General features: G+C 38.1%; 2 protein-coding genes and 1 pseudogene across 2 annotated transcripts in view; 2 read left to right on the plus strand and 1 right to left on the minus strand.

The window, feature by feature from the left end:
• The first annotated feature begins 12,208 nt into the window (after nucleotides 1-12,208).
• On the plus strand, nucleotides 12,209-115,953 carry Homer1 (homer scaffold protein 1). Its single transcript, XM_031360533.1, has 10 exons — nucleotides 12,209-13,793; nucleotides 49,630-49,786; nucleotides 54,899-55,030; nucleotides 57,594-57,686; nucleotides 64,560-64,699; nucleotides 96,338-96,373; nucleotides 97,646-97,802; nucleotides 102,195-102,305; nucleotides 103,369-103,449; nucleotides 112,708-115,953. Exons 1-10 carry the CDS (start codon nucleotides 13,789-13,791, stop codon nucleotides 112,894-112,896), a joined length of 1,101 nt encoding a protein of 366 aa, XP_031216393.1. The 5' UTR covers nucleotides 12,209-13,788; the 3' UTR covers nucleotides 112,897-115,953.
• On the plus strand, nucleotides 58,316-58,434 carry LOC116083993 (annotated as a pseudogene).
• Nucleotides 115,954-139,447: 23,494 nt separating the features above from the next.
• Jmy (junction mediating and regulatory protein, p53 cofactor) overlaps nucleotides 139,448-144,179 on the minus strand; it is a 60,500-nt gene continuing 55,768 nt past the window's right edge. The window contains exon 11 of the mRNA XM_031359813.1: nucleotides 139,448-144,179. This exon is cut by the window's right edge and continues 820 nt beyond it. The gene's annotated coding sequence lies outside the window, so the exon portion shown is untranslated.

The following is a 144,179-nucleotide window of genomic DNA, read 5'->3' on the forward strand; positions in this document are numbered from 1 at the left end:
ACTAAGCACTTTACCCTCTGGGCCATCCTTTCTGGCCCATATCATTGGTATCTTTAATAACATTTAAAACAAATTGGTTTAGTTTTATATTATTAAAATAATACATGATCACTGTAAAAAGAATTCAAATAACAAAAGTCTATTAAGAAAAAAAATAGAAAAACAAAACAAAGCCTTCATTTCTAACTCCCAAATATACATTCACACGTCCTAAAGGTAAATGCAATTTACTGTCCATCCAGAATTCTTTTCTGTATTAGGCATCTGTCCGTGTCAGCACACAGGACCTCCCTAATGTTTTTAGATAGCTGCACCTGCACTGTATTTTATTGCAATGATTATGACATCATTTATTTAGCCAGCTCTATGTAGATGGATAAACAGGTGACTCTTTTTTCAATTTAAAACAATACAAAAAAATCTTTGCACATGTTTGAACACTAAAGAAAATGTGTTTGTAAAATAAATTTCTTGAAGTAGACCTGCTGTGTCAAACTTTACCTATCTTTGAAGGCGTATCCATTTTTATTCCTACTAGGTGGATGAGCTTGTCTTCCCAGATGCTGAATTAGAAAATAACTGATTCCTTAGGACTGGCAAATGGAATGTAACTTGGACTATCTTCTATCTATCCCTCCAGGTTTACTCTGTAATCTTCTTTACCCTAAGATGACAACCACAGGCTCTCCCTATAGCTTCCTGTCTGCCGGCTTTAAGAGAGAACACTAGCAGAGAGAGGACTGGGTAAGGAGGTGGACTGACTTATTGGATCTCTGTATGATGGCTGTGCCCCTGTAGCAAAGAACACAGCTGCCCAGGCAGCCTTCTCTGTGTCTAGGGCCAGGTCCTGCCCTCTTTCCCTTTTCCCATCTATCTCACCTTTGTAAAGGATAATATTCTTATTAAGTGCCCTTCAGCCAGACCAGTGGCAGAGGTTCCTTCTGGTCTGAGCCAGTGCCTGAAGCAGACCTTGGTGCAAACTCTGTAGCCAGTCCAACAACAACAAGGGGAAGCTCCATTCCCAGGTGCTCTAACACTCCCAGGACCACAGGATCACAGGATCACAGGATCACAGGATCACAGGAGCTTAGTCACAGCAGGATCTCAGGGTTTCAGAGACAGCTTGACTCTCAGCTCTGACACACCCAGGATCTCAGGATCCCAGGATCCCAGAATCACACGATCATAGAGACAGCTTGACTCTGAGGAGTTCTGACACAACCAGGATCACAGGAAGGACAGGCTCCAGTCTGATTTAGCCAGGGCAGGTAGCACTAGAGATAACCAGATGGCAGGAGGGAAGCATAAGAATATAAGCAACAGAAACCAAAGTTACTTGGCATCATCAGAACCCATTGCTTCTACCATAGCAAGTCCTGGACACACCATCACACCAGAAAAGCAAGATTCAGATCTAAAATCACTTCTCATGATGATGAGAGAGGACTTTAAGAAGGACATAAAGAAATACAGGAGAATATAGGTAAAGAGCTAGAAACTTTTAAAGAGGAAACACAAAATTTCCTTAAAGAATTACAGGAAAACACAATCAAACAGGTGAAGGAAATGAACAAAACCATCCAGGATCTAAAAATGGAAATAGAAACAATAAAGAAATCATAAAGGGAGACAACCCTGGAGATAGAAAACCTAGGAAAGAGATCAGGAGTCATAGATGCAAGCATCACCAACAGAATTCAAGAGATAGAAGAGAGAATCTCAGGGGCAGAAGATACCATAGAAAATACTGATACAACAGTCAAAGAAAACACAAAAAGCAAAAAGCTCCTAACCCAAGACATCCAAGAAATCCAAGACACAATGAGAAGACCAAACCCAAGAATAATAGGTATAGAAGAGAGTGAAAATTCCCTTAAAGGGCCAGCAAATATCTTCAACAAAATTATAGAAGAAAACTTCCCTAAACTAAAGAAAGAGATGCCCATGAACATATAAGAAGCCTACAGAACTCCAAATAGACTGGACCAGAAAAGAAATTCCTCCTGTCACATAATAATCAAAACACCAACTGCACTAAACAAAGAAAGAATTTTAAAAGTAGTAAGGGAAAAAGGTCAAGTAACATATAAAGGCAGACCTATCAGAATTACACCAGACTTCTCACCAGAGACTATGAAAGCTAGAAGATCCTGGGCAGATGTCATACAGACCTTACAAGAACACAAATGCCATCCCAGACTACTATACCCAGCAAAACTCTCAATTACCTTAGATGGAGAAAACAAGATATTCCATGACAAAACAAAATTTACACAATATCTTTCCACAAATCCAGCCCTACAAAGGATAATAAATAGAAAACAACAACATAAGGAGCAAAACTACACCTTAGAAAAAGCAAAAAAGTAATCTTTCAGCAAACCCATGCAAACATAATTCTACTTCTAACAACAAAAATAACAGGAAGTAACAATCACTTTTCCTTAATGTCTCTTAATATGAAAATTAATATTACCAACATATCATAATCAATTGAAATTTAAAAATATGAGGAATTAAAAGTTTGTTGGCTGTCATCCAGTGGTCTCTCTAATTTGGTAATTGGAGAAATAGGTCCAATATTGTAGAATGCATATACACTTTCTGCTTGTTTGTGACAGTGTCTTGCTCTGTACCACATGATGGTCTGGAAATTTTGCTTCTCCTATCTCAGCCTCTCTATTAGTAGGATTGTTTATTTGATGTGCTTACACTATACCACAGTTTTAAGAACAGGTTACATATTTCAAAATTATTTATACAGCCAAAAGAAATGTAGACAATTAATTTGGGAGGTGGCTTGTAAGAGAACAACAAAGAGTTGGACCAAATGTTTTGCTTGACGTTTATAATTATTGTATCAATTTTGAACGAATGTTTTTCAAAATCATCACAGCCAATAAACCAGATTCTTACCCTCACCTAATGTCTGTGCCACCCTCCAAGCAGAACCACTGTTCATTGAAACATTTGGTGAATGACTTCATGGATAATCTTAATATACACACCATTTCTTAAATGAATGTAACCTGTTCTCTGTGGGTTGAGAATGAAGACAATCACTCCAGTAAAGTAGCTTTGACAATAACAGGAAATATGTATCCAAATAATTGTGCCTACAATTCATTCCTTGGCGCAGCAGAACTTTCAACTCCTAGCTTAGCTAATATGTTGGTAAAATCCTTTGGTGATGTGAGGGTCACTGAAGTACAGCCTTATTATGATGAACTCCAATGTCTAAAATTTGTTCTTATTTTGAGTTTGTACAACAGTAAGAGCCAAGATTTTACAGCTGTACTCAAAACAAAACAAACAAAAAGTCTTTATTTTTTTATGTTCATTTAGTAACATGTGCATCATTTTTTTTTGTTTGTTTGTTTTTTGTTTTTTGTGGGACAGGGTTTCTCTGTGTAGCCTTGGCTGTCCTGGAACTCACTCTGTAGACCAGGCTGGCCTTGAACTCAGAAATCCACCTGCCTCTGCCTCCCAAGTGCTGGGATTAAAGGCGTGCACCACCACTTCCCAGCCATGTCCATCATTTTTATGATTGTTATAAAAATATATAGTGTTGAATATAATAAAAATAGACATTAATATTGAAATATAAAAAAAATTCTAGGAATTTTTTCCATGAGATCAATGGAAGTTCCCTATTTTGGGGACCCTCCTAGTTCTCACCCTACATGTTTCTCCCTTTAGTTCTGATTTGTATATTTTGGTATAATAAAACTGTAATCCTCGGGGGGCTGGCGAGATGGCTCAGCGGGTAAGAGCACTGACTGCTCTTCCGAAGGTCCTGAGTTCGGATCCCAGCAACCACATGGTAGCTCACAACCACCCATAATGAGATCTGACGCCCTCTTCTGGTGCGTCTGAAGACAGCTACAGTGAATTACGCCGGAGCAAGCGGGCCAGAGCAAGCTGGAGTGAGCGGGGGCCGGCAGAGGTCCTGAATTCAATTCCCAGCAGCCACACTCATGATAGCTCATGGACATCTGTACAACCATAAATAAATAAAATAAAATAAAACTGTAATCCTCATAGAGCATAAAAAAATAAAAAAATTAAAAAAAAATGCCCCTCAAAGTACCCAACTTAAATTTTCTGGTTCCTGGGACCTTAGCCTCCCTAATTTTTTGAGAGTTATGTATGATCACTCTTCTAAATCCATGGTCTAGTTACTCCAGATTATGTTGCTTCTCTAAGTAGACAAGGAAACTGATACAATTATTTCTGTTTAAGGATATATATAACAACTTGCTGGGCACTATGTACTAGACATTGTCTTGCAGTGGGTTCTGAAGAAGAGATGAGCCAGGTTCCTGAGAGGTAGGTGTGTGTGTTGTATGTGCTGCACGTGTTTCTGGATGTCCATGCCCATATATGTGAATGTGGAGGGCAGAGATTGACATGAAGTACATTCTCTTATCACTCCCCATGTTTAAAAACTTATTAAATTTATGCATATGGGTATTTTTCTAGATGTATATTTATATACATATGTGTATCCAGTGTTGCAGAGGTCAAGAGGGTTGGATCCCCTTGGACTAGTTATAAGTGGTTGAAAGTTGCCATGTGGGCACTGGAAATTGAACCTGAGTCCTCTGGAAGAAGCAGTTAGTGCTCTTAACCACTGAGTCATCTCTCTAGCACCAACCTTATTTATGTTTGAGGTAGGGCCACTCAATTAACCTGTTGGATAGACTAGCTGGCCAGTGAGTCTCTGACACCCTCTACTTCCCAGTGCAAGGAGTATTGGGGCACACTACCAAGCCTGACTTTTACATGCATGCTGGGTACCCACACTCAGGTCCTCATGCTTCACAGTAATCCACACTCAGGTCCTCATGCTTCACAGTGAGCTCTTTACTGACTGAGCCATCTTCCAGGCTTGTCACTCATCTTCCGAGGAGTGTCTCTTCATTTCATTTGCCCACTTTGTGATTGGACCACTTGTTTCTTTGTCTATTTTTCAATAGGTCTTTACAGATTCCAGCTATTAACTTCCTATGAGATAGACAGCAGGCAAAGATCTTCTCTTGAGGCTGCCTCTTCACCCTGTTTTCCTGCTGTGCAGGTTTTCAAGCTCATGCAATTCCATTAATCAATTATTGCTATTATTTCCTGAGCTGTTAGAGCTCTCTTTCGCAAGCTCCTGGCTGTGCCTGTATCCTAAAGTGGCTTCCTTGGGCAGCTGCAGCTTCAGGTCTTACATTATGGTCTTTTAACGCTTTTTGAATTTAATTTTATACAAGGTGAGGCACAGGGATATAGATAGCTTCATTGTTCTACAAGTGGATATCCAGTTTTTCCAGAACCATTTGTTAAGGAAGCTGTCTGTTTTCCCATCAATTTGTGTTTTTGGCAATTGTGTCTAAAATGAGTTGGCTGTAACTGTGTGTAGATTTACTCTGGGGTCCCCTATTTTATTCCATTGGTCTATGTGTTGCTTTTGATCCAATACTGTGCTCCTTTTATGAGTATGGCTCTGTAGTATAACATAAAATTCAGTATTTTGATACCTTCAATGTTATTATTTTTTCCCAGAATTGCTTTGGCTATTTGGTGTCCTTTTGAGCTTTCTTATGAAACGTGGGATTGTCTTTTTAGTTCCATGAAGAATATCTTCGGATTTTTTTGGTGGGGGGGGGGGTTGCATTAGATGTGCAGAACAGCTACTTTTACAATGTTAATTCTGTAATTCTGCAAGTGAAAGGGGCCTTTCCAGTTTTAGTGTCCTTTATCCATTTTTTTTCTTCAATGTTTTCAAGTTTTCACTGTGAGACTGGAGAGATGACTCAGTGGGTAAGAATGCTTGCTGTGAATATAAGGAGTCTAGCACAGATTTCCAGGATCCATGTAAAAGCTGGGGATGCTAGTCATGCCTGTATGCCCAGTGCTGGGAGGCAGAGATAGTTAGATGATGAGCCAAAATGATTTGCTTCTGGTTCAGTGAGATAGAGCAACCCCCCAAATGCACACTCAAATTCCGTGAGATAGCTTCCCTGAACACACAAACACACATGCACACTCAGGTTCAGTGAGCTAACCTCCCCACCAACACACAAATCCATACTCAGGTTCAGCGAGGTAGCCTCTGCTCACACATACAAATGAATACTTCCAACATACACTTGTGGCATATGCCACACATCTAATACATGAACACATAAAATAAAAATGATGGCAGGGTTTTGGTATCATTAGTTTGGTTTAGTCTTAGGTATTTTTATAAACATGTGGTTTGCTTGTTTATAAAACCCCTCTGCTGTGCTGCAAGATAATTAAGTTTGTTCAGTTACAACACACCGATACAGGGATGGACTGCCACTTGTCTAACCTGGTTGTGAAAGTCCTATCCCAAGTCACCAGTGTTCAGGGATGGATATAATCTAGTCTTGATTGTGAAGACGTGAAAGAGAACTTGGGGGCAGCACAGAAGACTGTTTCTCCTGATGAGCAGGAGAAAGGAGGAAACGCGTGTCGCCTCTGCCTCTTTTTCTCTCTCTAGATGCTCTTTGTCTGATAGGAAGTCTGGAAATATAATGATCTGACAAATATGAGACAGCAAACCAGATGTAGAAGACAGCAAGGTGAAGGGAGAGAAAGGACACTGGTGATACCTTGGACCTTTAGTATCACCTGCAGGATGACCTACCCCTAAACTTCCCACTAGGCAAACAAGTAAAAACAAACACAGTATGCTTCTAGATCTCTCTGTTATTTGGACTTGCTGTTGAAAACAAACTAGCCCACAAACTGGGAAACGATATTTAAGTTAACAGAGGAAAAGAGGGGCCATAATTATGTGGTTTCTCTTAGGGTAAGACATGAAATCTGGGTTTCCTTCAAAGTGATGTCAACAGATACTTGATCATTATAGGAAACTAAATTTTTATTAAATGTAAAATATATTAAAGATATAATTCATTATTAAAATGATAGATGTTGTGAGGGTCAAGTTAGGTGTAAACTTGATGAGGTTAAAGGACACACAGATAACTAGTAAATCCTTATTGGTAGGAATGTCTAAGGCATATATAAAGAGACTCACGAAGGGCATGGTGGAGCACGCCTTTAATCCCAGCACTTGGGAGGCAGAGGCAGGTGGATTTCTGAGTTCGAGGACAGCCTGGTTTACAGAGTGAGCTTCAGGACAGCCAGGGCTGCACACAGAGAAACCCTGTCTCAAAAACAAAAAAAAAAAAAAAGAGAGAGAGAGAGACTCACATTTAAATCAGTGGTCTTATCTACCTCACCAGGCACCATCTAATCTGTGGACAATCTTGAGTAGAACAAAAAGACAACAGACAGAATGTTTTTTACACTGGAGTCTGGGCAATCATCCCCTGCCCTGAGACATCAGAATTACAGGTTCTCAGGGTTTGTTCTTTCGTTCTTTCTTTCTTTCTCTCTTTCTCTCATTAGATATTTCATTTACATTTCAAATGATATCCCCTTTCCCAGTTTTCCCTCTGAAAAAAAAAACTGCCCCTCCCCCCCTTCACCAACCCATTCTCTCCTGCTTCCTGGCCCTACACTGGGGCATGGTTCTTAGAGTTCTATATCTGGCCTAAGAACAGCACTACTGGTAAAACGAACCATTATGCCAGTGCCTTGGTTCTCCAATGTGCAGATTGGGACTCTTTGGTTTCCATAAACTGTGAGCACCAAATCTTCCAATAAATCTGTCATGTGTCTCTCATCTGTCTGTCTGTGTGTATATATCATATTGGTTCTGCTTCTGTAGAGAACACTAATTCCAATGTAACCTTTAGAGCAATTATGATCTGAACCAGGTTAAAATACATAAGAGCCTCATAAATAACTCGTGAAATGTTATGGCTAAAACCTTCAAATGTTGAGGATTTTTTCTGACCGCTTATACTGGAGAGAAATGTAACAGAGGTTTTAGGTATTGTTTCTGTCAGCTCCAGGCATGTCCGAGACTTTACCAATTATACGCAGCTTCAGCCTCATTTCTCTGGAAAGGAAGCAATTTCCTTTTACAAGCATGACTGTTCTGAATGCCTTGGGTGCTGTTTTTATACTTGCAGGCACCAAGAGTCACAAAATGAAGTAGCTCGTTTAAAATATTTTCCTCATGGTTGTTCTGTTTCCCCATTCAGGAAAAAGATTATTGGTTACCATGACAATCAGCTTCCGCAGCACTCCACTCTAAGTAACCACACAGGTGCAGCTTTACTCCACATTCTTTACTGTAGTTCCCGGAAGACTGCATGCTTTCCCAGCCTGTTCTCTGTGACTGCTGCTTGAAATGTCCAACACAACAAAGTTAAGTCAGATAATTTTTGAAAGGTACTATATCTCCCAAACGCTAAAAAATACAAATAGACTGCACACTGACTTCCTGATTGTGGATTATTATTATCAATTCCTCTATTCTATTCAGGCTCTTGACAGGACCTGACTGGAAACTTTCCAGAGTTTTCTTTTACAAGCCTAGGACTGTATTTTACTTTTCTGACAATACTTAGAAAGTCAGCAAAGACATTACAATAAAAACCAAAGCAGGAGAGTACCATGAGGTCATTTCCCATGTCCTATAGCTGTTTTCCTGTGGATAATTCTTCAATCTCTCTCCCTCTACAACTCACACACCATTCTGTTTAAGAGGGAAAACAGTATCAATATGGATGCTCGCAGCTCAGTAAATCTGGAAGATTTAGCCTTGGAGTGAGAATATAGGCTAACACCTATATTCCCACTCTTGAGGTTGTTTTTCCTTTTTAATTGAAATTCATTTGAAAAGACCTTTCAGCCACCTCATTTCTGTTGAGATGAAGACTGGTAATAATAATGAAAGATGCCTTTATACAAGGCAACTCAACCTAATGATGGCCTATATGTGCTAAATCTTAGAGCATGTGAAATGAGATTTTTAGCAACCACTAGAAATTGTTTTCTACCGTTTCATTACTTTCATTCTTCGCTGGTTATTTAGTTCCTTATACATTTCTGTCATAAGCTAGTGGGATTTCTATTGCTGGGGATCTAGCATCTCGTATTTCTGCTTATGACTTTATTTGAAGTGACAGTGGCATTTTGTGATTAAAAATACAATACTCCAAAGGGAGTTGCTATTATCTAATGTAAGTCAATTAAAAATAAAACCTGGCTTTAACCCTCTTTTCTGATTTTTTTTCTAGCTCATGAATGACTTTTCATTGAAAAAGACCCACTTCATGACACATCTATGAACATCTCATTGGAGACTACCATCTCCTGCTAAGGGCATGGAAATAAACTCAAAACTGAAACAGATGTCTTCGCCCACAGATTCTAAAATCAGAGGGTATTCATAAACCACCCCACAAATTTGAGAGCATACTGGGAAAGAGGAACTCTTAAAAAACTGAAATGCGATTGAAGTACTTTCTTCCTCTTCCGGAGAGAAATTCCTTCCTCCTTTCTAGGAAGTTCAGTACTTTAAAACAACATAAGGAAATTAGAGTTGGAACTTATGGTATGACAGCTCATTTTAGCAGAAAAGATATTTATTGATGGATAAAAAGCCATATAATAGTTCTCTGACTCCTGTTGGAAGTGTACTAGAATTGTTTCAAAGTAGGGTAGGAAGTGCATTTATTTTCCCTAGGACATGTCTCATATTATGTTTCTGGTTTTACTTACACCTTTGGCAATATACATACAGCTACTTCCTGATAGGTGAATCCCACACAAACGGGAAAGAATGATAAGATGCTGAAATGATCACTAAGGTTTTGAGTAATTATATCACAGTGAGCAGTCAGATTTATGTACAAAAAAATTGCTCTCTTTCAGCTGGTAAGAGACAGCTGAGAAGAAACCACACCCTGTGACAAACAGAAACTGAGCAAAGGGCTAGTACTCTAAAGGCACCGAAGCAACTCAGAGACTGTCTTGGCAGTTGGGTAAAAATCAGTTTGATAAAGAACACAAATGGGAGGAGGCTATAATCATAGGCCTGAATGAAGGGTTTGAAAATGGTAACATAAGAGTTAGTTAACATGGTAAAAAAAAGACCCAGAAATAGAGAATGAGTATAGATGGGAAGTAGTTTTTTAAAGTTCTTTTTTCGTTTTAGAGAGTAATAACACTTTGTGTTTTACTTTGTACGGATCATAAAATGACATTATTTGAAAAATAACAGTGTCATTGTTTTTGTAGTTTATATTTAAGTAAAAATTTGTCTGAAATGTAACTTAGTATCAGTTTTAATCAGTATGATGATATATTAGACAATTTGGAAAGCAGATATTTGCTTTTCATTAATTTTTCATTATAACATTAAAATAAAACAAAACCCAGAGTTACCATTCCGGTGTGAAGATCAGAGTTGAGATCCCCAGCATCCACACAGGCCCTGAGTTGGGTGGCGGTATACCTGTAGTTCCAGCACTGGGAAGGCAGAGCCTGGAAGCTCAGAGTATGCTGGCTAGTTGGATTAGCCTTACAGATGAGTTGAGTTTGGTTGAGAGAGAGAGAGACCCTCCCTCGATCAATAAGGTGGACTGCAAACAAGGAAGACTCCTCACATTAAACCTCTGATCTCCATTCTGTCATGTACACATGCGCCAGCACATCCACATGTGTACACATACATGCAAACACACGTGAGAAGAAAAGAAAAAACCCTCTCAGTCTTTTTAATATTTCAAATTTAAAGCAAGATCATAACTTTAAATGTTCAGATAAATGACCAGGCAGCCTGATTAGTTACACATTGGTCCTAACACTTTGTCCGAACTCAAGCAAGAAAATGTCAATGCAAAAAAAAAAAAAAGCAAAATTGTTGTTCCTTAATTCAAAATCATGTGTTAACATTATAAATGTATTAAAAACTACATATAGCAGGCAAGCAAGGGACATTCTTGTAATTGCATTGCTTAGGAGGGATTAAAGAAGAGAACACAGGAGTTCAAACAAGGCAAAATAAAACCCATCACTCCTGGCATAATTTACCTGACTTTATTTTGAACTGCATTGGTATTGATGTACTATTCTTCTAAGGACAACTTCACGATTTTGTAATAGTATTATGTCCTGGATTTTCCTGTTCACTTCAGGTTTTGAATGTCCTGTTTCATGTCAAATGACTTTAGTCTGTAAAATGTGGTCACTGAATCTATAGAGTAACTGAAGTACTAATGGCCTTTAGTAGTGTGCAGCAATTCTATTTGTGAACCACGATTGTCAAGTTAAATCAAATGAAAGCAAAGCTCATTCTGTGAGTCTAATAAAAGGTCCTTAACAACATAAGACCATTTTAAGACTTTATGATTTTAAAAACACAATTTTACATATGCAGCTATAAATTATAGATGGCTAATCATCCTTGCTACATAAAAAAAAATGAAAGTATACTTGAGAGGTATTGTGCTTACAAGATTCAAAATAAAAAGTAACTCAAATGTATGTTTGTGTTAATAAAGTAGGACTTTGTTTCCGGACTGTAATTCATATCCTTCATAAGTCAGACCTGAGGAGATTCGTTGGCATTTGCGATGCTATAGAAGGATAATTATCTGAGGGAACTAAATTTTACTTTAATGAATTTGACTCATTTTGCCTTGCAGAACCATGGCTGTGTTGCAAAGAGCAACATTTAGAGCAATTTAGAAATCTCCCTCTGCTTTAATTACTATCCTTTGTAACAAGAGATTTGTTCCTAGCTCTACTTTTTTTTTTTTTAAGTTAAAATGCATGCCTTTAGGAGGGGAGAAAGCTTAAAAGTTGACCATGTTCAGAATGGTATTTATAATTCCTAAAATTAACGGTGGTTTTCCCCAAGTCTACCAGTAGTGATCACTCTCCCTCCTAAGTTTCTCTGCAGGTTGGGATATGAACAGTCCGGGGATGCTGCTGCAAACCCAGTGGGAGAGGGAGACAGGACTTTACCGGCGACACTTCGGCACTGTTGCTAAGAGTGATTCATTCGCATTTGGCACATGTGTGCCGAGGACACCTCCTCCCGCTGCTTCCTTCTCCGAGCTCTCCTCCGACTGTCTCTGGCGCCTTGGCCTTTAAGGAGAAGCGAGAGAAACGAGAACAGGTGGGCCCGGAGCAGCTCGCCCAGCCCGCCTCCCCCAGCTCTCTCCCTAATTTAGCAGTACTTCCGGCCGCGTGACATCATCCCCCGCACAGGGTGACGTGAGCGGAGGGTGACGTATGTGCGGAGAGGAGCGCGCTGACGTTCCTATTTAAAGGTCCTCCTGCGGGGAGGATGGAGACACAGCGCGAGCGCCTGGCGTGGGGAGCGGACGAGGCCGTGGCGGCCCAGAGCCAGCAGCGCAGGAGCCGAGCGCGGTGCCCGCCCGCGGCCGCCGCCGCCGCCGCCGCCGCCGGCCGCTAGGGGAGGGGAAGGAAAAAGGGACGGACCAACGGACCGGCCGGCTAATCCCCTCCGGGGTTGTTCCTCACCGCTCGGGTCCGATCCCGTGCCCCGCCTCCGGCGCGCCCCACCTCCTCCGCGGGCCTGCGGCGGCGGCGGCGGCGCTCCGCCCCTCGAGCCGGGAGGGCCGCGCTCTCCACCCAGCCCCGCCCCGCCCCGCCCCCTCTCCTGCTCCGCTGCCGTGCTCGCCTCACGCCGGCCGCGCGGACCGGGAAGCGGCGCCCTCAGCTGCGCTCGGTTCGGAGCCCGCTCTGTGGAGTCAGAGGCAGCGACGGGCGCCAGGCCGCCCGGGCCGGCGGAGGCAGCCGCTGAGCGGAGTGAAGGAGGCAGCGGCAGCCCTGGGAATGTGAGGCGGCGCGGAGCGGGAGAGACGAGCCGGGGTGGGGGCACGAGCCGCGGCTGCCGTGCCTCGGACGAGCCGCGAGCCGCGAGCCTCTCGCCTCGGCGCGCGGCCGCCAGGAGCTTGGGGGCTGGGTGCCGGGAACCGCGCGGGGCTGGGTTCTCTGATTCATTCATTCTCCGCCGTCGGGAGCCCGAGGCCCCGGGTGCTGCGAGGAGAGGCGGGAAGAGGGGGCGGCCGCGAGCGGGGCTCCATTGTGCTCGGCGGGGGCCGGGAAGCCGAGGGCGGTGGGCTCGGGCCCCCCGCGCTGCTCCCCGGCGGCTGCGCCCCCAACTAGCCGCCAGCCTGGAAATGGCTCCGCTGATGCTTCTCGTGAGAACGAATCGATCCTTCCCAGCCTTCTCTGCCTGCTCTCCACCTCCTCTCTGCTCCGAGTCTTAGGAGGACGAACATTCAAAGGACAGATTCCGATGTGGTGTGCCGTGCACATCGCGAACGGCTGGGGTTTGCACTTCGAGATTTCTTCTATATAATTTTTTTTTTTTTTTAATGTAAGGGAGGCAGCAGCATTTGCTGGCTGCCTTTAGGGTTTTTATTCAAGTGCACGTCGCGTTGGGTTGCACGCTCCACCCCCAGGGACCTAGTGTGGTGAAATTTGAACCCACCGCCTTAGCCCAAAAGGCCGAGTAACCTGGCTGCCTGAGTGTCGTGGAAGACGTGAGCGAAATGACCAGCGAACTCATTTTTTATCAGACTCGTTGAAGCTGGCTTTTGCGTTTTTCTACACGTACACTAATTTTGTGGGATAGTTAAGTGCTATATTCTCCGCGCAACCTTTTCAAATTCCAAATGTTTGAACATTTTGGTGTCAGCGGGAGTGAAATCATTTTACCGACAAGAACTAACTGAATTGTCTGCCTCGTTGAGTTGCCTCCGGAAAAGATCTCGGGGGTGGAAAAGCAACTGCAAAATAACAGACGGAGAAAATTCCTTGGAAGTTATTTCTGTAGCATAAGAGCAGAAACTTCAGAGCAAGTTTTCCTTGGGCAAAATGGGGTAAGGAATTTGTGCTTATCACAGCTTTAAATCTGCTTATGCGTGTGTGCAGTTGAGTGGTGGTGGTGACCATATTTTTAAATTAAGTCCCTTGCAAGCCGGGTACTACTTTAAAATAGAGATTATATTTGTATTGTAGAGCGACACCAGAGGTCCTAATTAGAATGTGTAATGTTTGTAAACATAGTTATAGTTTTATTAAATATATATATGTGTATATATGTATATATAGAGAGACAGTGCACTAGTCTACCCTGTACCTCTTAATTGATCAAACTGCTGTATAGGTTAGTAAAATTTTGCCTTCTTAGGTTTGGTTGATGGTATTGTTCAAAGAGAAGAGCTGCATTCTTCCAGTACTTTGTAGAAATAATCAGCTGTACAAAGGGAGAATTGTAATGAGTACTTAGACTTCAGTCCTTGAAACTGATCCTTTGTAAGTTGGTGCCCTGGCAGTGCCCTCTGTTTTATCCTTGAACATCCGAAACCAAATGTGCAGCTTGGTTTACTAGGCTTTAAACGAAAATCTCAGTCTGTTTCGGTCTCCACGGTGTGGGTGCTGGCGAGACAAAGCTGTTGGTTGAAGGAACTTGTTCACTTTTTCTGTTTGCCTCAGACCTTTAGCTTGTGCCAACAGTGTCAGGTTTACATCTTCAGCATAGCCAAAAGCCAGCCTAGAGTGCATTTCCCAAACTTTTCATTCTAAACACTGCAACTTAATAAAATGTTATGAGTTCTTTAGTTAAGCTGGAAATCTGTGTTATGGAGTGGTGATCTATTCATATCTTTAGTGGATTGTCAGTGCTGTGTATGCATTCCTTCTGTGGTCCAACTAACACCGATAAATAAGTAGTTGAGGAACAAGGTTTGGAATGATGGATTTTGAAATTCATTGTGATAGCTTAGGAACACACATTTTATGAAGTTCTTGAATAGTTGCTTTTTGTCTTGGCAATTAAAATTCGAAGTTTATTAGCTTATACAACTTTGAAAATGTAGACGCGTGTCAGCAGTTCTTCCTCAGGAATTAATTAGGAGTTGATAATTATTTTTAATACTTAAATAACAAGTGCTAAGAATGTAATTAAAATACCTTATTCTATTTCTAGTTCTGCTATTAGTAGCATAGTGACCTTCAGCAAATTACTTAACCTTTATGGGCAGATTCCTTGTCGGTAAAATAAGGAGCATAAGAGTTTTCCAACTTCTAAAAATGATTTTTTTCTTTCTTCCCTCATTTAATGGTCAGCAGTTGACTTTTTTCTTCTAATCTGTTTAAGCATGTAAGCTAGGAAATGAAGGTGTTAGAAAATATTCTGTTAGGTTGCACCAATTTTTAAATGAGAAAAGACTAAAATAATAATAATAATATTGGAAACATTTGAAGTATGGCTTTCCTTGTTTATATGCAGCTCCACAGTTTAAAAATGTGTTTTTTAAGCCAAATTGAAGTGTCACGTGCACTCTCACGTACAAAATCAAGTGGCAGATTTTCACCAACAATGCTGCATTCTTCAGACTGGAGTAGCATCAGAGAAGAGACTCAGTTTTCTGCATCTCTTATATTACATGAATACTCACTGTTTTACCAAGTGAAGAGTGAGATTAATTTAATACTAAAGGAAATTACTATTTGAAATATGAAATTAAGCTACCTACATGAAATACATTTAGATGCTCAGTATAATGTGTTTATAAATTATATTTTTAGGGATGGAAAGATGGCTCAGGGATTAAGAGCACTTATTCTTCAAGAGGATTTTGGGTTGATTCTCAGCACCCACATGGTGGTTCACAATTCTCTGTAATTCCAGTTTCCAGGGATGTGATACCCTCTTCTGACCGCTGCAGGCACCAAGATTGCAAGTGGTGCACATACGTACATGCAGGCAAAATACCAATACACATAGATTAAAATTTAAAGAATGAGTAAAATAAAAATTAAAAATGACATGTAAAATAAGGTTGTAATAGAGTTCTGCCTGGTGAGTGACATGATTTGAATTTGCTCCTCCAAAACTCAGGTGCCAAAACTTCATGGCCAATTGACGATAGCTGAGTATTAAGAGATCTAGAAAGAAGGGCTGAAGAGATGGCTCAGCAGTTAAGAATACTTGCGCTTATTTTACTCAAATCTGTACTTGGGAATGTGACGCTTTCTTATTGAGGGTGACTTGGTTTATCTGCATTGTTGAAGGAGGAAGGGTAGATGGAAATGGAAGAAAATATCACACAGCAAAGGCATTTACAGACATTCCACCCTTTGTAAGTGAATAAGCACAGCCATCTGGGCTTCTTTGAAGCATAAGTTAATATTATGTGACCTTTAAAGTTTTCCCAGGCAGTCCTTAAATTACCTTACTTGGATAAATATCCAACATTTCATGTGGGTAAGGAAGTTATATATTACAGATGGGCTAAAGTAGGATTACATTTACCTTAATTATAGGTATAATTAGGGAGTAAGAAATTAATTTTTAAACCAAAATAAATGATTAGGTAGAAAAAAATGACTCCTGTAATACTAATTTATGAACTCTGTGGAAAAAGAAAAGAATAGCTGAAACCAACAGTTGGCAGAGTCTGTCAAAGTTGCACGCACCGTTTTTAATTGGAGTGAGGTCGGCTAAAGTATGGGTATATAAAAAGTGTACCGGACACCTTACAAATAAAGATAACTGAATATGTAAAATGAAACCCACAAGAAGCTTCAGCTCCATGAGATGTGCCTGTTAGGTACATCCTTGGTAATATCGTGATGTAGCAGTGAGTCTGGAACTCTTGTCAGAACACTTGAGAAGGCAGCAGAAGCCAGTTATTTTGTGCTACTTTTTGTTTTTATTTAGCTTAGTAATGCCTGTCTCTATTAAGAGATAGTTATGTATAAAATGGAAGCTTTCCCTACAAAAGGATGTTGAGATTTTTGTTTGTTTTTCTGTTATCTACCTGTCTTTGCAAACTTTGAGCCCTTCCTCTTGCCTTAAAGCATGGAAGTGGATGCTGCTACGTTATTACCTGGAGTCTCATTTTGTTTAAGGCCCAGGTGGTAGCAAAAATGCGGAAATGTTGATCCACTGTCACAATAGGAGTTCATTTTGTAAAGGCAGCCTAACAACTTAAGCGTGAGTCCTTAGTTCTTTCTTAATTTTACCAAACTTTCAGCATCAGTCATGTGTCATAGACTCAGCTGAGTGTTGTTGAACAGTCAGTAAAATGTGCTTCTTCCCTAAAGGCGTTTATAGTTTAGAACTGGGGATGATGGTTAAAATAGGTGTGAAATGTTGGAAGCAGTAAAAGTGGGCATTTGTGAGGCCCATGGCGTATTTGTAATGAGAGGACATTGGCTGCTAAAGGAAGGATAGACTTTGGAGCAGGTGATATTAAACACTTAAAAGGTAGGCCTTATGGACAAATTGGAGGGCATTTAGGTAGAACAGTGATTGACAGCACCACTGCATAAAAGCTTTGCTTGTGTGGACTCCTTTGATATAGAGGAGTGAGTCCTCAGAACTTTGTCCAGGGCCAGGCTAGAGCTTTGTAGGCCAGTGAAAGACTGGGGTATCCTATAGACTGGTGTATACCCTATACACCTAGTCCTCAGGAAAGCGAGGCAGGAGGATCTGGAGTTTGAGACCAGCCTAGGCTATAGAAAGAGCCTGGTTTTATTTGTTTGTTTTTTGTTGTTTTGTTTGTTTGTTTTTAAAGCCAGACAGTTAATAAAAATATGATCCATTGACAGCATCTATTTTATGCTGTGACCTCGTATTCATATTTAAATATAAAATGACATAAAATAATATTCTTACTTTATGTGATTGCAGTCTGATATTTTCTACTCAATTATATTCCATTTCATTTTCAAGAAGAAATGGTAGTGAAGACTCACTAATGAAATTTAAGAAACCTGTGGTAGCAACTGGCACTTTAGAACAATATTGTTCTTGGTGGTGTGGGAGGAACCAATCAATATGGGACCATAAGCAAGCAAAGCACTAACAAGAAGGATCAGAGGAGCAGTGAGAAAAGGCTAAGGTAATTCACACTTGTATGCTGTGTCCTGTAGAAACAGTGACTCTGGCTGGGCAGAAATGGAAGTGACAGGCCCTGCCACATCCCAGTGGGCAGAGGGAGGGACAGAAAAATGTGTAGCTGAACTTTAGAACTAGGAGTTTCCAAGTAGAGTTAGAAATGTTGGGAACTGCATGGTGTGCTCAAATAAGAGGCCTCATCACTTAGGAGAACTGTGAAACACAGGCAGAGAGGTGGCAGAGAAACTGTCCTTATTTAGTTGCTGACAGTCACGATAAAAGGTGTTTACATTTCAAAAGATCAAATCTCTGTTCTGCCATTGAACTTTCTTTAGGTCTTAGATGTTGCTAACTGAATAGAAGAACCTGAAAATTAATCCCAAATATTTAGCATTATCTGGTATCCTCCATTCCTATTTTAAGGCTTAAATAACTGTTTTAAGTAACCCTAGTATGTTTAGTTAAGACCCATCTAGTTAAGTGTAGTGTGCAGGCTTTTGTCTGTGTTGCTTGTGTTTAATAGCTTATGATTTGTAGCTCACACACTCAGTGGAGACAATGCACTTTGCAAGATAGATTATGTTGGTAAGAGAAGTAAGATTTTTCTGGAGATCAGAAACTTTTATTTCTTTTTAACTGAGTAATTTTGAAGTATTATAAGAATTCAAGTTAATTACAGAAAATTTTGTATGTAACGAGGAACTTTTAGGTAGCTTTAAGTCCATGTATGAGAACTGGGAAAAAAAAAATCAGATCTTTTTTTTACTTGAGACACAGGGTCTTGCTGAGAAACTTAGATTGGCCTCCAGCTTTGATCTTACTGCTTCAGTGCCCAGAATAGTGGCTTTTACAGGTGTGTACCACCACACTCCTAAAACCATAACCCTTTCTGAATAAGAGTATAGGTAAAATTTCAGCAACAAAACTCCAGTCACAGTATATAGATAAAATTGTATATCTAGACTCTTTCTTTTAGGTCAAAAAAAAAAATCTTAACCATAACAGCACTTTTTTTTCTTTATCCAGACCCTTTTCTCCTTCCCTCCCTCTTTCCCACTCCCTTCCCCTTCTCCACTCTCAACCTACCCTACTTAAGAAAGGTTTATCTTATACCCACGTGGTCTGGAACTTGTGATCCATAGCTTCCCCAGTCCTTGAATGTTGGGGGTGTGCTACCTCACTCAGCTTCAATTTATGTTCTTAATTGTTAGCACATCATACATATTGATAGTCTTCCCTTAGAGTTGCAAATCTAGCTTGTTGGTCATTTTGTGTTCCTAAGTAAAGTGTCTAAGGAAGGAGAAGAGAAAAAAAAATTCAAACCAAACTAATTCTTGTTCTTTGTGTTTTTAAAAAGACACTTATGAGTAATTGGCATGCATATCTTTTTAATATTTTGACTTTTTTCTCTTACTTTTATTTTTGTCTTGTTTTTATAGTTTCAAAAAAGCTATAAGGAATCTTAAATCCATTATGGCTTTTGTGTAAAGGACTTTTTAACTGAATTTCATTTATGCTTAATTATCTTTTCTGCTTTTAAGATAGATTGACCAAATATTTTTCTCATTTTTTAATTAGAAAATAAAATTGTTCATGAAAATAAAAAAGCATCTAGTTAATGTTTTATCCTCTTAATGTTTTACCCTTGCAGTTTTTCCAGCTTTTGAAAAATCATCTTAATCTGTTTAAAACCTAATATTATCAAAACATTAACTCTACCCTAGGTATATCTTGCTTTTTTCTTTTTAAGTGAATGTGTATGTGTCTGGAGAGGTGGGGGGTGCTTGCATGTGTGTAGGAAGAGGGCAGGTCATGTGCAGGCATGCTTATGGAGGCCTGAGATTGACATCAGTATCTTCCTCAATAGCTCTCCATCTTAGATTGTGGCAGGGTCTCTGGCTGAACCTGGAGCTCACTGTTTTTGACTAGTCTAGCCAGCATGCTTTAGGAAAAAACCCTGTCTCCATGTCCCTTCCTGAGTTCTGGAATTACCCCACCCACCTGGTTTTTACATGGGTTCTGGGGATCCAAACATCACACCAGGCTTCACATTTGCTGAGTAAGCCTTTAACCCATGGAACCATCTTTCTAGCTCTGGATATTTTCTTTCAGTGTTCTGTAAAACATGAAGAGCTCTTCCTTATTATCTTTGAAATGAAAGGGTTACTACCAAGCTCTAAGGCAGAAGGGTTGTAAGAATTGACAGCTTTTTGTAAAACTACCAAATAAGAATTAGAATGGAAGTGAAACAAAAACTTTATTCCATCATGGATAACATGCATTTTCATTACTGTATAAAGTTGTTTAAAGTCATTGTCATCATGTTTTATATCTAATGTCTGTCATATCTGGATCCATGTGTTTCTGTGCTGCAGTGTCCAAAAGACCATAAAAGAGAATGTCCTTGACTTCTTAAATATCAAAGAAGGACTTGTTTCTAATTCCACACTGTTTTTAGTTGTTGAGTCTTAATAAAATATACCCAAAGGTCCTGGGAGTACAGCTCAGTGATGGAGCAAGCTGAAGTTCTGGATTCAAGGCTTACAGTACTGCCTGAAGGAGACAGGGCAGTGTAAGCCTTACCTCTAATGTGTTCTCTTGGGTGAAAATCACATTGTGTTTCCTAACAAATATGTTTGCAACACAGAGTCACACTTCCAAAATTAGTTGAAAGGACTTGAGTGAATTCAGTTCCATTCTTAGTATACAGAAAAATCCTTATTTCTAGTAATTTGGATATGTCTTTTTTATTTTATTTATTATAAGTAGACTGTTAGTTTTTTTTGTTTTTTTTTTTGTTTTTTTTTGTTGTTTTGTATTTATGTATGCCTCAGGATCACTTGAGAGCTTATAGATTTTTTTTTTGTTTGTTTTTCTTAAATATTTGTGAGATGTCTCAGGGTTATTCTGTAAAGTATTTTTGTGATTTGGAATTTTCATTCCTGGTTACTTTCAGTTTCTCTTGGCTCATAATGATCCCTAGTAAATTATCTTGAATGGAATGAACAATCAAAGATCTCAGCATCTCAACTTAGAAAAATGTTATTCCTATATCCTCCGATATTCCTAAACTTAGATTGGATAGTTACTTCAAACCTGCTATCCCCTTAGCTTTTTGTGTGCTGCCTTTTGGCATGTTCTTTTGTAAAGCGGTGCTCCTTCTTATCTCAGTCTGTTGTTTTGAATGTCTGTCTTTTGGCTTCTAACATTAAAATGTGTATGGTTTGCTTACTTGCCCTGCCAGCTTCCATCATTTTACTTAATAAGGACTCCACCTACTCTTTTAGTATTACTAGGGAGCACTAAGTATTACTAGGGTTCCACTGAGTGAGAAGAGCTGGGCATGTGGCACATACCTCAAGTCTCAGCATTCAGGAGGCAGAAGTAGGCAGGTCTCTGAGTTCAAGGCTAGCTTGATCTATAGTGTAAGTTCCAGGGCTACATAGAGAAAGAAACCCTTGAGTCAAAACAAAAAACCAGAGTGAGAAGACTCTGAAGCCATCTTTAAACCTGACTTTTCTAAGGTTCGTTGTTGATTAAAGAAGCACAAGTAGTTCTAGATCTGGCAGAATGTTCCTTTACTTTTTCTGCTAATAATCAAGAGTTTTATTATTTTGTTAAGTCTTTGATAAGTTCATGCATGTATGCAATGTGTTGTGAACATAGTCACCCCATTGCTCTCTCCTATGTTTCCTTCTCTTATAGATACCTTCCTTCCCAACTAGCCCCTTCCCACTTTCGCATATTATTTTGAGTGTGGGTCTGTGGGTCTGTGCATGTGCATGTAGTCATAGCTGCTGTGTTTGTTCTTGATGAGATTGCCCATTTCATATCTAGAAACCAGCATTGTATAGGACTCCCCTACAGTGGTTCCTAACCTTCCTAATACTGCAGCACTTTAATACAGTTCCTCATGCTGTGGTGATCCCCACTCCCTGCCCCACTATAAAATATTTTTGTTGCTACTTCATAACTGTGATTTTGCTACTGTTATGAATCATAATGTAAATATTTTTAGAGATAGAGATTCACCAAAGGGGTCAATGACCCAGAGGTTGAAAAACTACTCTTCTAGCACTAAACAGTATTTCTGTTTCCTCTTCCTGGATGGAGATGATACAGATGTGCAGTTGAGGGCTGAACATTCTTATTTTCAGCATTTTACTAGTTAAGAGTCTCTGTGTTGATTATCAGCCACTGGAATAGGAAGTTTCTCTGGCCAAGGTAGATAGCAGTGTCAATTTAAGGATATAGCTATAAACATTTAGAAAGCAATTTGATTACATATTTATTTAGCTTAAGTAATGTACAAAATTTTAATTGTGTTTTTTTCATTATTGCATTCATTTGGTATTTTATTACTGTTAAATATGTTTGTTTCTATTTCAGTGTTAATATGGGATAAAGTAAAAGACAGTAATAACAGTATTACTGTTTACATTTATTTTGTGACAAATAAGTATATACTGAGTATCAGTATTTAATCCATAGGTAAATTTACAGGTTTTTTTTTTTTTTAATGTAGCAGGAAGCTAGTCTATAGAATCTTTTCAAAGATGGCAGTATTTGCCATGATGCTAAAGTGTATAGTATGGCTCAGTGGCTAAGACCACTGACTACTCTTCCAGGAAGACCTGGGATCTGTTAAAAAAACTTACATGGCAGCTCACAGCTATCTGTAACTCCAGTTCAGGGGATCTGGTGTTTTCTTCTGGCTTCTGGGCACCAGACAGGCATAATAGTGCACAAAGATGAATGTAGGCAAACACATAAAGTAATAAAATAAATACAAAATGTACAAGAGTGTGTATTTTTCAGGACTGCATACATAAAATCTGTTTGTATATACAAAAAATATGGGAAAGGAGGGCTGTGAAGTGCTGCCGTGTTTCTAGGAAAACTACTTGTGAGTTTTTTTTGAGTCTTTCTGAATTGTGTAGTTTCTCTAAAATGAATACATTTAAGTCAGTAACTGCTCATACATAGTTATCTAGGCATTTTTAAAATCAGTTTTAGTTTTTACATCTAACGTTTTAGTTCATTATTTTCAAGATTGACTAAAAAAGTAATTATTCTACTGTTCCAGCAAAAATTGTTTTAAATGTAAGGATTATTCTGTTGACAGTGCTGGAATATTAATGCTATCTGCATCTTTATGTAGAAAGGGCTCCAAAGGAACATGTGACTAGTGGAACGTTGCACAACTATGAAATGATAGCTCATATGTTGAATCTTGCAGCTGCTGGGAGCTCTTGTCATTAGTTCAGGGAACCTAAGTGGATGCTCAGTGATTGCTTCGGAAAGCTGTGTTTAATCCCTCGTAGTTCTTCTAAAACATTCAATTTTAGTGCAAGCTTGGTATCTTGGTGAGTTCCTTAAATGCATGTCTCTTGTCTTTAAGATGATAAAACCCTACATTTTACTTTAATGTATTTAAATCTGCTTAATGCATTAGATTTGGAATATATTGAAGTACTTTAAGTGATTTGACATTATTGCACATGTTTGGTATATAGTGTTTCCACTAGTGATTTTAAATTGAAATTTTTATAAGCCAACCCTCCTTGTAGTTACTGGGCACTTCAGCCTCTGGAATACTTATGCAGATAGAATCTTTTTCTCTGAAGATCTCAGGCTGGTGGGTGGAGGAGGAACACTTAAGATGCCATTTTGGAATATTTTTCCTATGCTAAAAAGCACAGACCTACAAGTGGAAGGCCAGGGTATAACATTGAAGTTTCTGAACCATATGGTCTCTATGTCACTTGCTTTTCTAATCTGTAAGACAAGCTGGACTGTACTGTACCAGATTCTAATTTATCATCATTGTTTAAACAATTATCTTTTTTCATGTGTATGAATGTTTGGCTGCATGTATACATGCATATCACACACTTATGTGGTGTCCATGGAGGCCAGAAGAGAGATCTGTAACTGGAGTTACTATTCTGAGCTGCAATGTGGGTTCTCAACAGAGTCCCCAGGTCCTTTGTCCTTCTTTTGGAGCTACCTCCTGCTGAACACTAGTGTAGTCATTAGCTCGTTGGAACAACACATGGTAGTGTAAGGTAAAAAGGAGTAGGGGTTAGTGAGCACTGTGAGAGAGTGAAGAAACGATCTACATCCTAAACACGTTGTTCTAAAAACCTTCTAGTCGGAGAAACACATCTCTAGCCTGATCAGGTATTTATTCTGCAAACTATTATTATTATCATTATAATAGTAGTTGTGTTATGTTAGTTAGGTCAGATACAGTTTTGAAATTCATTACCTTGGTTACAGCAGGAAGAAAACTCGATTTTAGTATCATACTGGCAGAAATTAATACTAGATTAGTAGTTCTCAATCGTGAGCCAATCAGCACCACCTAGAGGGCTTGTTAAAAAGAAAACACAGATTGCTGGGTTTCCTTTACCTTCAGAGGTTTTTATTCAGTGGGTCTAAGTGTAGGCCAGCAAATTGTTCTAATGAATTTGCAGATGGTGCTGCTGCTGCTGCTGCTGCTATAGTGACCTTACTGAGGGATGCTGAATTTCTTCAGTGAAGCTCACGAAAGTGAGAACTTCTGTCTGTTCAGAAAGTTTATCTGATTCTTAAAGTGCCTCTTTCTCCTATTCCTTTCCTCCCTCCTTCCCTAGGCATGATCCATACACTTTAAAGTTAGAAAACCCCTATGACAGACTGGGGACAGGAACACCTGATTTAGCAGCAGACCTATTCTTTGTAACTTAGAAGATCCAGGACAGTCTGAAGCCAGTCCCTTTGAACCTGAGTGTTTTTAGCTATACTTAACAGGTATGACCATTTCTGTTCAGGGTTTTTCCTGCTTTCTGACATTTTTTAAATGCATTGTTTATAAAAATACCTGTTATGGCTTTGACTTCTGAAGTTTTCTGTTTTAGAAAAAAATATGATTTTATTCTAAATTACTAATTTTTACTTAGTTTCAGGTTGCATTCTTTGTCATAAATATTAGGCTTTTATTGTTATGTGACAAACTAGTAATATTTTACTGGCTTAAAACAATTTGCTGGTTTAAGACAATTTACTATCTAGAAGTTTCTTTGGGTCAAGTCTAGGCATTGACAGTTAGCTGAATCTTCCTCATAAGGCAGTCCAGATGGAAGCTAGGATTGGGGTCATTGACACCAACTTTCATATTCCTGTTATCACTAGAATTAATTTCTTTGCTTGCTGTGTGCCTTCCAGACCAAGGAGCCTCCTCTTGGCTAGCCATTTACAGAAGTCACCTGCATAGATCTAGACTACTTGTGATAATAATCTCCCTTTTGATTACTTCAGTTGGCAGATTTGTGATCTGTCATTTGTGTGCACCCCTACTCTATAGTCAACAGTTCATCCTCTCTCTGGAGCAGTGTTCTCAACCTTCTAATGCTGTGACCCTGTAATACAGTTGTTCATGCTGTGATGAACCACAACTATAAAATTGCTGTTTTGCTACTGTTATAAATCATAATGCAAATATCTGTGTTTATCTATGGTCTTAGATGACCTCTATGAAAGCACAGGTTGAGACCCACTGCTGGGGGTGAGCATTATGCAGGAAGTGCCCATCAAGGGAATGGTAGCATTGGAGGCCATCTTATTATTGGCATATCATACCAACTGCACATGGTTCTTTTTTTTTTTTTTCAAAGTCTTTTAGACCTTTAAGAATTGCCATCTATGCTTCTGCTCCTACATGGACTGGTTACTCTCTACACATTCTAGAACTTCCCTTGTAATTTTTATTCATTTGCAGGATGCTATGCCTTTTGTGTTTTAACAACACATTTTGCTATAATTCTATACTATAGTATAGTTCTGGGCTAAGTAGAAGATAACTTTTTTCAGGTGTTATATATGTAAAATTGTTCTCTCACAGTTGTTGAGTGTATTTATATAGAAAAACGTTTTGTAAAGGCTCCTACTGTGTTCTAGTTTTTAGTGCTATTGAAGCTGATTGTTTCTGCCATTTGTTTCTTGATGTGTATTGTTGGTGCTCTGGACCTTCTTGATGATATAGCATGGGGTGTTTTTCTTGAATGTTCTTATTAGTCCATTTACTTGCAGTGCTGTGGATTGAACCCATGGCCTCCTACATGCTAGGCATGTGCTCTGCCCCTGAGCTAGGTTCCCAGCTCTGTTTTTGTTTTTACTTTCTGATCATTTGTTCTTTAGCATTTGGAAGCACACCTCCCTAAGTTTGGAGATTTCCTTGTATTTTAAAGGAATAATTTCCCTCCTCTCCCTACTTCCCGAATCAGGGCTTTACTCTGTAGCTCATGCTTTAAACTATCCTGCCTCAGCCTTCTAAGTGCTGGGACTATAGATGTGTGCCATCTTGCCTGGCTAGAAATAGTTTCTTACCCTTTTTCTCTTCCCTCTTTATGAACTGCCTGTTTGTTGGATAACAGATCTCCTTTCACTTGTGCATGCGATTTTAATTTCTTTAAAGAAGGTTTTGCCCACATGCACACACATATCCATAACTCTTAGAATTCTGAGATAAGTATATTTCCCATTACACTCGGGGTGTATGTGTTTGTCTTCCTTTTGGGGAGTGTCTGATTATGTTTGTAGACTCTTTTCTTAATACTCCTGTTTCAAGCACTGCTCCCTTTTATGGAAAAGCTATTGAAGTTAGAGCAGAGGTAGAGTCGAGATCCCAGTGCTCTCTTTTATATTTCAGCAAACCCATAGTTAAGTCCCACACCTTCAGTCCTCTGTAGTCACCTTGTCTCTGTCTTCTGGCCATCAGGTTGTACACCTAATTCTTTCTTTGTGTGTACTTTCACATTTCCTTGTACTACCAGTTCAGCTACTATATACTTCGTCTTCCATACTTGAGAAATTAATTTTATGTTCTTTGATATTATGGATTTACACTTTCTTTTCCTTCACTTTGACTTAAATGGGACTTTAGAAAAAGAAGATAAATGTGTGTCATTATTTGCCATTTTTAATCAGAGTCACTGATTCTTTCGGTCTTGAATTTATATAAGGCATCTTTCAGAATGTGTTAACACTATTGATTAATTGGTTGGAGTTTGGTAAATGACAAAGATACTTTCTAGAAATCTATAATTAACACCTGAAAACTCAAGAATATAAGTGTAATTAGGGAGCTGGAGTGATGGCTCGGTGGTTGAGAGTAGTTGTTGATCTTTCAGGGGACCTGGGTTTGATTCCCAGCAGCCACATGGTGGCTCCCAGTTTCAGGGGATCCGGTGCCCTTCTCTGGCCTCCTTGGGGCACCAGACGCGTACATGGTTCACAGGCATACTTGAAGCCAAAACACTAATAATATACATAAACTAAAATAAAAAATGTTTGAGAGAGAGAGAGAAAGAGAAAAGCAAAACAAAAAACAAAAAAGAGACCTGTACATAACTTGCTCTCCATGTTGTATTGGACAAACCAATGTGTGAGTTGTCCTCCAACGTTGGGCCTCTTGAGCACTTGTTAAACAAAACAAAACAAAGCATTAAGCACTTAATTGTGGTCATGAGTCATGCTAAGTACTGGCAATAGATGTGTAAACAAGAAATTATCTAAGTACTGTAATAGATTTTGATCATGCTGAGAAGGAAGTTCCTTGGACAGTCAGGTGTTTTATATAGACAACTATGTTTGAGATGAGGCTTGAGAAAGGGAAAAATTGGAGGAAGATGTGAAGAAGGTGGTTGGGATGTTTTAGGTGGGGAGAAAGTGTGGGCAGTTTCAGAGTAAAAGTATCCTTGTTAGAAAGGTAAGGTATATAAGAGAGATGTGAGTAGAAAGCTTCTGGGACTAGTTCGTGACTATTATGTTAAAAGTATTGTATGTTTTCCCCAGGTTAGTAGTTTTCATGTATTTTTATGTGCCTGTACCCACAAAATCTTTCTTCATACAGATATATTTATAAATTATATGTCCTATATGCATGTATATTTTTATATAAGTACATTTTGTATAATAGGCACATAACTTATATAATAGGCATACTTGTACATAATAAAACATAAAAGTAGACATGAATAAAGAGGAAACTAATACTATTACTTTAAGTAATGATGACCAGTAGAATAACTTCCAACTAGTAGTTATTACCATCCTTGCATTTTATTAACCATTCAGTTGACAGTATGGGGAAGTGTTGTGTAAAAAGTAACTGGAATCGAAAGACACTTGAATTTAATTCCAAAGTAGGTTAGTTACAACAGTTTAGTCAGGAATAATTGTTTGAGTTAAAACACTAGGGCATGGATTCAAGAGTTTTAATAGTGGCATCTCATAGAGGTGACTGTAAACTACATAAATTTGGAGAGTAGGGGAGTAAAGACGTTGGCTTGCTTAACCATAAATTGAGGTAGAGAATAAGTTGGAAAGAGGCAAGTTTACACTGGAAAGAGGTGATTGGAAGTTGAGGTATTTATGGTCATCATCATTGAGAATATCTTATAATTTGGCTAGGGATAGAGTTTGGGGAATCATTAGAATATATAAGTATTGCTTGATGCTGTGAGTGTGGATGAGCTCATTCAGGATATTTATAGAAAAGAACAGGCTAGGCTTCTCTGGGAATCATCATTTTAGGAGCAGACGGAGGAGCTGGGAGAACTGTCAGGTGAGAGAACATGTCATACGAATTAAGAAAATGAGCTTGAAGAAGGGAGTAACTGGGACCAGATGAGTAGAATGACCAGCTGAGGTAAGGAGTGCCCCGTGATTTTGCTCCAAGAGTTCTTTAAAGATTCTGCCTTGAAAACTTTGTGCCTCCTTGGAAACCAAATTGCTACAGAGTGAGGGTGCAGGATGAAGGAGCAGATTAGAAACATACACATCTGTGTTAATGAAAAGTATCTTGGGAATAGGAAGATGACTGCAACAAGAGCATTCACACAAAGGTCTGCGTTCAAATCCTCAGAACCATATAAAAAGCCCAGAGTGGTTATAGGCCTGGAACTTCCATACTCTACAGATAAAGATAGGAGAGTCCCTGTGCTTGCTTGTGACCAGCTGGATCCAGGATCAGTTAGAAATGCATCTCAAGGGAATAAAGCAGAGCACATACCACACATACCACACACATTTTCCCCTTCTCTGACAGACAGACGGACGGACGGACAGACGAGTAAGTCAGTTTAGCTTCAATATTCTATAAGGTTCAGGAAGTTGAGTTTTGTTTTAAAAAATAATAGACATTCTTTGAGAAAAGAATCAGCAACTGGAAATAGTTTTAGATAACAAAGGGAAAATCGTTGAAACATTGGACAGGATGGGATATGGAACATAGGTTAAATAGTTAACTGTTAATAAGAGAAATGTCTTTCTCATAAACTGAGGGAAAGGGTGAAAAGAAGGCTAAGCCTGTATTAAGTTTGTATCTTAAAGGGCAGGAGACCTGTAGGGAGTTCTTTAGTTGGTAGACTCCACTTTCTCAGTTTGTTTTCTGGTTCCTCTAACATATGAATGTGTCAGGTACCATTCTAAATGTATGAATCCATCTATAAACAAAGCCTTGCCTTTGTTTATAGAAGAAGGTTATATTGTAATCACCAGAATCTAGTGAGTGATAAATGACAAAACCATCTGCTGAGTGTAGAGTACATACTCAGAGCCTTGGAAAGAGAGAAAATCCTGGGAGAGATTGCTAGTCATAGCCTCTGATAGCTTTAGGACCCAACTGAGGTAATGAGCATAGATTTGGTGCTCTTTGACTGTTCTACTCAAGTAGGTAGAATTTTCATGGCTTCTGCTCTATTGAAACATGAAGAGACTATGTCTATTTTTTTTTTTGTCTTGTGCTTTGAGACAGGATCTTACCATGTAACTGAGTGGCCTGGAATTGGCTATGTAGATGAAGCTGGGTCTCAAACTCACAGAAATTTGCCTGCCTTCTACCCCCAATTGCTGGGTTGTGGGCTACCACACCTGATCTCAGAATTATTTTAATGTTTTCCCTTTAGTTGTTTGTTTTCTTCTTAGAGAACATTCTGTAATCTTGGAAGATCAATTTCATAATAATTTGTTGAAAACCATCAATTCCTTCTTTCCCTCCCTTCCTCTTCCCCCCTTTCACCAATCCCCCAATTCCCTAGGTACTGTGAGCTAAACCTAGGGTTTGACACAAACTAGAAAACCTCTCTACCACTGAACTGTACCCTAAATTCAGCCTCTAATTGAAACATCCTAAACCAAGTCCTATGGAAAGTTTTAAAGCTCTTTTGAGAGCTGAGACTGTATTTAACATATTTAATAGTCCTCTCTCAGAGTTTAGCACATTTACTCATGATGAATCAAAGTGTGTAAAACCATGAATAAGTCTTTTTCTTTTCTTAGAAAGGTCTAAGAAGTTAATCAGTGTAAGTGTTTAAATGATGCTCTGACTCCTACTAAGAACTTTGTATATTATTATTTTAGAAACTGTTTTTCAAGTTATCCTAGCCTTTTTCAATAAATATTTTCAGTCTTTTCTCTGGACAAGGCAAACTTCTTTTTACTTTCTAAGTCACTCAAAGAACTTGGACCCTGTACTGATTCTGATCTTGCCATGATAGCTTGGGCAGTTTTAATTTTGTGATGCTCTGGCATGCTGAAGTGGTACATGGTAACTGCTCATTGAATAAATCAGTAGTAAATAAGAGATAGAGACTTTATGATGTTGAAGAGTTTATTCTTTGCTCTATAAAACAGAATTTCATGTGAAGCTATTAAGGTAAAATCTCTTTTTAGATCTTGAGCTAGAGCTTTAGGCTACCTGAGTTGTAACTGTCATGATACAGTGCAGACCTACTAGCTTTAGCAAACAGTTGAGGTTTCCAGAGGCGTACAGTAGACTGTGGTCTTGATTAAGTTATCTAAGTATTGTGTGACTCAGTTTTCATATCTGTTAAACAGGGACAGAATTATGACGGTAAATGGATAAATTATTAGAGGTTTGTTAAGATAGTGTTTTAATACTTAATAGTCACTAATGATGGTTGTTATTACTCTGTGAATTTTTAAAATTTTCACTATAGTTTTCTTTATTTTGCACTTAAAGAGGACAAAAGGAAAGAGGATTTAACTGCTTAAAGAGGAAGCAGTTCCAGATCTGCTTCATTAGTAGTGATAAGTGTGGGGGCAGATGAGATGACTCAGCAGGTAAAAGTATGTGTTGTGAGCCTGGCAACCTAAGCTTGAGAACCTGAACCCATGTAAAGGTAGGAGAAGAGAACTAAGTCTACAGAGTTGTCTTTTGACCTCCATATTTCTGTTATGACCCATGTACACAGACACATACACACACAATAATAATTAATTTTTAAAAATACGTATATGGGTGTTTTGTCTGCATATATGTCTGTGTGCCATGTGTGTACTTGGAGCCCATAAATGAAGACATTGGATCCCTGGGACTGAGTTGTAGATGGTTGTGAACTGCAGTGTGGGTGCTGGGAATGGAATCCAGGTCCTCTGGAAGAGTAGCCAGTGTTGTTAACTGCTGAGCCACCTTTCCAGCCCTCACCCCTTTTTTAAAGAAAGAAAAGTTTTTATTTTATTTATTTATTATTTTAACTTTTTAAAGTATTTGTGTGCTGAAGACTAATGGAATTTTTAAAAATTATTTTTTATTATTATTTGCGTGAGTAAGGGCACTCATGTGGAGGTCCTTCCATGGTTTCTGGGGATTGAACTCAGTTTGCCATCCAGTGTAGAAACTGCTTTTTACCCACTAAGCCATTTGTGGCCAAAATGTATAGGACTCATACACTCTCTTCTAGTCAAATATCCATGTAATAATTAGATGATCTACACCTGCCTCTAAGCTTGATGGCCTAAGTTTAGTCCCCAGAACCCATGTGGTACAATAAGAGAACTGATTTTTACAAGTGGTCCTCTGACCTCTACACATGCACCCTTGGCATACATTTGTGCCCTTCCAGAATTAAATAAAAATGTAAAATGTAAAATAGAAATTTTCCACATAGGCAAGAGGCTCAGAGGGAATTTATTTTGGTGCTCTGTTGTTACTCTCTTTCCCTCTGTTCTCAGGTACAGAATCCTTACAGAGCAGTGCTTGTGTGACTGAAGTGAGGGCTATAAGGGTCATAAAGTCCTAGCTGGGAGTACTGCCTGCTTGCCCTTGTCTTCTTTCCTCCTGAAAATGAAATGTCTGCCACTTAATACTAATGCCATGTTTAAAGTGATTGTTTTATTCTTTTTTTTTCTTTTTTTCTTTTTCTTTTTCTTTCTTTCTTTCTTTTTTTTTTTTTTTTTTTTTTGAGACAGGTTTCTCTTTATATAGCTCTGGCTGTCCTGGAACTCACGCTGTAGACCAGGCTGGCCTCAAACTCAGAAATCTGCCTGCCTCTGCCTTCCTAGTGCTGGGATTAAAGGCATGCGCCACCACCGCCCCGGCAAAGTGATTGTTTTATAAGTGTAAATTTTATTTTTTCTGGACCCTCATTGCAAACCTGTTGCCTCATTTATGAACTGATCATATTATGTTCATACTGTAATTATCTTCTGTATTTTAAAAAGTATTTCAGTTGGGTATGGTAGTATTCACCATGCCTAGCACCCAACAGGCAGAGTCAGGGAGATTACAAGTTTGAGGCCAACCTATGCTACATACTGAGACCCTATCTAAAACAAAACAAAAGACAAAGAGAAAAGGAAATTTTTCTCGTGGTGAAACTTAACATGGCCAAGTGTGTTTTCTCTTTATGTCTTCCCCTCAGCTCTCACAGAACACTGGCAAACATTAGGTACTAGAATTATTTAGCTTATGAATTTGGAATTTGGGAAGGGCTTTTGGTTGAAGGTTTGCCTCTACCTGTTTGTTTAGTTTTGGCTAGTCTATGGGATTACCCATGGGCATAGTAAAAATCTCAGCGGGACAGTCAGCTGGGATTAGGGGCCTTGATTTTTTCATGCTTGGCTTACTATACAGTGAATTGGTGGATCCTTCTGAGTGAACTCACACTACCTCACATGCAGTAAGAGCCTTAGTCCTTTCATCCTTTTGTATTTCAAGGATTCTTTGCCTCATGTATGTCAAAATCTGCAGTTATTCAAGTCTCATATAAAATGGCACAGTATTTTCAAGTAATTTGCACACATTTTATATAGTTTAATTAGTTGTGACTTTTTCTTGTACTGAGATTACACTAGGAGTTTGCTCATGTTTGATTTTGTTCATGCTCTGAGCTCTCTACCACTGGGTTACATCCTCAGCTTTCTGTTTTTAATCATTTATGGTAATAAGATGTAATTACTATGGAAATAATTTTTTTACTGGTATTGTTTAAAGAGTAATGAGAAAGGGAAAAAGTATTGCCATATAAGGTTTTAATAGTATTTCTATCTGTGACTGGTTAAAATCATGATAGTAGGTATGGTATGGGTATGGAGAGCCAACTTCATAGTGTCATTCTTTTACCTTTGTGCTATTGTATACTTTATCTCTATTAATGTTACGAGCCCTGTATTATCATTTTTCATTGACAGTGCGATTTTCTTAAATAAAAATTTCAACATAACTACTTTTCTCTTGCTGTGAAGCAACAAAATGATCAAAGCAACTTTTATAAAAGAGTTTATTTTGGGCTTGCTTACAGTTTCAGAGAGTTAGTACATGACTGTCATGATGGGGAGTATGTACGCAGATAGGCATGGTGTTGGAGCAATGGCTGAGACAACAACCACAAAGCAGAGAGATAAGAGACAAAGGGAAACATCAAAGCCCTCTTACCAGTGACACACCTTCTTCAACAAAACCACACCTTTTAATCCTTCCCAAACAGTTCATCTACTAGGAAACAAACATTGGAATTTACATGCTTATGGAAGCTATTTTCATTCAGACCACCATATTCTACTCCCAGGTCCTCCCCCCCCCATAGGCTTGTAGTCATATTATAATGCAAAATGCATTAATCAATTTCAAAAGTCCACATAATCTTTACCAGTTTCAACACTATTTAAAAGTCCAAAGTCTTAGCTAGACATGGTGCATACCTTAATCACAGCAGAGTCATCTCTGAGTTTGCAACCAGCCTAGTTTACAGAGTGAGTTCCTGGACAGCCAGGGCTACACAGAGAAACTGTCTCAAAAAAAGCAAAAAAAGAAATAAAAAGTTGAAAGTTTCTTCTGAGAGTCAAGATAATCTTCTAACTTTAGCCTCCTGTAAAACCCAAAGAAAATATGTACTTCCCACATAAGCTTTGCTTTGCTGTTGCTCTTTAGGAACAGGGCTTTCCTCGGGACTTTTGTTTTCACCAGCTGCAGGATTAGCTGGGTGGGGTCTTGCTTTGAGGGCACCACTCCATCCCATTTCACATTAGGCCTGTCTGTAAGCTTTTCATCTGAGACTTGGCTGCAATTTACATTCTTTGGTGTTCTTTTTCTCCTCGAACAACTGGAACAAAAACTAACACACTTCATTTCTATTCCTGTACTTTCCAGGTGAGTAGATTCTTTTTTGGAATTTATTTTACAATATCTAATTTTTTTAATCTTAATCATCCTGATCACTCTTCAACTGTGATCATGAAATCAGCTGTGGACATGAGAAAAGCCCCCTCAATACCCAGAGTGAAATTTTTGTGTAGCTTTTCCCTGTGCTTAGCTCTCTTCTCTAATTCTTGGTCCTGTCACATCTCACATCTAGTTGCTTTGCCATTCCAACTTTTATTCTGTCCTAAACATAGTGCTCTGTTACATTTGTGTGCTGTGTCTGCAAATCCTCTCCAATGAGTGGGAACATTCCCTTTTCTCAGGAATCACTGTGCCATCTTGTGTATTGTCAGTGTCTGAAAACACTTAATGTGTTATATTCAATATTGTAGATTTAGGTGGGAGAATAGATTGCATCAAGGCCTGGGAGTAGACCCTTAGATACCTGAAGAGGTTTTTTTTTTTTTTTTTTTTTTTTTTAAGTTGTAATTGTGATATGTCACTAAAGTGGCATGAACAGCGAAGTTTATCTGGGGTCTGAAGGTGCTGCCCAGTCAGTGCTCTTTATGTGAAGATGGTAGAAAAGTAATGAGAGAGTGTGAGGCAGGTTTTAGATGAACAATTGTCAGAAACATTCATAAGGTAGCAAATAGAACTGATGATGTTTGTCTTTTGAACTCTTTTTCATCATTGTTTCAGGATAGTTGTTACAATTGTAACTCTTGAGTATTCAGTAGTTTCTCTCTCTTCCTACTGTACTGGATAGTTTGAAGAAATTACCTTGCCTATTTATTTAGCTTGTCACTGTGCCTAACAATACCAGCAAATAGTAGGTGTTAATAAATGGGTGTGGAGGAATGCATCAGATGCTTTCATGTTTCATATTAAAGATTACCTATCACCTAGGAAACTTCATTCACATGGGGAAGGTTGAAACTCAGTTGTGAAAGGGTTTCATTAGAGAAGTTTTGTTTATCTTCATAATTGTTTCTGCTGGGATGTTGTTGATACAGTGCAGCAGTATAATTTTAGTTAGTGTGCATGCTAAACAATTTTTAAAAAAAACTACTTAAATATTTGATAAGATCTGCCGGGTGTGGTGGCGCATGCCTTTAATCCCAGCACTTGGGAGGCAGAGGCAGGTGGATTTCTGGTCTACAGAGTGAGTTCCAGGACAGCCAGGGCTATACAGAGAAACCCTGTCTGGGAAAAAAAATTATTATTTTTTTTTTTATAAGATCTGTATATAACTTCAGTCTTTTTGCAATGGAGACTCTCATTTGAATCTTTAAAAGAATGATTTTATTTTATAATAGAATAAAAAGGTAAGTAAATGAAAACAATAGTGTTAACCTATTGAGATTTTATATATTATATTTGAAATTCAAAATAGAATACTTAGTCCAAATCCCGTATCTGCTTCAGCCATTGGTTGGGTTCCATGACACATAGCATCTGATAAACAACATGACAAAAGGAATATGCATATTGTCATTAAAAAATAAGCTTTACATTGCTTTTTTTACTTTTCTCACCACTAGTTTTCCTATTCTGACTTTATTTCTTCCTGGCAAAAACACCAAGAACTTACTCTCTCAGCATTTATTGAATACCATCCCCTCCCCTATGGGCAAGGCATAGGTTTGGTGACAGCAGTAAACTCAGATTTCTGTAATAATTCTTCCATCCAGTGATTCAGTATAGGGCTCTAGACCAAGCTGTATGTGGATGTTGGTGATATAATATACTCATCTAATTGCATACCCTCTTTATCCATTGGTACCTCATCTTCAAAAAGAGGATAATAATAACTATTCATAAAGGTTAAAAAGTTTAATGCAAATAGTGTACAGAACAAAACTCCAGAAATTGGTGACAAGAATGTACCACATCTTGTAAATATAGGCTTTTGTCAACAGGCTTCAGAATAGCATATTTAAATGTCTTAGTTTGCAGTATCTGATCTGTGACTTCACTCTGGCACAAATGAAGTTCCTGAACACTTCTTGTAGGGATCTTGATTTATATGATAATAGTGTTAAGATCTCACTTAATTCTAACTGCAGAAAGTTAAAAACTATTAGGATTTTCCGGTAACTATTAACTTTTTGATTCAATATCTGGTATTAAGCCATTCATTTTTTTAATAATATTAGGCCTTTAACCTTTATTACACAGAATTCATTTCTACAGAAGATTTTTATTTTGTTTTTTTAAGACAATACTATAAAACAAGAGAGTTGAAAGAGTGTTGAGTTTGGGTATAGTTCAAAGTCATCTTCAGTAACTCTGTAACATGGCAGATTACTAGTGGCTACATCCATGATAGAAAGTTTACAGTCCCAGTCTTATGCAAGTCCCCAGAGATAGCTGCTGGGCTGTCATGAATTCAATGGCTGTCATATCCAAAACACATTTTATAGCAGCTCTTTCTAATGAGTAGGCTCTTCATGTTCTTACCACTCCTCTTCTGCAATGTCCCCTGAGTCTTGGAGGGGTCAGCACTCAACAGTCACTTGTTCTTGGCACTTTGACCAGTTACTCTTTCTTCAGTAACTATGCTGCCCGTCCCCCACCCCTACTCCCACCCCCACCCTCCACCCTGCCCTGGAAAAAAAAGAAGCTGTGTGCTACAATACCTACCTTTCAGGCAAGATGTCCCCACTGATGCAATAGTAGCATGACTATTGTATGTGTGTGTTTTGGTGGTGGAGGGGGCAGGTACTAACTGTTTATTTTTGGGATTGAGGCCTAAAAGGAATTAATACCTGGCACTGCAAACCTGGTAAAAAATCCATGGCTAGGAGACCATAGGCCTTCCAATGAAGCCTACTATTGCTGTTCTAGTAAACAGCTATGTTATCAAACTGTCTTCTAAGTATTCATGTTTATACTCACAAATTAATGCTGTTCTTAGCTTTGGTCAGGGAAGCTTCTTTTTGCATTAAAGACTTTTCTTTTCCAGCAGTCTTCATAGCACCTTTCTAAGCTTGATTTCTCTGTCTTCTGCAGCCTAAGGATTTAGTATTATCAACCATAGGCTCATACCATTCAGTTCCTTTTGGCAGTCAGGAGCAATGTCATACAATACAGTAGCTTGTATTGTTTTGGGAGTCTCTGGGTACTTGGCCAACTACGTATAGGGAGGTGTTCCATACTTGGCACTATAATTTTTGTTCAATAATATATGGTTTCTGGTAGCAGCATTATCCATCTGTGCAGGATACTTAACCCCAGAATCTTATTTTTTTTTCCAGTAGCTTAAAATGTTAGGCTCCCTTGTGGTTTTTGAAAATATACTTTTAGTTAGGTTAACTATCCCTCCACATTTACGCACTTTTCACTCCTTTCTTTCCCCAAGCTCATCCCGACTTAAACCTTTCTAACTTAGTATTCCCCAATTTGCTTTCATATTACTGTTCTACTATTTTACTGTTCAATGCCCCACATATACACAAGCCATAACCCCCTTTTGGAACTTCCTTTTTTCTTTGTCCTTTATTAAGTGTAGGGTCTTGTATGTAACCTCAGGCTGTCCTTAGTGTAGGAGGCTGCCTCAGCCTTTTGAGTGTTGGGTTTATAGGCTTGTGCTTCCATGCCTACCTGAGAACTAAAAATACTAATTTAATAAATGCATCTTACCTATTTCTATTTTATAGGAGTAAAGAACTTAGGTTCTTGAAATTTTTGATAGTTTACATGCCATTAAATTAATACTTTTCATAAATTTGCATCTGACAATCCAACTATGGATTAAAAATATTTGAAAAAGGAAGTCTATACTGAACATGTTTGGGCTTTCTTCTTGTCATTTCCTAAATAAATTAGAATGATAACTATGTAACATTCCTATTATGCTACATTTGCATTTTGTATTATGAACAATCTAGAGATAAAATGTGAGGGTTATGTTGTGGGTTAGGTGCAAATATTATACCACTGTATACACAGGACTTTGGCGTTTGCACCTATGAGGTCCTGGGGTCAGTCTCCTGTGGATACAGAGGGACAACTTTAATAGCAGAAAAGAGTGAATGCATTTAGGATACTGGGAATAGAATGGTGTCGTTTTAAAAGAAGTGTTCCAGTGTGGGTTATAAATCATGTCAACTTTGCATTCTTCACCATATTCTACATCCTTTATGGTGAAAAGGTCTCTAAAATTGCCACAATATATAATTGCTGTAATTTGCTGTGAGGCTTCTTGTTGTTCACAGTACTTTTGTTGTTTAATTATTCCTTCCTCATTTAATAATTTATTTTTCTCAAGGGTTCCAAAAGAACATTGGACTGAGACTTTTTTTTTTGACAAGGTAAAATTTAACCACAGATATTTCCACTTTATTTAGTCTCTAGAGTATGTATGGCTTTTATGGATCTTAAAATAACTTTTTAAAATGTTTGGATGAGATAACTATATTTGTGTTTGGATAATACTTATTTAAATGTTCTATTAGTCTGCCAAATGGAAAGGCTTTAGTAGGATTGATACTTCTGCATATAAATTGGTTAAGTGAGAATCTGCATTTAGTTAAATCTCCATTTTTGCTGTGTTAGCTTGAGAACTTGCTTGGGAATCCTGTGGTTTCTGATGATTGGCTTGCTTACTTTCCTCTTAAGTATTGGTTCTCTTACTAGTTGTGGGATCTCTTTGGGTGAGCTTGCAGTTTTACAGTTAAAGCCACGTAAGCATCTGTAGAATTCTTATTAGGGAGGATAATGCTAGGTTTGGTATACACCAAGAATATAATTCTGAGCTGACCTGATTGATGGAAAAGGTTTGTATCAATGAAGATTTGTGCTGGGTTCCTTTGGAAAGGAGTCATTTTATAGGTAGGAGTGTCTCCAGGTCTTTATATTTTGATGAATCTAATATCCCTAGAGCTACAAGTATTTTTTAACTGGGACTAATTTCAAAAATTAATACATTTCAGCTTTTTCAAGTCTTAAATTCTCTTGGCTCAGATTTACTTATGTATGTGTGTATAATCACCAAGACAGCATTCCTGGGTGTGTGTGTGTGTGTTTAAATATTTACTTATTTATTTTATGTATATGAGTATAGCATTGCTCTCTTCAGACACACCAGAGGAGGGCATCAGATCCCATTACAGATGCTTGTGAGCCACCATATGGCTGCTGGGAATTGAACTTAGGACCTCTGAAAGAGCAGTCAGTCCTCTTAAGTACTGAGTTGTAGATTTTTTTTTTTAGATTTATTTATTTATTATATGTAAGTACACTGTAGCTGTCAGACGCACCAGAAGAGGGCATCAGATCTCATTACGGGTGGTTGTAAGCCACCATGTGGTTGCTAGGATTTGAACTCATGACCTTCCGAAGAGCAGTCAGTGTTCTTCCCCGCTGAGCCATCTCACCAGCCCTGAGTTGTGTTTTTAAATACAGATGAATAAATTGGGTTGAAATTGTTTTCTGAGACATTTTTTTCTCATAAAAAAAAATGGAGATGAGTCAAATCATTTGTAATTCCACCACTGATAAGTCTTAAGCATTTTGGTGTGTAATTTTTTTATTCATTTATTAAGTTTTTTCCATATGCCTTATCTATTGCTATTTTGCTGGAGGTACAATAATTAAAACAAGCAAAATCCTTTTCTTTGAGAGAGACAAAGTTACAATTTTTTGATATAGATACTAGGTACATCTTCCCTGAGAGGGTATCATCTTAGCAAAGACCTGGAGGAGGCAAAGGAAGATGCTGGCAGGATCTGAGGGAAAGAAAGGGACACTAAATAAAGTTCTTAGGTGTGTGTTAACAGTGGCAGTGGGGTGGTGCCGTGGCAGCTGAGGTGGTGGTGGTGGTGGTGATGGTGATGGTGTGTGTTCTTTGAAGGAAAGGGTTGGTGTGTCTGAAACATCAAGAGGCCCATGGTTATTTGAAGCAAAAAACTAGAAGCAAATGAAGTTAAAGGGTGTGGTAGTTTGAATGAGAATGCCTCACACCCTTATGGGCTCTTATGTTTGAGTGCTTTTTTACCAACTGGAATTATTTGGGAAGGATTAGGAGGTGTGGTCTTGTTGAAGAAGATGTGTCACTTGGGGTGGGCTTTGAGGTTTCAAAAGCTGATTCCAGGTCCAGTCTCTTTACCTAACTGCTGCTTATGAATCAGATGTAAGCAGCTAAGGCTGCTGCTCCAAGGTCATGTCTGCCTGCTTGGCTACTGGCATGCTTCCCATCAGGGTGGTTATGGACTCACTCTCTGAAACTGTAAGCCAGCCTCAATTAAATGCTTCCTTTTATAAGTTGCCTTGGTCATGATGTCTCTTCACAGCAGTAGAACAGTGACTAAGACAAAGTGGGAGCTGGAGGCACATGAAATGGGGGTTCTTTCTCCTAGCAACATATGAGAATTACCTTGGAAACTTAAAAACCATTTACTAGTTCTGTGCTACTGTACAGCCAGAGTTAAGAAATGGTAGCAAAAAGTCACTAGGCTACATTAAGGGAGGAGATGTTGAAGCCAGTGAAGAGTTTGGAGGAATTTTTTTTCTGTCTTTGGTTTTCTTTTTTTAAACAAAACAAGGGTCATTATGGTTTCTGAGTTGAGATAAATAAGACAAGGCCTGAAAAAAATGCATTTTTTTGTTGTTGCTGCTGTTGTTTCGGTCATGCAGATACATAGTGTATCCACTCACTTATGAACTACTTTCTTTTATTATATTGAACATTTTATGTCATTGACTATTTTGAAACTTCATTTTTCATGGTTAAATACTATTCTATTAGAATGTACTTTAATTTAATCCTAAACTATAAAACATTTTAACTCATACCCTTTTGTATTAAGTTGTGGTATCTTAGTTAGGGTTTCTGTTGCTGTGATAAAACACCATGATCAAAAGCAGCTTGGGGAAGAAAGAGTTTATTTAAGTCAGGACAGGAACCTGGAGACAGAAAATGAAGCAGAGGTCATAGAAGAATTTTCACTTAAAGGTTTAATCTTAATTGCTTATTCAACAATTCAGTTTAATTGCACTCAAGACCACCAGCATGGGGACTAGGGGTGGGGACACCACCTACTGTGAACTGGGCCTTCCTACAAGAGAATGTACCACAGGCTTAGAGGGTTTTCTGCTGGAGACATTTTCTCAGTTGATGTTTCCTTTTCTCAAATGAATCTGGCTTGTCTTGAATTGACATAAAACTTGCCTCTACAGACCCCAATAAATAGGTCTCTGAATATCTTTGTAGTTAGTCACATAAGATAAATAAATTACTTGGATAGAATTGCTTTGTGAAAGGGTTTATACAGAAATCTAAAGGCTTTGAAATACATTCTCAAGTATTTTCCAGAAAGACTCTACACCCACTGACTGCCTCTGAAAGTGTCAGTTCTGACTCTCACTAACATTGAATTTTGTCAGATTTTAAAAAAAAGTATTGTTTCAACAAGTGAAAAAGTAACTCTTGGTTTCAATTTGCAGTCCTTTGATTTCTAATGAGATAAATTTGAGTTCTCTCATTTACATTAAAATAATTATTTGTATCAGTTGCTAGCTGTGTGAATTTAAGTCACTTAGGATTTTTACTTTTATATTATATACTTGCTTTATAGGCTACTCATGAATATTAAAGCATTTTAAAAATTGAGAGTTTTAGACTTTTGACCATATACATAGTTTTTTGTAGCTAAAAGTTTCATGGAACAACACATACCTCCTTAGCAAGTTTGAATTGGTTTGAGATTTTTATACTCATACTTATTTTTATAAGTGCTTTACTGTTATATACAATTTTTCAATAGCAAATATTAATATTCTGCCACAACACCTTTGTATCTTTAATGTCAATCCTGATATTTTAGAGTATTTATTTGTTTAGATATTTCAGGGATTGCATATCCACTCTTTTAGTTTATCACCTATGTAGAGAATGGTGTAATGTAGTTGAGAATAATCTTGTTTTTTGAAAGTGCTTTTAGACCTTAAATGACCTTTTAATGTTTAAGTCATTTTTTAAAGTTTAAAGAACTGGATGTCTACTGAGAAATCTTCCTCAGATTTTTCTAGTACATACTGTATTCCTGTAAATTTAGCTTTATTTAGACAAACTTATCAGGATGGAAAAGAACATTTTAAAGCTTAATAAAACTGTTAATACCAATTTTACACATAATTCTAAATGTTATAACTCCTGACTCATTTTAAACTCATAGTATTTTAATTGTGTTTCTAAGTAGAGAAGATTTTAAGTGAGTGGAGAAGCAGAAATGTGTATATCTTCCTCTTGTATAGCAAGGTCATGTTGTAATTTTGTATTTGCAGGTTTTATAATGCACTACCTGCTGTGTGTTTGGTTCGTCACTAGATGGAGTTCTTACAGTATAACTATGTGTTGGATAGGCATTAGTAGAAATGTATTCCTTAAAGTAGACTTTTAAAAAAAGAAAATATAGGTGCTGGTGAGATGGCTCAGTGGGTAAGATCACCGGCTGCTCTTCCGAAGGTCATGAGTTCAAATCCCAGCAAGCACATGGTGGCTTACAACCACCCGTGGTGAGATCTGACACCCTCTTCTGGTGACAGCTACAGTGTACTTAATTATAATAATAAATAAATCTTTTAAAAAAAAGAAAATATAGAAGAATTAAACATATAACATAGTAGTAAGAGTTCTTATGTGGTACTTTTCTATTGGTATGTACGAGAAACACCGAATATTTTAGTCATGATTTTTGTTAGGTGTGTTTGGGAAGGGATGGGAAAGGAATTGAGACTTAATACTATAGAATAGCAGTTTATATCATGAACTTAGACAAGATCAGTCTTTTTAGAAATGTCAGTGTTTGTGTTCCTGCTTATTTGAGGCATGCTGTTCCGCCATGGTGGCATGCAGTAGACTGCCATAGCTGTGTGTGCACATCAGATCTGCACTCCTTGGCTTACCCTGTGCTTGCTTTAACTTAAATCTCACCAAGTGTCATTCCTCTTCTCTTGGCACTTCAGATAAAGTGCAAACTAGAGTTTTGTCTCATTTTCCTTGTTATTTTACTCTAATCAAGGGTGGTGTTTTTGTCTGTTAAGCGGTCAGGCTGGTTTAAATTTTTGCTCCTTTACTCTTACTTTTTTCTTTTCTGTGAATAATAGAAACATTTTTGTGCCAGCTACTCCTAAGTCCATCAAACTCTAAGGTACTAAAAATCGTCATTCAATGGCTCTTTGAAAATGTTCCCTATAACATGCTTTTCCCAAGTTACATAAATGTAACTTCTCAACAATGGCATTTTAAAAGCTACTATAATACTTCTGCAAGGGTAAAAAATTTTCAGGAGTACTTAGAAGAATTATAAGCAAAAGTAATCTGTCCTCTGTCCCATACCCTCCTTCATCCACCTGCATCACCAGAGGCAGCTGCTTTAACGAAGTCCACTACTTATTTCTTTCCATGGTTGTCCTCACATAGCTTTAAATATTGTTGTGTCCTGACTAATAGTTTTGGAAGTTAAATCTCTGACAGATCATCATCTGAGTAGACTGTGGTGGTATTCCACATTCTTCCTTCACCTTCTTCAGTTGTGTCTCCCTTACAATGGTAGGATGAATTCTTCAGGTGTAGTTTTTATGAGCAAACAGTATTGAAGACAACATTCTTTGTTATTTGTTATCTCTTGGTGAATGTCCCTGGAAGCCTCTAATAAACTTCTTAGTTATTTCATTGACCAGGATTTCTTCAGAGACCCATTTATAGACCAAGAATGTTCTGGCAAGAACGAAACTGTAGGGGAAGGTGGAGTATCTGAAGTTAGCTAGAGAGGATAACGAGTGGATGGATAGTCAGCCAACAGTGTCGTAACAGTCAGATTCTCAATGGAAAGAATTACCAACTGTAGTCCCAATAACCAGGCCACTGTCTTTGAAAATAAAGCAGAAAGGGAGTTATTCCAAGTCAAGCTCTTCTATCTTTGCTAAAGTGCCCATTACTAGTTAGATATCTGAAAAAAAGTAGACTATGAAAACATCATTTCTCTTCAGTTGGATTGCATTTATAAGGTCTGTACTTTTGTACTTCCTTGGAACAAAGCTTTATTGAGTAGTTACAATATTTGTAAAAGTATAGATTTTAATTTAATAGACATCTTAAATAGCATTGGCATTGATTCTTTTTAAAGTCAAGGCTATTCAAATGGTAAATGTGAACTTTTTTCCTAAATCTGAAATGTCAGTATCCCCTGTCAGTACCATTTGTTTTGTGCAGTTTTTAAGTGTTCAGTTCTTTCTTATTGCACAGATGTTTAAGAGCTAGATACAATTCTTTGTCACCTCTAGTTAATTTGAATAAGACTCATCTTTATAACAAAGTTTTTATTTTCTTAATTATCTCACCTCAGCTATCGTCCACTTCTAGGTTCCCATGTCTGTATTAAAAGTTCTAGAATCTAACACTGGATATAGTACTTTAACACAATTTTAGCGCAATATATAGAATTTTTTTATTTTCATACCAGTTTCCTAAAATAAATTAATGAACCAACAGAAAAACATCCTAGTCAGCTGTTCTTATATTAGTACTGTGTTTTTATCTATGTGCTGTTTTGATTATAGATGGGAAATTACCAAGTACATTAGGCATATCACTAGGATTAATATTTTGTGTGTGTATGTATGTGATATTCTCTCTCTCTCTCTCTCTCTCTCTCTCTCTCTCTCTCTCTCTCTGTGTGTGTGTGTGTGTGTGTGTGTGTGTATGTGTGTCTGGTTTTGCTTTTCTAAATTTGCTTAAAACATTTCTTAGTGAATGTGTTTGCTGTTTAATTTGAGACTGATGTTAAGTTCCTTAGAATGGTTACTTTGACTGTATTTAATAATCTACTAAATAAATAATACTCTAGTCATTATTAAACAAACCCTCAATTTTATATTGTCTCCATATACATACTTCCCAGTGACCATTACTACATAAGAATAATTAGTAACATCAGTACTAATGTTGAATATCAAGATCAATTTTCAGTAAGGTAATAAGTACCTCAGAATTTGTGGTTTAATTTTTATAGTATGGATAGAAATACAAGAGCAGCATGAAGAAGAGATTGCAGATAAAATAATTGTGTATATACTAGATTATTTAGTTATATGAATTTCTTTATTATAGAACTTGTTAGGATCTTTGCTATTTAGACATACGTTTTCATACTTTAGAATTGGAAGTGAAATAAACATATTTGAAAGTGAAATTCCTGCTTTTCAGATAGTTCCATAGAACATAAAAAACACTATTTAATTCAGTTAGTATTTTTGTGAATTACTGTGAAGCAAGTAAAATGATGAACTTTTACTAATAATTTCTATCTAGTTTATTAGAGAAAGCAGTGTCTGTCACTTGAATGCTTGACAGCGTGGAGTGCACTTGAAGTCTTTCTAAAGATGAGACATAATAATTTGGTTATACCCTTTCTACTGCTTCTTCCAGAGCTTCTCTCTAAAGAAACTTATTAACATGCACCGTGTTTGAAACTGCATGGCTATAATCTGATGATTTCCCCAAACTCTGCCTTCCACATGGTCTCCTCATCTGAGTTCTAGGCAGATGATGAATTTCTGACTGGATAGATCTACACACCAGATCTTAGTGGTCTGAATTTGATCAAAAGTGTGCTCTTTTTCTCGTCTTCCATTCCAATCTAGATCCTGTTTTTCGTTTGCTACGCTGGCTAACAGCACTGTTGGAATGCAGGAAACCCAGATCCCCCATCATCAGGATTCACATCACACCGTTGACATTGTGGGCTAGATAAATCTTTGCTATCCTATACATTATAGATGTTTAATAACATCCTGTCTGTTACATTGCAACAGCACACTCTCCCCTCCCCCTGCTTCCCACAGTTTCAAGACCCGAACCTAGAGTGTTAGGTGTTTCATGCCTAATAGGCACGTAATGCTGTCAACTTTATCTTTTCCCATCTGATTTCAGTTGCTTCTAGTGGAGCCCTCAAAAGGCATTTCTGTTTCTTCATTCCTGTATCTTACTCACTAAAATTCTTACTTTATTTAAATTAAAAAAATATGTGTATGCTTATCTTGCCCGCATGTATGTGTATGTACCGTGTGTTTGTGTGTGCCCTAGAAGACCAGAGGAGGGTGTCAGATCCCCTGAACCTTGAATTACAGGTGGTTGTGATCTGCTATGTGAGTGCTGGGAATTGAACCCTGTCTTCTGGAAGAACAGCCATTGCTTTTAACTACTAAGTAATCTTTCTAGCCCTTTTACTAAAGGTCTTGCTGAATACACAGTGTACTGTGCCCCCTTCCCACTGTGCCCTGATTTGTTTTAAACTTTCCCCAAGCATTTGTTTCTCCACAAGAGGCCCCATTTTATTAGCGTGTCTTATTTTTAAAATATCTGTGTCCCATCACCAAGCTGAAGTGTCCAAGGGCAGAGATCCTGAGCTAAGTTCCCAGCCTCTATCCCAGTTGTTAGCATGAAGTGGGTAATTTTGAATCTTTTGCTCTTACACTGTACCAGATGTTTTAGTGGTCTCATTAGTTCTAGGAATTCTCTTCTTTGTATTAGTGACTATCGTTTCCCCAGCCTTTGTCATCCAGACTTTGATAGGTTGGTTCTTGACCGCTGACATCATAAATTCAACTTTAATTAAGGAGCCATTTATTCAGAACATTGAACAAAGCAGTATATATACTTAGTTGATATTCAAATATCATTTGCTTATGAGATGGCCAATTAGCAGATGTTACTGAAGAATTTAATGTAAATTGATGAAGTTAATGTATGGAGAGTCTTTACTCGATTTAAGTAATTGTTTGAACTATATTGTCTGAACTATAGATTTTATCTCTGTCAGTTGTAACAACCAAAGATTCAATCATATTGGCACATCTCCCTTTATATGCCTTCATAATGTTGTGTGTGACTCAGTTTCCCTGTGAGTTGAAGCTAGCTATAATCTGATCAGCTATACTTTAACCTGTAACTTTAATTAAAAGAAAAAGAAGTTAGGGGCTGCAGATGTTTTGACAAATAAGTCATGTTGTAAGGTGGCGAAAGGAGGAGTGAGTAAGACTTTACCATGCAGAATTCTTGATGCACTGCCTTACCAGACTAACATGTCTCTGTGAAGGGACTCCATCTAAGAGCAGTTATGCTTTCTTTTTAGGGTCTAGCACAAATGTATTACTCCTTAAAAAAAGGAAAAGAAAAAAGGCTTTAATAAAGCAAAGACCAGGCTTTTTTTCTAGATTTAAAAAAAGAAAAAAGAAAAAACTGGGAGAGAGGCAGATTACCTGCAGGGACAGTGCCTTTCATGCCAGTACCCTACGTGCTAATGTGGAGAGCAGGCAATGTGGTGTCCCACCCATGAAGCTTACTCTGAAGAGCCATTTTACTACAAACCCCATCTGTTGTCACTGTTTTATTTGCTGCTTTGTTTTGCTTTTCTTTTTCCTATACTCTGTTTCCCTGGAACTTACTCTTTAAATTATTTAGAATAAAATTTGAATTCTTTAGATTTAAACATTAAATATTCACAGTTAAGAGCTTAACATTCTGAGCCAGGAATGGTGGCCTACCCACTATAATCTCAGCACTTAGAAAGCTAGGACAGGAGGATCTTGAATTCAAAACTAGCCTGGGCTACAATAGAAAGACCTCTTCCCTGCCCCCACCTCTATCTCAAAAAATGATAAGTTAAATTTTTTAGGATCTTGAGCCGCTTCAGAAAAGAAAGATATGCAATGAAGTGAAAAAGATGAGATTTGTTTGAACTAAGGAAAAAGAAATAGCAAACAACCTGATAAGTTTCCAAAACTTGTTTACTCAGAACTTGAAAGTTTGGACTACAATGCTCCTGATACTTGCAGGTTGTCTTATGTCTACCTTTCCACCTTGTAATATTATTTTGAGTTTTGATTAGTTTTTTTCTATTTGTAACTCTGTTGTACATTTTTAGATCCTTTGTGGTTTAAGAAAGTGCCGTCTGTTGGTTTGGGTAGGTCCTCCATATACTTTTCACGAAAGGATAGTATACTGAATGAACCTTTCAGTTATTACAGAATGATATAGGTGTAAGTGTGTAAAATGTTATAGCAGGGTCAAATAGAAGGGCTTCTTTATTTTTATAGTCTATTCTATGGTATATCCTACTAGTCATAACACCCAGGATCTATAAAGGTTCTAGGAAGACTTCATTAGCAAATAGTGAAATTTTGCTCTTGGGGAATATTATATCATGTTTCTATAAGCCTCTGATCACATTTTTATACACCAGTCAGTACATAACATTGTTTCATGTACAGTTTTCCCATTTCATGTTATCTAACTATCTAATTTATTTGTAGACATGGCTTCATTATGTTTGCAGCTCAGTTTGGACTTGAACTTAAAGATCCCATGTCTCTGCTTCCTAAACGCTGGGAGCACAACACCCAGTTGATGTGTGTTTTCATTTATTACTGCTTTAACATTGAACATATGACCAATTATAGTATGACTTACGCCTGAGTCAAGCTTATCTAACACACTTTCTTCGTAAGGCACATTAACTTTCCATCCCTGAGTATATAACACTTAGAAACACTTCAGCATTATGCTGAGGGGCCAATTGTAAGCAGTGAAAGCATCTATAATGGCACAAAAGTGCAAAAACCGTGGTGCTAAACAGACCACTAAAAAGACAGCTGCTTGTATAGTCTGAGTGCTGAAACAAGGTTGTCTTGTTCATCTTCTGGTATAAAGTGTGTGCTAGGTGAGTCATGGTTCCCACTGTTCTGTGGGACTTTAAAAAAAAAAAAAGCCACAGATACTTACTTGACTATTAGTTTGGTTCTTTACTGCTTTGATAAAACAACAATCAAAAGCAACTTGGGGGAGGAAGTGGTTTATTTGGCTTAGAGCTTACAATTCATTATTGAGGAAAACCTGGGCAGGAACTGAAGCAGAACTTACAGATGAACATTGCTTACTGGCTTGCCTAACTTACTTTGATAGAACCCAGAACCTCCTGTTCAAAGGTGGCTTGGCCAACATTGGGCTGGACACCCCCACCCCTATGAATCATTAATCAAAAAATATTTCTCAGAGACTGCATCCAAAGGCCGATTTGATTCATGCAATTCCTGAATTGAGGTTTCCTCTTCGGGTGACTCTAGTGGTGTCATGTTGGCAAAAACCTGCAGAGTTACTGATGATTTTAGTGGGAGCTGAATTCATGTGTACAGAATCTCTGAGAAGCAAGAATTGTGTGTAATTGTTTTAACAAAGTTTATATTGGACTACTTACACTTCATACTGGAAAGAAAGATTCTTTTATTTGTGGATATATATAAGTTTCTTGTACAGTTTTTATGTCCTTTAGTCTAATGAAGTAAAACTGTTTTTAGTTACTCTTTTCCTTTCTTTCCTCAGGGAACAACCTATCTTCAGCACTCGAGCTCATGTCTTCCAGATTGACCCGAATACAAAGAAGAACTGGGTACCCACCAGCAAGCATGCAGTTACTGTATCTTATTTTTATGACAGCACAAGAAATGTGTATAGGATAATCAGTTTAGATGGCTCAAAGGTAAGCTACATTTACTTCAAATAATCTTACTCTTGCTTTGTACAACATAGGACTTCAGTTTCATTTATATTTTTATTTTCATTAAAATATTTCTTCTAGATTTTTTGAAGCTTAACTTCAGGAAACAAAAAGTGATTATTCTTAGAGTAATAGTATTTTCCCCTCAAGTTGTTTGTAGAAACTAACTCCCTTATTATATTGAATTATATGAAGAGACATATTCTTCAGCTTTATGATGGGTTAGTTTATTTAATGAACATTCCTTCTATCTCTGTTTTGTACTGATGTTAAATGATAAAAATTCTGTTAGTCACCATTTCACTATTAGAACAATACCAGCTATTAGAAAGGTATTTATTTAGCTTTACAGTTTGAAGGCTAACAATCCAAAGGGTATAGCCCTAGCTCCCTGATGCTTCTCTTGGTTGCAGCACTGTATGATTTGGTAATGATGACCAATGTATGGGTTAGCAAGTAATTACCATTTGAGCTGGTGGAGCTGAATGGGATCAGACCTGCTCTCTTTATGATAGCCCATTCAGTAGAATTGAAGGAGTTCTTAAGAATTACCCTCCTAGAGCACATTCCCAAAGGCCTGATAGGTCCTCCACATATTTGAATGTTCTATAATACCTCCTTTGCATCACAAAATCAGGGGATGGGGCTGAGGATCTGGGCTTGGATCCCAGCACCCACACAGATCTCTAGGCCGAGGATCTGACACCCATTTCTGACTCCTGCAGGCACCAGGCACACACGTGGCAAAATACTCATAGACATTAAGTAAATAAATCCAAAACAATAACAACAAAGGTCCTTTAGGAGAACACAGCTAAAGGATAACTAACCATAGCAACTTCTGTATACTAGTAGGCAGTTCAGAATCCTTAAGTCATGAAGCCTACCAGCTTAAACTAAAGTAACACAAGTTTAAGACAGAAATCTTAAAAGTTTTGCATTTAGGAGAGGTATCAAGTACAATTAGCTCCACCCTCAACTCCTCAGTTACTGTTACCACTTTCAGGGTAATGCTTTGGGGGGCAGGGTGGAAGAAGGGTGGGAGGGAATCCTTATGTCTGTGTAAGTAGTTTGTAAGGATTAAGTAAGTTATTATCAGCAGAACATACTTCATGCTTGGTGGACAGTATGCTCTTCAGAAGGGAGAAAATCTGTTTTATTACCAGTGAATTTTGTATAATAACTTACATTCCAAGCATCATATCCTGAGGCTTCCTTTCTTCAATCTTTTTTGGAGCTGTGAGGCCTTTCTTACCTCTGTCAGTTCAGTAGAAGTTAGGAACAGAGTAGAACCAAACCACCTCATTGGAGTTTGTGCTGCTTCCAGTGACCTTGCACAAGGTATTTAACTTCTGTGCATCTGTTTTTCATATGTAAAAAGGATTGATATCCAAATAATTAGTCTTTTTTTTTTCCACTTTTATGTGAATGACTGAAAAGACTTAAGATAATGATAGTTAATTTCTGTGAAGTGTTATTTAATGAAGAATAACTGCTCATAAATGTTTGGTTTAGTGAAATACAACAGATATTAACTATTATATCAGGCTTTAGACTGCTAGTTTATTTTCCCTCCTTGAACTTTCAGTTTCTGTAATCTACCATATCCAAAGTACAAATCAAATGTGCTCTTATTAGATGGGGTTTAAAAGGTGGAAATACGGGTCAACTGAAGCAGTCCATGTTTAGGAGGAGAATTTGCATTAAATTAAAGGCATTTCAGTTTTTTCAAGTCTTTTCTACTGTCTCACATCTATCCCTTTGTTTTTTCATTGTGTTACAAAGCCCAGAGAATCCTAAGAAGAAAAATGTTCAATTATTCTTTTGTGTGTGTGTGTGTGTGTGTGTGTGTGTGTGTGTGTGTGTGTGTGTGTATGCTCACACACGCCAGTGCTTGAACTATACACATGAACACTTGAAGCTGTAGGTTTTTCTGTCTTTATTTTTCTTCTTTTTTTGTGACAGGTTCTCACTATCTAGCTCCATCTGGCACTAAAATTTTTCTTTGAAAAAAGTTCTTAGTTATGTCCTAATCAAAAAAATCTAAGAAATAAAAATTTCAAGCATAAGATTATTTAAGTTTTTTTTTTCAGTGATTCAGTGATTAATAATGTAGAAACAAGGAACGGTTCAGAGTTTAGATTAGAATGGGTCTCTTTAACAGGTCTCAAAAAAGTTATTTTGAAAAGGTTAAAATGAGCACCAATGTCTACCAGCACATTGGTTAGTCCTTCCTGTTGCTTATTAAATGTATTATCACCACACTTTTTTGTTTGTTTGTTTTGTTTTGTTTTGTTTTTCGAGACAGGGTATCTCTGTGTAGCTCTGGCTGTCCTGGAACTCACTCTGTAGACCAGGCTGGCCTCAAACTCAGAAATCCGCCTGCCTCTGCCTCCCAAGTCCTGGGATTAAAGGCGTGTGCCACCACTGCCCTATCACCACACTTTTTAGAGTTAGTGGAGTCTGATGCCAAAATTCCTTTTTCACCTTGTTTAACACTTGGTCGCCTCCTCAAGTGTTTCTTGGAGAACACTAAAGGGCCACAAATGCATCTTGGTCTTTATTTGCTTGCTCTGTCACGTCCTTTTTAGGGACTTCACAAGTATTAGCATGTTCTGACTTTCCTCTGTTAGTTATTACTTTACTTTGTCCCAACCAGCTCTGTGACCACATTGCCTTCTTACTGCTGTGTCTCAGGTTTCCAGAATTGTGCTTAGTAGTCAGTAGGTACTCAGAGAACATCAGAGAAATCCTCATTCTTTGTTGTTTGTTTATAATCTTTTTTCTAGTCTGTTTAAAATTTTTTAAGATTATTATATGTATATTATTATATATGTGTGTGTGTGTGTGTGTGTGCGTGTGTGCGTGTGTGTTTGCCTACATGTATGCATGTGTACCATGTGCATGCTTGGTACCTGAAAAGGACAAAGGAGAGCATCAGATCCCCTGTAACTGGAGCAGACTACCATGTGAGTGCTAGGAATCACACCCAGGTCCTCTGCAAGAGCTTTAAACCACTTACCTGCTTCTCCAGCACCTAGTCTTTGTTAGCTATGGTTTACATACTCAAAATGGTATACTGGTAGAAGCTGTTTTGAACCAAATGGTGAGGAAGGCTTATAAATATATGTTTTGTAAAAAGATAGCAATAGATAACACATCCATTTGCTGTGAGAAAGAAAAGAGCCAGTTTCTGTTGTACCATCTTCTCTTCAGTAGGACATATGTCCTTGTTGAAAGTTTATCAATATCTGGTAGTTCATAAATATTTTATATTTGTGGTGTTTTTCATTTGATAAACATTTTTTCATAAAATGCTGAATTTTCATTCCATATTTATTAGTGTGCTAGATGACAAGTTCTGAATTTGACAACATGTATGTTTTTGTTATTGGCAGAATTAAATTTCTTAATTTTAGGGGGCATTAGTCTACCCAACTAAAAATGATCTTTTTTTCAGCACTGGCAAAGAACATGAGTTAATAATATGTTATAATACCTGAAATATGTTATGATCTACAGACTTAATTTTTAATCATTAACATGAAATGCTACCTTTTCTAAGAAATAATGTGAAATAGAAATGATATTGCTACCAATCTTTTATTTTATGAGAAAGGAAATGAAAATATTTCTTAGGAGTATGTTTTTTCCTATAGTAGAAAAAAACCCTGCTAAGTGATTATGTCTCTTTTTCTGAATGAAAATATATTTTATGTAAATCATATTTTTTAAAAAAAGCTTTATTAACATCTTTAAAATATCAAAATCAAAACCACAAAATGTCACCTAACCCTCTGGAAAGTCCCAGACAAAGTTCAAATGTGTGTCATGATCTTCACATGCTTGCTAGCCAATAGATTTAAAGGTCAATATGCTTAGCTAATAAGTTTGAACTGTAACCTTGCTGATGTAACTGTGCCCCTAAAAAGTATAAAAATTGCTTGTAATAGCCATTTGGAGGGGGTGGGAGGGCTTGCCTTCTAGTCACTCACCTCGAGTTCTAATTGAAGATCGATCCTGACACACCAGAAAATAAACCTCTTGCTTTTGCATCAGAAAAAAAATTCAAAATCACTTGTATTCGTTCACATATTATGCTACTTTATTTTTATTTAGTTTTATTTTATGTATGTAGGCCAATGTGCCACATTCATACCTGTTGACTGGAGAGCCCAATAGAAAGTGCTAGATTCCCTGGAACTGGAGTTACAAACACTTGTGAACTGCTGTGTAGGTGCTATACACTGAACCCCACCATTTCTGGAAGAGTAGCCAGTTCTAACCACTGAGCTATTTGTCTGTCCCTCATACATTTATTTTTGAAAGATTCTATTAAGACTAAAGCATATTTGTCTAGAGAACAGCATCCAAAATTAATAAATAGTGATCCTAAACATTCAGAAGGCAGATGCTGACCACATTCAAAACTGTTTGAAGGCTCACTTATCTAGTATATGCAGGGTCCTGGGTTTGATGGCCATACTACCAAAAAAGGGCAATAACTCTAAAACCAAGATAAAACTGCTAATTTTGTCCGTTATCAGCTTGTTAAAAATGATGGTTTTACAAGACTCGTCTTTGGGGCCTTAGTTTCTAGCTTAGTCAGTAAATTGCTAATGGCAGATATAAGGATCTGAGTTCTATCTCCACCACACATGTGCTAGACTAGGTAGCATGTTAGTAGTTTTAGCACTGGGGAGGTGGGAACAGGTAGATTCCACAGCTTTGCTATCCAGCCAGTTTAATCTTTCAGCAAGCCCCAGGTCCTAGTGAGAGACCCTCTACCAAAAACCAACTTCCACAGGCTAGACACTCTGCTTATCTGAGGTGCCTAACCTCCATAGGCCACATGCACATCTGAACAACACACATTTCCCCCAACACACACACACACACACACACACACACACACACACACACACACACACCTTTGAAATTTTTTAGATCATTAAACATGTATCTATAATTCTACTAGTCGTATATTTCTACATTGCCACCACTCAAATTATCTTTATCTGTTTAGCTTTGTAAGTTATAAGTGATCCTATTTTTATGTAGCTGAAATGGACTTTTGTTTGTTTTATTTTTCAGGCAATAATAAATAGCACCATCACTCCAAACATGACATTTACTAAAACATCTCAAAAGTTTGGCCAATGGGCTGATAGCCGGGCAAACACTGTTTATGGACTGGGATTCTCCTCTGAGCATCATCTTTCAAAAGTAAGTTACTTCAGAAAATCCTCTTTGAAATCTTCATCTCTAATTTGTTTGTCCTAAATACAAATAGGAAGTAGAGAGTACAAAATATAGGAGAAATTTGTTTAATATTTTGAGTGTAATGACTTTAAAATAAGAATAAAATATTAATAAGAATATTAATATATTAAATTCTATATAAATAAATATAAGCATTACTATACTAAAAATATCTATTGTTCATAATTCTTCATGAAGACTTATTGTGCACATTAAAACAGTCACTACTGGTTGAAAAAGGCTTCTTGAATTATCTGTGTGGAGGAATTAAAAGATAAGAACTCTGTTCAGAGGGGTTTTGCTCAAAAAATAATGCACTTCAGTTGGAGATGGCCTGCAAGATAAGTAAACATCAAACTTCCAAATTTTTTATTAAAATTTAAAGTTGACATAATACAAATTTCAGGTGGATTTTGTTGTTGTCATTTGTTCCTTAGTATGACAGTGATTTGCCTGGATGTAGAAATGTCTGCAGTACAGAGTAAGATTCAGTAGGCATCTAGAGGAACTTCTTGAATAATGCTGATCAAATGAATTATGATGGCCAGAAAGACATAAAATGCAGCGCATCACCAGGCTAAATACTGGAAAAAAACAGTTGTCCTGCCTGTAAATTAAGCCATCTCATGCTTACATCAGGAGTACCTGGAGTTCTTGTGGACAGAAAGAATAGAAAGAGGAAGATGGAGAAATAGTCAGAAGGTGCTAGATAATAAAGATGAATATACACACTTTGTTCACTAGATTTTATATACAAGATGTAAAGGTTTATGCTAAAACTTCTGTGTTAGCTATTTTGTTTAAGGGTCTGCCTTTACTTCAGATGCTTGCATGAGGTTTGGTATAAACAGGATCTGAAAATTAAATTATTCCAGTACAAGGTAACAGACTCTTGTAGGTATATACAGTTCACATTTACATTAAACTATAAGCTAATTTATTGTAGAAATTTGTTCAGATCCTTTAAAATAAGTCATTTTAAATGTCTTAGACTTTTGTGAATATTGGCTTGATTTATAATTAGTTTACTAGTTGAAATAATCTGTTTTCATCTGTTTAAATTGTAAACATTCATTTACATGGATGTTTTCAATATAAATTAAAGTTTAAAACTCAATTTGAAGCTATTTTAACTATTGTCTTTGTAATTGTTAAACCATTCTCTGTAAGATGCTTATAGAGTGAGTATTACATGATTTAACTGCACTTAGCAAGTCTTACTTTCTGAATATGTTTTTGATCTGTGGTATAGTGTGTTAGATCAAAATTCCTCAGTATAGCAATGCAGATGAATGTTACCCTTCCAGAAATGATCTCCTTGAGAAGTTATATGTTTATTCTAATACATTAGACACTACTGACTTTATAAGTAGTTTCTACTACATGAATTTCATGATTTATACAACAAAGAGCTAAAGTGTAAGTTGGTTTCTGAAACAGTCTTTTATGAAATACTTCTTAGTTAGGCTTGAGTAATTTTTGACAGTAAATTAGATTCTTCATTATAGGTTTCCAAGTTACTAGGTAGCTAGTAAATGTAGTTAAGGATTAGTGAGTTAAGTATGACCTGTCAGTCATACAGTCTCATCTTGCCTCCTGTTACGTGTGTGTGTGTGTGTGTGTGTGTGTGTGTGTGTGTGTGTGTGTGTCTGGGAATGGCTTTTATTTTTTTCCTCTTCAAGGTAGAATAAACTTTCAGCCAATTCTTACTAGTTATGACCCCTGGCATGGTTTAGTTTTGATTGAATGGTGACTATTGTGACGTAGTTCACATTATTATTGTCACCTCCAACAGGTGCTTTGAGTTACATGGAGAATTTGGGTTTTGGGTTTATTTGGTAGCCCACCTAACTATATCTGAATATAGTGATAGAATGCTTTCATATCCCACACCTAAATAGGTACTGTATGCTACAGTGGTATTCCTATGGGTTTCTAAGAATTAGTATTTCATGTATAATTTATTTTCATCTCAACACTGTTTTATGTTCCTTTTCATTTTAAAACTTTATGTTATTACTTCTGTTACTGAATTGACTGTTTAGAAATCTTTGCTAATTTTTTTTGTTGGTGGTGATAATACTAAATATAGTGATATATAACTATGACTTACACAATATGAACATTTATATTTTATTAATAGTTAAAACCTTTTTTTACTATTTTGTTATATAAGCAGATAATTAAGTGAGTATATTTTCTTAGTGATTAAGAAGAAGCATAGCATATACCTAATGATTCTACCACTCATGTGAATCGTAAATTGTGTCTTAATAATAAAAGAACATAGATAAGCCAGCTTGCCAAATTCTAACTTCTTTATGTGGTAATGTTTTGAACAAGATTTATCACAGTACTTTATATAGTTTTTGGAGTTTTGGCTTTTTTTTCCCATCTTTTCACACTACAAGCTTTATTTGTTGGGAGGCTTTGCTGTTTATGTAAGAGCCAGCTCAAAAGATGAAGGAAATATGGGGTCTGTGGCTTGTTGCTACTTGGTTAATGTATACAGTCTATATGTGTTCAGTTTGCAGAAAAGTTTCAGGAATTTAAAGAAGCTGCTCGGCTTGCAAAGGAGAAGTCGCAGGAGAAGATGGAACTGACCAGTACCCCTTCACAGGTGGGTGTCGCAGTCTGCTTTTAGTGTGAACCTAGCTCATTGTAGACTGTCCTTTTTATGCCAGAGTGAAATTTGGAAGGATAATGGCAAAATAAATTACCAAAGTAGGCATGGAAGTACTGCTTAATTAATCTCTACCGACAGAGAATACGTCAGTGTTTATAAGAACATTTTTAAAAATAAGTATTAATCCAGATAACCTTTATATACCCAACAATAGAAAAGCAAAAGTACAGAATAAAGAATAAAGAATAATAAGAGAACAAAAGACGATCAACCTATGGTTTTGTCCATGTTCTTTTATGCAGGCAACAGTAAGGTAAGTTTAGCCACCTAGAGGCTTGAAAGGGCTCCTCAGGCCAGGGGAGGCTCAGACAAACAAACAAAGCTAAAATATGCTCACTTCCTAGAAGCTAGAAGCTGGAAAAGCCTGAAGGGAATAGTTAAGAGGCAGAAAGAGCGAAGGGAGTCTAAGCTAGACTTTGAGTTGAGATTTTGTGGGAAAAGTGGAAGAATAACAGTTTAGGATTGACTAGTTTGAACAACTTCATTGGTTCTCCATTTCTGTTGGGGTGATGAAGACAAAGGAATTTGTTTCTGCAGTACAAGGCCAGATAAAGAAATGTTTGGTCTAGGGCCATCCCACCCTGAACGCGCCCTATCTCGTCTGATCTCGGAAGCTAAGCAGGGTCAGGCCTGGTTAGTGCTTGGATGGGAGACCGCCTGGGAATACTGGGTGCTGTAGGCTTTTTTATAAATTTTAAGGAATATGACAAAAAAGATATTGTAGGTATTGAAGGGGGGGTCTATGGGAGGAGCGGTAGTACAAAAGGGAAACAAGAATGTGATTCAATTCTTTTTAACTAAAATATGTTTTTAAATGTTAACAAATTCAGATAAATTGAAATCGTGTAACTTTTCTCATCATAATGCAATAAAAGTTTAAAAAAAAATGTTTGATATTGACATGGCTAACTTGACATTACAGGTGTGTTCCCCATTAGGCCCTTAGTTTCTCTTGAGAATTGAATAGTTCTATGGGAAATAGAATATCTAGTCAAAGCATTAGAAAACATTGGATAATTGAGATGACAAGAGGTACTTATGTGCAGACTTGACAACCTGGGTTCTCTCCCCAGAACTCACAAGGTGGCAGGAGAGACCAACATCCTGGTCCTCTGTACCCCACAAGTCTGCTTTAGCTTGTGCATCCTCTGCATAACAATAAAACAATTAAAAAACCAAAACATTACAAAATATAAAACACTGTAAAATACAAGGCCTATTGTTTGTTCTTCCTGATCTTAAAATTTCTTTATCTCTGACTACTTGATAAGCCTCACTAAGTATAAAGGTTCATTTTTATTTTCATAAGGAGAGTTCTGCTAAGTGCTTTCCTCAAAGACTTAAACCTTTACTGCAGATTGAAGCCAAGGTCTGTTCTTCCATACTTGTAGTAGTCTGGTGTAATCTTGGGTGATCTTTGTTAGTTAAACTGTGTTGAATCTATTTGTCAAATGCTTTTGTACTCTAGTGATTCCTTTAAACATTAATTCATTTAAAGTTATATGCCAGTATGTGTTCGGAGTTCTGAATCTGTAGGTAAATGATTTTGTTGTTACCAAAAGATGCAACAAACAGCACATTCAGTAAGTGAATACACAAAAATACCAATAAATTGTAGTAGATAATAGATTAACATTGTATTTATTTACTGTTTCTTCAGTTATAACTTAATACTGTGTCTAATTAATTATAAATGACTGCAGTTCAGTAAGCTAGTTTCTTCTCTGTAATAGAAGGGAAGTCTTTAAGTGTTTGCTTTCATCAAACCAATATAGAAAAGGTATGTAAATTGAAAATGCTGTGATATAAAAATGATAAAGAATATCATAATTTGATTAGCATTTTGGATACATTCCTAATTTCTCTTTTCAAATATTTGAAATCTATTAACTTACTCTACAGGAGCCAGAGAGAAAAGTAGAAAAAAAAAATTTCTCCTCTTCCCTACATTTGTGATAATGTAATGCTTCTGTTTTGTTTTGATGAAATAGTTTAAATGAAATAACTAATAATAGTAGATGATCAAAACCTTTGTTTAGTTTTTTGTTTTTGTTTTTTTGAGGAGACAGACTACATTTAGTTTGGAGTATTTGAATGTTGGGATGGGAATGTAGTGTGGTGATAGAGATGGCTTGTATACCGGATTCTAGGTTGGATGCTCTGCACTGCAAATCAAAACAGAATGAGATGGGAGTGTAAGATGGCTCTGAGTAAAATCACAGACTGTGCAAGCCTGGTGTAAAACCACAGGCCATGCAAACCTGGTAGCCTAAAACTTATCCCTGGAACCTCAGGGTGGAAGGAGAGACCCAACTCTTGGCTCTAATACTTCATTCTGTAACACTCTGTGACCCTTCTCTTCTTATTCCCTCTGTCCCTCCTTCCCTCCCTCCATTTCTGTCTTTCTCTGTCTCTCTCTCTCCTCTCCCTCCTCCCTCTTCCCTCTCTTCAAGTTCCTCTTCTCCTTCTACCTCGCAGATACACAACAAACATTAAATTAGATTAATACACAGAACAATATCATACACATTTTCAAGTCAGACAGAATTAATTGTTTTCTGTGACTGGGGAGGATGTTTAACCCAAGAGTGCTTACACACCTGTAGCATGGGTATTACATCACTTACTCTATTGATTCGATAGAGGTGAGTGTGCTAAGGACAATGGCAACTCATGGTTAGTGGATCATGTGTGCTCTTGGGCCCAGCTTGAATCTTGGTACTAACCTCTATTGACTTTATGAATTAGACAAGTAAGTGATGGTGGTAGAGTGTGTGTACATGAAAATGAGAATAAGACCAATTTATTCTCAGTTATTGTGAGAATTCAGTAAGGATTAGAAGATCCTTATATAGTAAATTTTTATAAATATGGATGTGGTTATAATGGTGGGGATAATAATTATAAAATCTTTAAATCGTCTGGCACATAATAGTAGTTAGGAAAACAGAGATGCCATATGTTTAAGGGATTTTATTGCTTTGGTAAAACCACGACCAAAAGCAAGTTGGGGAGGAACGGATTTATTTGCTTTTCATAACTCAGGTCATAGACCATTGTTGGTAGCCAATGCAGAAACCTGGAGGCAGGAGCTGAAGTAAAAGCCATGAAGGAACTCTGCTTATTGGCTTGCTTCTTACATCCTGTTCAACTTGCTTTCTTACATAACCCAGGACCTCCTTAGAGGTATCACTGTCCACGGTAGGTTGGGCCCTCCCACATCAATTATTAGTCAAGGAAATGCCTCACATGCTTTCCTGTAGGCCAGTTTGATGGAGGCAATTCCTTAATTGACATCCCCTCTTCTCAGATGACTAGCTTGTGTTAAGTGGACAAAAGCCAACCAGTACAGCTTGCAACAGAGTTCTCTTGAAGACTTGTTAAAGTATGCTGCAGGTTTTAATTTACTAGACCTAAGATGGAGCCTGGGTATTACTAACTCTGACTCCTTTTCCAGAGATACTGATGCAACTGGCCTTATGTAAAAAATGATATAAACAAACAAGTCATCCCACCTCCTTCAAGACCTGAAATGAAAGGAGTCTGCCAGTTAAACAGTTTGTCACTTCATATTGCTCAACTCTTAAGCGAAGACTATATATATATACCCCAGCTTAGTATTGAGAAAATTAAAGCTAGCTTGAGCCTGACAAAGTAATACTGTAATAAAGTCAAATCTGTATAGGTTGTAATAAGTCTAGATGAAGTCTAAAGCAGTAGAAAGGGAGAGCAGGAGACTGTGGGGATACAGGCTCTGTTTTGTCTGTTGGAATCAAAACTAATGTCTATCTGCTAATCAAGAAAGAGTTAAGGCTTGAAGAACAGGTTTGTGATTCCCAAGTACTCTGGAGGTTGAGGTAGTAGGATTGTAAAGTATGCCAGGGCTACAGACTAGCTTCAGAGCCAGTCTGGACAACTGAAATAAATAAGATCCTGTCTTAAAATAACAGTAAGTAAAAAAACAGGGTTGAGCTGTATATAGCTTTTAGCAATATAGTACTTGCTTAATATGCAGGAGGCCCTAGATTCAATTCCCATTGTTGGGGGAAAATGTTAAAAAAAATGGTTTAAAGCAGTGGGTCACAATTACTTTTGCAAACATCTGTCTCCAAAAACATTTACATTATGATTCATAACATTAGCAAAATTACAGTTATGAAGTAGCAACGAAAATAATGTTATGGTTGCAGGTCATCACAAAATGAACTGAATTAAAGGGTTGTAGCATTAGGAATGTTGAGAACCACCATTATAAAGGATTCTTAAAATTTTTATGCTAAAATTCAATAATCTTAATTCTCCAATATTTTTATATAAAACCTGTGAATATGTGGTTGACTTGAACCCTACTTTTGTCTTCCTAACTATGCTAATAACCTTTCTGGGCGGTCCCTGTAGGCTTTACACCCAGCAGGAAAAACAGTCTGAGTGAGGGAAGAATAAAATTTATTTCAACTCCATTTAGATAAGGTTTCTTAGGTCTGATATCAGCTTATTTTTGCTGTATTTAAGCACAGCACAATTTTGGGAAACATTTTTGATAACAGTTAACTCAGATCCATGAGTACTACAAAGCTTAAGACATGTTCACATTGAAGCTCTTTTGTCTGTATGATGGGTCTTACTGACTTAGAAACAGTGCTCACCCAGCGAGGGAGAATGGCCAGGGTAAACACAGTCCATATGGGAATCAGGATTGGCCTGGCCCTAAGACAGCATAGATGTCTCTTAGGCTGTTGTAAAGCACAAATGACATCTCTCACAAGGATGGGTTTTATGGCCTAGAAGTAGTGCTCAAGGTTTAAGGGGAAAAGGGTCTAGGTTAAACAAGCATACTATTATGGGCAATATAGGCAGAGCCTGGCTCAACTAGGTAGCAAATGTGGTTGTAAACTACGTTTCCCCAAGCAATCTGGGAGAATGCTAAATGTTTCTCCCTTTGGAGAGATAAGCTGTGTATTAATTTTTCCTGGCAGCTCCAGTGTCCATCTGTGTACACAAAGACCTTTTTGTCCTTTACACATTTTCTTTAGTTTTGAGGTTGGTTTTTTGTTTTGTTTTGTTCTTGTTTTTAAGGGTGAGTTTACTTTGGCTTGAAGTTCAAAGCCAAAGTGATATAATTCATTATGGCAGAGGTGAGGCAGCTGGTCACATTGCATCTGAAGTCAAGAGGCAGAAAGAGATAAATTCAAGTTAAACCTTGGTACTTGCAAGATATCCAAATATCCTATTTTTATATCATTTCTCTGATATGTGGTAGTAATGTGATATTATGTAAAATTATATAGTGTACTATATATACTTAATTCACCTGTTTTATTTTACTTTATAGCCATTTACTTTTCAGACATTTTAAAGCATTTCATTTGGTTTTAATTAAAATAACTACCCTAGTTTTGTGTTCAAATTTCAATAATTTGCATAATGTTTAATCCATTTATTTATTACATAAGTACACTTGGCATAAACAATCTTGAAGGCAAATACAACTGGCTCTTGTTAAGCATTTAATGCAGTTAACTGAGTAAAACATTGAAAAATATACAAGGAGAGTGAAGGTCAACTTCAGGCCGTCAGTCATGAGCTCAGGGCTGGAGAGATGGCTCAGCAGTTAAGAGCACTTCATTGTTCTTACACAAGACTCATTCAGTTTCCAGTACCCATAGCAGGGATTATACAATACTCAAGGGGACCCAAGACTCTCTTCTGGCCTCTGTGGGAACGTAGATACACACACATACACATACACACACACACACACACACACACACACACACACACACACACACATACCTACGTATAAATTAGGAAATAAATCTTTTTTAAAAAATAGTATGTGTTAGTTCATACTTAGGTATTTTCCTAAATGTTTACTGTTTTGCTTACTATTGACATAATTAAAAGTTTAAATTAATTTATTAATTTTTAATTAATTAAAATTAAATTAGTCTGCTAGATTTCATATTTAGAACTCTGTCAAAAATTTCAATAAGTCTGTTAATTTCAGAATTAAAGGTGCCTCTTGTCAGACAGGAATAGAGGAAACCTATGGCCTTGCTATAAGCTGTGCATGCACTATGTTCTGTTGTAAGAACTGTCACAGTTGTCAGGAAATGGGACTTCAGAAATGGTGGTTTTGAATGGTGACAAAATTATAGGAAATAGTTTATAAGAGAATATAACAGGGTTGCCTAAAATCTCAACTCCATCTTCTTTATATATCAAACTTGTAAAATGTCTCCCTCAGATTTTTCTGTCAAATTTGTATACAGAAAAGATATTGACAGCTTTATTGCAGTTTGAAAGAATGAAGTGGAATAAGTCCTTTGTGAATGTTAAGGAATAAAGCACCTGCTTTAGTTTAGCTAAAAAGGATAAAACTAAAGAAATGCTTTCTTAGAATTAGTGCAGAACCTAGTGAGGAGCGATGGGAGGCTCGTCATGCCTCCACCCTGCTCAGGCTGACCTTGAGCACACTGTCCTCCTACATCAACCTCTTAAGTGCTGGGACTCCCTGCACTCGCCACCTTTATTCTGTTTAGTTACCTTTCTTAACCCAAATAGTTTCATGTTTTTGAAATTATATTTCCAAGTTGTTATCTTTATAATTTATCATATTTTGATTAATTTTCTTATGAGTTGATTTTCTGCCAAAATAATTCTTTTTTTTTAATTTAATTAAAATTTCAACTGCCATTTGATTCTTCACAAAGAATTCATTTAGATGAAATTGTGTGCTTGAACAAAAGTGTAACACTTTAAAACACTCTCTTATTCTTTTCTTCCCTTCCCCTCTCTTTTTTAAAGGAATCAGCAGGAGGAGATCTTCAGTCTCCTTTAACACCAGAAAGTATCAATGGGACAGACGATGAGAGAACACCCGATGTGACACAGAACTCAGAGCCAAGGGCTGAGCCAACTCAGAATGCATTGCCATTTTCACATAGGTACACATTCAATTCAGCAATCATGATTAAATAAGGTGGATAAATATGGAAGTTCATTTGGTTTCAGAAACTCTTGAAGTTACCTTTGAGTGAAAAATCTCAGGTCAGACTTCTTTATTGTTTTTGGTTGCTCAGATTGACTGAATGAATATATTTCCATTATCTATGTGGAAAAAGGAGCATTGAGCTAATTATAGGAGAAACTTTTTCAATGGACAAAACATGATTCCTTTCTATCTATATTTTAAAAATCCCTTTTGTTAACCAGTTTTCTGTTTTTATATATGTTATATAAGATTTAGAACTTGTAATTAGAAACAATAGAAAATTTTTACTCTAAAGGAAAGCTTTACCATAGGCCTACAGGAGTTATCACAGAAGACAGGGATACCAGGCATGAGCCTGTTAACATTAATGCAGATTTGTTTTCATATGCCAACAAAGGGAAAGCCTGCTGATTCTTAAAAAAGGATTCTGTATTCTAAAAGATACATCATTGTTCTAAATGCATTTTAAACTAGTAACATTAGTTATTGGCCATACTGTGATATTACTAGACTATAAAGGTGAATGTGAAATGGCACTATTGAAAATATATTTTTAAAAAGCCTATCTACCGGGTCGGGCAGTGGTGGTACATGCCTTTAATCCCAGCACTTGGGAGGCAGAGGAAGGTGAATTTCTGAGTTCGAGGCTGGCCTGGTCTACAGAGTGAGTTCCAGGACAGCCAGGGCTAAACAGGGAAACCCTGTCTCAAAAACCAAAAAAAAAAAAAAAAGCCTATCTACCTTAACATTAGTTTTTACCCTTATTTAAGTGCTTTTTACTAAATAGTTTTAGATAAAATTAAGACAATCGCATTTTTTTTTGACTGCACATTTTTTGGAAGGACCAACTTTTAGAAAATTACATTTTTGACACATTAAAAATTACAAAACGGGTTATTTCAAACTCTCTTAAGTGAGTTTTTATTGTGATTGAACTGTGTTAATAGGGGTATAGGATTAAACATACTAGACTAGAACTGAGGGATTTTTCTTAGCAGGCTGTGGAACAGGGAAATTAGGGATGGTTCTTAAGAATAAATGGGAACTGCCAGGCAGTGGTGGCACATGCCTTCAATCCCAGCACTTGGGAGGCAGAGGCAGGTGGATTTCTGAGTTCGAGCCCAGTCTGGTCTACAGAGTGAGTTCCAGGACAGCCAGGGCTACACAGAGAAACCCTGTCTCAAAAAACTCACACCCCCCCCCGAAAAGAAAAAAAAAAGACTATCTGGGAACCTTGGAATGTAAGGACGCTCTGCTGCCAGTGCTAATAATTCTACATAAGATGGTAGACATTTTGAAGAAAGTTGTTCATGACTTTAATTACTGTAGTGCAAAGTGCTTTCTTTCTCTAGGTATAAAGGTAGATGAACACAGGAAAACCTTTATTCCCTCAATCTGATTCCCATACATTCATATTCATTTAGTGAACATAGTCTTTTAACAAAGGACTGCAGTTCTTTGATAGCAGTACAAAAATTACGTTATTTAATTATAAAGAATGTTATGGTAGGATAAAATCTTAAAATATTTTAACTGTAATAAGGTCAGGAAAATTTTCTATCTATTAAGTAGTAGTTTACATTTCCATTTAAAAGACTGAACTGCATTAAACGTTCATTATATACTTGGTTTAACACCTAGATTGAGCCATTTGCACTGAATACTATTGACATTTAGGAATAAGAATTTTTAAATTTAACATTTGAAGAAGCTATTTTAGTTTATAACCTAGATTTTTCTAAATGTTTACTGTTTTGCTAATCCCATTGTATTGGCATTGCTTCCTTAGAATTGGTCCTCATCGTGATTCTCCTCTGTTCTTGAGTGTCTGATAGGAACCACTTAACCTTAAAGATACTGCTTCTGTGACTCGTTATGGAGGATTTGACAGTGCTCGAATAGAAAACCTAGATTAATTTAAGTTTATCATTATGGTAAAGGCATTTTATAATCATATAGTTTTTCTTATTATTTTAAGAATTTTCAGCTATAGTATTTTATGAAAGTTTTCCTCAGAGTTTGATGTTTTATCATTCTGTATTCATCTCCTTCCTTGACTGAAATAAAGATTTCAGTGTGAGGTAGATTATTTACAGCTACTGCAAAAATCCCTGATTGTCAGGGTAGAGGATCTCAGAGATGGTGTTATTTAAGATTTCGCAGACTATGTTACTTTCAAATAGGTTTTTCATGGCTTCTGAAAAAGAAGACGGTAAAGTTCACTATAGTAAGTGTTTCAGTGTTAAGCATTTATATGTGCATGCTGAATTTTAATGTAAAGCATCACAGTATGGAAGCACATGCCTTTACCTTATTATGAGAAAACTAAATCTTTAAATTTAGTTTATGTCCTAGGTCTAATTGCTCTTTAGTAATTACTTTAATTTGACAGCTCAGTTCTTCTAATCCTGCTCTAGTATGTGTATGTGTACACATACTATACACACACACACACACACATCATAATATATGTCATATATACAGTATATATATATATATATATATATATATACATATATACTATATATATTCAATTAGTTAATAGTACGTTTAAGCCAAATATCCAACATAAGCACACTATGTTAATACCTATGTGGAAAGACTTATGTAGAGAATAGTATTTTATGAGTTAGAAACAGAAAGAACATTATAGTTAATATTACTTAAGTCTAAAGTACCCATATATTTAAATTGGATATACTATTTTTTCCTCTTGTCAAAGGAAGACAAAAATCTTGTGTTTAGAGATTACCTAGATTATCGTTTTGCCTTTCCTTCCTGAGTACTTGTTTGAACAAAAAAAGACTAGTGTAAGAAAAGGATTTGGCTACTATGTTCCTGCTTTGTTCAGTCTAATTTTACTGCTAAATAGAGAGCAAAATCACTAGATTATCTGTTTTAAAAGAAAACTAGGACAGTTATGATGGCCATACCCAGAGTACATAGTTAAAACAACAAAACCAACAAATAAAAAGTGTCAGGGTAGTAATCCAGTCAGGAATGCTGCCTAAGATGGTAGCTGCTTGTGCTTTTCCTAAGAGTCATAGTTTATCCTATAAAGAAGCTGTGAATTTTAGGCTTGACAATTTTAGTTATGTCGTTAAAGTTTATTCTGTACTTATAAGCTTTATTTTAAAATTATTTTGATTTAGGAATACAAGAAAATTTTTTATTTTTAATTATAATTTATTATAAGATTTTCAGATATGCACAGATAGACTACAATAATAGACTCCCATGGAAATACCACTTTGGCCTTAAAAGTCAGGGAAGAAGCATGGCCACCCTTACTTTATCACTGCACTCACCTTGTTCTCTCCGAATGTGTTATTACTGCAGTGTTGCGATTCAACTGCAGGTCTTTACACATGATAGATAGGCCCTACACCACGTGAGCCACACTCCTAGACTTGCCATTTTATTATTTTATATGAATGGGTGTTTTGCATACAGGCATGTCTATGCCTGGTGCCTACAGAAGCAAAAGAAGGCATCAGGTTCCCTAAAACTGGAGTTACAGATGCTTGTGAGCTACCATGTGGGTGCTGGAAACTGAATCCTCCACAGGAGCAACTAGTGCTCTTAACCACTGAGCCAACTCTCTACCCTACATTGTTTTATTTTTAAAGCAAACCCTACATACATATTTTCATCCACAATAATTTCTCAAAATTATCTTGAACTCTTACATGTATAGTCTAAGCTATTACAGTTTTTATCTTACCTAATTCAGTGGCATAATGCCTTACCTTGAATCATTTACTACTTTCTTTGGTTTCTAAAAACTATACTGCTAAATTAAAATGTAAACATATGGGCTCATATATACTTTTAGATAAGAGCTGTAGTACTGTTTTATGTCCTTGTCATAAACTATGCAATAATAGTCTCATCAGACACATTTCAAGGAATGATCACTCTTTGGTGTGCTTCTTTAAATGCTGTTAGAAGCTTAGGATGCGTAAAACAGGAGGACTGTGAGTGTAAATGTTTACTAACTTTGAGAGGATGTTATTAAATCTTGTCTAAATTGATTTTTTTTCTTTAAAATTATTTTTAACTTAAATGATAATTACCTTTTGAGGTTGAACAGAAAATCATTAACAAACTAAAGTGACTTTTTAGGGTGTTCTTTGAGATTATAGTTTTATATCTGGGGACAAAAATGTCATTAGATCCTAATTGACTAACTTGTATGTTTGTGTAGGGAAAAGGTTTCCTCTCTGGTTCAAGGTAATTGTTTGCTTCCTGGTGTCATTTGTGTAGAATTCTAGAAAGCGGGTGGATTTTTTTAAAATAAGATTTAAGGCTGGGCTGTGGTGGCCCACGCCTTTAGTCCTAGCACTTAGGAGGCAGAGGCAGGCGGATTTCTGAGTGTGAAGTCTACAGAGTGAGTTGTAGGACAGCCAGGGCTACACAAAGAAACCCTGTCTCGAAAAAAAAGAAGATTTAAGACAACCTAAATTCTCTTAGAAGTAGTTAGTTTTATATTATTGTAATGCTATTGGAATGTGATCCTGAAATACATTACTGAAAATTAAAATTTTTATTTTGTTAATTACAGTCTTCACTTTCAGAGATGCAGTATAATATTGATACATAGATGCTATCATCTTTCTGAGAGTTCAGAATATATGGCAGCAATTTGTGAAGCTATTTTTTACTGAAAAATTTGGATAAGTTTGGCTACCATAATGAAAAGTAGGCTCTCTCAAGTACTGACTACATTTGGATTCTTCTAATGTTTGGATAATACATTCACATGGTGCTGCTGGACTTTATGCATTTTGGAGGTACTGCATGTATCTTCCACTCTGTTTAAGATTTTTCTGCTACTTGTGTGTTTGCAACAACTCATTAAAAGGTGTATGCAGAAATAATTTCTAGTATGTTGATATTGCTGTATGCCAGTATAATAATAAACACTTGGGTTGGTTTACTCCATTTATATGTATTCTAAGCTTCAGAAAGGCACTACCTTGAAATTATATCTAGAGGTTTTGTACAATTTTTAAAAATTAAATTTCCTTGGATACTTTAGGCAATATTTTAACCAATTTTTTTTTAAAAAAATTAAATATATTTAAGTAAGCTAAAGTACACCAAGATGTACTTTTTATAAATTAAATACAGTTGTACTTATTTACAGATACTACAAATAAAAAAAAAAGTGAGTGGTGTTAAGAGTTGTCAGTACTACACAGTGTGCTTTTGCATGTCTTCAGTCCCCGTGTTCCAGAAGCAGAGGAGAGTAGATCTCTGGGAGTCCTAGGCTAGCCAGGCTTGCATAGTGGGACCTTGCCTCAGAGAAGCCTAACTTACCACATGCCATGCATGCTTAGGCACATTGTCTCCTTCCTTTTTAAGTAGTAAACAGAACTTAGGTTATGAGCTAACGTAAAAATAATTGCTGTATATAGTTTTTATTTGGAATAAATCTATATAGCTGGGATTTAATTTCATTAGAAGAGATTTTTATCACTGATAAAGTTATAGGTGAAAAACTATAAATATTGCAGCTTCCTTAACTGTTACAGTTGTGATTTTTTATTGTCAAACCTCAAAAATTATATTTTCTAGAATTAATATGAAAGCTAAGATAACTTAAGATCATAATTCAGCAATTTAGAAATGCAGAATTTACTTTATGTAATTGTAAAAGGATGGCATTTTATAAGTGCTGTCTTGTTAATTTTTGCCTTTTAAATATTGATCTACAGTCTCTGCAAACTGAGAAGCAATTTATATTTTTTAAAATAATATGCAACAAAGAATACAGTTTATTGACCAAGATTATTAAATAGTTTTCTGACTAGATATACCTAATTTTCTGTTTTAAATTCTTGAAAAGCTGCTTTCCTTTTTTTATCTGAAGTCATGCAAGATTTTGTAGAAATGTTAAAATTTGCTAAAGCCTTTTATGAGACATTATCACTCAGTATAAGTTATTTATAAGAAAATTATTCTGTGAGATTCAGACATCTCTAAGCCAATCCCAGTGTGGTTAATCCCTTTCCCCAGTCCTTGTACAGTGGCTGTCAGGTCCTCTTATAGCTGTCTGGCAGGAGTTAGATATGTGGGAGCTGGCCATGGATGAGATTGACCTAGATTATGATCCCTTTCCTTGGAAGATTTTTAAAAATTCCCCTTTCACTTTCTGTCCTTAGCAAACCACTGTGTGAATGGATTCCAATAGAAAGAAGTGTGTGATCTGGACAGATCTGCTCCAGCACACGAGGAAAATGCTATTTGTTTCTATTTGATTTCAGACCTAAGAGTATTAAGGGTTAAGGCCAAAATATAACAGACCTATACAGAGGCAGGCAAGCCACATAAATAGATGAAAATTTGTGATGTGGGTGCTGGTAAAGAATGGTGAGGTCTGTGGTGAACTGGAACATTTAAGAAGTGAAGTCAGGGATGTTATTTCGGTGATTCATCTGATTTCTCATCTAGAGCTTTGAACCCAACCTCTGTAAAGAGGTTAAAGGTCACCCCAATGTTTGCTTCTTACATTAGGCTCACATACTTCACTTCAAAGTAAATGGCAGTGTGCTAAAGTGTGTTGGAAGTATGCCCCAGTGATGCCGTCCTCATGGAGTGTGGAACGTGGAGCCATGGCCACACTAATGAAATGAGCAGACCAGCTGTGTTCAGTACATCCATTTGCCATTTTTTTCATTCACAGTTTAGCTTGTAGGCCAATCTGTTAATTTTCATGACTTTTGTTACATTGAAGTTTAAAATATTAGGACTTTGGAGGTGAAGGAACTTTGGCCATTATGTGGTTTAGAAGACACTTTAAGAAAGTGGAAACAGAGTCAGAGAGAATGTTCTACAACTTTATATACTTAGTGGCAGGATTGCATCCGAGAGATATCCAGAAGTCTGGACCATTAGAGTCTAACCTGACCTAGGGGGATCCTCTGTCTAAACTTTAAAAAAACTTTTTTCTGTTTCACTTTTCAAATACTCACAGGACCTCCTGACTTTGCTATTGTTTAACACGTTTGCCCCTGAATGTTTAACTTCTTATTTGGAAATTCTCAATTTGACTTGAATTTCTAGATATCTCTCATACATTTCAATTATTTTAGATGCACAGTAAAAAATTAAATTTTTGAACAAATAAATGACTCTTTCTGTTCCTGTTGTTAACTGAGATAATAGAACAAGGTACATCAAGTTGATTCAATTTATTCATTAACATAAACACACACATTTAGTAGAACTAGCAAAGATACATATTTGAAGAATAATCAGCTTAATGTCCTGATTCTAACAAAACCCATTTAGCTGTTAATATTCTCTTCTCTATTTTAATGACAGCTTTTTAGCAAAATAATTCATGCCAAACAATATTTCATATACTCCTTCATAGTCACATATAAAAATATACAATTCAGCAGTTTTATTATATTCATGTAATTATACAACCTTAACTACAGTGAATTTCTACCACTCTCCTGCCCCTTGTCCAAAATAAAAACAAGCCTGAACCTATTAGTAATTATCCCCATTGCCCACACATGCGTGCTGTCTTTCATCTGTAACACTGAACAGTCATGCCTGCGACTTTGCCTGTTCTTTATATTTCATGTATATGAGGTCATAGTGTGCACTGAGTCATTAGACTATTGTGGAAAGCAGCTGCACCATGGTGCACGTCCATCACCAGAGTACCAGGGTTCTAGTGTCTTTACTGTTTGCTTCTTCAACCCTCTTGCTGCTGGCATTGAACCCAGAGCACAAGTGTGCTGAGTAAGTATTGTACATGAGCAACGCCCTTCTCCCACACCTTTTTTATGATCGCCATCCTCTTGGATAAGTTTGTATTTTGTTGTGATTTTGATTTCCCTAATGGCATCTTTTGATATGCCCGTGGACCACTTGTATATCTTCAAAGAAATGGCCACTCAGACCTATTACCTGCTTTTAATTGAGATTTGTCTGTCTTTGATTTGTGGGCATCCTTTATATATTCTAGATATTAAGCCCATATCATATGAATGATTTTCAAATGGTTTTGTTAATTCCATAGGTTGTCTCTTTTTTGGATGTGCTTTTCAGTACAAACATTTTGACATTTCTTTATTTCTGATTTATTTATATGCTTTTCTTCAGTTACTTGTGTTTGTAATGCCATGTATTAAGAAGTCACTGATTGGTCTGAGGTCCTAAGGCTCATTCACTTTTATTTTCTTCTGAGTGGTTCAGCTCTCCAGTTTCTATCTCTGATCCGTTTGTGCATGTGATAGGAGGCAGAGGCTTCCCTTCACACTTTTCTCTAGGATTATTTTCTCTAGTTTTCCAATTCCTTTTCTTTTTTTAAAGATTTACTTATTTATTTTATGTATATGAGTACATTGTTGCTGTTTTCAGGCACATCAGAAGAGGGAATCAGACCCCATTACAGATGGTGGTGAGCCACCACGTGGTTGCTGGGAATTGAACTCAGGACCTCTGGAAGAGTAATCAGTGCTCTTAACCACTGAGCCATCTCTACAGGTCCCCCCACCCCTTTTTTAAAGGCCATTCTTTCTCCATTGAAATATCTTGGCATTCTGAACAAAACTGTAAAAATGGAGCTTTAATTCTGAACTCTTAGTTCTGGCCCAGTAATAAGCTCTATCCTTATACTAGTACTATATTGCCTTCATTATTTTAACTTTGGATTAATCTTTAAAATTGGGAAGTATGATTAGTATAGCCTTTTCCTTTTTTTTTTTTTTTTTTTTTTTAAAGATTGAGTCTTGAGTCCCTACAATTTCTAAGCAAAGTTTCCTTCTAAATTCCTATTGAGAAGCTCTTGGCATTCTGATAAACATTAATTAAAATTAATCTTAATTTTAGTAGTTTTAAAAAACAGATTCCTCAGGATTTTCTCTAGATATAATGTTTGCTGCCAACTGATACAGCATTACTATATTACTGTTTCATCTAGATGCCTTGTATTTCATTACCCTAATAGCCCTAGCTATTGATCATCACGTGAGAAGAGTAGAGGTCTTTATGTCATTTTTGATCTTAGAGCAGAGTCTTTCATCAGATATAAGCCCTGCAGTTTTTGTTCGCTGTATTCCTAGATTTTGAACATTTTTTTCCATCATAACTAATTCCTGTTAATGATTTCTTCTTTTATGCTCCAACAATGTGCCGGTTTTAATATTTGTTCATTGGCAAAGACAGCAATATCCATGGGTTATTTCAAAAGAAAAAAGAAACTTGATAGGAAAAATTCTTATAAAAATGATACTATTTTTAAAGAAAACAACACTGGGCCTCAGTTGTGCTACATTGAAATGTGAAGATCTTCTCTCTTTTTTTTTCCTCTCTATCATGTAGGAAGTAGTTCTTAAATAGAGGATATGAATAGAGCTCACTTGCTATCTGGTTTTTAAGATATATTATTATTTTGAAGATTAAAGTTATTCATTTCAGATAATTGATTTCTAGTATAGTTGTTCTACAAATGACTTTTTTCTTATTTCACTGTTAGAAATGTCAACTGTTTATTTTAAACAGTCTTCCACCTGGTTTGCTTTGGATTGGTTGTATTTTCGGACACAGGCATTTTTAGTGTTTAGTAAACTTCTGCATAGTCTTCAAACAATGCAGGAATGCTATGATAATCTCATAGGACATTTTAAAAGCTTTGTATGCATAGTGGAATAGAAAGTCCTAAAGAAATTAGTGTTAAAAATTTTTGCCCCAATGTACATGAGATACCAAAGGGGGGGTTGTTTAATTTTCAACAATAAAAGTAGTCTATGGCACTCTTGAACTGCACAGCCTTAGACACAGTTCTACAAAATGCTTTTTAAATACAGGGCACAACTTTGGATTCTGCAATGTGAGGTTAATATTTTGTAGAAAACATATTTGATCCTGTGGCTTAATAACATTTTTATAACTAATTTTTTCTAAGGTGTGATTATTTGTAAGCTAAGTTACTTATAAGAGACCACCTAAGGACTCTCGTGCTTTACAAAATACAGTACTCCCCCATCCAACACAGAGATTGAATAGTAATAATTTGATAAATTATTTAATTAAACAGATTATGTGTATTGTATAATTACAAGCACACTGCTATTGTTTACCCCCTTGATTTTCTTTGCTTTTGCTTTGCTTTGCTTGTTTTGTTTGAGATGTGCTTTGGCTATGTAGCTTGGCCTGGCCTCTAACTTTCTTCTTGTCTTAGCCTTCCAAGTGCTTGCATTACAAGTGTTTGCCACTACACCCTAGCTGGTAGTCCTACCTCTTTCAAGACACATTAACTGTTCTGCCACGATTACATTTGGCCACAAAGTCTTAGGTTCTATGACAAAGAGAAAGAAAGATTCTTAATGGGATTTTAGAAGCTTTACCACATGCAGGACCTCCTAGTAGTCAAGTCCTGAACTTCTACTGGACAGAGTAGCATATTTGAGATTTGCTAGAGAAAGATATATTGGACAGTAAGAAATAAATACAAACATCACATTTCTAAATAGATTCCTACCCCTTTCCTGAACTACCACATCTTAAAACATTCTACTTGAACATATTTTTTCTTTTTATGGAAAAGTTGGACTCTTTTCTCCCTTGCATCCTGATACTTACTGGATAGTGTGTTTTTTCAAATTCTTTTTTTTTTTAAATCAATTCTTCAAGATGGATTTTTTTTTCCTTACTGTGAAGACAGCCAATTTTCTTTGCTGGAGAACTTCTCTGGCCTTGGTTATTTTTGAAATTATTGAAGTCATCGTTTCCCTTGAAAGAAAAGGATCTGCAGTTTATTCTAATTGAAAAGATACAAATGACTCCTGACTGAGAGAAACCCCTGGAAGAATCACGGCAGTTTTAAAAAGACCAACTCATGTCACGCAATTTTAACATTGAAGAATGAAAAGAAGGAAGTTCTTTTTATAGAAGATACGTGCTTGACTTCTGTGTGCAGAGAACAGCTAAACTAAAGCCATCTAGAGAAAGAAGAGATGGACTTGGGAAGGTTCATGTTGTAGAACTTTGGGAAAATATCACGGTCCTTGCTTCACTAATATCCAGAAGACTGAAAAGCCCTTGATGAAGGAGAGGGAAAGTCTGTTGAAAATCAAACTCCATGATGAAGAAAGTCAAAACAAGCGGCTGCTTTTCTTGGACTTCTAAATAGAGCTGGTTCATGGATATTTCTTTTGAAGTGTTATAAAATAGCAACTCTTCTCTATGTAATCTTGGTACATGTAACATTGCTCAAGTCCATGTATTGTCATGAATCCTCCTCCCTACCTCACAGGGATGTTGTGAGGCACATCTTAATGGTTCCCACAAATGTCCATAAATAGTAATTCATGCTGAGTTCTTTGTTGATAGTATCTGTGTATTTTCAAAATTATGTCTTTGAATGAATATTAGGTAACATTTTTTAAATGGAAGATAACAGCATTGTATTTGGTTTATTAGTGAGCATCCTTGTATAAAGAATAATTTGGCTGCATGAGATGTTAAATTGATTCTTTTTCAATTGAGCCTTTATATAATAATAATAAAAGCTATAGTAAAAATGTCTGGGTTTCCCTTTTATTTAGATGGTATTACTATACAAATAAAGATTTGATGAATATTTCATAATAATAGAAAATTCATATCTACTAGATCATGGGAAATGAATTAAAGGATTCAAGTTTATACTCAGTAATTATAAATAAATAAAATTCTTTCCTAAATGATTATATCATTGAACTATTTATTTTATGATTTAACCTATGTGCTGTTTAAAAAGGAAAACATACATAGCTCTAGGATAGTGGTTTTCAACCTCTGGGTTGTGACCCCTTTGGGAATGTCAAATGACCCTTTCACAGGGTTCAACTAAGAACATCAGGAAACACAAATATTTACATTAAGATTCATTAAAAAAGGATTCATAGCAGTAGAAAATTACATTTATGAAATAGCAATTAAAATAATTTTATGGTTGGGGTCATCACAACATGAGGAACTGAATTAAAGAGTTGTAGCGTTAGGAAGGTTGAGAACCACTCTTTAAGCAAAGAGTGTTGATGGTGGTAGCCTTGGTTGGCTGATTGGTTCTGCAGTGCTGGAAAGGAGGAGCCCAGTGGGTCAGATGTACTAGGCAGGCACTCCTACATCCATAATACCTTTTGATAAGCTTTACAAACGTCACTAGAAACCTTCTACCCACTGTCCTATAGAGTCACCATAGGTCACTCAAAGGAGAAACGTGTAGGAATGGGAACTATACAAGGGACCTGTCTTGCTGACTCAGTTTAGGGAAAGAAATTGCTTAAATCAGTTCCCATCCCTCCTGTTCCATTATTTCCCCCAACCCATGTGTGTGCGTGCGTGTGTTTCTTTGTTTGCTTTTGTCTTTGCAGTGCTGAAATTCAAACCTAGGATATTTACACGTTAAACAAGCTTATGACCAGTGAGCTTTATCCACAGCCTGATTGCTCATTTAATAGTTTTATGATCTGCAGTCACTTAAACATTTTATGTATATCTATTGATCTAAGTAGGGGAAAGTAGTCCATAGTGTAGCTTTCCATATCCATTTTAATATATACATTTGAATACTTAAACAAGCATATTTTGGGAATTTTGATCTCTTGGTGAAAAAATAAACCAGTGAGCTCTGTAGTATATTTGAAAACAATCATGAAATCACTGATAAACTTTATAACAATTAATAAAGCTTACAGAGTTACTCTTGAACCTCTCTTTTTATATACTAAAAATGTAATTTTAATTTTCAGAAGTCAGTTATTACTTAAAAAACCTATTACATAATACATAATATATCTAATAAGCTATATACTTGTTTTTATAGTTGATATATTATAGAAACAAATATTAAAGTTAATGAACATGCTTTGGAAATAATGGAGGCATACAATAGTACTATAGTAGTGTTAATTTGTCTAATATTTAAAACAGTGCTTTCTTCTACCAATTTCATTACAGGAATAATATATAGGATACGTCTTGAACCTAATTTAACTCAGAAAGGAATCAATTTCTTGGGAAAATATGAATTCAGATTGAATATCCTTGATTTTGGCATGTGAGATAGAATATGGTTCTTGAATATGAAATGCTTCAAAATCTGAAACCTTTTTTCAAGTGCCAATAGGATGCCACAAATGGAAAATTATGTATCTGAACACATGTGGTAGCTCATCGTCTACATTCAAGTAGACTAAAAATACTATATAAAATTATCTTCAGGCTATGTTTATAAGATATATATAAAACATAAAGCATGTATATAAGGCATTTTAGATAAGGGATACTTTAATCTGTAATGTAATGGTTATGCTATCATTTTAGTCTCTAAAAATACAGAATGTTCTTAACCATGTCAATAATGTACGGATTGTTTACTTAGGTTCTCCAGGCCCAGCTACCATTACTATTCACTTAAGCAAATGATTTTGGCTCTGAGCAACAGTTTTCATCTGTTTGGTAGAAGAGAAATGGTAGCATATGATTTCTAAACAAGCTGGACTTTGTTATCTTAATGTGAGGCTGCCTTTAGTCATGAAATGAGTAACATCTCCTCTCACTGTTTTCTGTGGCTGGGCCTGAGAGTCAGGCCTCTCTTTAGGATTGTTAAGACACAGTAAGGTTTCTGTGCTATGTAAAGAAACACATTACATACAGCAAATTAGCTAGCTCTTCCTATAAATATTACGTTAGGAGAAAGTAGTGTTTTATGCTTTGGCACAATGTACGTACATAATTGAAATTTTTTAAATCCTCCCAGATGGCACTACAGATTCAAAATGTGTGATATATCAGATACTATTCAACAGTAGACTCTTGTAAAGTTAAAGCACTAGCCTACAATATGGGATAAATTCATAAGCTCATGAGGTATTGTTATAATGAGATAAGTTTCAGGAGCATATTGCTATTTGGTAACTAGACTTAAAGATGGAACAGGTTGGTAAAAATTTATAGGTTGAGTTAAATTTGTACTTGAACATTTGGGCTTTAGCAGCATTACTAATAATTAGGCTGGAAATATAGTTCAGTGAAGTCCTAAATAGGGTTAGATCCTACATATACACACATACATACGCTCATGTAGGCACAAGCAAACAAATGGCAAGCTGAAAATAATTTTACTCTATAAAGTGGCTTTTTTAGCATCGTTGTACCAACCTATGGGAAATGATGCCATCAGAAAAACAAGTGTTTTGGGGGCAAGCAGGATGTAAATACTTTTTTTTTTAAAGATTTTTTTTTAAAGATTTTATTTATTTTATGTATGTAAGAACACTGTAGCTGTCTTCAGACATACCAGAAGAGGGCATCGGATCTCATTACAGATGGTTGTGAGCCACCATGTGGTTGCTGGGAATTGAACTCAGGACCTCTGAAAGAGCAGTTAATTGCTCTTAACTACTGAGCCATCTCTCCAGCCCAGGATGTAAATACTTAATAAGTGATTCACTACTATGTCTGGGAAATTAGTGTAGACATCTAGCACCCTAAATAGTACTAATTGATATTGTACATGTGAGTCATATCTGCCTTCCCAGCCAGTTTTCTACTAGTTTATAAAAGTAAAACATTTTACCCAAGGACCAACAGAGACCACCCTTGCATTTAATTCTCTGAAATTCAATAATATCAAATGAAATGCCACCTTTGTTGTTTGTTTGTTTTTTTCATTTTTTATAAATTTTTGTTTTGCCTCATCTCATAAGAAATAGAACAGACACAATTACCCATTTTTTTCCTCTGGAAAAAAATCTGAAAAATAGAAACGTTAGGGTTTAAAAATATTCTTTTTTTAGTCTTAGAAATTTTCATACATATATACAATACATCTTTGTGATATCCACCCCTCTTCCCATCCTCATTGACCATCTTTCCAGTACATGTTCCTCCTACCTTTTTTACTTTTATTTTTTACAACACACTGAGTCCAGTTCATGTAGACCCATGAGCATGGGTTTAGGGCCATCCATAAGAGCATTGGCAGCCTACCAGTCGCCATACCTTGCTTAGGGAACTTTTACAAATCTGTATGAACCATAATTAGAACTTGACTAATCCTCTCTGTCTCTGCTTAATCTTTCCTTTGGTCTGTTGGAAAGAAATTGTAAGTCTCTAAAGGAAAGCAAACTTCAAAAATAGTGATTAACAGAATTTAGCCATTATTTCCCACAAAAATAAGTTAGAATTGCCTAAAAAGTAACAGTTGAAATATAGTGAGTACTAAGTCTGTACACATGTAATCATTTGAGGACATAATAGGCATTTAGATTAAGCCCATGTGGTCATGTTCATTTATTTATTTATTTATTTATTTATTTATTTATTTATTATTCTTGGCAGTTAATGTATTTGATCATGTTCACCTCCATCCTCTTCTCTCTGGAGCCATTCTTCCCAAACTTTTCTCTCCTGCATTCGGGCTCCCCCACCCACCCAACAACCATGCTTTTATATGCATGGGTGTAGTGTTATTTACTGGATCATGGGAAACTTACCTGAGGCTATACCCCTGAAGAAAAATGGCTCCTCCTTCCCTCAGCCATTACCCCTCAGCATAAGTCTCTTCCCTCATTCATCCTAGAATGTTGACAGGCTTCATTTTGTACAATAACCATAACTGCTGTTGATAAGGCAGTGGCTGTGCCATGTTCAGAAGGCATCTTACAATCCTCTCCCCATCTTCTGTCTCTTAAATTGTTTTTTATTCCCCTTCTCTAGAGTTACCTGACGCTTGGAGTGGGGGTAGGCCGGGAGCATTAAAAAGAGGTCCTATTTAGAGCAGATGACAAGATACAAGTTCCTGCCTTAAAAACTGCCTGCTGCAAAACAAGACAAAACTACTCTGTCCAACGTTGAGCAGCATTGATCTATAAGTATAAACAAATATTTTAGAAGACAGGCTACATTGTGCTCATTTTATAGTTGTAATTGACATGAATCTTAAAGTCTAGTGCATATGCTTACATGTTTGTAGTCTTAATAGCCTTGATTACCTGTTTATATTTTCTTAGGATCATTAGGGGAACTTTGAATAATTTACATGAGCGTAGGGTACAGTAAAATGTCCTTATATGTGATTTCTTTGTTCTATAACTAGGTTATGTAGAAGTAAGACTACATTCTGTATATTTACCAAGTAGCTAGCTGTCAATTGTAGCACTGCTTAGAGCTGAGCAATCCATTTCTGAAATCATCATAGGATCAGCACACATTGACACACATGCCGAACGATTTCCCAGATTCTCATTTGAGCAATATTGCAAACCAAGAGCATCTAGAGAGGCCTTGTAAGAAGTTGACTCTTCCAACATAGCTTCAGAAGAATTTTGCAAAATGAGCATATCCAGAGGTTAGGGTACCTGGAAGGCACAGTTGTCTCTGTGGTGTTTAATATATGTGTGTATATGCATATATAATCACATGCACTGGAAATCACTTAACAAGTGATAAGCATAAAATCACCATCCACACCACTTACATGGTCTACTCATGAAGCGCCTAAGAACAGAGCTTATGTACCTTCATAGATGTGTGATACTTGACATCTAACAGATGATTATTAAGATGAGCTGATGAGTAAATACTGCCAGAAAGGCCTGGACCAGCATGTAATATTTGTAGGTTTAAGATGGCTTTGCTCTCATCTTGAGATCATAGAAATAACAACTGGAAAGATGAAAGAAAAACTTGGAACAAGCTTTAAGAATAAAGAATAAGAAGAAAGATGTATTTTTTTAGTTTTCTATCCACTTGGCATGGTGCATGACACATTGTAGAGGCATAATACACACTATTGAATCAGGTGACTGATTATTTTTTCTATATTAGATCTGTTTTTTTCTTCTGTTGTTAAGGTAGAAATTCCTTGAGGATGATGAGAACACCTGAAAATATTAGAAAATATTACTGATTTACTATATTTAATACATTGTTTGCTTGAATTAAGTTTATGAAATATATAAACTGGTAGGCTGGCTACTTAGTATTTATCAAAATGTAACATCACATATCTCAATAAAATAAAAATGTCTTTCTGTGACCATGGTACTCAAATGCATATTGAGTAGTTACAGTCATCTGAATTGCGAATACATTAGTTATAACCCTTACAACACCAGTCGGAATTGTAGTTTGTAATAAGTAGTATTGTTGTCACTTTTAAAAAGGAGAACTTGCAAGACATATTTATCCAGAGTTATGCTGGAGATTGTAAACAGAAACTTCAGTTTCAGTTCATCTTTTAAACTGAATTATAGATGCTGAGAAAATGTTCTTGAAAGGATAAATGCATTCATTTTCCTTTTGTTTTCAGGCACAGGATAATATAGCCTACTGAAGTAAGAATTTTTATTTTCCTCCCATACTTGACTTTTTTTTAAATTTACAAGTCTAAGTCTGAATCAGTGTACAATGTTACCTTGCATTGCCATTATCAAAGTGTGGGGCAGGGAAGGGAGAAAGGCGAGGGGAGGAAAGGAAGGGAGCTTGCTTGGCTGGCATAGGAAGTACTCTGTCATGGCTGTATTAAAATAACAGAGAAATGAGGAAAAGCAAAAGGGTTTGTTTTCCCTCACCATTTGAAAGGGTGCAATGTATCAAGGCAGGGAAGGTGTAGCTGTAGCACTAGCTCAGATGAGGGCAGTGGAAACCTAATACTGCCAGTTAGGAATCTGAGAAGCCCAGGCTCAAAGCCTGGCCCTAACCCTCACTCTGCCCCTTCCCAGCAATCTGTTTTCTCCACTTTTGCCCCACCTCTTAAAGGTTCCCAAAGCAGAAACACTGGGCAAAACCAAGTATTTAATTACAGAAGCCCATGGGTAGCAGTGTGAGTTCAAACCATAATATTAACTGGCTCTGGGCCATCTCCTAGTACTGAATGCATTGGGTTCAACTTCTGTACTTTCACAGTTCCAACCCTGTAAAATTCCACAGTCTCTGCTGAATCTCAAGGCAGACCCTTAGCCCCTGTAGAATAAAAAAGCATGTTACCTGCTAAGAATATGCAATGGCATAGAGTAAACATTCTTATTTGAAAAAGGAAGAGTGGGGCATACCCAGGAAGACGGAAAGCCAGCAGGGCAAACACCAAACCCTGCAGCTCCTCATCAAACGCGCTGCTCCTGGTAATGACATCTTGGCTCCTACAGCATGTTCTTTCCTTCTGAGCCGCAAATCTTAAATACAGATACGGACTGAACCAAACTTCGTTAGATATTTCAATGTCTTCTACATATAAAACTCAAGACAAAATGCATAAATGCCCAATTTTTGTCAAATTCATCGGACAATTCTAACTTGCTAAAACTTTGAAGAGTCATTTCTGATTCTAGAGCCCAATACCATTTAACAATGCTAAGGTTTTGTGTGGATATACTGTAAGTACTATTAGTAAATCCAATCATTTTAGATTTCTCTGCTTGCACTTCTTTATTCACTTTTATAAAAATGTATCTGACCAGGCAGTGGTGGCGCGTGCCTTTAATCCCAGCACTTGGGAGGCAGAGCCAGGCGGATTTCTGAGTTCGAGGCCAGCCTAGTCTACAGAGTGAGTTCCAGGACAGCCAGGGCTACACAGAGAAACCCTGTCTTGAAAAACCGAAAAAAACAAAAAAAAATGTATCTGAAGGTATAATGTTAGTCTCAAAAGTTAAATGCTTCCATGGCGTGGGAGTAGAGATCAGTGGCAGAGCACCTACCCAGAACACATGACACCCTGGGTTTATAGTCCCCAGCAAATTTAAGATGAACAGCTTTAAATACATGATTTTTTGAAGAAACAACATGGCAGCTAGACTTTCATGTCTACATTTATATACTTTCACCTACAGTTTTGTACAAATCAATAATAATTATAGAGGTACAGTCTATCTGGCTGAAAAATAAGTCATCAGTTATAAGTACAAACACCAAGGCATTTATTCCAACAGGCTGTGTGTATGGGTGAATATGTGGTGAAAGCTTCTCATAGGCTTGGACTATGTGTTTTCTGGGGTGCTTCGTGAAAGATGTTAACTAAACTCTGAATCTGTGTTTAATAGTAAGTCCCTGGTTTCACCACAGCCTTCACTTGTCCATAGAAAGCAGCCTAGAGAGTATTGATAGAAGTAAAATAGTACTCTGGGCAGTCTATATTCACACATATTATAAAACTCTTTACTTCCATGTGAATACTAACATATGCAGTCCATTTCCACAATGTAAGCCTCCAGACTATTCAAGAATTTCATCCCAAAGGCTGAAGTGTAGCCCAGGTTAAAAGTACTGACTGGTCTTCCAAAGGACCCAGGTTCAGTTCTCAGTATCCACATGACAGCTCTTAGTAGTCTCTAACTCCAGTTACCAAGGAATCCAGTGCTGCCTTCTGGCCGTCTGAACAACAGGTACACAGAACTACATGCAGGCAAAAGACCCATAACAATTAATTTCAAAAGAAAAAAGAATTTCGACCTAGCTTTAGTATTTTTATTTGTGACTGGCATATTCTGATCTCACTAGATTTTATTAACCCACATTCTGAACTCATCGGAATCTAGTTTTTTAATGATTTCTGCGTGGCATTCATCCTCAGCACCCTGTCATGTGACTGCATACAGCCAATTATAGGTTATCTTTTGGGCAGTGAAGCAAAGGGACCTGTGAAAAAGATAAGTTATATCTCAGTGAGAGAAACTGTAAAGTAGGCACCCAGTACAAGTCCCTAGTCCTTCAATGTACATGGACGTTAGTTCTCATGCCTTTATATGTGAATAGCCTGTTTGTTCAAAATCAAATTCATGTTAATGAAATTTAGTTGTAATGTGATGATGTCACATGAAATATTCTTTCAAAAGGTAAGCATGGTGGTCCACGCCTTTAACCCCAGCACTTAGAATGCAGAGTGTGTGGATCTCTGAGTTTGAGGCCAGTCTGTTCTAATAAGAGTGCCAGGTCAGCCAGGACTACACAGTAAGACCCTGTCTCAAAAACAGACAAACTAAAAAAGCTCTTTAAGGAGCAACAGATTGCTAAGAGAATTGTTTGGATAAGGAAGGCAGTCTTTGTGGTGTGTATACTTGTTTGTCACTGTTGCTGGAAGAACAACCAAGAACATTTCCATTGGCCCGTTTGACTCTTGCTCAACTAGCTAACTAGTGTGACTCCATCCCCTTGGCAAGTAAGTAGGCTTTCTGGGTTCCAGGGGCCTTTGCCACTATCCAGGCTGATCTGGAAGGCCTAAGAAGATAAACTGGAAACTCCCCTTGACAATAGCAGTAGGTAATGAACTAAGCTGTTATTCATTCTCACCATTGCCCCTTTGGTCAGTGCCCTTACCTTTGCATATTATTTACATAGCTTAAATATGCACTAACAGTTGGAGATAATGAATGTGCTTTAAATGGCAACAGAAACAAATAAACATTTGCTCCTGCTACCACTGAAGCATTAAATAGTTATGCCTTTTGATTAAAGCCTCTTCAAAAACAAAATTAAGCTGTAAAAATTTCTGAATCTGAGTACCAAATAATGGCCATTAAAGATGAAAAGGTTTCATGGCAAAATATTATTAAAATATCCATTTTCTTCCAACAAATTATGGCTCTGGCAAAATCTCTGTTAATGCTGTCTTTTCAGTTCTGCCAGTTCCTACAGTGATTTCTGCTTCTCGATTTTCTCCAACAATAGTTAATGGCACACCAAGCAGTTTTTACAGTAAATTTTCCTTAAGTGACAGTGAACATCTTTGGAATGAAATGTATTTTCAAGTCCTTTGAAAGCTAAATCAACATGTAGGTAGAATATTTATCTTGAATAGGTTATGATGATTATAATGTTATAATCTAGCAAACGAGAGGACGGGCTTGAATTTAGTTGACCTCACTTTTTGAAAAGACATATATATTCATCATAAGACTTGAAACAAGCATCATTTTTCAGTTAATAAGTAAGGCTCATATCATGAAGACCACCTCTTCAGTAGAGAATGCTGGGAAAAGGTTTCTAACAAAAACTTAGTAAATGGTTATTTGTTTTATTGTTGTTTGTCTACTTTTAAAAGAGAAATCAACATAAATACAGGTATCTATTAATATAATAGGTTTGTAATTTGTAGTATCAACTTGGGCCAGATCTTTTTTAGTTTTCGTTCATTACACTTAACCAATGACTTTCGTGATCAACTACCCTCTTTTGGATGGGCCCCAGTCCTGTAAATTTACTGATACAGGGAAACCATTTCAATGTTTAGGTATTTAAAATACCTCTTTAAAATTGAGTCTTTTATAAGTAAACATAATTGAGTAGGAATTTAGTGTCCACTGGTTTCTTACAAAAAAAGTAGGCTGTTATAAATTTTTAGTAGGAATCTCTGTGGGCTTTAACACCTGATGTTAGGAGCCAGCAAGACTGGAAAGTGGTCATAAAATTGTGACTTCTTGTGGTCCTTCAGCTGTGTTTTTCCCAACCATATCTACATTAGGACAGAAAACAGCAACCACAGGAGACCAGGCAAGAAGTATACAGATGTGTGCCACATCTGTAGTGTACCTTTAAAGTAAGATATACTCGTCTACGTGGAAACATTTATACTAAACAGTACAATTATGGGATCCAGGATATTTCTCAGACCCACTGTGACTCTCTCCATATTTTTGAGTAAAAATGGAGCAAAAACTAGATTTTTTTTTCTATCTCGAAAATCTAATGGGAAGCTGCAACAGCAGTGCTGAATGTTTTATGAGCTAAATGCAATAAAATTCAGGTTTCACTGTGTCTCCCTTTCACCGTCAGATGCCAACCTCCGGCAGCGGCATTCCCACTGTATCTTGTGTTTACTCATTTTTGTACTCTTTCATTAATTTGTTGGATTTATTGAGATCTACACCAGAGATTTAGATTGTCATCAATACCATATCTATAACACCAAGGAATTTAGCTTAAATAATTCAGTGAGTACCTGATATTGATTTGACTTGAGTTACATCTATTTCAGTTATTTACATCACTGACCAGAAAGAGCCCTTTTAAAATATTTAACATTATAAATAGCTTTTTCTTAGCTCATTGAGATACTTTTAAGGCTCTTTATTGCTTACTTATATGGGAAGGCCCGAATATTTGAGCACCCATTAAATATTTCATGCAGGCTGTGAAGATAGTTATTAATCCTCATGTTACAGATGAAACAGTGAGGCTAAGTGGATAACCGAGGACCCCATAGCTAACTCAAGTTGTAGCCTTCCAACCCAAGCCTGTGCCCTAACACTGTTTCAACAGTCAGTTCTCACTTAACATGCATGCTCTCCACAGTTCAGAAGTATCTATAGACTATATCTAAGATGTCATTGATTATAAAACATATACTGCATTTCACCAAGGAAAATTATTATAAACTATAACTATGGTAGTTCTTTTAGACAAAGACCTTAATACAGGCTACTTTTGTTAAAATTGTGCCTGTGGTATGGAGGAGTTCATGCACATAGAGACCAAGCATTTACATTATTTGTCTTCTTATTTTGTTTTCCAACCACATTTTTGACAGTATTTTTCACTGAACCAGGAAACAGGCAGCTAGACTGTCCAGACAGGGAGGTCTCCCCCTACCCCATCTCTTCCTCCCTAGTTTAGGGATTGCAGGCATGTACAGCTGTACCCAGCTAGTTACATTGCTGCTAGGAATCCAAATTCAAGTCTTCATGCCCAACACTGAGCAATATCCCCAGCCCATACAGGCAGATTACTTTTCTATACATCTGAGGTATACTAGCTGGTTTAACGAGTTCTTATGACTTCATCATGTCCAGAGTCCCACTCTTCTGATTCATTTTGTGATGCTACAATTTTATTTGTTTGTTTGGAGGCAGCTTATTCTGTAACTTAAGCTAGCCTAGAACTCACCCTATAGTCTGGACTAGCTTCAGACTTGTGGAAATCTTTCTGATTCAGCCTTCTGAATACTGGGATTGTGGCAGAGGAACACAGGTTTAAGGCCAGCTGGAACTATGTAGCAAGACCCTGACACCGCACCATGGGGTTGAAATTGAAGGAAGCACCCTGATTAGAAACAGTAGGCTTTGAGTAGTGAGGAAGTTACAGGTTTATACATAATAGTTAATAACAGTAGGCTTTGAGTATTAAAGTTACTGGTTTATACATAGGAATTAATGGCAGTAGGCTTTGAGTATTGAAGAAGTTATGGTTTATCCATAGTCAGAAGTCCCCTCACACACCTGGCCATTTGCCTATCAAACTCCAGAGCTCTTCCTCATATACTTCCTTCTGGCAGATGTATTATTTATAAAGAAGATTATTGTTCTTTCATTAAAGGGGAATTTTTCTCCTTTAGAGAAACAAGTTGTTTTAAGAAACAAAAATTTGCTGGATGCAGTGGCACATGCCTTTAATCCTAGCACTCTGGAGGCAGAGTCAGCAGATCTCTGTGAGTTAGAGTCTAGCTGGTCTACAGAGTGAGTTTCAGGACAGCCAGGGTTTCTTTTAGACCTTGTCTAAAAGAAGAAGAAAAGAAAAAAAACTAAAACTCAGATCCTAAACTGTTAAATATATCTTTTTGTTGTTCTCTTTAAGTTGAACTGGCTTGGGGCCAAAAGTTAATACAAAAACACAAGCATGTTTAGATGAGTATCATTTTGATTCTTGCCATTTGGGGTGGGAAGTGGAGAACCAAGTGCAGACTTCAGATCAGCCAGTGCTATGTGGTGTGTTTCCTCTTGGGGACTGGCTTCATTCTTGATACAGGGAAGCACATTTTAAAAAGAAGATGGGGGAGCCTGTTCATACCCTATTTTTAAGGATTTTGAAAAAATAATCTAAATATTTTTTCTGAGTGCTATATTATATATATGGGTCAAGAGGCTATAAGTGATCATTTAGAAATTCCAGTGACAGATCTAGAGTCCTGAAGGCCTGGGAGGAAGACAGCTGTCCTAGACTATATGGTGACATTGGCTTATTCAGAGGTTCAATAAATATATTATTCATACATTAGGCTCTCAGTTTTTGAAGTACTTTTCTTTTTGATTTTACATTAACTTAATACTTGCATGAAGCTTAATACTTTCCTTCTAAAACTTTGACTTTAAATAAAGGGAAACTGAATTTGAAATCCAGCATAAAGAAATTCTGGTGGTGGTTTTTTTGAAGTGTTCTGACCTCCTGTGTATTTGAAGCCCAGAGAGAACTAGCTGGTCCTTTCTGAGGGAAACACAAACTTTACTGAATAACCAAAAGCATCTACAAGAATAAATAATTATTTTACTTTATCCCAGCATTCAAACATAAGATCATAGTGTTTCAGTGTCTCTGAATCATTAGACAAATTTGCCTTCTTCCTGAGTAATTAAGGTTTAAGTTTCAAGACTGTCTCTAATAAAAGACTAAGTCAGGAGTTGGAGAGATGGCTCAGCGGTTAAGAGCACTGACTGCTCTTCCAGAGGTTCTGAGTTCAAATCCCAGCAACTACATGGTGGCTCACAACCATCTGTAATAAGATCCGATGTCCTCTTCTGGTGTGTCTGAAGACAGCTACAGTGTACTTACATATAATAAATAAATAAAATCTTTTTTTAAAAAAAAAAAGGCTGGAGAGATGGCTCAGCAGGTAAGAGCACTGACTGCTCTTCCAAAGGTCCTGAGTTCCAATCCCAGCAACCACATGGTGGTTCACAACCACCCATAATAAGATCTGACGCCCTCTTCTGGTGCATCTGAAGACAGCTACAGTGTACTTAATTATAATAATTAATAAATCTTTGGGCCAGAGTGAGCAGGGACTGAGTGAGCCCGGCTGAGTGAGGCTGACGGGAGCAAGGAGAAGTCCTAAAAAAGTCAACTCCCAACAACCAGATGAAGGCTCACAACTATCTGTACAGCTATATTGTGTACTCATATACATAAAATAAATAAATAAATCTTTAAAAAAAAAAAAGACTAAGTCATCCCCAAGAACACCTGCAGTGTTTTTTCATTGGTGAAAATCAAACTCAGGGCCCTGGGTATGAAACATTAAAAAAAAAAATTCTAAAATATACAATACTGACTTAAAATTACAGTATCAGAGCTAATCCAATGATATCAGTTACTACTAAATATCAATCCAATAGGGAAGAAACCAGTATCTTAGAGTTGAAGATAAAGAAACATCTTTTTCCCCAAAATTGGGAAGGATATTAAAACATATATTTGCATGTAAGGATTAAACACATCTGAAATAACACTCAGAACTTTCTTTAGTATAGCAACCTTTGGGATTTATGGAAGTTGAAATTGTGTAAGCCATTCTAATAAATGCATTTGCATACTTGATAGCCAAAAGAATCTGTGTATAGCTACGGGGAGGAAATAAAGAAGATTGATATGCACACACACACAGTAAATTGTATTTCACTGTTGTTTAGAAATATGATGTCTCAAGGAACAGCTCAAAGTAGAGGAACTAGGAGTGTCCTCTGAACAACTCAGATTTACCCTGTGATGACATTTAGATCATGCATTCATTTACCTTGTATTCAGTGTCAGAGAGTGTGGATACCTGGGGCTGGCGAGGAGGTTCGGCTCTTCAGAGGCCCCTGGCTTGATTCCTAGCATCCATAGGGCAGCTCACTGTAATTCTAGTTCCAGGGGATCCAACACCTCTTCTGGCTTCCTTGAGCACTATATATAAGTGATGCACACACGTACACATATCATGCACATAAGACAATAAAAATTAAGGAGAAAATGTAAAAACAGAAAAATTTAATATTGAACTACTCCCCTATGCTGTTTATTCCAGGCTGCACAAGTCTTAGATCTAGTGTACTGTGGCCATGTGCACTGCACTGTATGTAAAAGAATCTGATATGAGAATTTTCTTCAATATTTGTTTTCTTATTTTAGTGTAATCAACTATGGTTTTGGGCTCTGAAGAGTTAAAAAAAATAATGCGAAAATCTCTTAGCTTGACTGTGTCAGATCTTAATACATAAGGGTCTCAAGGTATACTCACAGAAATAAACAAGTATATTAACAGACTAGGTACCTTCTTTTTCTACCCTGTGTCTGTGACCTTGCTTGGGTTTCTTACAGCCCTAGCACACTTGCTCCTTATGCCTTGGCTGTGTTACTCCTTCTTCCTCACCTATTTCTTATCACCATCCCCTGCGGTCCCTGCACCTCCTTTTCTTATCCCACAGTGCAGTTGGTCTGCTTCCTGCCCATCCATGCCAAGTAAACAGACATAGAACAATTCTGAGACAGTTCTACCAAGCAGAACTGAAAGGCTCATAGAAAGCTTCTTATTGTATTTTTGTAGTAAGATAACTTTATTAAAGAATCTATATACAGTGGCATTCCCTAACTTCTCTAACATAACTTTGCATACATGTATATTTGTAAACCTACAAACACAAGGTTTAAAAGGTTCTCTGTTCTGTAAGGTTCTCTATACTCGTTACACTCAGCCCTTTTTCTGTAATTTTATTTTGCAAATCTGATATACAATACTCATCGAAACGTAATGTCATGCCCCTCTTCCCTCCCTTAGCAGCATTTTTGCATTCCCTGGCATGACTGTGTACCTCAAATATGAGTGTAGACATACGGCATTTGTCTTTTGGGGACTGGCCTTCTATATGTAACATGATGTCCTTGAAGTTCATCTGTGTTACAATCCATTTTAGAATTTCCTTCCATTACACGTACCTGTATACTTCATGTTGTTCGTCCAGCCACCCACTGAAGGACATTGGGTTGCCCTTTATCTTTTGACTACTGTGACTAACGCTGTTATGAGCCTTTATGTCTTAAAATGCTTATCTCTTCAACCCTGCTTTACTAGTCCAGTAGTGTATTTTGCCAGATAGTTTGATATTAATATACATGTTTTGTGCTCTCCTTTTTCTTCTTGTGTTTCACTTTGATTTCTAATAATTTTGTGCAGTTATATCAATTTCCCTGAACCTGTCAAAAACATTCTTATCTCTATTATTTCTAACACTGTCACTTGATTCTTGCTTGCAGTTTCCATTTCTCTGCCAAAGTTCCCAATCTGATAGAGCTTGATGCCTCCTCTTCTAGTAAGACTTGAGGCGGCCATTTGCCTTCCTTGCTTAGTATGCCCATACCTCTGAGTAAGAGCCTGTGTATGCTTCCCCTTTTGACACTGGCTTCATTTATTGCTCTTTGGTACATACTGCAACCTATTAAATATTAAATATTGCATAAAAAGTAATAGTGGCTTAGAGTAGTTGTCCCTTTTATGTATGGGGGATTGGTTCCAAGACCCTTTGTCAATACTGAAATCTGTGGGTCCTCAAGTCTCTTATGTTAAGTCGAATGGTATTTATGTATTTGTCCTTCTGTACACTTAATTTTAGATGAAGTAGACTTATATAGTATATATACTATATAAATAGTTTGCATTTTATTATTTAGAAAATAATAAATTTGTTTATGTTTAGTACAGACAAAGTAATTTTTTCCTAATCTTTCCAGCCAGTGGTTGAATGAGTCCACATACATGGGATCCATGCATATTTAAGGCCAGCTCCTGCATTTGGCCCTCTACCTGGGCAGGACTCTTGTGTTAGTTTAAGAGTTATGTTAGTCTACTCAGGGTTTAAACTAGCCGGGCAGTGATGACGCACACCTTTGATCCCAGCACTTGGGAGGCAGAGGCAGGCAGATTTCTGAGTTCAAGGCCAGCCTGGTCTACAGAGTGAGTTTCAGGACAGCCAGGGCTACACAGAGAAACCCTGTCTCAAAAAAGTAAACAAAAAAAAAGTGGGGGAGGTTAAACTAGATTTTGGGTTTATTTATGCTTTCACCCACCTCTAGTATTAGCTTGTGCTTAGTGTCAGTGCTGACCTGCTGGAGGGATTTTTCCACAGTTCCTGGTACCTCCTTTTTGGTTTGTCTTATACTTTATCCCTTCCACAATGGGAAGTTGCTGTCAGCTTGACAGTCAAGGACACAACTACCTTCTAGTAGCAGATGAATTCAGGTTTTTGGAGTGTCTTCTATGGGAGTTTCTTACCCCTCTTAGAGACTGGAGACCCTAATCCTGGACTATTTTCTGAACTTCTAAGGTATAAAGATTTATCTCTTGTTCTCTAACTGTAATAGGTCATCCCCTGTGTCCTAAGAAGTAGAGGTAATAGTTTGAGATTATCTTTTCCAGGAGACTAAGCCTAGATGGGCTTTGTAGCCTTCATACAGTGAGGGTGTCTCTGTTCTTCCAGGCCTCCTTCGTCCTCCTCTCTTTTCTGTCTTTTATCTATGCTGCTTCTGATAGAAGATGAGCTTGCAGGAAAGTGTAACACCTCTGCCCAAGGATGTGCCTCCCTGGTCTTAGAAATACTCTTTTGGTTTTGGTTTTGGTTTTTGCAATAGGGTTTATCTGTGTAGCCCTTGTTATCCTGGAGACCAGACTGGACTTGAATTTGACCTGCTGAGTGCTAGGATTAAAGGCGTGTGCCACCACCATCCAGCTAGAAATGCTTTTTAATAGCTTTCTTGCTCATAAACAGATAATATTCCATGCATATAATCACATAATTACTTTATTAATGTAGAGAATAAATATATTTACCTGGATTTAACCATAGCATACTGGACATTTGGGGTTATACCTTAAACTTGAGCCTCCTTGAATCTAAATAAACAGCAAACTTGAATATACTAGATGTCCTGGCTAATTTTATATCAGCTTGACAGAAGCTATAGTCATCTGAAAGGAGGAACCTCAATTAAGAAAATGCCTCCATAAGATCCAGCTGTCAGGCACCTTTTTTTTATATAACTTATTCACTTTACATCCCACTCACAGCCCCTCTCCTGATAATCCCCTTCCACAACCCTCCCCCAAACTCCTCAGTCCTCCACTCCCCCATCCCCTTCTCTGCATGAATGGGGCCTCCCTTGGGTATCCCCCACCCTAGCACATCAGGTCTCTGCAGGGCTAGGCACATCCTTTCCCACAGAGTCCAGACAAAGCTGCCAAGCTAGAAGAACATGCCCCAAAGGCAGGCTTTAGGGTCAGCTCCTGCTCCAGTTGTTTGAGACCCACATGGAGACCAAGCTGCACATCTGCTACATATGTGTAGGAGACTTAGGTCCAGCCCGAGTATGCTCTTTGATGATTCAGTCTTTGGGAGTTCCCCAGGGTCCAGGTTAGTTGACTCTTTTGGTGGAGTTCCTATCCCCTTCAGGCCTGCCATCCTTCCCCCAGGCTCCATCAACTGTTTGGCTGTGTGTCTGCATTGAGTTACCTGCTGGGTGGAGCCTTTCAGAGGCCAGGCATGCTAGACATGCCATTCTGTCTGCAGGCATGACAGAATATCATTAATAGTGTCAGGGATTGGTTGCTTGCCCATGGGTTGTGTTTCAAGTTGGGCTGGTTATTGGTTGGCTATTCCCTCAATCTCTGCTCTACAGGGGTGCTTGCATTTCTTTTCTTTTTTAAGATTTATTTATTTTATTTTATGTATATGAGTATACTGTAGCTGTACAGATGGTTGTGAGCTTTCATGTGGTTGTGGGAATTGAATTTTTAGGACTTCTGCTCACTCACTCTGGTCAATTCCACTCTCTCAGTCCCTGCTCACTTCGGCCCAAAGATTTTTTTATTATTATACATAAGTACACTGTAGCTATCTTCAGACACACCAGAAGAGGGCATCAGATCAGATATGGGTGGTTGTAAGCCACCAGGTGGTTGCTGGAATTTGAAATTAGAACCTTCAGAAGAGCAGTCAGTGTTCTTACCCGCTGTGCCATCTTGCTAGTGCCCGCCCCACCCCCCCGCCCCGTGCCTTGTAAATGGTATAAATTTTGGGTTGAAAGTTTTGTGGGTGGGTTGGTGTCCCTATCTCCGCTGGGATTCCTGCCTGGAAACAAGAAGTGGCCTCTTCAGGTTCCATATCCCCAATGCTGTGAATCACAGATAGATCACCCTCATTGTTTCTTGGGCACCTCCCTTATCCCAGGTCTTTGTCATGTCCTAGAGATGCTCCCCACCCCCATCAGTTACAGATTTCCATTCATTCTCATAGCCATCTCGCCATCTATGTCAGGCATCTTCCTAATTAGTGATCTGTGGGGAGGGCCTAGTCCATTGTGGATGGGGTCACCCCTAGGCTGCTGGTCTGGAGTTCTGTAAGAAAGCAGGCTGAGCAAGCCATGGGGAGCAAGCCAGTTAACAGCCCCACATGGCCTCAGTATCAGCTCCTGCCTCCAGGCTGCAGCCCTGCTTGAGTTCTTATCCTACCTTCTTTCTTCAGTGATGGACTATGATGTGAAAGTGTAAGCCAAATTAACCCTTTCTCCCAACCCCCAACTTGCTTTTGGTCATGGTGTTTCATTGAAGCAACAGGAACCCTAACTAAAACACTGGACAATCCTAGGGTAAATTGGAAAATGTTGTTGGGTACTCTAAATATAAATTTAGATGGTCATATCTTCTCCAATAAGTACAGTGATCGTATGGGTTAGGTTTACCCTAAGGATCCCATTTAAACCCTACTTCTCTAAAAACCTATCTCTAAGTACAGATACTGTGATGATCTAAGAGTTAGGACTTTGATATATAAATTTAGGTTGTGGGGTTATCATTGAATGCGTAATAGAAGACCCTGAAAACCTAGTTCACATGTAGAGATCCTGCAGAGTGACAAGGTCCAGTAGAGCCCCCTGCTACAATGAAATGCTCTGTGTCCTTGCTAACCACTAGTCATGTGCAGCTTGTTGACTTATTATGTGAAGAGTGCCTAATATGACTAAAAAGTAAATTTTTAAGCAATTTAAGTAACCACACGCAGCTAGTGGCTAACATTTGAGTAATGCTTGGCTAATGTTTTTAGTTAACATGTAAGGACTGGAGGATCAGTATAGTTAAGAGATGAGTCCAGTATCACAGACGTAATAATTGAAATTAGTACACGTACCAAATTCTTAATGGATTTTCTACCAATAGAATATAAAGTAAAACTAAGGAAAATAGCACATTAAAGTGCCCTCATTCTTTCTCTATAAAGATGGTCTGGTTCATCTTTAGAATGACATTGTTTCTTGACAAGTAGATTTTAGAAATAAGTCCTTAAAGTCTTTTTCATTTTTAAATAGTTTTGATATTTGCTTATAGCAAATTTTTAAATTAGTTCAGTAAGATCTCAGTTATCAGATTGAAGAACCCATTTAAATGAAACACTTCTAGGGGAAAACTGGTAGGTGGTTTTAATAAAAACTAATCTATTTAGGGCTGGTGAATAGTTATATGTTTTTTCTCAGAAAGTCTAAATCTAAAATGTCATTCTACAAAGGAAGAACTTGAAAATAGTTTCTTTTTTGAGAAAAATAGTTTGCTAAATTGATAGTTTCACTTATTGCTTCACTGTGTTGTTTAACTGGTAAACTACTTTAGATTTACTGTAAAGTTATAAAAACTGCAATGTCCCCATATATCCTTTACCACATGTCCCTTAATTAATGCCTTGTATGATTACGATATAGTGGTCTAATTTTGGGAATCAGCACTGTTGTAATACTACAACCAAGTCTCTGCTTTTCACTAATGATCCTTTCTTTTCTGTGTTTTTTTTTTTGGCAGTGCTGGGGATCGAACCCAGGGCCTCTCTCATGCTAGGCAAGTACTTTACTGCTAAACTCTCCCTGGAACCTCAGTGTTTCCTTCCTGTCTTGAAAACCTACCCAAGGATTCCACAGTGTCTTTTCTCCTCTGTTCTGACCCTCAGTCTTTTATTTATATATTTCTAAAGTATTTTGATTAATTATTTTGAAGACTGTCCTTAAACTTGGGATTATATTGTTTGTTTTTGTTTTAGATTATTTGATTAACATTTGAGTTTGTTTGCTTTTTTAAAACTGTCACTGAAAATTATATGCTGTCCCTCTCTGACTTGTGAAGGGAGAATGATGTGAATATATCTTAAGACTGGCATTAAGCTTTAGAAATTTTGATGATGGAACCTTTTATTATATAATAAAATCACTATAAAAATAGTTCATAAAAACATATGCCTTGTGATGCGAACTGACATTAAAACCCTGGAGTACAGGAAGCTGTAAGAGGCACCACTGCTTAATGGGACACAGTTAGGATTTAACTAATTGGAATAAAGTTCAGTAACAAGAAAGAGAAAACAGTTTTCGTTCAAACAAGATGATTCCCCCTTGGGAAGTTAGCAAAGTTATTATCGAGAATTATCATCGGGCAGTGGTGGTGCACGCCTTTATCCCCGCACTTGGGAGGCAGGGGCAGGCGGGTTTCTGAGTTCAAGGCCAGCCTGGTCTACAGAGTGACTTCCAGGACAGCCAGGGTTATACAGAGAAACCCTGTCTCGAAAAAAAACCAACAACAACAAAAAAACAAACAAACAAACAAACAAAGAATTATCAAGAATTCCCAATGAATACTATTGCTTTTGTAATAGAAGTTATTAGAACCAATTTCTTGATCTAGCCTCTTATGAAATAATTTCATTATAATTATTATAATAAAAATTTTATTGGAATATTTAAAAATGCTTAATATACAAATACAAATCAGTAATTAAAATAATACACTATCTGTTCCAACCTAACTGTCATGCATGCATCCTCATTTGTCCCACTAAGAAATGAAACTGGACTTTGATTTCCTGAAACAATATCGTACATTGTTAGGTATTATTTTTGGCTTTCGGTTACAATATATATTAATGTATATCTGTATCACATTGATCTGTTCCATAATTCTGATAGAATTATTTTTTGTTGTTTTAATGTTTGGGTTTATCTATTGAATATATATAGTCTATATTTTTAGAGTATAATCCTGGTAGTAGAACTAAATATTGTGTACATTCAGAAACAGTTCTCAATGAAGTGATCACTTATTCTCCTTGTTGCATTTTAGTTCAGCAATCAGCAAACACTGGGAGGCTGAGCTAGCTACCCTCAAAGGGAACAATGCCAAACTCACTGCAGCCCTGCTGGAGTCCACTGCCAACGTGAAGCAGTGGAAGCAACAGCTTGCCGCGTATCAGGAGGAAGCAGAGCGGCTGCACAAGCGGGTAAGGGCAGCTCTGCCAGGACTGGGGCAGCCTGGAATAGTGGGTTCGGTGGCAAAGGGAAATTTGCATGTAAGTGCAGCACATGAACATTGGATATCTTCTAGGGATATTCTTTGGTTATCAGAAAATATGAGTTTCAGCTTGTGCTGGGTCAAGTAATATTCTTCTCAGTTTAATGAGAATGAAGATTATTCAGCTTTTGAAAGCAGATGAACTGATTGTAGTTCCAGCTGTGCCACATTAGCTGCATACCCTTTGGCAACATCCCTCTTTCAGCTCAGTATTTTAATCTGGAACGTAGAAATAGTATGTGTCCTCTAAGTTTCTTGAAAGTTAACTAAGATACTTGACTGATAGTTATACTAAGTTAAAAATACATTTCCCAATGGCAGTCAGTGGTGGTGCATGCCTTAATCCCAGTACTCAGGAGGCAGGGGTAGGCAGATCTCTTTGTTCCAGGATAGCCAGGTCTACCTACACAAAGAAACTCTATCTCAAAAAGCGAAAAACAATTATAACAAAATACATTTTCTGTCCTAGCACAAAGGTGCTTAAAGGTATTCCTAAATACTTGGGCATATATGGTAGGAAGATTTCTTAAGTTCGGAAGTTGAAAACCAGCCTGGGCAACATCCTATGCAATTCCTATGTATTGAGTGTTTTAGTGGTGTATAATTACACAGACTTACTGAGTTGCAATTAGTCAATAAACTTTTTTATTATCTTACTTCTATTTCTAGTAAAGGAGCAATTTGAAAACTATGGGTAGGATTTCTTTTTTAAATTTATTTTATTTATTTTATGTGTATGAGTACACTGTAGCTGTACAGATGGCCATGAGCTATCATGTGTGTGGCTGCTGGGAACTGAACTCAGGACCTCTGCTGGCCCCACTCGCTCCAGCTTAATTCACTGTAGCTGTCTTCAGATGCACCAGAAGAGGGCGTCCAGTCTCATTACAGGTGGTTGTGAGCCACCATGTGGTTGCTGGGATCCGAACTCAGGACCTTCGGAAGAGCAGTCCATGCTCTTACCCACTGAGCCATCTCGCCAGCCCTAGGATTTTTTAAATAAAAATCAATAATAGTAGAGATTTGAAATAGAAAATCAAAAATCTCAATACTGCTCATATCAGCAAGAAAACTATTTCTTATAATTTCTCTGTATTGGAAACCTAGAAATGCATTTACCTCATAGGAAGCAGATGTCACCAGTGCTCCTTTTCAAAAGGAAACCAAGTTAGTGAGCTCAGTAGGAAATAGAGAATGGGCCAAGTAGCAGAGCAGGGTTGAGCAGAACAGAGCCAAGATGGCAGATATGAGGGAAGGAGAGGACTAGAGGCCGGAGGACAGACTTAGAACAGGGTGGACATTACCCTCTCCTGTGCATACAAATTAACTTTTAATTTACCACATGAAAAACCGTGGAGCTCTGTTTGTAATAAAGAAATATACTTAGTGATAGTAAGATAATTTTTGTAGTTTTTCTATCTCAATGGAAACCTAATTTAATGGCAAATCACTGTGGAAGATCTATCATGTTCCCTTACTGTGTGATTCTTTTCTAGAAAGAAAGTTTGCAGCAGTCTGTTGAATTCAACATTAAAAATTTTATAAAAAAAGAAGTGTACATCTCCAATTAAACAGTCTTCAGTCTTTGTTTGAGCCTGTCCAATATATATATTGCTCTGTGTGTGTGTGTATTCTCTCTGTTTCTCTCTCTCTCTCTCTCTCTCTCTCTCTCTCTCTCTCTCTCTCTGTGTATATGGAGGGAGAGAGAGAAGTTTTATAGTCTTCTAGTTCCTTTGAAGAGTGTTGGGTTTTTTTTTTATTATTATTATTAGCAGCAGTCAATAGATCCCTTGAATTTGTGGAACTGTAAATTTATATACTAATAGATTTAGCTTATTTCATTTTTTTTCAAGTCCTAGAGAAAAATAACCCTTAGCCTAGTTGCACTCAGTCTTTAGTTTTAAGATATAACCCTCTTGAGGTTTCCCTAGAAAGCTTGAAGTGTTTTTAAGGTCTTGTTCATTTGACTGCCTTCTCTATGGCCAGTACCACTGTGGCCCAGTCCTTCCAGTGTCTGGCTTTTCTAGGCCTCCACTGCCTCCACTCCTTTAATCCCCCTCTCCACCGCCTTCTTCCTGACTCTAACTGTATACTCAGCTGTGGAGTCCACTAAAGATTTGTGGGAAGTCTGTTTGTCATTCAATTCCCCCCAGTTTTTAGCTTTTTCAAAATGTTCGAACTCAGGAAAATAAAGCTGAAAATTTCAGCTGGAGTATATCAAGCAGTACAGCCATCCTGGCAAGTGCCTTTAGACAGGCCTGTATAAGTCATTGACACTTAATGTGACTGCTTTAATATAGTTGGTTGTTTCTGGGGTTTGCTGTTGTTGTGTGTGTTGTTTTGTTCACAGTTTTATTTTCCTTAAATCTGTGAGAAAGGTTACTAGCCTTGAAAGTCCCTTCAAGAAATTTTTAATCAGCTGGGCGGTGGTGGCGCACGCATTTAATCCCAGCACTTGGGAGGCAGAGGCAGGTGGATTTCTGAGTTCAAGGCCAGACTGGTCTACAGAGTGAGTTCCAGGACAGCCAGGGCTATACAGAAAAACTCTGTCTTGAAAAACCAAAAAAAAAAAATAATAATAATAATAATAATAATCATCAAAGACAACTGCTATATATTACATAACAAAGAATTTTTTAAGTGTGTGAACTTGTGTGAGTGCATGCACATAGAATGTCTGCATGGGGTTGTGGATGAGTCTGTGCTGTGGCTCCCAGGAGTTTGGGGACTGAACTCAGATTATCAGGTTTGTGTGACAGCTGCTTTTACCTGCTGAGGTATCCTGCCAACTCATTCCCATTATTATTATTTTTTTTTAAATTAGATATTCCATTTTGTGAACAAAGGGAGAAAAGAATTTTGAGGGTTCCAATAGAAGGGATTGGCTTTCAGAACGTAGGTGCTGAGTTGAAAGTTGACTGCCGAAGATCAGAATGGTCTTCAGAGGACATTCTAGTCAACTCAAGAAGATGGGCATGAACCTGATTTATCCTTAGGACAAAGAGAGTTGCCTACTGTCAGAAGTGTACATCTTGGCCAAAATAGATGTTTACGTAGGTGGCAGCCAATGCTTGAAAGGCCCTAGGATTTAATTTACTATTGTGGTCTGGTATCACAGCCCAATGGGGCATTGCTTGCTTCACATGTACAAGGCTCTAGGTTCAATCCTTATTAGTGAAAAGAAAAAGAAAAAAACATTAAGTATTGTAAAAAGCAAAAGACATTGAATGTTATATACTGAAAGATGAATTTGTTAGCAGTTCCAGACCCTGTAAGAAGAGAGACCACAGTTATAATTGAATCTATTGCAGGAGCATTGCATTAGTTCAGACCTAATTAATAAAGATCTATGTAAGGAAGTATATTGATGCCTAAGTAGAAAGGAAGGTCGGTTGTGAAACATTCACTTCCAGAATGTACAGAGTGACTTGCTATTGGAAAGTTCAAGGCACGTTTGCTTTACTCTAGTCAAGTAGACTTTGAAAGCATGGCGTCTAAAGAATGTGGAATGTTGTCTAAATGTTTACACAACTTCCTCTTGTATTAACTAGGGTAGAGAACTTAAGGAGACTGACCTTCTACTATTATATTTAAAGGGTATAAGGGTATCAGTGTTCATTAAAAAAATTATATTACTTATAGGCTCTTGGTAAATTCTTTGTGATTGAAAAATTGTTCTCTTTCCCATAAGAGGCACAGTTGGTATGAAGTCATTCTAATATCTTAGTTTTTAAGGCATTTTAAAGATAGCTTTCCTTTTAGATTCTCTTGTATTTTGGAAATTTATTTGAAAAAAACCCTTACTTCTAAATGCTAGTTTAAGAGACTACAAATGGGAAGGGCATATGGTCATATCTATACTTGTATAAATGTTTTAGCTTTGGTTTTTTGAGACAAGGTTTTTCTGTGTAGCCCTGGCTGTCCTGGACCTCACTCTGTAGACGAGGTTGTCCTCAAACTTACAAGAGATCCACCTGTCCCTGCCTCCTGAGTTCTGGGAATAAAAGTGTGCACAACTTAACACCTGGGTATCTAGACTTGTATAAATTTTAAGGAAGACATTTTTTTTTTAGTATTTTTTATAGTGATTTATCACTTGTTTTCTCTAACCTTTCTCTGAGCAGCACAATCCATCTAATAATCTTTTGGGGTTTGACACTGCCTTAAATATTTATCTTAAAAAAATTTATTTTATGCTGAGAATCTAATAGTCTTTCATGTAGCAATTCAGAATTCATTAACATCTCAGGGGTACTGTGACCTCAGCAGGCAGCCTCTGAAATTGCCATTTAATTTAACCTGTGCTCTCCTTCACTTGCAGGTCACTGAGCTGGAATGTGTTAGTAGTCAAGCAAACGCTGTGCACAGCCACAAGACAGAGCTGAACCAGACAGTGCAGGAACTGGAAGAGACATTGAAAGTAAAGGAAGAGGTAGGCCCCACCATTCAGTCCTCCAGGGTCCGTATAACAGTGTATGCAGCATAGTAGACTCTGTCAGATCTAAAGCACCATGTGGAACAAAGTGAGATTTGTGGTTTCTTTTATAAGATAAACTTTTATTGAATACTATAAAGCTAGTTCATGTTTTTCCTGCTCTTATTTTTGTTGTTTTTAGTAATTGTATTGAACTATGGTGTTGCCTTTTTATGGGAATTGTATTTATATAATCAACAGGAAACCATTAGAGATTAAATGAATTTTTTTTAAGATGTATTTATTTATTTTATGTGTATGAGTACACTGTAGTTATACAGATGGCCGTGAGCCATCATGTGGCTGCTGGGAATTGAACTCAGGACCTCTACTTGCTCCAGCCCCACTCGCTCTGGTCCAAGCTCCCTCTGGTGTAATACACTGTAGCTGTCTTCAGATGCACCAGAAGAGGGCGTCAGATCTTATCACGGATGGTTGTGAGCCATCATGTGGTTACTGGGATCCGAACTCAGGACCTTAGGAAGAGTAGTCAGTACTCTTACCCACTGAGCCATCTCGCCAGCCCCTAGAAAATTCTTACTTTCTTTGGTTTCTGTAGTCAAAAAGAGCTATTTTATATATCAAAAGAAATTATTTTATCCAAACTTAAAGCTATTTGTTGGTTTGCTAAAGCCATCAGATTATATTAGTTGACAAAAATCATTCTGAGATGGGCATATGATATTGTGCCCCAGAACTAGGGGGCTGAGGCAGGAGGATCTTGACTTTGAAGCCAACATACATAGTGAGTTGTTGCATAATGAGTTCAAGGCACAAAACTACAGTGTGAGATCCTGCCCCACTCCCAAGAAAGAAAAACAGAAATCCCATTCTGTTTCAGGCAATATACTTATAAGGAAACATATCCCTCTGAAAGTCAATAAAGGGTGGTGTGTGTTTGTTTGTTTATTTTTAATTACTGTTTCCTAAGAACTAGGATATAATTCCAGGGAAAAATTAGTTCTTCCTTCTCCTTATTGTAAGTTAATTGTTGTTAAAGATATTATCTTACCTTTTCCAGGAAATAGAAAGATTAAAACAAGAAATCGATAATGCCAGAGAACTCCAAGAACAGAGGGACTCTTTGACTCAGAAACTACAGGTAAGCTAAGCCAAGACATTTATTGATTTTATACAGAGAAGTATTAGTCATTCCTTCACAACATAATGACTTTTTTGAGCCTTCATTTTTATACATTTTCTTTTTCTTTTCTTCTAGTACCTCTGATTCATGCCTAACGTTCACTCTTCTAGACATTCTTTGATTACTTCATTTAGATAGTTTGTAATCATTAGTGCACATTTTTCATTTTTCTTTGGAAAAATTAAGACGCTTTGGAACTTGTGCTTTATCATGAAAAGGTACCCTGATTTAAGGGAGAGTGTCCCTGCACTTAAGGGAGAGTGTCCCAGATGGATTTCATTTAGAACAGGGAGCTGCTGGGGTTTGTGTGCTGAGCTGTCCTGAAATCTGACATTCCTTGTACCTTAATGAAACAAAAAGGAGTGCCTTTTTCCTTTCTTTGGTCTTAATCAATTCTGTCCACTTTTTTCTGCATAGGTAGCATACTTCGTGATTCTAATTGGCATATGTAAAAGATAATTCAGGGACTTTTCTCCTGCCCCTTTTATCTCTGCAATAAATAACATAGAGGTCTGGTATGTTATTAAACAGTCCAGGCACTAAGCCGGGCAGGCTTGACCTATTCTATGCCACTATGCTGTCCTGGTTGATCCTCTCCATCAGTGTCCTCGTGGTGACTCCCCTGGCAACTTGCTCAAGGCTAATGCGTCATGGCGAATCTCTCTTTCTCACCTCAACCCCTCTCTTTCTTTCTCTGAGCACAGAAGTCCTGCCTTATTTCTCTGGCTCAGCTAATAGGCTGATCAGGTCTTTATTGACCAGTCAGAAGATGATGGAGAACAATGTTTCAAAAATACTGCGTCAGAATATGCTTTGTAATAATAATAATAATAATTGAATCTAGACTACACCCAGATCTCCTGGTATAGTGCTTAGCATTTGAATACATAGTGCCCAAAACCATCCTCAATAGACATACATGTATCCTATGTTGGTAGAGGTCAGAATTAGAAAGATTTTTCAGAATTCATTACTAAGCTGCCTTTGCCAGCTTGAACTAGTTGCCTCAAGGAGGGTTAGAAGCACTTTAGAAAAGAAGCAAGAGAATTCATCAAGTGACTCAAATGAAGAGGAGGAACCTAGGAGCCCAGGATTAGGAGGAGCAGTTTATGAGAAGAGTCCGCAGCATTTATTTGCTATGTACTGCTACTATGCTATCAGCAATCACAGTACAATGCAGATGGACCCAAGGTTTGAAGAAAAGTAACTTGTCCAACCCATATTTTGAATATCATCATTTAAGTTTTAATTTCCAAATTTTAATATTTGGCTATTTCTAAATTTCAATGTATTATATGCTTATAAAAATGTTTATTTTTAAAAAATACTAATTCTACAGTAAAGCATGTGACATTTCTTTATCTAGTATTTGCGTAAAGATTTTTTTGTTGTTGTTGTTTTTTTGTTTTTTTGAGACAGGGTTTCTCTGTATAGCCCTGGCTGTCCTGGAGCTCACTCTGTGGACCAGGCTGGCCTCAAACTCAGAAATCCGCCTGCCTCTGCCTCCCAAGTGCTGGGATTAAAGGCATGCACCACCACGCCCGGCTAAGATTTTTTTTTTTAAGGTGGCTTTTTCCTCATCATTCCTATTGGGATGGAAATTTATGTTGTTTGTGTTGTATATAATAATGATGTCCAAATGAATCCTTTTATGTTCATGCTTACTCTGTGATTTTTTTTTTTTGAGATGGATTCAGAAGTATTGCTTGGTACTAGTGTTTTAAATATTTTATGCTAAGAAATGCCCATCTGGAAAGCGGGTATCTCTGAGCATCACTTTTATCCATTTCTATTTATTTTATGGTGCTTGGATTAAACCTGGGGCTTTTGTCATGGTGCAGGCTGGGTAGGCATGCTGCCGCTGAGCCTCATTCTAAGCCCTATTTCACTCCCCCTTCTCTTTTAAATTACAGTTTTTTTCATTAGGAGTAAAACTGAACAATTTTCCATGTTTATGGCCATTTATCATTTTTATAGATCTTTGAACTTTTTAAACTTTGTATGTTTATATATAGTGCGTATGTGAGGCTCTGTCAGAGGACAACTTTGTGGAGTCTGTTTCCCTTTCATCTTCCTATGGGTTCTGGGGACTGAAGGCTGTCAGGTTTGTGCAGCTGACACCTGCTAAGCTTTCTCACCTGCTCTGTCTGTCTGTCTGTCTGCCATCTTCATACATCTTTGAAAGCCAATTGAGCTTTCACCTTAAGAGCACATTTGCTGTCTCCGGACAGTGACAGCGCATGCCTTCAATCCCGGCATTTGGGAGGAAAGACAGGCAGAGGCAGACAGATCTCTGAGTAGAAGGCCAGCCTGGTCTACAGGGTGAGTTCTAGGACAAAACCAAAACAAACACCCTCAAGCTTTCAGGTCTTCGTGTGCCTGGCTCTTCCCTGTGATTGAGGTCTTAGCTCAGATGTTAACTCCTCCCAGTCGCACTGTTCAGATCCCTAAGTGCCCCTTTCCCAGTGTGCCTCCTATTCTGCCCCCCATGCTTCATCCCACCTTGTACTTGCCACCATTTGAAATGTTCTTGTTTGCTCCACTGTGTCCTGACATTTCTATTCTGACGTGTTAGAGAAAAGCTGCAAGAATAAGTCAGTTATATGCCATTCCCTTACTTTCCCCAACATTAATATTTTTGCCCTATTTGTTTTATCATTTTGTAGCCCCTTTCCTCCCTCCCTCCCTCAGTCCCTCATTCTCTCGCTCTGCCTCTCCTTCTCTCTCCCTCTTTCTCTCTCTCTTCCCCACTCATATCCATCCTGCCTTCTCTGTCACTCACTGTATGTATGGTTCTCTTCTGAACTGCTTGACAATAAGGAGCACATGTGCTTTTCCATGTAAATACTCTATAGTTTGTTTTCTAAAACTGAAGATCTTCTCTTACGTAACCACCAAAATTATTTATCCATATACCTCAGCCAAATGCTTATAATTATCTTAATCTTTCTTTTTTGGGGGGGGGTGGTGGTGAGAGAGTTTCCCTGTATAGTCCTGGCTGTCCTGGAACTCACTCTGTAGGCTGGGCTGGCCTTGAAGTCAGAAATCCACCTGCATCTGCCTCCCAAGTGCTGGCATTAAAGGCATGTGCCACCACTGCCCAGCTATCTTAATCTTCTTTATAACAAAATTTACAAATTGTTTTTCTACCCAGGACCCACCCATTCCTGGATCAGATGTTCTGTCTGGTGGTTATGCCTATTTTTCTTGGCAAGCCAGCTTTGACCAAGGAGAAACCCTTCAGTCTAGATTCTCTCCTCTTCATAGTCATGTCATTCTTTGAAGAATCTCACACTGCAAAGTATTCCAGGCTCATCTCACAGCTTCTCATCCATGCTCCTAAAATTAGCCATTTTTCTTCCCCCATTTCCCTTCTGTATGTGTTTGTGGTCTGTGTATGTGTATGCTTTTACTGTGTGCATGTACATGTGGAAGCCTGTGGTTGGTATCAGGAATCTGTACTGCATTGCTTTCCAACTTAGTCACTGAGGCAGGGTCTTTCAGTAAACCCTCAGCACACACATCTGGCTAGGCTTGCTAACCAGCTTGCTCTGGTAATCCCCTGTCTCAGACCTTTTAAGGATGGAATTTAATCTGTCTACCTTGCCTACCCTGCATTTATTTACCCTGGGCTCTGGGGATTCAAACTCCAGCCTCTCACCTGTGAGTGTTTTAACCGTTTAACCGGGCATGGGCACTGGGGATGGAACTCTGCTCTTGCCTCCAGTCCTTCTTCCTAGATCTCCTCATACTCAGCTCTCATCACAAGGGCTGGGAAGTTGTGGCACCTGGATTCTGGACATGCAAATTCCTATCAGCATTCACCACCAGTCACAACTCTGTTACAGTCTTACTTTTTTATAAGTCACTTAAAATTACTTATTCATCTTTAAAATTTTAACTTAAGTGAGTTGGTGTTTTGCCTACATGTATGTTTGTGCACTACCTGTGTGTACCTGGTGCCCCTAGAGTCCGTAGAAGGACTAGAGTAAGAGATGGTTGTGAGCTGCCATGTGTGTGCTTGGAATCAAGTCCCTGTCCTCTGTAGGAGCGGGACTTTAACTGGTCGTCCCTGCTCCAGCATTTATGTTGTTTTTTGAGAAGTCTCACTCCAGTTCTGATTCTCTTGCCTTATATGTTTTGGGTTTGGTTTGCATGACTGCTGTGAGGACTTCTTTTTCTTTTTTTGTTTTAAAAAGTTAGATTTACCAAGATATTTCTCAAAGTGATTGTTGAAAGTCATTTTTTCCCAAGTATTAGTTGGCCATTTTAATTTCCTTATCCAGCTGGCTGTGGTGTATACCCTTAATCCTGAGAGCAGCATATTTCTGTGAGTTCAAAGTTAGCCTGGTCTATGTCACAAAGTACAGGCCATCTAGGGCTATATAATGAGACCCTGTGTCAAATAATAGTAATATCAACAATAGTAGTGTTTATCCAAGACCTTCATCTCCAGGTTCCTTTAGGATCTGAGCTCAATGGCAAAGAGCCTCACTTCAGTTTCTCTAGACATCCCCAGTGCCACAAAAGTTAGTAAACCGTGTCACACATGAATTTAAGTATTTCTCCTTACTTACTCTTTTTCTTCTGCAACATATCTAATTATACTCATTTCTAGTTTTCCATACTTTACTTTTCTTTTATTCTCTTGAAAGTTTTGTATATAATTAAGGAATCATAACTGAATTTATAAGTGTTAGTAAAAACTCTATTTGTTTTGATTTGATTTTAGTAGGGACCTTATAATTCTTCTGGTGTGGTTTTCCCATTTTTTGTTTGTTTAATTTTCTTGTGTTTTTCACCAATTAACTCTCCCATTTTTTCAGTATATTTCTGCAGCATCCTTATTTTTGTTGTTCAATTTTTTTAGATTTATTTGTTTTCATTTTATGTTTATGGGTGTTTTGCCTTTATTTTCTGCCTTTGTATCACATTGTAGTTCCCTCAAAGGCCAGAAGAAGGCATTGAATACTCTGGAACTGGACTTAAATACTGCTGTCAGCTGCCATGTGGGTGCTGGGAACTAAACCCAGGTCTCTGGAAGAGCAACCAAGTGTTCCTAACCCCTTGACCTATCTCTCCAATTTTGTGTCCCTAGTTTTGGGTGCCTAATTCAAGCTCCTTTTGAATACTTTTGTATAAATTTTAATTCTGCGTGAAATATTGTGTTAAAATTTTTTTCTGCTTCATAGTTAGTTTTAAGAAATTTTTTCATTTTACTGAGCTTTTAGTATTTTTCTATTGATTGTGTTTATAAATGAGTCCTATATCTGCATTTTTGTGGACAGAATGGCAGTTTAAGGTGATTTATAAATTAGTAGTTCAAAACACCCTCTTCTGAGGAACAGTAGGAGAGAGGTTATGTGTGTTTCAGTGTTTTAATTTTCCTTTGTATAGCAAGAGCTTAAATGTTTTGTCTTGTTTCTTTTGCCCTTCGTTGATCCTAAAGACTCCTTGCCTCTTATTCTCTTCTGAAGAGGTGTTGCTTTGTGAGACTGCCTCTCAAGTTTCATGTGGAGTTATCCCTCACATGCAGATCTGTTCTGTCCTGCCCAGCTCTTCTTTTAGGGTTAGTCAGCTGCAGAGGTCTCCCTCTTTCCCAGCCCACACTCCCTCTGTGACCCTGGAAACAGACCTCCAGATACTGTTACAAACTCTGAATGCCAGTGATTTGATACTTGTGGTGTTCTCTGTCTTTTGTAAAGTTGAAGTCCTGACTTTGCACTTTATTCTCAGTGTATGTTCCTGTGGTTTGTGGAGGATGGCTGGCAGATGTCAGTGTACAAAACTCTTATTACTTTGTCCACTCAGAAACAACTTCTACTTTTTTTTTTAAAGATTTATTTACTTATGTGTTTGTTTGTTTATTTTTATTATATGTAAGTACACTATAGCTGTCTTTAGATACACCAGAAGAGGACATCAGATCTCATTACAGATGGTTGTGAGCTACCATGTGATTGCTGGGAATTGAACTCAGGACCTTTGGAAGAGCAATCAGTGCTCTTAACTGCTGAGCCATCTCTCCAGCCCAAGCTTCTACTTCTTTATTGCCAACATCTTCTTTATAGACAGCATACTGCATTAAGTAAGGACCATTGTACTCAAGCCGAATATCTTATTCTTAGTGTTTACTAATAGATGCCCAATAACTAATTGTTAGATAACTTCTTAAAATTATAGACATTTCTTTTATGCATTTTTTTCTGTACACAAATGAGTTATTGATGCTTCTCTTGGTGATTAAAATATCCTGTTATGTGTAAATGTTAATAGTCTAATATAACATATATATTAAGTGCATACTTGATTTTTTTTTTTTGGTTTTTCGAGACAGGGTTTCTCTGTGTACCCTGGCTGTCCTGGAACTCACTCTGTAGGCCAGGCTGGCCTCAAACTCAGAAATCCGTCTGCCTCTGCCTCCCAAGTCCTGGGATTAAAGGCATGCACCATCACTGCCTGGCAGCATACTTGATATCTTAAGTATAAACTGTGAAGCAGATGTCAATAAGATAATTTTGGTGTGGCTTTTATTTTGATTGAATGGTGTAGGATTTAAATTCAGTAAAAATTAAATATACTTGGTCCCATTGGCCATGGTTTTAATATGTAATTTTTTTTTTAAATCTCTCTATTTTGAGCCTCTTAGCAAAGGAATTTGAGATTCTGTTCTATAAATTATTTTTTTTTATGTGCACCATGAAATTGGTGGCTCTTGTGTGCCTTAAAGATGAGGAAATTAACCAACCAAAGCGATGGTAGGAGACAAGCCTGGAGAGAGCAGCACTGTCAGGAGGAGACTGTCACTTCAGTCACACCAGTTGGCCCCTGTTCTCTAGGTTATCTATTCTTACCTAGAACATATTCTCCCCATCTAAAAATAGGTCACAGCCGTCTGCATAGTGCTGCTACGTTACCTAACTAGTAAACTTCCTACAGAGGCCTTTCTTGGAGTAGGACAGTCATCTGAAGAGTATATTGCTGCTTTAACAACGGAAGAAATAGTGTTTTCTGTGGTTCCATTTAAAATGTTTGGATGTTGCATTGGGTGGAGAAGAGAACAAGGGGCCTTTCATTTCTAAGGGACGCTGTAGAGGGCAAACTGGGCTGTGGCTCTGAGCTGGGCATGATGGGGAATGACGCTCAGTCTATTTCTGTAGCTGGAAACATTCAATCCTTAAGCTTGTTGAAATACCAAAGAACACTGCAGTCATGAGTGCAGTTTTTACATTTGATCACTTAGCCTCTTCCTCCCTCTATGAATTTAGCTTCTAAATTTATTAATAATAATTTCAAATTTGTTATTAGTTGTCTTCACTTTACAGATTATTCAAAGACTGATTAAAAACATACGTGACTAACACTAAAGTGACTAACATCGAGTAGCAGACACATTGAGATTACATGGGCCTTTATACTCTTCACTTATTAGCTATAACTGTTCTGTTTCCCTCTTGACTCTTCTATGCATTGCAGCTCATCTGAGCATGTTATAATGTTGCTTGAGCTTTATTCATAATTAGTGCTGTATTATATTCAGAACAAGATTATATTCAGAATTATCAATTGTTACTTTCTTTAATGTTTTAATGTTACCCAAATCTTTTGGTTAAGGCTTCAATGTTTTAATTACATTTATATATTTATTATGTGTGTGTGCCACAGTGGATATGTAAGTTTCCATTGTGTGTGTATATGTGTATGGTATATGTGTACGTGAGTGAATGAGTCAGGGTCTGTGTAGCTGTGGGTGTCCTGAAACTCTCTCTGTAGACCAGGTTGGCTTTGATCTCACAGAGAATCATATGCTGCAGCTTCCCTAGTACAGGGATTATGAGTGTGCAGTACTACACCCAGCTTAGGTTGTGAGTTTTGGAAACAAGAATCTTTACCTGCTGAGCTGCTATCTTGCTGGCTCAGAACTCTTTGTTTTGAGAACATTGTGAAAATAACTAATATGGAGAAGAAATTTTTGTAATTCAAACTTTTCTTTCATTTACATCTTTATTTTTATGTGTATGAATGTTTTGTCTGCATGCATATTTATGTACAACATGCATGCAATGCCTGTAGAGGCCAGAGATGGCATTGGATTCCCTGGAACTGGAGTTACAGATGGATGCAAGCTGCCATGTGGGTGCTGGGAATTGAATCCAGGTCCTCTAGAAGCATGGCCAGTGCTCTTAACTTCTGAGCCAACTCTAAATTTGATTTTTAAAGCTAAATCATTACTCCTGTAATTTTGTTTCTTGGGACTTGCTTCATCATATAGTATTTGTCATACTTAGAAATATTGTTAAAAGTTATAATAATTACTAAATAATTCTTAGTGTGCTAGAATTTAGACAATATCAAAAATTTAAACATTTTGTATTGTCACAAAATTTTGCTTTCTTTTTGTCATTTCCTCTTTCCTATATTGTCAGCATAGAATTGTCAACTTTATCCTTCTGTTATGTGCAGTTACTATATCTATTCATTTTAGTTTTTAGAGTTGAACAATTATATTCTTAAACATACATTCCTTTGATCCTGAATATGAGATCAGGATCAGTATAAGACAAAGTTGCAATCTCATTTTAAGGAGTTGCTTCCTTTCTCTTTCTTTTTCCTTTTTTTTTTTTTTTTTTTTTTTTTTTTTTTTTTTTTTTTTTTTTTGTTTGTTTTGTTTTGTTTGGTTTTTCAAGACAGGGTTTTTCTATAGTCCTGGCTGTCCTGGAACTCACTCTGTAGACCAGGCTGGCCTCAAACTCAGAAATCCACTTGCCTCTGCCTCCCAAGTGCTGGGATTAAAGGTGTATGCCACCACTGCCTGGCTCTAACTCTTTCTTTAGAGTTACTGGTTAGAACTTACTTTCTCCTTGTCTCTGCCTACCCTTATCTGATGTCTCAGTTCATAGGAGTAGCAATAAAATGGAGATGCACATAATCCTCAGGTTGGGTGTTGTGCTTGCCCTGTGACATGAGTAAAGCACTGCATGAAGTGAAACAGAGAGGAGCAGCAGTTTGCTGTTGATGGGAGATCAGATGTATCATAGTCAAGCCATGGCCTTCTGAGATGGCTGAATAGAAATTTCCTTAAATTGTATAAAGTTGAACGCCAGAGGCACAGCCTGATGGTTAAACTTATAGGAAGATAGTAGGAACAGTAAGAATGCATTGTCATCTAAAGAATGAACTGACATGTATGTGTGTATTACACTTTTCTTTCTGAAGGAAGTTGAAATTCGAAATAAAGACCTGGAGGGGCAGCTGTCTGACCTAGAACAGCGCCTGGAGAAGAGCCAGAACGAGCAAGAGGCTTTCCGCAGTAACCTGAAGACACTCTTAGAAATTCTGGATGGAAAAATATTTGAACTAACAGAATTACGAGATAATTTGGCCAAACTACTAGAATGCAGCTAAAGAGAGTGAAATTTCAGTGCCAATAGATGAAGAGATACTGTCTGTCTTCGTAGGACTGTTTGGGCTCTGTACCAAGATTGCACAAAATTTTTTGAATATCATTCCTCCAGGAGGAGGGTGTTTTGAAAATTGGAATTGTATATTTCAGTATAAATTTTAGAATTTAGCTTATAGCTAGTTGGGAAAAAAAAGAAATGAAAAACTTGAACTACAAATTACCTCCATGTATATTGGCCATAGTTAACCAGAAAGTTATAAGTAGACACTTTAATGCAATCTTTTCCCCCTGATATCAGCCAATGGGAGAATTAACAATGTCTGGGTCCCTTCTCCTCTTTTTGTTCAACACAGTGAAGATTATCTGCTTTTTAAATTTATTTATGATATCTACAGCTGTGTTTTGTGCAAAAACTTAGTAATGGAAGCCCTGTCTTTGTTGTTATCTGAATAATTTCTCAGGATATTTTTTCGCTGCTGAGAAAGGGCCATTATCAATTAATCCTTGCCAGGAGTTGGGGAGCTATGTCTCCAGTTGAAACTCATTATCAATGGGTGTCTGGAGTTCTTCCCTTTTTGTACTGAGAGTGTTTTCACTCTAGTGACTACTCTGGTACACTCTGCTATCTCCAATCTTGTCTGTTGTATAGTTTACTTTTCCATATTGATTCCATGTATTTATGAGAAGATACCGTCTCCCATTTTATTATACATTTTAAAGCCAACTAATCAAAGGCAGCTGAGTCCCTCAGATATTTTTCTTTTTAAATTTATAGTAAATTTGACACACAGAACTGAAATACAGCAGTCCGTCCTTGACGGTTTAGTCTAGCAATGTTAAGTATATTTACAGAAAATATGCAGTTACATTTATTTATATATTTGGCAAGAAATCTTTTCTGAGTGATCAATGCATTTCAATTTATGAAAAATAGTGGTTAGGGAGTACTGTTTGTTATAGATAATTTTAAGGTGTATAAATGTTTTCAAGGAGGTCCACTTCCACCTAGCAGCCAAGCAGAGGACTGTATCTAAATTGTGACTGTGGCAGATGGGTCTTCACAGAAACCATGTCTTTATCCAAACTTCACAAGGCAATATTTTGAACTGTTAACTAGGCATTTCAAAACAGGAAATACCTTCAACAGACTCTTCTCCGAGGGCAGGTTTTACTGTTGTTTTGATGTAATTTTAAGACATTTAGAAAACATGCATTTCTTTATATGATACATTTCTTTCACAAAACAATTTATAAGTAAGCCAAGTGCTGTCTGCTCTGCCCAAGTAGGAATTGCATCAGAATACGTAGATCTTGCTGTACAATGCCTGTGATTGAAGAGGGTTCTTTTTAGTGTATGCTTGAGTAACTAACTCTGGAGTCAATGAATGCACTGATTTTTCTTTTGTTTGTTTGTACCCCAAATGATTGAATTGTTAAGTACAAATTAAGCAGATTAACCCATTTTTTTTACTCAGATTCTTAGTACAAGTTTTGTTTTGTATTTATGTGTATGTATGTAAATACATACATATTAATTTATATTAGAGTGAAAAATAAATTGTTTGTTCCTAAAGTTAGTTTCTACAGTAAGGTGTCTCTGACACATTTGTATCAGACACTGAACCACCATGTATTCTATGTGCTATTCCATCATACCCGTCACCTCCATCAACTTTAGGGTATTTTCCTTACCTGTCTATTAATAGAAAGAATCATTTAGGTACACATGCTCAGAGCTGAGATACTTCTCTGATAAATCAGGTAATAAAATTTATTTGATGGATAGAATTTTGAAAACATACAATTTTATCTATGAGTTTCTGAATATCAAAGAATACCAGGTTTTCATTTAAATAGAGGACTAACACTAGGGATCAGGGAATTTAGTTATGAAGAGTTTAAAAAAAAATCTAAAAAATTAAAAAAAAAAAACAGTGTAAGCTGTTGATAAGGTAAGCGAATTATTTTAATGATGTAATAAAATATTTTTAAATTTTGGCATAGTGATCATTTAATGGGAAAATAACTCACCAAAATGTCTCCACTTGAATTGTACTGATAATGTGAGGCATATGTGTAATTCAATATATACATATACCTATATGTATATACAGAAATTATTTTTAATATTTTCCTACTGCTGTGAAATTTAAAATTGGAAAATTTTGTGAGTGTTTTCCATGTCCAATAGAGCCTAATTGTTTCTTTTTTTAGTAACTTAACAATCTCTTGAGGGCTGCACCTATAAATTCCCAGCTTGTCAGTAGACATGTACAGTGTTTGGGATAAGGTGGACACAAGTGCACATATAAATAAAACCTTCTTGACTATTTTAAACCTTCACTCACATGAGGAGAGCCTCTAGAACTCATCGCCTCTGAGCTATAGGTACATCACTCACAAGAGGAGAGCCTGTGAGCTATAGGTACATCACTCACAAGAGGAAACCTGTGAGCTATAGGTACATCACTCACAAGAGGAGAGCCTGTGAGCTATAGGTACATCACTCACAAGAGGAGAGCCTGTGAGCTATAGGTACATCACTCACAAGAGGAGAGCCTGTGAGCTATAGGTACATCACTCACAAGAGGAGAGCCTGTGAGCTATAGGTACATCACTCACAAGAAGAGAGCCTGTGAGCTATAGGTACATCACTCACATGAGGAGAGCCTCTAGAACTCATCGCCTCTGAGCTATAGGTACATCATTCACACGAGGAGAGCCTCTAGAACTCATTGCCTCTGAGCTATAGGTTGTGTGCCTACTGTAGCTTTTCCACCGCTGTATTATATAGACATTTGCATATTAAAATTTGATTTTTCCCAGAGATAAATATTATATAGTGTATCTATATTTAGATCAAACTGTGGTAATATATTGATGAGAACATAGTGTTGGGGACTATAGCCTGAACATGTGGACTTGCAGTGACCCAGGAGGAGAGCAGGGGTCAGTCCCGTCTGTGTATAAGTTATTATAACTATGAAATCTTGTACAAAAGCAAAAACTGGAAAAAAAAATACAGTTTTTATTTTGAAATACATTTGTTCTCTGGAGAATGTACTTCCTCGTTTTTTCTCAGTCTTTCAAGGCTATTCAAGCATTTAAGCGATGGCAGCGTTTACTTCAACCCTACAGGTGCTACTGGATTTTGCATTAGTATGTGATGTTTTAAAATCCTAACTTTGACATAAAAGGTTTTATAAGTATTTCCCTGCCTGGAAAATTAGTTTTTATTCTTCTTTCTTCATCCCCTTCTCTCGCTCTGCCTCTCTAGACTAAAAACCGAACATTCATGAAATTGCATTGCCCCTTGTCCCTAAAGGAGCTTTGCAGCACCATCAGAACTGCGATGCTCTGTTGTCTTTGGATGTTGGGAGCAGTTAGGGGAGGAGCTTGTCACTTGTCTTTTCAGGTGACTCTGAAATGGTAAGCTACCACATGACCTTTAAAAAGCCATCGCTTTCCTCTGATAAGATTCCATTATCCTTCAGCAGGTAAGCCTCCACCTTCTGTGCTGTTTGTGGAGTGTGGTCTAGGCTGCCATCTCTGGATGCTGACTGCCCCTGGAACTGGGCTAGGAGGCAGGCCACGAGAACGCTTGTGGGTTATTGTTCTGAGCCTTGCATGTGATGGATACCAAATAATTTTAACATTTGAGATTTTGTGCTTACAGACAAAATAGATTTCATTGAACTTTTGTCTCCCGTATGAATTAACATAAACTTTTAGCATTCATGAAGTAAATTAACATCATTTCTTTTTCTTTCATGGTACTTGGGGTCAAACCCAGGCAGGACCTAGCACATGCTAGGCAAGTACTGTGCCAGTGAGCTTCTTCCCAGCCTATATAAACTCATAAAGAAGAAAACTTGCAGGTAAGAAAGAGTTGAGTTTGAAACATTTTTTTAAATCTTTAATAGGATATCACACTATATGACTAGTAGTAATAAGTATTTTTTAAGAATAATTTAAAAAATTTTTAGACTCACTCATTCTATTATCCTCAAAACAACAATAAAAATTTCAAACTGGCCATCAGCACTTGTACTTTTAATCCCAGCACTGAGAAGACTGAGGCAGGAGGACTGAGAGTTGGAAACTATCCTGGGCCATTATAGAGTAAGACTTTGTCTCAAAAATAAAGAAAAATAAATTGAAGCAGGGAGAATCTGGATCACTGACACTTCACTGTCTAATGATGTGTTAGACCACTAAGTAAAGCAGATAACTTTAAAAAGAAGACAGGCATGAGTGTATGTGCATGTGTTCCTAAACCCAGTGCTTGTCTAGTGCTCACAGAGTGCAGAACGGGGTTAGATTCTGTGGAACCAGAGTTATAGATGGCTGAGAGCTGGTGTGTGGGCACTGGGAACTGAACCCAGGGCCTCTGCAAGAGCAGTAGCTGCTGTCAACCACAGAGCTACCTATGCAGCCCTAAGTCTTTGAGAATTTCACCCATGGTTTTTATCATACTCTCTTCTGTTCCTCAACTCCTCCCAGATCTACCCCCTTCCTGTCCACCCAACTTCATATTCTTTCTCTTGAGTGAAAGAGAAAGAGATGTGGGAGAAGCCAGTTAAAACATGCAAGCCAACCTGTGTTGGCTGACAGCTCCTGCATGAGGCCTGCCTGGACTGGGCCTGACATAGTCAGTGTTCCCACAGTGAGAAGCTTTCCCTCGCTCAGCAGTTATCATCTGTTGTTTCGTAGAGACACTTAGTACCCACCCCTCCTCCTCAGTGCTGGGACTATGGCTAGCTGGGGTTTGTGTAGGTCTTAGAGTGCTGTCAAGAGTTTTTGACAGTCCGTATGGGCATCAGGCCTGTAGTGTCTAGGAAATGTCTTTTCCATAAAATCATCCACTACCCCGACTCTTCTGCCCCCTTTTCTGCATAGGTCCTGAGCTAGTGAGAAGTGTGATAAAGATATCTCATTCAGGGCTGAGATAGTATCAATGAAGCCAAGAACCACTGACTAGATAGTGGGGGGCCTAGGGGAAAACCTACTACTATTATTCTGTACATGAACTTAGCAGTAAGTGACTCCTGATGATATACTGCTGTACTGATAGATCAGTGCGTTTGCTCACCCCTCATTAGATGGAGAAGCTTCTTCCTGCAGTGGATAGGAATTAACACACACCCACAGCTGGACAGCTTGCAGAGTCAGAGACTTGACGAAGATGCCCTTTAAGGGAGCTATAGGTATTGTTTAGAGATAGAACACATGCCTAAGTATATGAAAAGGCACACATTAAATCCCTAGTAAAAGCAAATAAAAATGTAAAATTACAGAAAATTTTTTTCTTTAAGTCATTTTTACCAAAGATATTTGAGACATGAAGAAACCTGCATCTGGACTAGAATAAAAGGCTACAAACATCCAAAAAACTTCCTGTGGGTTTTCTCATCTTTAAAGAGAAATTCTAAAATCCTTTCTGTCCTTTAGAGCCAGCACTTCAAGCCTAGCATAGCAGTCCATGTTCCTACTCCCAGCTGTACAGACATCTGAGGCTGGAGAAGAGTTTAAGGCCAGGAGCAAGACAGACCCAGTCTCTTTTTAAAAGTAAATAAATAAAAGAGAGAGGGAGAAATAGAGAATCATCATTATTGAATGTGAATGCAGCAAATGGGAAGGAACATCATGACCAGTTTTTATCCAAGGTATATTGAGGTGGCCAGACACAAAACCCTCCTCCCGAACCGTACTCCCTGTTTTGATGTTGCTCTTATTTGTTATTTATTTACTTGTTTTTTGAGACAGGGTCTCTCTGTGTAGCCCTGACTAGCCTGGCATTCGCTGCATGACCAGGCAGGCTGCCCTGGATCTCACAGAGCTCTGCCTGCCTCTGCCTCCAGAGCACTGGGATCAAAGGCATGTGCTACACCACTTAGCTGTTGCTGCTTTTAACCAAATAAATGGGGATTGCCCTGAGGAGTTTCAAAGACTCTGAGAAAAATCCTGCCACTTGTTAGGATTTATAACTGACTCTAAGATATAAGCTTCCACTTTCACCATTCTTCAGGATTCTGACCTACCTTTGACAGATATTTTCATATCTGATACACCCAGGGATAGAAATTCTACCCTACTTTCTCATGATAGCATCAAAGGTACTCAGGTCTCTTCATAAGTGCAAGCCATTGCTGTCTCTATAGTTGAGAAAGTCTTTGTGGTGTTTTCCTGTTGACATGTTCGGTCTTGGCTGTGGTGATGCCGCCTTGCTAAGAAGTAACTGAGTAACTGGACTTGTAAGTGGACTTGCTTGTCCCCTGGCTTTTCATGGATGACATCTCAGAAAGCATGGCCAGAGGTGAGATGTGTGTGATGTGGGCTTCCTCTATAGTTTGTAGTAAATGGGTACAGGAGTATCTGTTGGACATCTGCTTTGTGACAGTCATAGTGTTTGGCATAAGGAGAAGAGGGCAAAGGAGAAAGGTTCAGATGATGGCACCTTCTGTGCTCACACACAGTCGGGTGTCTGGCACATCTGTCAGGAGGTACAGTCCTTGAGCATATTTCTGTGCAGGGTTTGTTGTTTTTTTGTTTTGTTTTGTTTTTATTTTTTTCTTAACCTATCTGCCTTGCCTCTCTAAAATACCTGTTAGAACTTATTTTTTGTTTGTTTGTTTTGTTGTTGTTTTGGAAAAAAAAGTCTTATCTAGTCCAGGGTAGTCTCAGACTTGATATCCAAGGATGATCTGCCTCTACCTCCCAATTTCTAGTGTCATAGGCATGTGTCATCCTGTCAACTTTTATGTGGTACTGGCTATTGAACCCAGGGCTTTGTCCATCCTGGGGAAACATTGTCATCTGCTTGACAGCACTGGCCCTGTCCAGGTGATCCATAGCTACATATCTCATGTTTGCTCTTCTGTCTTCCTTGATGCTTACTTACAAATCTTGCTGCCATTGTAAATTGCACATCATGTTTTTATAGGTATCTTATTCATGGACCATGTTTTAGTTCCAATTTAAACAAAGAAAGCTTACAGACGTCCAGTGATTTTTAAAGAACTAATTGTTGGGCTGGAGAGATGGCTTAGTGGTTAAGAGCACTGATTGCTCTTCCAGAGGTCCTGAGTTCAAATCCCAGCAACTACATGGTAGCTCCCAACCATCTGTAATGGTATCTGACACCCTCTTCTGGTGTGTCTGAAGACAGCTACAGTGTACTCATATAAGTAAATTAACTAAATAAATCTTTTAAGAGAAGATCTATTAAAAAAGAAAAAGAAGCTAATTGTTCATATGCAGAATTTCAGCCCCTTAAACTTAAGTAACAGCTTAGTTTTGAACCACATACAGGTAGTCTGAAGCAGGAGGGTTACAAATTTGAGGCCAACCTGGGATGCCTAGCAAAACCCATCATAAAGCAAAATAGTAGAAGCTGGGTTTGCTCTCTTTAATCTCATTGCTTAGGAGGTACACATGTCCAGGAGTTTAACACTAGCCTTATCTACATAGAACCTGTCTCAAAAAAAAAAAAAAGCAAAAAAATATATATATACAAAAATAAAACAAAGAAAACCAATGGGGCCTAGAGAGATGCTCAGCAGTTCAGAGCACTTTTTACACAGGACCCAGTTTCAGTTCTCAGCACCCATGTAAGTGGCTGCTCACAACCATCCATAACTCCAGTTTCAGGGAATAGAACGTCCCCTTCTGACCACCACAGACAGCAGACATACACATAACTGCACAGACAATACATGCAAAACACTTATATACATGAAATAAATATTTTTTTTATAAAGCAGCAAGCTTATAATCAAGGCCTTAGGAAGTCAACTCAGCTCTTAAATTCTCTGTAAAACAAACTGACCCTGGAAACTCTTCCCTAGCATTGAGGGCAGCTCACTTGAGACGTACTTTGCTGCTCATTCTGGATGACAAGTCAGTGCTGGCTCTGAACCATTAAATCAAGAGTGAAAGTTAAAGCTTAGAGAAGGATGAAGGCAGCTTAGCAGAGTCCCAGTGAGACCATGGTTAGTAAATGGTACTGAAGCATCTGTGCTGTACTAGGTATAGGGCAATAAGGCCCTCTTGGTGGCTTTTTCTCCTCCATCAAATCTGATTTAAAGAGATATAACTTAAACATAAAATTCACTATTTAAGCTATTTCTAAAATTACAATTCAGTGGATTTAAATACTTTCATGGTGTTGTTATAACCACTGTCTTCCTTCTTGTCATTCCTGGTGACTGTACACTTACCTCTGTGCATTTGCCTATTTTAAGTCTTTGTATGCATCGAGTCATACAGTGTTCGTCTTTTTGTGTCTGGCTTGTTTCATGTAGAACAATGTTCTTAAGGTTCATCCCTGTTGTGGCATGTCTCAGAATTCCATTACTTCCTGAGGCTGATAAGATTCTGTTGTGTGAAGATTAGCCATACTATTTATCCAGTCACTTGTTGATGGATATTGGATTGTTTCTACCGTTGTGAATAATGCTGCTATGAATATTTGTGTATAAAAATCTGAATCTTTGTGTCACATTTTGGAGAGTTTATACCTAAGATATAAATAGATAGTTCATGTAGTCATTCTCTGTTTAGCTTTTTGAGGAGCAAGCAGAAGGTTAAGTTGGAATTAGATAAATGTAAAAAATAGGCTGTAGGATCAGATGTGAGCTTGCAGGGAAATTGTAGTCTCCTAGCTGGTGTTTTGTAATAGGTTCATATTTGACCCATGTGCCTTTTTAAAAAGTGTGTGTGCACATTATGTGGAGGTCAGAGGACAGTTTTTGTGAGTTGGTTCTCTCCGTCCACACTGAGCTGTGGAGATTTAGATGTAGCCTGTCAAGCTTGCATGACAAGCACTTTTACCTCCTGAGCCGTCGCACCAGCCAGTCCACATGCCTTTTACACATTCCTTCTATAGACACTGAGCACCAGCTATGACCCAGGCTCTGTTTTGGAATAGAAACTACAGAAAAAAGGCCATAGTTGAGTACAAGACAGAGCTATTTACATTGTTAAGTGCTGTGGTAAAAGAGGACTGTGACTGGAAACATCACAGAGAAGGGTGGGAAGACTTTTTCCAAAGGAGGTAAACCCTCCTCAATTCTTTCTGAAAGGACAAGAGCTAGTCAATTATAGGAGTAAACGAATGACTGACCCGGGCAGTGGTGTCACACAGCTTTAATCCCAGCACTTGGGAGGTAGAGGCAGGGGGATTTCTGAGTTCGAGGCCAGCCTGGTCTACAGAGTGAGTTCCAGGACAGCCAGGGCTACACAGAGAAACCCTGTCTCAAAAAAAACAAAAAACAAAACAAAACAAAATTAATAATAATAAGAAGAAGAATAACTGAGAGTGCATCATGTGCAAAGGCTAAGACAGGAAAACACTGGGGCCATTTAGATAAAGGCCATGGGAAAGGGCATAACAAAGAGGGGCAGAATGCACGTTGGAACATTGTTGTTTATACACAAGGTTTGACTGAGGCATTGCTCATTCTGTGATAATGGAGAGATGGTGCGGGGATTTTGTTGTGAAGAAGTAATGCAATATAGTATTTATAAGACCAGCCAATTACGGGAATGACAGTAATCCTGCTGAGAGACTGGCCCTGGGGATGGTATAAAATATGCAATGATGGGTCGGAAGAGTGTCTAGGGGGTGAAATGAGTAGGATGTCCTAACTTGTTCAGGTGCTGTGGGAGAATACAAACTGACTGTTGGGCATCTTGAACCATGAGGTGAGTTGAATAAGAAGGAAAAGCTGGAAGGCAGAGACCAGAGGCATGGACTTGTGTCTGTTGCTCTTTTGTGCAAGGATGGGCATGACTGGAGTAAATGAGTTTCAGTTTGAATGAATTTAGTGTGAATGAAAAATACCCAAGTGAAACTGAGTCTAGGTGTGAAACTTAGTGGAAAAAAAAAAAAGGGAGCTGAAATTAGCTACTTAGGAATTGACACTGTGTGGCAGCATTTGGGAGCCTCGAGACAGGGAGAAAGAACCCAAAGTGAAGGTGAGAATTTAGGCCAGATGCAGCTTGAGGAAGAGTGGCTCAGCCCGCATGGTGGGCCTAAAGGGGCCGAGAGTGGAGTTCCAGAAAGCCATATTTCACATGATAATAAAGCCACAACTCAACTCAGGTTTCAGGGTCATGCTTTAAAATGTGTTCCATTGAGATCCTTTGTTTTAAATATATATTTAGGTTTAAAGGAATTAAAAACCAATGAACTGAAATATGCTATCTTAGCGTACTGAGATCCACTACATATAACATTGAAAAACATTGAAATCTGGGTTAACTAATTTTTCTTGGAATTTAAGGCAAATTGGTAGGATTGCTGCTGATTTCCATAGGAATCAGGACTTTCTCAGTGTGGCACAGAAATGTCACCTGAGGTGATATGTGTCTTCTAGAGATCCATTTTAACATTTATGATGACATCCTTATCTTGGGTGGTGAGCTGATCAGATACTCCGTACCATTGTTTGTCACTGTATTGGACTTCATGTTGTTAATTGGGGGGTAGGGGTGGGGCACTGCTAAGACTACAGCCAGGAGAAGGCAGCCACTGCCTTCCTGTGGCTCCCCTGCCTCATGGGATCAAGTTCTTGGGGTTTAAGTCTGTAGTCTTTCATGAAAATTATGTCTTTCAGTTTGTGAATTTGATAGTAAATTCATAACTAGGACCAGGTAAACAATGTACATTTGCATTGCTTCAAAAAGTTCACGTCTCTGTTATCCTGAGTGTTCCTCTTTCTTATGAATTCAGAAGCATAACTACTTATAAATTACTCTCTCATAGAAGTAATCTCAAATGGTAGCAACAAAAAATATTCTTTGTACTTGGTTTTAGTCTGCTGTGGTATTTGATTTTTATTTCTAGTTTGAGTTACATTTATAATTAGTTTGAAATGTTTGAGTAGACATTATTTGTCACTTGAGCAACAAATTGAGCATGTTTGACATTACAGGAAGGAAAAAAGCCACCAGTATTCAGTTTGCTAAAAATATCGTATAAGTTTTTCAAGTCAACTTGGGAATTGTCAAATAAACAATAACTTTAAAGTTGCTTGTGTTCATCTTTTTTTGTTTTGTTCATCTTTGTCTCCTGTATCAGAACCTTTATTTTAGAGTATGCTTGTGCAGTAAGATCTCAGGGCTGTGTTTATGAGTACTGTGTGAGCATAAACATGGCCACTTGGCTTATGGGGTGTGGCCGGCTCAGTATGACAGTCTTCACAGCGTTTGTATGACCAAAGTGGTTTTGTCACCCCCACTTTTAACCTGGGGAGTCAGTTTCAGCAGAGTTTAGTGACTGGCCTGGTGAGAGGCAACCTGAAAGCACAGACCTTCTACTACACAGTGCTCACCTATGGCAGCAAGCTTGAACCATGCATGCAAACACCCTTTTAAAAGGAGTATAAAGATTTATCAATGTATAACACTTATCAGCATGTCAAAAGGAAGAAAGAATGGCTTGTTTTCCATCCCACGTGGTATTATGTCTCTAACCTCCCTACCTCTCTCCTTTGCAAAACAAATTGTCATGATTCTACAGTGGTTCGTGTGCCTTCAAAAAAAGCAATTTTTATTTATTATTGTGGGGAAGAGGCATGTGGAATCAGTTCTGCCTTTATGGATTTTAGAGATCAGATTCAAGTGAAACACTGTTAACCCTCTGAACTCATGTTTTCTTTCTTCTTTCAAATAATAAGGATAAAGCAAAGGTCACTTTTGACTCTCCTCTCTGTCTTTTGACTTAATTACTATGATGCATTGAATGGCATTCTTTCAGTGTGTCATGCATCTTTAAACAATGATATAAACACATACACACACACTAAGAGCTTTAAATTGTGGGGTCAATTGTATCATACAGTGTGGGGTTTTCTCCTACTGTTTCCTTGTTTTAGGCATTAGATATGTCCAAGTTGGTACATAAAGATCTGCCTTATTCCTTTTTTTTCTCCACAGAGTTCTCTATTTTGAACATAAGATTAAACATGTCCATGTTTTTTTTTCCTTAGCCAAAGATTATTTATGAAGTTTTAAGAGTATTTGTGGTTATTTCCCAGTTACCAAATAGTCACAGTGCCTGTAATACTCCACAATCATTAGAGAGTGTGAACTCTGAAAAGAACATTACTGGAAGCTGAAAAATAAATATTTGATTTCCCCTGATGAAACTACTTCTAAATTATAGCACTGTCTAGCAGCGTATGTTAGAAGATGTAATCATTCAGTGACTGGAATCACTGAACATATTGCCTGCCTTAGAAGAAGGGACAGCACACTGAAACGTCTCATCTTTGCCTGGAGATCAGACTCAGAGCTGTAGGCTTATGGGGAAAGGACTGTTAACACACTGAGCCAAATGCTGTAAATTCACAAATATTTTTTTACTGCCTTTTTAAAAAGTATTTGCAGGCCATAATTCAAGCGTGCTGCCATGGGTGAGCACAGTTCAATAGAAAGCCTGTGGTTTCCTTTCCTCTTCACCAGGCCACTCCCTGAATCCTGGAGATACCAGGGGTATCTGTGGAAAAATACAAGGTAGTTTAAAGCCCGTGATGCTTTTATCGTCTTTAAAGTGGCAAACAGAAAGATGGGACGGAATGGAAAGAAATAGGAAAATGCCAGGACTGTGGACAATCAGGACATGAACCACCTGCCTCATCCTTCACTTTGCCTCCGGTGGCATCCAATGCCATCTGGTTAGTCACCCATCATTTCATAAGCACCTATGAAATATACCCAGGAAAAAGATAAGGCCAGTCCTCCTGTCAAGAGCATACAGACTGGTGAGGGAGCCACTCAGCCACCTGCCATCAGTACTGTAGGAGGAGCTCATATGAGGAAGGAGCTCATGTGAGGGTCATGTCTTATGGGAGGCAGTATTTGAGCTATGCTGTCAAGAGGAATAGTTGCCCACTGAAAACTCAAGGTATGAGTGGAAATAAGAGCACATTCTGTTTCAGCCCTAAGACTCTGACTGGGCACACCAGTGGCTCAACACAAAGCCCAGAGCCCAGACTGCATGCTTGGCTCATGTCCTCAGCAGCTCTACTTTCCCAGCAAAACCCTTTAAGTAACAAGACTACAGTTGCACTAAAGTTGCACTAAAGTCACTGGGACTACACAGTCAAGAGAGGCTCAAAAACTCCACAAGGTCAGATTCAGAAAGGCTTTTCACTGTAACAGTCCAGGTAAAAAAGAAGTAGAAACTACAAACCTCTGAACAAAGCATAGGACACTGCCAAGAGGTAAGTGACAGAGGCATTTGGATTTTTTACTTTCTGCTTCTTCCCTGACATTTAGTACTCTCTTTTCAGTATTCCTTTTTCTCCTCAATCCCATCCCAATCAGTACCCACAAAAGCTTTCCAGTTCAGTGACACCCAGGACTGAGTGGTTCCTACAGTGTCCCCACTTTTGAGTTTTGTCAACTGGGATGGTTGAGAACTGACATGATGTGGAAAGGAAGGACAGCCGAAGGGGCATCTGTTTGGGGTTGGGAAGTCTCTAGGATGAGGCCCTGGGCACAGACTTCCTTCTCACCCCACGGGCATCGATAATAAATAGGAAGTCTCTAGAAATTGTCAGTACAGCAGATGCCTGGGGGTCCAGGCTTGACCTACAGAATAATTCTCTATCATCAAGGATCAATGGCTATGCAATACTCCAGCCAGAGAGCCACCCAATGAAAGGTCCCTGCTCAGCCCTTAACAAAGGGTAAGATACAAAAAAGGTGCTGTGCCTAGACAGAGGCCAGAATAAGGAGCATGGGGTCACGGGCTGATCTAGAACACGTTAGGAAAACTCAGGTGCTCCCACACATGGCGGCATGGATAGAGACCCACCACACGCCCAGTCTCCCACCAAATACCTTCACCCTGGTATGGAACTTAAATAAATGCCAGGGAAGGAAGAGAAGAAAGCCTAAATCGTGGGTTGACAAAAGCCATGATTTCCTCTACTAAACAGAATAAATGTTTAAAGTTTATTGTTAGGGCAAGATGAGCCTGCTCATGTGAAGGTCAGGAAATTTTTCTTTCCATTCAACCTCATGTGGAATCCAGGGATGAGCTCTCTAACCTGTGAGTATATAGACGTTTAGACTTTTTTTTTTTTTTATTTCCTAGCTAAGGCATAAGAAAATGTACCTGCCACCATGACCTGTCTAGCCCTTGGCCCACTCTGAAGGTGAGTTCTTTTGGGCCACATGAATTTGCATTGCTTGCTTGCTTCTCAGGGGTCTTGTTGATCTGATGCCTGTACAGGAGAGCAATGGGAGAAACTGACTCAGGGTTATCGGAAAAGGATGCAGTTGTGACAGACAAATGAGAGGAGGACAGAGCTCATGAAAGCCCTGGTAGTAAACCCAGTGCAAGGAGAAAGGAATTAGAAAGAACACTCTGAAGGACAGTCAAGTGGGACCTGAAAAAGTGACGCTAGACATCCGGTTCTGAGCTTCCAGGTAGGAACAACCAGCATAAGGGAAATTGTGAGGTAGATGCTCCAATTCTTTTTTAAAATCTCATGATTGGAAATTTGTTTTTGCTCATATCAAAACCCAAGGCCGAATTGTGACTGTGTGGAGAGGCCAGGATTCTCATACCCAAGGACTAAAGTTAGGTTGTGTCAGGTGTGCCACTGTGGTGCGCTCTACCACAAAGCTGTAGGTGGTGAACCGCACTAGGGCACCGCTGGGCGATGGGGATATGAAAGGGATTGGAGAGGATGACTCGCGTGCTGCCAGAGGTCCAATACTCTGGGCCATGGACGCAAGTGTCCCTGCTGTGGTAGATGGGCGTCTGTATCCCAGTCCTCGGAGAGCAGGGGGAAACAACTGAGGGAGGGCATCCTTGGCCCTCACGGAGGCTAAGGACACTGGTTCTAGCCCCTTGGGAATCACAGGCGACACTGGACACCTCGGAAGAGCTAAGAATGAATTGGGGGCCTCAGAGCAGCACACTCTGTTCGGAGGCTGAAGGGAAAAAGCAGGCGGGGGCAAGAAGCAGGCCCACTGGTGGTTTGGGCACAAGCTGGTGTGTGGGAGTTCTCGGTCTGGTCTTGCGGCCACTAATATGTTTTATTATAAAAAGGAGAGCCAGGCTGTGGTGGTGCGCACCTTTAATCCCGGCACTTGGAAGGCAGAGGCAGGCAGATTTCAAGGCCTGGTCTACAGAGTGAGTTCCAGGACAGCCAGGGCTACAGAGAAACCCTATCTCTTAAAAACAAAAAATAAAGACGGGGAGGGGGGGCGGGGAGTAGAGGTCAGCCACGTGGAGAAAAGGAGAAGGAAGGAGAAAGTAAAGAGAAAAGAAGAAGGGAGAGGGCAAACTGCCCCTTACATGGTAGGCTGGGCTATCTGTCTGGGGGGCAGGGCATACCTGGCTGTGGTCAAAGGACTGGGGGTAGAGTCCAGCCAGAATGCTGGGTGCTTTGGAGCATTGTCTACCCGATAGATAGCACAGGCTAATGGAGTTAGAGGACTAGTGGAATCAGCCTGTGTCTGGGAACATGTCTCCATGATTTCCATCCCTGTGGAATCTTTCACTGGGTTTCTGGAAGTTAAGACTGACTCAACCAAAACACAGACTACTTTTCATGGTCTCACAAGATGACTCTTGTGTGTCCTGTGTGGATCTCCTGCTAAGGTGTCATTCATGACAAGGATTATGGCTGCAGGCTGTGGATCTGCTGTGGGAAATATTTTCAATATAATGCCTAGTTTCCCTTGTAAGAAGAGATCTCTCATCTCAAATTATTTTTCTAAGGTAAGGATAAGATAGCTTGTTCTTCAGAGGTAAGCTGGATAAGGCTTGCTTTTCTGAGCCATTGTAGTGAGAATTCCAATAAGCACACTGGATCATTATCACTCTGCCTGCTAGAAGGTTCAAGAATAGGTTTGGAAGCTAGGGGGTGGGGATACACTCTTAATTCCAGCACTGGGCAGGCAGAATCGGGCAGATCTCTTGAGTTCATGGCTATTTTGGTCTCCATGTGTTCTGGGACAACCAGAGCCACATAGTAACACCCTGTGCCCTTGAGATCTGGCTTAGTCTTGAGGCTCACAGCAAGCAGTGATGAGCCTTTGTTTCTCTGTGACAAATGTGACAGCAAGGTGAAAACCAAAACTCTCAACAAGCTCTTATTCTTTTTATTGTTTGGTTCAAAGAATCTCTGAATTTCATTCCAGTTCTTTTCACTTTGTTAGAAAAAAAAAGAAATCAAGAAAAACTTAACCAATATTTCACATTTAAAATTCCCAATATATATTTGTAGAGGAGTGTCATAGTTAGGGTACTATTGCTGCAATGAAACACCATAGTCAAAAGCAACCTGAGGAGGAAAGGTTTATTTTGGTTTACATATCCAGAATCAGAATTCACTGAGGGAGGCGAAGAAAGGAACTCAAATGAGGTGGGAACCTGGAGTCAGGCACTGCTGCCGAGGCCGTGGAGGGTTCTGGGTACTGCCTTGCCCTTCATGGCTTGCTCGGCTGCTTATAGAACACAGAATCCGGGATGTTCTCACCCACACTGATCCTTTCCCCTTTAATCTCTAAGAAAATGCCCTCGGACTTGCCTACAACCTGGTCTGATGGAGGCAATTTTTTTTCAGTTAAGGTTTTCTCCTCTCAGATGATTTTAATTTTAGCTTGTGTCAAGTTGACACAAAACTAGGCAGAACAAGGATTAAGTGTAATTTTGTTTGTTGAGGTTATGATTAAGTCTTCAAGTGACTTGATTTTTTTGTCCTCAAAATATTTATTTTTTTGACTACTTAATTACAATACTTAAAATGTCATATATCAAGGGGTGTTCAGCTAAAATAAGATACTTGCTGCTGTCACTAAGTATGCTCTTAGATATCCTTCTGTGAACAGTACACAGCAACCACAATGGAGAAAAATGCTGAGTTTCAACTGGAATCTTATACTGAAATATGATTTTAATATTAAGAGGTATGTAGCTAAATATTTTGTCAAGTAGTGGTTTGATTCCATTTTTATTACAATGAATGCCATCTAACATTCCATGTGGCATGAGGTGTCCCCATAAAGGAGTGGGACTGTTCCCAACTCCCAAAGGCTGGCCCAGAGAAATGAGAGTTCTTGAAAATTCTTAAACTTCAGGAAGTTGTATTGAACACTCCGGATAGACACTCTTCCCCCAGCTGTAGAGGTGCCATCCAATATTAACAGTTGACCAAGTTGAATGTCCATCATTCAACCTTGATGGACATAGCTGCCAGTGAGACACACACAAACCCTTCCTGGTATTGTCTTTGTTACTCATCCCCACGGATACTCCCTGAACTGCTGGCACAGCCTGTAACTCTTTAGCAAGTATCTTCAGCTCTGGCCTCGATGTCTCCCTCTGTAGATATGGGAAATGGTGTATAGCTTATGACCACCTCCCTTCTTGTCCCCATGGCATTCATTACATTGTGGGAACAGGAAAGAGCTGAAGAGTGTACCTCTGAAGAAACTCATCTTTCCCTCTTCAAAGGCAAAGCAATGCCCAGAAGTCCTGTGTTACCTCGAAATGTTGTGAATGTTAAACATACCCTACCATACAAGCCAACATTCAGTTCCCAGTTATTTACTAAGTAAAGGTGCACAATCCTGTAGACACTAGCGTGAGAGTCTACTCTCAGTGGATCCAAAGCAGAAATCACTGTATGATGTAAGCTGACAGACCACAATACTATACCCATACAATAAACTGCTTACCCAGTTATTAAAAAGGGAATTATGTGTATTCAATCCCATGCTGGGTGAAAGGTGACAGGTCTACCTCCCTAGTGACAAAAAAAGCAGATCAGTGGTATCTTGGGCAGAACAGACAAGAGTGCAGTACTCTGCTGGGGGTGTAGCTCTGGCGGAGAACTGGGTCCATCCCCAACAGAGAAAGGATGAGAATGAATGGAGGAACCATCAAGGGAGGGAAGGACTCTAGTGGGAAATACAGGTTGCTGTGGATGGTCTGTCATGGTGGCATTTATCAGTATGTACAACTGTAGAAACTCATCAGTTTGTTTCTTTAGTTGGATACAGTTTAGATGTAAATTATTTCTCAGGGTGGTGGTGGGGGGTGTTGTGTAAGCTGTTGCTAAAGCTGAGACTAGGAGCATAGATATATGCACTAAGACTTTTGTGGGAGCAAGGTGTCAAAAGTGTTGGTGAAGCAACCATTTAGAGTAAGAACCCTTGGATTTAAGACCATGGCCAGCATACATGAATTTGTAGGAAACAAATGGATTTTATGGTTGGGTTAAAATTTACCCCAAACAAGATTTGCCTCAGGAAGAAACATTGTGCCAGGCTGGCGCGACGTTTCCTCCTCACCAGGGTCCTGTGGATTCTGAGAGCTAGCTGCCTAAAACAGGAAGGACAGTGACAGACAACCTCTTGTCTTTCCCTGTCTTCTTTCATTCGGCCCCCAGTTGGTACCTGTTCTCTGCTGTATAAGGCTCCTTGTGCTGGTGGGCAGGAGCCCGGGGCTATAAAGCACTCCCATTTCATTGACCACCTGCAGTGACCTCTTTGAGTTGGCATGGCTCAAAAACTACAAGATGGAAGATTTGAAAACTAGAAGTTCTGCCAAGCCTTATGTCTCAGAGGAGGAAAGTGAGGCAGAGAAGGAAAGGGGCAGACCTGCATGCACAGCCAGAACAGGTCTAAAGTCACTGTCCTGTGGGAGTGCTGTGGCTGTGTTGGGTGCACTCCCTACACAAGCTGTAAAATTATTGGGTTCTAGCTGAGGCCCAGATAGTGTGCCCTCTCAGCTCTGCCTGTGGTGAGGTAACAATGGGTAAACCTCAGCCTGAACTTTGCAGCGATTATAAACACTCATTGCATGGTGGAAATGGTCATGCTATATTTACATGTACAAAAACAGTACAAAATTATTCAGTAGGAACCACCTCTAACTGGGAAACGTCGCTTCATCAGTAATGCTTTTTTTTTCATGGTGGCTAGCTACTGAAATATTTTCATGCCAGCACATTCTTGATTATAGGAGTATTACATTCTTGCAGTGAATCAGTCATAACTAGGGAGTAAATTAGGTCTTGGTGATTGCCTAGTGACAGCTTGGCAAGCCCTAGTTAGCCATAGCTCTGCCCTCTGCCCCACCACTGCATGGGCTGTCAGGCCTGGGCAGTCCACTCCCTTTGTAGGTCATGCTGTATCTCAGGTGACAGTCCAGAGGACATGAGCACGGGCCATAGGCTGGAAGCTGTGCTCTGGCCACTGAAGTATCTACAGTACAGGTTACTCACTGATTTTTCCAGAAAATCGAGTTTGGCTTAGTAATCAGGATGTGAGCTTTGAGAGGAAGATAAGGAATGGAAATCAACCTGGCAGGGGAGTCATGATTTCTCGATACCTGAAAGAGTTGCCTTCTAAGGCCAGGAGTATTATGGGTAGGTAACACAGATGTAGCTAGTATGGATGCCCAGCTTTCTACTATGATGGATACTGTGAGGGGAGTGTCTTGGGCTTCTTTCTCTGAGGATACACATACACAGAGGTGTACAGTACATTCTGTGGAATTGCAAATTACTGAGTATGCATTAAAACTACTCCTCTTATGTGATTCAGTAGGATCCCATTACTGATAGTTTCAACAGAAACTATCAAAAGAAATTCTTCCCATGAATACAGCAGATCTATGACTACAATGGAGAACTAGGTAGGTATGGGAGAGAAGGGAGCATGCTCTTCCCACCTCATCTAGCCCATGAAATCATTACAAAAGTGCTGGGGTACCTAGTTTCTTTTTTCTTTCTTGCTATATAGCCTAGGCTGGTCTTGAGCCTGAGATTCTCCTGTCTCTTAAATGTTGGAATTACAACCAAGTGCCACTATGCCTGGCTCTCTAATTCGTGGGAGCATAGCGACTCCTATTACTTTTCCTTTTTATCTCTTTTAGCATATCACACAAGCATACACTAGTGCCTTTTACCTTAAACAAATTCTGCCCAATTCTCTACAAGTTCTTCGGAACTATATTCATGGAGTATCTTCTACTTCACTCTGCAGACCTCACTGGATCCCACCAACTTGTTAACTAAAATGTCTCCCACTAAGGTAATCAGCACTGTCCTTTATAGCTCTCCCCGGAAGCTCCTGAAGTCCTTGTATTGCTGGACTGTTCCTCAGGTAACGCTGTCCCACAGGGAAGCAAGTCCAGCCTAAATTCCTACCAACAGGAAAATCCAGCCAGGCGGTGGTGGTGCACGCCTTTAATCCCAGCACTTGGGAGGCAGAGGCAGACAGATTTCGGAGTTCAAGGCCAGCCTGGTCTACAGAATGAGTCCAGGACAGCCAGGGCTACACAGAGAAACTCACCCCCCAACCCCTGCAAAAAAAAAAAGGAAAATCCTTCCTTCCCAGGTGAGAATTAGCTGCTTCCTGGCTGCATTCAATTCCTTCCACAAATCTGATGCTTTTATTAACTTAAAATGTGACTTACTGAATGAATATTGTTTGTTTTGTGATGCAAACAAGCCATATGAATATTCAGTATTGAGAAATAAACATTAACTGTTCCTTTTTCAGAATCTCAGGACATCATTCTAGCCTTGGACATTTGTCTCTAAACTGTCTTCCCAGTAATGATAAGCAATACTTGTCTGTGTGGCAGGATGCTATTTGGTCTTCGGGTGTCTTCAATAATGAGACACACAAGCACACCCTTCTACCTCTATTTACATCCAATTTCTAAAAACATTCTCAACGACATGTTATGCAATACTTATTTTTAAAATGCATAGACCAAATCAAACAGGTTACTGAACCCTTTTCAAACAACCATCTGAGACATTTACGATCTGGCACCTTACAGATGGCCTGAGTCAGTCAGCTTCCTAGTATTTTTGCTTCAACAGTGACCACAAGTGTGATTTCTATGGGCAACCATTTTTTTCTTACTATTTTATTATCTGAATCATACCCTGAACATTATAATTTAGTTTTGCTTGTTTCTAACTTGACTGGAATCATATATACCATGTCTATCAAGTATGCATTTGGCTTTGTTTTGCTCCTTGGGAGATTCACACAAATTGCTGTTGTAGCTAGACCCCTTTTGCTTGTGTCCCCGACTGAGTACATTCATTGTTTAGGGATACTTTGCTCACTTACCTGCTGATAGGACATTGGCTTGTTGGCTATTACAGATTGCTACACGAGCACACTTGCCTCCTGATTCGGGTATATGTACATCCACCAGTTGTGTCAAGAGAGCATCATGTCCAGTCTTTGTGGGTGTCCTGTAATTTTCCATTGTAGTACCTGACTATAGTGCTATCAGTAGTATAACACTATTCCAAGTCCATGTCTACACTTGGAATTGCTGGTCTAAAGTGTAACCATTTATGAGCGAGTGTTTTGGTATTCAGCGTGAACTCTAGTTACTAAGGAGGCCAACTGGTTTTGTAGGTGCTATACTGGTTTTCCTCCCATTTCTCTATTGATACTTTTTAAGTGCTTACTTTTTTTAACTCCTAAATTTGATAGTATTGAAGTATTTATAAGGTTCAGCAAAACTGTTAATTGTGGTAAATACTTTTGAATTCTGCACACAGCCACCTAGTCTTTTCTCACTTTCTTGTCTAGCTTGTAACAGAAGCAACTCAGATGAAGCAGGCATGGTGTCCTAGTCTTTGTCACCTCAGAAGTTCCACTGCTTGACAGAACAGAGGGCCATGGCCCAGGCAGGAGACCCGTTTTAGTGCTTCTTCTGAAAACAACTGTGCCAGCAAATGCAGGGGCACTCAGTGAGACAAATGGATGGTCTGACTTGTCACTCAGGTTGAGCCAGGTGACGGGACAGACTTGGGAAAAAGGCAAAGGTTCTTAGGTGATGTGACACCATGGTAGAAACCTGATAGATGCCACCATGGTGTGGTAGGACGACTGGATCCAGCTGTCGCAGGCTGATAGCTTCACATCTCAGTGGAAAATCAAGGTATGTGCAGGTGTGGCTCCCTGTGAAGGCAGCAGGGGGATTTATGCTGAGGCAGTCAGTTTAGAAACAGCTTTCCCACAGTGTCCAAGCACTGGGAAGACGAGGGGAGGGCCCACCCTAATAAGCTCGCTTTGCCTAAAAGCTCTGTGTACTCCATATAAAAACATCAGCACTCACAAGACAAGGACAAGGAGAGTGTAAGCAAGTTCCTTAAACCCAGGCTATTTTCTAGTGAAACCTTCCCTTTAAATAAAACACCTACAAGTAAGAACATATGCACAGATACAAAGGCTTAAGACATGGGTTTCCATCTGCGCCTGGAGCTGACCCTGTGCCACAGTTCTCCAAACCCAAATCCCACTGGGAGAGAGCTAGTCTCCTAAGAGTGCTGACACAGGCTTACAGGAGGGACAAGTCACAGAGGCAGCAAGACCAGCTAACAAAGAAGATAACCAGATGATGAGAGGCAAGTGCAAGAACATAAGCAATAAAAATCAAGGCATCAGCAGAACCCAGTTCTCCCACCACAGCGAGCCCTGAACACCCCAACACACCAGAAAAGCAAGACTCTGATTTAAAATCACATCTCATGATGATGGATAGAGGACTTTAAGAGCATAAATAACTCCCTTAAAGAAATACAGGAGAACACAGGTAAACAGCTAGAAGCCCTTCAAGAGGAAACAAAAAAAAAAAAAAAAATCCCTTAAAGAATTACAGGAAAACAACAAAACAGGTGAAGGAAATGAACAAAACCATCCAGGATCTAAAAATGGAAATAGAAACAATAAAGAAATCAGAAAGAGAGACAACCCTGGAGATAGAAAATCTAGAAAAGAGGTCAGGAGTCATAGATGCAAGCATCACCAACAGAATATAAAAGATAGAAGAGAGAATCTCAGGTGCAGAAGATACCATAGAAAACATCTGACACACAGTCTAAGAAAATGCAAAAAGCACTTAACACAAAACATCCAGGAAATCCAGGACACAATGAGAAGACCAAACCTAAGGATAATGGATATAGAAGAGAATGAAGATTCCCAACTTAAAGTGTCAGTAAATATCTTCAACAAAATTATAGAAGAAAACTTCCCTAACCTAGGGAAAGAGATGCCCATGAACATACAAGAAGCCTACAGAACTCCAAATAGACTGGACCAGAAAAGAAATTCCTCCTGTCACATAATAGTCAAAACACCAAGTGCACAAAACAAAGAATATTAAAAGCGGTAAAATGAAAAGGTCAAGTAACAATAAAGGCAAACCTATCAGAGACTACACCAGACTTCTCAACAGGGACTATAAAAGCCGTAAGATCCTGGGCAGATGTCGTAACAGACAACAGAGACACAAAAGCCAGCCCAGACTACTATACCCAGCAAAACTCTCAATTAACATTGATAGAGAAACCAAGATATTCCATGACAAAAACAAGTTTATACAATATCTTTCCACAGAACCAGTCGTACAAAGGATAATAGGTGGAAAACTCCAACACAAGGAGAGAAACTACACCCTAGAAAAAGCAAGAAAGTAATCCTTCAACAAATCCAAAAGATAGTCACACAAACAGAATTCTACCTCTAACAACAAAAATAACAGGAAGCAACAATCACTACTCCTTAATATCTCTTAACATCAATAGATTCAATTCCCCAATAAAAAGACATAGACTAAAAGACTGGATACGTAAACAGGTCCCAGCTTTTTGTTGCATACAGGAAATGCACCTCAGTGTCACACTACCTCAGAGCAATGGGCTGGGAAACAATTTTCCAAGCAAATGGTCCCAAGAAACAAATTGGAGTAGTCATTCTAATATCAAATAAAATCAACTTTCAACCAAAAGTTATCAAAAAGGAAAAGGAAGGATACTTCATACTCAAAGGAAAAATCTACCAAGAACTCTCAATTCTGAACATCTATGCTCCAAATGCAAGGGTATCTACATTCATAAAAGAAACTTTACTAAAGCTCAAAGAACACATTGCATCACCCACAATAATAGTCTCATCAATGAACAATTCATGGAAACACAAACTAAACAGAGACACAATGAAACTATCAAGATGAACTCTCAATTCTGAACATCTATGCTACTTCATGAAAATTGTAGGCAAATGGATAGATCTATCCTGAGTGAGGTAACTTGGTCACAAAAGAACACACATGTTATGTACTCACTGAAAAGTGGATATTAGGCAGAGTGTGGAATATCCACAATACAACTCACAGACCACATGAAGCTCAACAGGAAGGAAGACCAAAGAGTGGATGCTTCAAACCTACTTAGAATGGGGAACAATATAATCAAGTGAAGTAGAGGCTGGGAGGGACTTGGGAGGAAAAGAGGAAAGGGGAGGGGGAAAAAAGGGCCAGAATCAGGTATGGGAGGAGATAGAGGAGATGTACAGAGGGTCAGGAAATTGAACAGAGGTGTGTAGCAATCGGGGATGGGGAGCTGGGAATAGCAACCAGAAATTCCCAGATGCCAGGAAAGTAAGAGCCTCCCAGGAACCCATGGGGATAATATTAGCTGAAATACCCCACAAAGGGGAGGGAGAACCTTTCCAGAGGCATGGCTCCCAGGTTGAGGGATGGAGCCAGCGCCCATCTCTAAAATTTTAACCCAGAATTGCTCCTGTCTAAAGAAAATACAGGGGCAAAGAGTAGAGCAGAGACTGGAGGAAAGGCCATCCAGAGGTTGCCTCACATGGGGATCTATCCCATATACAGACACCAAACCTAGACACTATTGCTGATGCCAAAAGTGCTTGCTGATAGGAATGGATCCTCACAGCCAACCATCGGACTGAGCACATGGACCTTAATGGAGGAACTACGGGAACGACTGAAGAAGCTGAAGGGGCCTTATCTGCTATCAATGGGAGGGGAGGCCCTTGGTCCTGTGAAGGTTTGATACCCCAGTCTAGAGCTAGGGCAGTGAGGATGGGTGGGTGAGCACCCTCATTGAAGCAGGGTAAGGAGCTACGGGATAGGGGATTTGCAGTGGGGGAACCAGGAAATGGTATAACATTTGAAATGTAAACAAATAAAATATCCAATTTAAAACTTTAAAAAAAAAGGCCAGTGCAAAAGAAAAAGAAAAAAAAGAGTACAGATATATAAATAAGACATGCAAAGTTGTTCACACTGTGTGTGTATGCTGGGAATGTGGGGTGCACAGACATTGATAGGAAGAGAGGCTTTGCTTAGAGCTCCAGCAATAAAAGTCTACAGAGAGCTCAAGAAGCAGAGGAGCAGATGGTAGAGGCTACGTTATTCTCCTGGAGTCCACAGAGTGCACCCTGGGGGAGGAGCATGGCTTGACCACTCTACAGAGGTATGCAGAGGCAAGACAGTGAAGAGACCACGTGGAAGCCAGTGCCACAAAACAGTTGAAAGATGAAGATCGAAACCAGAGTCAACTTTGGTAACACAGAGTCAGATGTGGGCAGAGATGGTAAGGTCTAAGGACAACAGTTCATGAACTGTTCAAGGTGGGGGAAAGTATGGACTAGTACAGGTTTATCTTAACAAGGATAGAGTCGAGGATACCATTTTTGGATCAGAGATCCAAATGAAGAACTCATTAAACAGCTGAACGTAGAGTGCTAGCAAGCTAAAGAGAGTCATAGGCCAGAAGAATTACTGAATCATGGGAAAGAATGAGTTAGATTTTTGGCTCAGCCATTATGAATGCCCAAGTTTAATGCTCAGAAGGCTGGTATAAGCTAGGGAGTGGGAAGTACTATATCCTGGTATTTCCAAGCCTTAGGTAACAAGAAAGTAAGTCAGAGCAGGTAAGAAAGCCTTCCAAACACTATGGCCACCTCTTCTGACACTTTAGGGGAGTTATAGAGTTACGTCCTGGCTCAAAGATAATAGAGCTGAGCCCTTCATTGCAGAGACACAACAGCCTGTGTCTGAAAAGAGGGTCACATCCTGGACTGGGAGACCAAATAGTGAAGAGAAGAACGTGAATGACTGGAAAACCTGGTCTTTCAGAAGTTTGAGTCTTTGTTTCAGCATGAAAATGATCCATTTATGGGGAGTATCTGCCAATTGGACAAACATGACCTCAGAACCATAGGGCCCTGTGCAGGGATGTACTCCAGGCAGGTAGACTCTTATCGTCTGCCTCAGGCTCCTAACGTAAAATCTGGCATAATCTGGCATTCAATTACATAAAACATCTGTTGTTAATCCAAGTCCCATGCCTTGGGGATAAGTAGATTAGTACCTGTTCTGCTACTAAACTATTATGACAAGAAACTGTCCAGTGTTTTTACAAAGGTGCAACTGAGGAAGAAAATAAAGACTTTCAGTGAGTGTGTGGACATCATCCTGTGGTTATACCTGGACTGAGTGGAAAGGAGAAGCAAGCTGAACACAAGGAGTCTGTCTCCTGACCATGCCATCATGGACTTGTTCCCCCAAGCTCTAAGCCAAATAAGCTCTCTCCCTAAGTTGCCTCTTGTCAAGGTAATCATACAGCAGGAATTAACCAATAAAACATATTAAAACTGTACAATAGTTATGCTCCACTTTGAAATAAAAAGTTACTGGTGATAATATTTAAACAAACAAAATCAAGTTAATTCAAATAAATATCCTTTATTAAAGAAAAAAAGGAATATTGTTAAGCACCAAAACTGTGTGTTGTTACATTGCATGTACAAGAAAGGTGAGTGCAACACTGGGTGAGCAAGGACTTAACTCTAAGTCGGGAGTGTGAAATGTAAAAAAGCAGCAGCTATGATGCGGAAAGGCTGCACTAAGGAGCAGAAGGCGACAGTCAAAACAGTGATTGGAGATTTCATAGTATTGCTATAAATGCCTGCTTAGTAGTTTTCTTATACTTGTAATACTTGAGTGTTAACTGAGCATATTTAATATAATAAATTTGCAAGAGATGGCATTTATAGTATGCTGTAGACAATCCACTTAATATCGTGGTGGGAAAGCCATCTGTAAAGCCAAGCACAGTGCATAGTGTTTTTGCCTTTATAACATTGCACAAAGCTAGTAATGGTGAGTCAGTCTGCCATTGTAATCTTCATTTACCCAAAACTAGTAAAAAGAAAAAAGTGTCAGTTTCTTTAGTCCCAGTGGGTTTTACTCATGCAAAATGATCTGCAGCCTTCTGTTTCTCAATAAACTACATATTATGGTTTCACACTTGGCAGTGCATACAGTACAGAGAGAGATTCAACAAGGCAGTGGGGATTGTGTCAAAAACATTGTAAGAAACTGCTATAGGATGCAACCCTTGTCACATCACACAAATGAAGGGGAAACCACAGGAAAGGGAAATGCCACTGGTAACTGCAAAGACTTCATAGGAAAGACAAAGGAATTTGAGTGGAGAAACCTAAAATGCCGCATTACACTTCCTTGACAGTTAACTATACAACATGCAAGTAAAAATGTTTTCTCCTGTTAAAACTCAAACCCACACCTTTTGTTTTTAAACATTTCAAGGTCTTTCCTACATTCTTCTAATGTCCCACACTGGGCCACTGTTAACTGTAACTTCTGCTTTCTCACCCCTCTTCCATCTAAAGTCTTGATGGCCAGTGGCAACAGGAAGCACAAATAAAATGTTCAAAAACAAACACAAAAGAAATGAAACCGCCCCTTCCTCTCAAAACAAATGATTCTTTGAGGACAAAATGAAGCAGCATTCATGAACACTTTAGCATGTCAACCTCACAGGTATTTTCTGTACATGCACCTTACAGTGGCCCAATAAATGTGCTTTGAAGAGTGGATATATTTATAAGCGTGGAACTCAATCCATTAAGTCATACAAATGCCAAATTGTACATTTACTGTGGACAAAAAAAAAATTAAAATGAGAACATCTTTAGCATAACTCAGGGAACTTTTAGTGGACTCTCTCACTGTCTGTCTCTGCATCAGGACTGCCTCCTACTTTTAACAGCTTCTGTTTACACAAAGGATAGTTTAGATAACGATATAAACTCATTTTCTAGGAAAACCTGTTAAGTTACTATATTTATAGGATAAAAATACCACTGCCTCATATTTCAAAACAATTAGGCGGGATTTTAATGTGCTTTAACAAAAAGTTCAGGCTTAACTACTTCAGTAGTAAGACATGAACAGTGTGCTCAGCTGTAAGGTGCTTCTGCTTTCTCACCCCTCTTCCATCTAAAGTCTTGATGGTCACTAGCAACACCAAGCACAAATGAAATGGTCAATATGCACATTTAGCTTTACATAATCATTTATATTCAGTGCAAAGACGAGAAAAAATTAAAGGTCTCTGCTTCCCCTGTGAAATGCTTGCATCTTAAGCTGTATGCAGTTGTTTGAAATGTCCTGCAGTTGTTCAGGATCTTTTAGTTATTTTACCTGGTAAAATGTAAGAAAGCTCAAAACTCCCTGATAGGCCCATTAAAGACCCAAAATCACTATGCAGGTTGATTTCTGTTGATGTGTGTATTACAAAGCTGGCCTAAAAGCATTGGTTTAAATAAATACAAACATATTCTGTGAATGAATTCCAAAAAGAAGTCTCAGGGAGTCTATAGAATACAACTGTATCAATGTGTATGTTCCCATGCCATGCCATACAGCTGTCTGTCATGCTGTATCTTACCAGATTCTAATTCCTAGTGTATGGTGTCTGCAGGACACCATGTAACTTACCGCATTCTAGGACATATGTGGCACCAAGGATTCTTCTACATTCATATTTATAGGAAAGAGAACCCTCTGAACACAACACTGTACAGTCAAAGTGTTCACTATAGGAAAATCCATACCACACCAGTATCTTTTTAAAAATGGAATTTGCAACGGGTGTAGTAGCACGTGCGTTTAGTCCCAGCACTCAGGAAGCAGAGGCAGGCAAATCCCTGAGTTTGAGGCCAGCCTGATCTACAGCGGGAGTTCCAGGACAGCTAGGGCCACATAGAGAAACCCTATCCCAAGAAGGAAGAAAAAAAGAATTTTGAAAAAGTTTTAAGTGCACAATGAACAACTAAGGAATGATTGTTTTTATGCTGTCTCATGAACATCATACCCATATATAAAACACTCTTTAAATAAAGTCATTGCTTAGCTCCTAAAAGTCCACATTCTCCAGCAATTCCGTATTGCTAAAAAAAAATTAGGACCTTTAATCTAGAGATTCCTTTTCTATACGTAGTACATTGGCTACTATACATAATTTTGGTTGAATCAGGGACATTTTTGAAATCGACATTCAAGTATGAAGAGTAACACTAGATTAAGCATCTCAAGTCATCTCCTGCTTTCCCATCTTCAGTATAAAACACTTAGGAATGGCACAGACAAGCAGTGTCTGTGTATAAAGGACATCATGGAAGGCTAACTTAAGCACACTGGGAACTGGAAGCATTGGCTGAGTGCCATAACAACTACACATGAATGAACTGTGAAGGCCAGAGCTCAACAATTCTGGTCTGCTGATTGCATCTAAACTTAAGCAAAACTTCTGTGTTTTACTGGGTGTCTAGGAAAGTAAGGTGGGAAAGAAAACACATCATATTTATTGTCATTTTCCTAGAGCCCTAAAACCATTTTACACTAATGAGGGCTCATCTGGCGATTTGATGAACACTTGTATGCTAGTTATTTTAAATTGTACTATTATGAATAACTCCAATGTGTATGATTTTATGAAGTAAAAAAATCATCTCTTGAGGATTAAGAAGCAATGCTACTTTAGTACTGAGCCACACTCCAGTACAAAAACAAGGATCCAGAGGCAGAGAGACTGGCATGTTGTGAGAAACTCATTGACTTGAAAACAGGCTGAAGGCTCCATGCTGTGATCTTGGATTGTCAGGATGTGCTGAGAGCTATTCATTGTCCCAACTTATTCCCACCTACAAAGCCCAGGTGTTTGGTGCTAAAACTGATTACAAAACAATGACTCTTGTTAAATTATATTCCATATTTTCCTAAAGTTTTAAAAAAAAATGGGACCGGAGAGATGGCTCAGGGATTAAGATCATATACTGTTCTTTCAGAAGACCCAAGTTTGGTTCCCAGTTACCAAGCCAGAGCCTCTGTACATAGTTATACATAATTTAAAATTTTATCTTTAAAATTATATTTAAAAATGAATCTTAAAAAAAAAAAAACAAAACAGCCCCAGGCATCTTGGTGCATACCTGTAAGAGAGGCAGAGACAAGAAGACTGCTGCAAAGCTGAGTGGGGCCTGGTGTGCACGACAAATTCCAGGCCAGCCAGGGCTACAAAGCAGGACCTGGTCTCAAAACTACGTAAATAAAGAACCTGAATATATAATGCATGGATGGACAGGTCTTAAATATTACAAGTATGTAAACAATGGGTGATTTTTAGAACATTTGTAAGTTTTGAAGGTTTTCAAATATTTTATCTAGCCAATGACTCTTTGGGTTAAACACATTACATTTTGGTGCTTTACTGGGGATATAAAGGACACACAGATCATCTTAGAATGAGGCTTATATATATATATCAGAGCTGCTTAACTGCTGTGGACAAGATGTGTGAATTATGCTTGAACTAAAACCAATATATAAAGTAAATGCTAAATGAGCTCCCAGTCTTATCAATAAACTTGAATATTTTAAGTGCAAAGATTTGGTTTTCTATAACCCGTTACAAGAAACTTTTTCATAATTAAAGAATAACATCTCTTAAAAGTGACAAGAAGGGAGCCATGTTCCTAGAGGAAAACAATTGCAGACATCAAGAGGCTTTCACTTCAGGGAAGTGTCTGGGCAGTGCTGGAGAAGGATTTTCTAGGAATGAAGTTCTTTTTGGTATTTCAATTCCTCCATATAACCCCAAGGCCTGTCTTCATCATTAGCACACATACATGTCCACACTGACAATCCGTGCTGGCCCCATTCATAAATGGAATCCCAACACCCCACCCCCAACCCCCAAGACAGGGTTTTTCTGTGTTGCCCTGGCTGTCCTGGAACTCACTCTATAGACCAGGCTAGCCTTGAACTCAGAGATCCACCTGCCTCTGCCTCCCAAGTGCTGGGATTAAAGGTGTGTGCCACCACTGCCCGACAAGTGAGTCAGCACTGGATCTACACATGTGAGTTTAAAGATTTAGTAACAGCAACAAATGATCTCCTAAAGTCTAAAGTTCTATCTACAGAATTAAAAAAAAAAAAAAAAAAAAAAAAAAAAAAAAAACACAGTAAAATGCCAGCTGGAGGCTTTTGGGACCGGCTGCCTTCTGGACCTTTACTGAACACATGCTCCTCACCGTGGAGGATAACAATAAAAACTGGTGCATGATACAGGGTGTTGTAATTTGTATCCCTACT

Source organism: Mastomys coucha, unplaced genomic scaffold, assembly GCF_008632895.1.
Source record: "Mastomys coucha isolate ucsf_1 unplaced genomic scaffold, UCSF_Mcou_1 pScaffold8, whole genome shotgun sequence".
Taxonomy (NCBI): domain Eukaryota; kingdom Metazoa; phylum Chordata; class Mammalia; order Rodentia; family Muridae; genus Mastomys; species Mastomys coucha.

Bases quoted from the DNA above. Each gene is read 5' to 3' on its own strand.
- Homer1 (XM_031360533.1), top strand. The intron at 49,787-54,898 runs GTAAGCTACATT...TTTATTTTTCAG, and splicing joins TCAGTTTAGATGGCTCAAAG to GCAATAATAAATAGCACCAT. The intron at 96,374-97,645 runs GCAAGTACTTTA...GTTGCATTTTAG, and splicing joins CAGGGCCTCTCTCATGCTAG to TTCAGCAATCAGCAAACACT.